Source organism: Pithys albifrons, chromosome Z (assembly GCF_047495875.1).
Source record: "Pithys albifrons albifrons isolate INPA30051 chromosome Z, PitAlb_v1, whole genome shotgun sequence".
Classification (NCBI taxonomy): domain Eukaryota; kingdom Metazoa; phylum Chordata; class Aves; order Passeriformes; family Thamnophilidae; genus Pithys; species Pithys albifrons.
The window spans coordinates 27,695,999-27,814,658 of NC_092497.1; the positions used below are offsets into that span (position 1 = coordinate 27,695,999).

General features: G+C 37.6%; 2 protein-coding genes across 4 annotated transcripts; both read right to left on the bottom strand.

Moving 5' to 3' along the window:
• Nucleotides 1-179: 179 nt before the first annotated feature.
• Nucleotides 180-15,022, bottom strand: TMEM171 (transmembrane protein 171). 2 transcript variants are annotated; one of them, XM_071581371.1, is made up of 5 exons: nt 14,766-15,022; nt 9,466-9,557; nt 8,313-9,006; nt 6,513-6,654; nt 180-724 (listed from the first exon to the last, which is right to left on the bottom strand). In XM_071581371.1, exons 3-5 carry the CDS (start codon nt 8,941-8,943, stop codon nt 502-504), a joined length of 996 nt encoding a protein of 331 aa, XP_071437472.1. In that variant the 5' UTR covers nt 8,944-9,006; nt 9,466-9,557; nt 14,766-15,022; the 3' UTR covers nt 180-501. The 2 variants fall into 2 exon arrangements, with proteins under 2 accessions (XP_071437472.1, XP_071437473.1); XM_071581372.1 differs by lacking the exon at nt 14,766-15,022 and adding an exon at nt 13,107-13,179.
• A 10,589-nt stretch (nt 15,023-25,611) lies between these two features.
• Nucleotides 25,612-110,045, bottom strand: FCHO2 (FCH and mu domain containing endocytic adaptor 2). 2 transcript variants are annotated; one of them, XM_071581525.1, is made up of 26 exons: nt 109,888-110,045; nt 101,166-101,257; nt 95,204-95,278; nt 93,742-93,883; nt 93,505-93,657; nt 89,865-89,969; nt 87,324-87,422; nt 86,195-86,291; nt 70,488-70,532; nt 68,732-68,804; nt 65,930-65,954; nt 57,483-57,540; nt 54,897-55,072; nt 54,360-54,374; nt 53,928-53,952; nt 53,198-53,240; nt 52,139-52,233; nt 47,630-47,733; nt 45,607-45,736; nt 40,298-40,409; nt 39,542-39,697; nt 38,501-38,633; nt 35,325-35,524; nt 33,148-33,212; nt 29,978-30,142; nt 25,612-29,726 (listed from the first exon to the last, which is right to left on the bottom strand). In XM_071581525.1, exons 1-26 carry the CDS (start codon nt 109,912-109,914, stop codon nt 29,704-29,706), a joined length of 2,433 nt encoding a protein of 810 aa, XP_071437626.1. In that variant the 5' UTR covers nt 109,915-110,045; the 3' UTR covers nt 25,612-29,703. The 2 variants fall into 2 exon arrangements, with proteins under 2 accessions (XP_071437626.1, XP_071437627.1); XM_071581526.1 differs by lacking the exon at nt 54,360-54,374.
• Nucleotides 110,046-118,660: the final 8,615 nt, after the last annotated feature.

Genomic DNA, 118,660 nt, shown 5'->3' on the forward strand with positions numbered 1-118,660 from the left:
CCAGGAAGACCAAAAGTAACCATTTCAGTTCTTCACAGCATCTTTGGTACTAAGCTTAAACATCCTTATTTGTGAACGACTTCAGAGTACTTACAAAGTCAATAACTTTGCAAACAAGTATTTTCCACAAAAGTCATGCAAAAAATAGAAATAAAAACACTTCCTAATAATTTCTTTTTCTGAAGCTCCAAAGAGATTTAATTAAAATAATCCAAAAAGTTGGTCTCTACTTAGCGCTTTCATTTTAAAAAGAACAACTAAAAATAGAAACTGAAACTGTAACAGAACAGGATGAGCATTTTACATTCTTCCTTCAGACTACTTTTGGAGAAGCCTTGCATTATCTATTATTCCTTGAAATCCAAATTCATTGTTTATTCTTCCTGATTAAAAATTAGACAGAGCCAACATTATTGCTTTTATTACAAAATGTAAATATATTCAAAATTTTTAAATCTCTGTGTACAATTTTATTTAAAAATCAAGTCAACTCACAGTCTTTTATGAGCTGATGTCAGACGTGGTGAAGGAAATAGATGAAAAAGATGAGGAAGAAGATGGTGAATACTCATTTGTTATTGATGCTTTTTCTTCATATTTTGGAGGTGATTCAGAGAAGTATAGCATTGGTAAAATACCTGAAGGTGAGCTGCTTCCAGAAATTGTACATATGGTTTCATAGTTTCTAACAGCAACAGTTCTTTCATCATCTGCAAGCTGTGCTCTATAAAACACAAAACTGCATATTAGCATAATTCATTTATCTACAGTGAGTGAAATTCCACTTGACTTACATAAACATACTTGCATGCACACACTTCCTAAAAATCCCTGAAGCAAAGAACTTGTACAAGCATTAGGATTTCATACTGTGGGCTACATTATGACTCATATGAAAATTCTATTATTTGAGAGGGGAAGGGCAAAACAAGTTCCCTTCTAACCTTTCAGATCACCAGTCACAGCCTGGCTTATGGGTATTAGCTGCTTCTGGTTATGCAACCTCACAATCTTAATAAATCTTCTGATCCTTAGCTCCTAATGTATCTTTCTTCTTGTAGTATATCACATACACACTCTTCCTTTCCACTATGAAAGACAGTTACTAGACTTAGAACTGCATCACAAAGATCAGAATCCTTAGCCATTTGAGATCTCACATGAAAGGCCATCAGAAACTTTTACAAGGCATTCCAGCAATCCATGACAGACATAAGGAGTCACCATTCCTGCTCAGAGCTGGAGAAGACATGACCAGACTGCAAAGTTCCCAGGAACATTCAAGGAGGGGAGCCAAGTATTCACTGTCCTCATCTAACCATCATAACTGGATCCAAATTGGTGGAACTCACATTGTTTCAGTACCTTGCTCATCTTGCCCTCAGCAGACTGCTTCAGCTGCTTTCCAAAGAAAGGGAAAGAATCCCTCTCTCCTCACTCATGCCCAGAGCTGACTCTTGCCTTTGTGCATACATTTATATCCCTGTCCACAGGAGAATGTATGACCATTGCTAGGAGTGCTGTGCTCTGAAGCATGACATTTATAGTTGTGTCTGGGCCTCTGTTGCAGCTAGTTCTACAATTCACAGCTTTTATGGTTTAAAAAAATATGAAGTAGGCTTTCTGATATTTACTCTTGCCTTTGTGCATACATCTGTACCGCCACCAATATTGACTGAGGGGCAGGAATACAGAGCTATAGTCATCTCATCTTCAATGCTGTGACTGGTCTTGTTAGGGTGTGAGTTTAACAGAGAAATACTACAAGGCAAATGCTGAGGCACTATGTAACATACTGCAGAAATAAACCAATTCTAGAATCAGACCATGACTCAGCTTACTACAAGCTTCTCATCTAGCACAGCACTTGCTGACAGAACACTAAGCAATGGACTGAAGAGGCAAATCACCTTTACTAAGTAGCCATCCTCATAAGAAATAGTTATTCCCTGCCATATTTGGGATCTTCAACCATGGCACTATGTTATGAGCAATAAGGCCACTGTTTCTCTTCCATGAAACTGCTTGGGAAGCAACCTGCACTGTTCAAGATGTCTTGGCTCCCAGCCAAGTGCTGAGCCATGAGAGAGCAGGACTGAGTGAAAAGCCCAGAGGTGATCTCATCTCAGAGGGTCTCTGTGAGGACACTGGGGAACATGGAAGAACAACAGCTAGAATACCTCCAGCCACGGAACACCAAAGTACAAGCTATGGGATTCTGGGTTTGTGTTTCCAAGGTTGAAGGTTTTTATCCACTCCACTGGACATTGTCCCAACAAAATGTCCCTTTTGTATATATGTTCACAAGACAGAGAGGTCCAGACAGGCAATTACCAATGCTGATGGGATCACACAAAGTTCAGAGCACCAAAACTGAACAATCCTGGGTTGAGATAGCAGATCCAGCTGCAGGGGACTTTGTAGGAGAAATGATGAAGCAAAGATGGGTTACCTGGTATGTCAACTCTACCTGTTGCTTTGTGCAACACTAGGGAGAGCTCACAAGAAGTCTAAAGAACTAGAGCTTTTGCTGTTCTCCCATCACCTTTTGTTTGACCTTTTTCAGTGCAGGATGTGAGGTTTGCATTCTTTCATATCCTTTGATAATCCCTTTCCAACCAACACTGCAGAAAAGGACCTGAGGTCCTGGTCAGTGGCAGGTTGAATGTGAGTCAGCAGTGCCCTGGCAGCCAGGAGGGCCAACCATGCCCTGGGGGGCATCAGGCACAGCATCACCAGCTGGTGCAGAGAGGGGTTGTCCCACTCTGCTCTGCACTGGAGTGGCCGCACCTTGAATATTGTGTGCAGTTTTGAGCACCACAATATAGGAGAGATATTAAGCTATTGGAGAGTAACCGAAGAAGGGCAATGAAGGTGGTGAAGGCACTAGAGGGGAGGCCATATGAGGAGTAGCTGAGGTCACTTGGTCTATTAAGTCCACAGAAGAGGAGGCTGAGGGAGACCTCATCACAGTCTACAGATTCCTCACAAGGGGGAGCAGAGAGGCAAGCACTGATCTCTACTCTCAGATGACCAGTGACAGAGCTGAGGGAATGGCATGAAGCTATGTCAGGGGAGGTTTAGGTTGGATATCAGAAAAAGGTTCTTCACCCAGAGGGTGGCTGGGCACTGGAACAGGCTCCCCAGGAAAGTTGCCAGAGCACCAAACCTACTAGATTTCAAGAAGCAACAACACTCTCAGACACATGATGTGATTCTTGAAGCTGTCCTGTGCAGATTTTATGATTCTTGCGCGTCCCCTCCAACTCAGGATATTCTATGATGCTATGGTTCTTGGGCATTTTACCAATCACATGGTTCAGGCCCTGAACTCAGGGCCTGAAATTGCACAGTAGAAAGGACTTGTGGCCCTCAGTATTCTGCACTACACTTTTTCAGACAAGTGGTACAAGAGTCACTCTCTCAGCTTCTTGCAATGCTACAGCAGAACAAATATGTTCCCATTTTTCTCCCACTTATACACTCCAGCCTAGTCTACTAAATGTATTTCAACTGAAATGCTTTTATGTGTACCCCTGGACTTGAGTTAACTCTCTCAGGACTACCAGAGGTCCAGGATCACACACATCCAGTTGCTTTCTACATGCATCAGCAATTTACATATGAGAAGGGAGTTACAGTACATGCTGGAGTTGTAGCACAGACAGGCTCAGTGTGGTGCTGAATTCCAGGAGGAGCAGCAGCTGGTATGAAGCCCCATCCAGCTGTGGAAACCTTCACTCTGCCCAGTAAGAACAGTTGTGTCATGTAAATTTTCTTTTTCAGCAGCTTACTTTCTCTCCTGTTTGCTCTGGATGTCTTTTGATTGCATTAGTATAACTCCACGAGCTGGTATATTTCATGTGCAATCTGACAAGAGGCAAAAACTGAACAAAAAATGTTTCTTTATGCAACAGTTCCCGCCTGGTCATAAGAGACTGCCCCTGGAAAGCACTTGTGCTCAATCAGTCCTGACATCTGCTCATCCCTATATCTACCCTTGTCATTGTGAATTGGCAGGCAGGCACTGAATCATCAATACAGTCTCATCAGCTTAGTACAAAAAGTACTCTCTTGAAGTGGAAAACCAGCAGACTCAGTGAATTGTGTGTATAGCTAGGCCTTAACAGGCATGGCAACCCTCACCACAAGTCACATCAACCTCAAGCTGGACAACATCAGTCTGCGGAAATCAAACACTGAGTATCTCCCTTCCTTAGGTGGTATGTATATGCTTATTTTTTTTTGTTTGGGGAGCAGTCCCTCTGTGTACTAGAGTGTTGTACCAATGACAAGGAAGAGTGAGTAAGGTTTTTGACAGGGTTTATTCTACGTTAAAAAAGAAAAGTGATTTTAACAAAAGGCAGAAATACAAATCTGGGTTGTGCTAACAGCAACAGAAGGAGGCATTTGCTGTATTCAGCACTGATCAGGAGAATGAGTTTGGAAGAGGGCACTACAAAACAGAAGATAGTATAAGGACCTTGTTGAGGTTCATGGAATGGAGTACTGAGTCCATCACACAGTGAAACCGAACCTTAATAATCACCAGGTATACTTCAAATGATTGCTAAAAAAACACAGACATGTCTGTACAGTGTGGTAACAAAAATAAGCACCACTGCAAACACAAGTATCCTTTTCCTATGGCAATTAGATCTTCAGGCAGGGAAAAGGTTTGTGCTTGCTTGCTTCAAAAGGAAGATTGCACTAGAGTTTGGAAGTACCACTAACATCAGGCACACAGCTGGTACAGCTAGTCATGAAACAAACTGCCTCATGAGAGAGGAAAATTCTGGTATATAGTGAAAAGCTCTTAAAGCAGCACTATCAGCTACTATGACTAGAATCACAGAATTGTTAAGGTTGGAAAAGATCTTTAAGGGCATCAAGTCCAACTGTCAACCTAGCACCACCCAGCATTAAGCTATGTCCTCAGTATTAAAATATATCCACAGGATTTTTCAACATTTCCAGGGACAGAGACTCTACCACTTTGCCAAGCAGCTTGTTCCACTGCTTTACAAACCTTTCTGTGAAAAACAAAAAATCCAAATAGCTAAGATAAACCTCCCCTGGCACAACCTGATGCCACTTCCTCTTGTCCAGTCACTTGTTACCTGGCAGAGGAGGCCAACCTCCACCTTGCCAAAACCTCCTTTCAGGTAGCTGAAGAGAACAATAAGGTCTCCCCTGAGCCTCCTTTTCTCTGAAAACTGAAAAACCCCAACTCCTTCAATCACTCCTCACTGTTATGCCTCAGACTCTTCACCATGCTGCCCTTCTCTTGTCATGCTTTAGCATCTCAGTATTTTTCTTGTCATGAGGGGCCCAAAACTGAACCATAGAATCATGGAATGGCCTGGTTTGGAAGGGACCTCAAAGGTCATCTAGTCCCAGTCCTCAGTGCCATGGACAGGGACATCTTTCACTAGACTGGGTTGCTAAGAGCATCATCCAGTCTGGTTTCAAACACTTCCAGGCATGGGACATCCATAACTTTTCTGGGTAACCTGTTCCATCACCTTGGCATCCTCATAGTAAAGCATTTCTTCCTAATATCTAATGTAAACCTACTCTCCATTTTGAAACTATGCCCCCTTGTTCTGTCACTACATACTCTTATAAAAAATCCCTCTCCATCTTTTTTGTAGGCTTGCTTCAGGTACTGGAAAGCTGCAATTTAGTTACCTCAAGCTTTCTCTTTTCCAGTTCTCTCAGCCTTTCCTCAAAAGAGAGGTACTCCAGAACTCTGCAATGAACTTGGTGGCTTTCTCTAGACTCACTCCAGCAGGTAAGGCAGTAGCTCCTGCTCTCTGAGCTTGGTGGTGGCAATATCTAGCAAATCAGCTATACAAAACATACGTAAAGAATTTCTGCACGGGTAAGGCACATCATCTTGAGATCAAGTAGGATTTGCAACCTCCTTTATCAGCTCTCTGGAGCAATATCAAGGTATCCTTTGATCTCAACACACTGCTACAGCAGGAACAAGGCAGACAGCACAGCAGGTCTCACTTCCTCAAGGCAGTAAGATAAAGGACACAGGAGAACTGAACACACTGGCAGATGAATTGACATTCCAGGGACTGTGGGTAGGTGTCATGAAAGGCTTGCTGCACTGGTTCTAAAGAGGCTTCTAAAATCTGGAAATGTGGATATCATGTCATTGCAGCACTGCTGTCCGGGGCACCTTCTCTTGGACAATCTGTGGAAGAAATCTGTTCTAAGGGCCACTGATCTAAGATTTTGTTGTCACTTCAGAAAGTCTTTCCAGTCATAATAAACTGTCAAGAATTTAATCCTCATAAAGGGCACTCTGCAGTTTGGAATTCCTGTTGTATACTACAATATTTTAATGCCAATTCAAGTAAAGTAGCTGAAGTTCAGTTATGCACTAGAAAACTTTGTCATGTCTAGTAGTTGATTCACAATGATTATATAAGAACATGGTCTTGGCTATCTTGCAAAACAGCTCAGATTTCCAAAGACAGAGAAGAACAGAGTCTTACCCATCAGTGAAGATAGAGTGGTATGGTGGAGGATTTTCACTTGTAGGCAAAACACTCGACATAAGACAATGTGTCACAGCTGGTGACATAGGGTCAGCAAAATAAGGAGGTGGTGGGGGTGGAAATACCATTACAGCATCACCTATGGAAAAAACCCATAAATTACTACCTCTGAAAAACTGAGCATCACTGGTTCTTCGAACAGTATCCTTGCCTATCTTTTAAGACAGAGTGCAGTGATCCTACATACAGAATTATGATATTTTAGACTGTTAGAGTAGGTCAGAGGTACATTCAAAACCAAAACCATCCCAAAATAAAGATGCAGCATATTCACAGATGAAGGATTTAATTTAGAAAACACAGCTGGCAAGGGGACCTGCTCCATCTAGCTAAGAGACACAAACACTGTTGACTGTCTTCAGAAACTGGAAGTGCAAAGTACAGTTACTGTTGGCTCATTTTATGGGTAGACAAGTATTTAGTTTTCCTCACAGATCTAAAATAGGCCAGTCTAAGTTTCTCCACATCTACTGTAGTGCTATAATGGAAATACTGAATGCATTAACGGTTCTGGTGAATGACTTTGTGCCTTGACAGTTTCTCTACTATATTTCTTGTAGCTGAAGGCACACTAACCATGACCGGGACTATTGATACATAGTTCACTATTAAGTACACTGTGCCACATAATCTGCTAATTGCAACTTTGTAATTGAGGAGTCTAAAACTTTTTTAAAAACAGAAAGTTTGTATCAGTCAGTGAGGTGGCAAAATTTACATAAATATTCAGAGCTGCCTAGCACCTTTTCTTCCTTTGCATTTTTTGTTCTGGACAGTCCAGAGGACCTCAAAATTCTTGACTTGTGAGATAGGGAGTGCTTTCTAGCTGAATCTCCACTGTTACAAGACTACGTCAACCAGAATTCAACCTTCAGCCTTTCAGTTTAGTTTCCCTGACTGAAGTATAAAGGGAAACCACTGATTTCACTTTCTTGCCTTGAAAGACAATCTGAATTCATTCTTAATGGTTTATCCTGGTGGCTGGAAAACTGACTTCAAAGCCTCCTGTTTCCTGATGGTCATCAGACTACAATTCTATACACTGACTTGAATTTCATTATGGATATCTGTCCCAAGTCCCATCAGTCTGATGACACTCAAACAGTATTATGATTAACTCATTAATCAATGCGTTTATGGGAATAATCAGAGCAATCAGAGTTATCAGAACAACCTATGCGTGAAAGGTATTCATTAGGCTTTAAAACCAGTGCTATATGCAGGGTATTATTCTCTGCTAATATACCACATGTGCTCAAATACTGTGAAATTAACAAAGGCGTTTTGCAATTATATCTGTGACTGATAGAAGATGTGCCCACAATTAAAAAAATTAAAATACAGTTTACAAATCAGATTCTTCTGTTTAAGAGGTCAGAGGCTCAAGGCTAAAAGAAATCTTAAATGTAGTCACAGAAGTGATTTGCAGCATCAACTACACACTTTGAGAAAGGAACTGGGATTAGACTAATTTGTCACATTATGTTGCTTCCTTTACACAGACAGTTAGTTCTTTCTTTTTATGCCAAAGGAGAGGTTTTGCCTTTGTAGGAACAATAATTGAACTGACCATACAGAAAACATATGAGACAAAGAAACATTTTTCTGTTTTGGCTGGCTGGACATGTCAGAACTGACATCCTAGAGCTCAAACAAGTAATATTCAGAGGTAAATCATTAGTGGGGAAAAAAACCCTACTAACTCTCAAATGTAAAGTTCCAGCATTATTCACCCACCTACTGTAACCTGAAAAGATTCAGAGCTCTGAGGATGTTCTTCACTTTCAGAAGATTCTTGGTTGAGATTTAAGTTTTGTTTCTTTTTAACATGAGCTATTACGAAGAAACACAAGCCAGTGAGTACAATCAAAGGTCCCATGATTTGAAGTGACAGGAATCCACAGCCCTGGAGGTCCACATCAGAACTGCCAGTGCGGTTGAGCTGTATGGTGTGCCAACCAGGGCTGCAGCCAGGAACCCAAATGCCCAGAATGCTAATTAGCATCCCACTAGTTAAAAACAGGAATCCAAATATGAGAAACTGGGCAAACTGACAGTTCCCATGACAAAAAACAAGGCTGTACACCTGCTCATTTTGCAATTGTCTTTGTCTTATATACATCCTGGCCCTTGATCGTGCCAGTAGAACACAAACCAGTCCAGTTACAGCCAACACTGGCCCAGCAGCCTTAAGGACCTCATTGCAGTCACTGAAGGTTCCGGATGGGCACGACTGGAGAATAAAGACTGAAAGCAGGAATCCAGCGCAGAGCAACACAGCTCCAAAAACAAAAAGAAAAAAAATAAGTTTCCCATGTTGTCCATTATTTCCTTCACCTCCTGGTGCAGGAACAGCCACTGGATACATGACAACTGAATCCAGTCAAGCAGGTAAGTTGTTAGCATTAAATGGCAGCAAACTACAGTAGATCTGTGAACATGAAATACACAAATCAAAAGAAAAAAAAACACAGTGAGACTAGCTCCAACATATTTTCTACTTCCAAATCTGCTACTTAGCCTTTATTGTACACTCTCTTGCATTTTCTCTTTTGTAGTACCTCCACTATAGATTACAGGGCCTAATCACTTTTGCTGACGTTAAATGCCACTGAAAAGACCAAACTCATTTTACAGTTATTCTTAAACTAACTATAATTGCTGTTGCACAGTTAAATTAATTGTTTCTTTAGAGAAGATTAAGGGGATATTATTTTCAAAGGCTGAACATTTGGAACAAGGACAGGTTAACTTTTCCCTCGAAAACAGAAAGCTACAGAAAATTTCTGTAGTGAAGAGTTGGGAAGGATAGCTTTTGAGAAACAGTAACCTAAGGCAAATGAGCAATGACTATTGGATGTTTTAACCAAGTAAACCTTCTAATACATACCTTTTCAAAACATGTAAGCCTTGCTTCTCCTTCAACAGGCAATAAAGTCGTTTCTGTTTCTCTCCTTAAATCAGCATCCTTGTCCTATACAGCTGCAAAAGCAAACAGAGATTTTTAGTTTTGTTCTGAACAACGAAAACACAAAACTGTCTAAATACTATGTAGTTCAAGTCTCACTGATTCCACAGCTAGAGTCAGTAAGCACAGTGCTCCTACACTTCTTTCCATCTTCTCCTACTTCTGAATCCTTTGTGCTCCAACAATATTTTAAAAGAAATTAACAAAGGTGGCTCCCAGAAGGCTTCTGAGCCCACAAGAGTCTAGATTCTGAAGCAAAACAGAAGAAAACAGGAAATACTGTTGAGCCCAAATAGTAGTAGTATGGATAACAAATCTGCTGGATGTGAATAAACTGGTTTAGGGAAAGTCTGACTGAAAGTTAGAAAAGAGTTCCATTCAGTGAACTCTAGGAAAAAAAGTAAAAATTCTGCCATTACTGACAAGGAAGTTTGTGCTGGCCTACAGAGCTCAGATGAACGCTCTGGCCTACAGGGCTCAGATGAACATACCTGTACTCTACTCCATTGTGACTACCAACCACAGAGATCTTGGCTACCATCCACCAAAAGTCAAACACAGGGGAAGTTCAGACTATGGAAAAGAACAAGTCTCATGGGTAGACCATGAAAAAAAGCATTTCATATCAAGTGTAGGAAGTACCTAAGGGTGCTCCTGCTGCACTGTTTTAACACTATCCTCTTCCCCTCACCATCAGTCTCCCATGACAATTTCACCTATGACTTGGATATATGAGGAAGGATAGCTAGGAACTGGTGAGTTTGTCACTGGTGGAAGTAGGGAATGAGATAGGTCAGTGCTGTTTTTCATTTAACCTTGAGCCTTTTCTCTACCAGCTTCCACTGCCTTGCTACTAATTCAGATGACTGGAAGGTAAAAAGTCATATTAGTTTGGATCCTACTTACATATGCTCAGCAACAGTTATTCCAAAAGAAAAACAAAGTATTATGTGATTTCTGGAAGTAAACTGTTGAACATGTGTCAGCCACAAGCTTTGTGACACTCCCCAGTAACTACAGTACCCCCGTGGGATACAAACAAAACACAACCATAAAACCCACTAGTCATTCAAATACATAATTATTTATCTGCAACATAAGGCAAGCTATTGAGTCACTATTTAACCACTTGGAAGAGCAGAACCCAAATGCAGAATTGGCTGAGCAGATACATGAATAAGGAAGTTATGACACGTTTTACTGCTGAACATCAAGCCAGGCCCATCAACAGCACGGGAGAAGGAAGAGCATGTCATGCAGGTAAAAGGCACAGTAAGCACAAGACTTGACAGGCAAAGAAACAGCAAAAAGGCCACTGCAGAAAGCAACAATCTCCTATCCAGCTATCTCAAATAGCAAAACTGAGGAACCTCTCCTTCATGCGTTCCATTACTGTTTAGTTTGTAAACTATGATTGCTAAGTGTTTCTTCAGTATTTTGAATTCAGTACAGTCCTCTTCTAAGATTGATTTGAAAAACTGCTAATTACAGTTCCCTTGGTGGAAGAGTCAGATTCACACTGGGGGAAAAAATGGTTACAAAGAGCACTTAAGATAGGACAACATGTCACAAAACAGAAATTACAGACATTCTGATTTATTTCAAACAGAAGAACTTTAGCTCAGCACACTTTCAATACTGCATGATCTAGGGTCAGTGGGAAGGCTCTCCTGAGCAGAGAAAGTGGATTGGGTTGGTCACTCCTTCCTTGATTACAGTGGTCTTTCCCAAGTTAATAAAATTTTGTCCGATAGCTGCATATGCTCCTTCCTCTCTAGAAATTTCCCCCATTATCATAAATTATCTGAGGTGGCTGGGAGAGGGAAAGAAAAAGGAAAGGGGAAAGCAGGAAGGGGGAAGAAAAAAGAAATTATTTAGAGAGAACTCTGAATCCTTTCTTTGCAGTTCCCTCTAGGGATGAAAACATGGACATAAGCACAAGTAAATTAGGACAAAAGAAAATAATGTGAAAGGGGGATAAAAAGTAAATTCAAGTGTATAGCCCTTAAAAAGAAAAATCTAGAGATTTGTTCTCACTACTCCAACACAGTGCCTCCTTCTCTGTCACCAATCTTGTTGTTATGAGATTAAGTTAAAACACACATTAGAAATTAATTATGTGCATACTTTCTCAATGCTTTCAGGCCACAAAAGAAGGAATATTCAGAACAGTCTGTTGTGGCTTTTGAGATGAAAGCCACAGATTTTTTGCTGCAAAATCCCAGAGCAACTAATTTTCATTTACATTACCATGAAATTTTAACAGAAAACTGCATGCAAAATTAAGCTTTAATTCTTGTATTTGAAGAAAAAGTATTTTAACAAAAAAAGCAAGACTTATATTGACTATGTGATTGAAATACTTCCACTAGATTGAGTATCTCCACAGGCATACTGACGTAGGTGAATTTGCCCTTCATATTAACCTCAAGTCTGAAAACAGACATGGAAATAACAGATCAGAAACTTCTAGAACAAAATCCAGTAATATGGAGGCAGTTAACAGGAAGGTAAAAGGGAATTGGAAACACAGCTTGTAAAAGAAGTCTGGTTATAAGCTTAACTTAAATTGTATAATGCTTTACCTTTTTGTAAGTCAGACCCATGCCAGGCATATGGAACAGGAAATGACATCACAATTTCTTGCCATTTTTGTGTGTAACACTTGTATTACAACTTTCACAGGATGGACAACTACAAGAATTTTAAAATACTTCTACTACAGTACTTGAGCCCTCAGAGTTCATATTGTCCAAGATTTACACTGCAAACACAGCTATGAACTTACTCACTCTCCTCTTACTCATATGAAATTTAATAGTCTTATGCAGACATTATGAATTCAGGAACAGAGAATGAAAAGGAAAAATAAAAATGCATTGCAAGAATTAAAACACTGATGACCCTCTGTTTTGTGCTTCTCAGAGTATGCCCTGTTTCCTCTCTTTTTGCTTGCAAAAGTGCAAATACTGTCATGCAGAAAGATCAAGTTTAGTCTATGTTGTTATTTCAAAAATTATAGTTTACAGCTGACTATAGTCAGTTGTAGTCCTCAATGGAAATCCCATTAGAATTCTCAAGCCAGTCCTTTTCAAATAAAATCATGATTCCTTTGAGGTCAAGCTACCTGTAGGGAAAAATCTTCTCAACTTTACTCAGTTTAACTCCCATGTTAAAACCTGAATGGCTACTACTTCTTCTCGCTCCCTATTTCTATTTCCTTCTTTGTTCACATCTGCCTCCATTCCCACACCATTTTCTGTTTTTCACACACACACACACACACCTTCTCCCTGGACTGGACTCTTAACTAGACATTCAGCAGAGCCACCCATCAAAGAGTACAACTGGTTAAACTACCCTCCATCCTCACACTCTTCCCCCCACATGGTGTTTTTAATCACTTAATTGAAGATCTACGGGTATATACAGGATGTACTTTCAGTTTTCTACTTTCAACCAATATTAAGACTACATGCACTAGCAAGTTCTGAGATGCCAAATACATCCAATTTGATTTCTTATGTGTGCAGTCTCTAATTAGTGCTTGACTATGCTCTTACCTCACAGAACATACAACCTGGATAACCTAGGAGGGAGATTCCAAGATATAGACACTGTGTACAGATTCCAAAGGAGGGAGTGGATGCCACAGAAACTCTGCCTACAAGGGTTGACAAAATCATTATTTCAGCTCACAGTATAGGAAGGGTAATGCTGTGCTGTTATTTATGATCACTGCAGGTGGAGCACAAGTCAGTGCCTAGAGGAGTGCTAGAAAGCAGTTGCAGTAGAAAATTCCAGGAAGTGGGATCCTGCCAGTCTCCAGACACATGTGCCCCAGGAATCCTTCCCACCACAAACCAGCACTGTCAGAGATTCTGACCTGTGCTTGCAAAACTGCATTCTGCAAAGCTGCCACCTCCTCTCCCTATGAGCTTCAAGAGAAAAGCAGCTACCATAAAAGCTGATCCACAAATGTTCCTCACTCAATTCATATACTGATGCCACAGTGGGATGTGAGGATCCTGAAAGTCTCTCTGAACACAGTGAGGAGCTTGCAAAACAAAGCTTGGTAACCCATGGGTTGGATACCATGCAGGCAAATAGGACTGCACCTAGATTCAAAAGTGAGCTCTGAAGGGTTCTATGCTTGTAGGTGGGATGATTTTTACTTTGCACACTAGCAGCATACAAGAGCTGTGGCAAAACATCTCCTCTTTTCTGGAGTACCTGCAGGGAGACTGGGGAGAAGGCAGACAGACACAGTTAAGGCCAGAGCTGACATTTTTCAATAGGTAATACAAACCAGATCAGTTTCAGGGAAGGTCTGTCCCATAGGACTGATGTAACTCAAAGCAGCAAAAGACGCAAGACAAAGAGACTTACAAATTTTTGACCCATGGGACAGACCATGGTAACTATCAGTGAGATGTAGGGCCCCAATAGCTACCAGAAGCTATCCTGTCCTAGTTTCTTGAGGCTGGCTTGGGGCACTAAGCCACAGACAATGGACAAGCAATTAAGCTCTACTCATCTAGAAAAGGCAGCATTCCATGGCACGCCCCTCCTCATGCATCAACCCATTAGGCATGCTCTATTGTAAGTCACTTGGTGTTCTAAGACACTCCAAGACCTTCAACAGGTCCCGAAAGATCCCGTGCATCATTCTGGAGCGAAGAGTGGGGCAGGGCAGCCTGTCCACCATGAGGGAGCAGCGCCTGAGCTGCTTCACCTGTGCCATCCCAGTCGTATGCCACCATCAGCTACGAAAGTATGTCAGAAGAGTAACTGTAGAGGCCCCTTCAGAGACAATCCATCCTCTCACAGAGATGACGTAAAGGTCACTGGGGAAGCACTGTTGGGAGCGCTGGGCTCTCCGGGGAGAAGACAGGACACGCCCCCGATAATTCACACACGGGGGGCAGCCCAGCTCGCATCTTGGAGGAGAGGGAAAATACGGGAATGGCGGCGACTGGCACACACGGCACTACCCCGCCCGTCCGCCCGCCGCGGCCCCTCGCCGGGGGCGGCCGGAGAACGAGCCGCCCCAGCAGCGCCCGCGTTCCCTCTCGCCGCGCTCCGAGGCAGCCCCAGCATCGCGGGCGCTGCCCCGACCCCCCCGCCCCGCCGTGGCGGAACATCCAAGAGGCCCGCCGGCCGCGCCGGGGGCTGTGAGGAAAGTCATCCAGCGAAATGCCCCGACGCCCGACCCCGCTCACCTGCCCGCGGCGAGAGAGACGCGGCGGTGCCGCCGACGCCGCTATTTAAGCACCTGCGGCCGCCGACGCAAGGCAGGGCCGAGCCGAGCCGAGCCGAGCCGAGCCGAGCCGAGCCGAGCCCAGCCGAGCCGAGCCCAGCCGAGCCCAGCCGAGCCGAGCCCAGCCGAGCCGAGCCGAGCCGAGCCCAGCCGAGCCCAACCCAGGTCAGCCCAACCCAGGCCAGCCCAACCCAGGCCAGCCCAGCCCAGGCCAGCGCAGCCCAGCCGCCCGGGGGGAGCAGGGGCGCGGCGGCACCGCCTCCCCAGTGCCCAGCGCCCCGCCCGGCGGCGGACCGGACCGGCCGGGCAGGATGTGGGGATGCTCCGGCGGCATACGGGGATGCTCCGGCGGGATGCGGGGATGCTCTCTTGGGCGGTGCGTGTGTGTGAGCTGCCCGGCTGCGACATTTCCAGGGTGATGGGCCGGAGCGCGGGTGCAGGTCGCTGGGCAGGGAGGTGGCAGATGACGCTGGAGTCTTGTGTACGTGGCCGAGGTCTGGTGTAGCCCTGAAATACCGGTGGCTTCGTGGTGAGGCAGGTGAGCAGCCCTCTCTGGGGAGGTAGTGCCACGTCTCACATGTAAGGAGCCCTTCATTTTGAAGTCACTTTAGTCTGACTTCCACACGCTTGGGAACTTGCTAGGCATTAAAGGCAGGCCCAGCCTAGGTGTAACAAACTTCTTTCAGTATAGCTACTGGAAATGGGAAAAGATGCTTTCTTGCTGGGTGTGGAGGAAGAAGTTGGCTTTGGAAGCTGAGATGAGAGCTGTGACATGTAAGAAACAGCTATGTGAGAGGACAAGATGCCAGGGAAGGAAGATGAGGATGTGCCACTTGTAAGTGGTGTAGCAGTTGTAAGACGCTGAGTAAATGACACGGGAACCAAATCTTGCCCAGTTGGTTGGTGGCAGTCTGATAACCAGTGAGGTGTGGAGAAAACAATGTGGGCTTATGGGAGTCAAAACAAGATAAGCTGGAACAGGGATAAAGTGATGCCCAGAAAGCAGATGGCAGGAGGAAAAGAGAATGAATCAAAGTCTTGCTTGACAGCAAGATAATTTGGCTAGACAATAATACGGGGGGGGGGGGGGAAGCACAGAAATAGCATGTGGAGGTTTTTGGAGGCAGTCTGGATTTGGGTACAGAGCTAAGGAAAACTTGAGTTGATAACCTGAGTGTAGGAAAATACACATTGGGTGTAGAAAGGAGCTTGTAATGAAGTAGAAGACTTCAAGCTTTCCAGAGTTGTATATTTACTGAGTGTTAGTGACCCTTTGCTGTCTCAACTACTTTATGTCCAACTCAGCTACCACTGACTGGAAGGTGCCTTTAGTTGTGAAACAATCGTGATACTGCTTTGAAGGGTCTTATGGTAAGGAGAGAGTGAGAAGTAACAATTCCTGTCTTCTGTGGTGTTACCAGATCAGCAATTGCTGGGTCAGAACTACCTTGGGGGTGTAGGGGTGTGTGGAGGGGCAGGGATGGGTTGAACCTCATTGAGGTGGGGTGGCATCGTGTCCCCTGACCCAGCTCGGTTTGGCAGGGACAGTGAGAACACAGCCCTCACCATGGTCTGGAACCCCAGAGTGGCCAGGGGGTCAAATACTCCACCTGGGGAGTTTGGCTGTAGGAATTCTTGTTAGTGCCAGTTATCTGTTGTAATGCTTTTGTAAATTTGCATGTTATCTTTGTAAAACATTTTTTGCAAAATGCCAATTTTCCCACGAAATTAAAAGAAATCTCTTAGAGGAAAAAGTGTAGTTATTCTCTGGATGTGAACTCAAGGTACCAAAGAACCAAAAGCTTTGTATGAGCAAAATCTCTTGAAGCCAGAAATTAAAATGTACACCCATTAAAGCTTGGGGCTTTGGGACCAGCATGTCATATGTAGTTAGGAAAATATTTCAGTGAAGAAAAAAAGCAAGGAGTTTTTAAAAGTCTGAAGAGAATGAAAGATCAGCACTGCTGTTACAAACATACAGTGAAGACTAATTGTTGCAAACAGTGAGAAAACATAAAAATGTAGAATCAGACTATTTTATAATGTCTGACAACAGTGAAGAGATTTATTTATGTTTTGGCATCAGTTTTCTAATACCTTATTCTGGTTCTGTTATTTTCCCAAAATATTTAGAGCCTAAATAATTAATAAATTCTGTATGAAGTACTTTGTTAAGCCAAGCTTTCTTCAGTTGTCTCATACTATTAAACTATCTCTGCTGCGATATATGTTCTGACTCTTTTCCTGTTATAGAAACAGTTTTTTCATTTTGTGTAAATACTTCTTGTATCAAAATGAACATATCAAGTATTTAAATTTAAAATCAACTAAACAAAAGTAAATAGATGGTCAGTCTTAAAAGTTAACAAGCTTGTTGGTTCAAATCTACCTGAAAATTATTTCTCTCTCCAAAGCTTGTCATCAGCTTTTCCTCTGAATCCATGCATTGGGGTTTTTGTAGCGTTGGGCTTATGGATTTGACCCCATGATGAAGGAAGAGATTTCAGAGACATCAATTTTCAGTTCTTGAGATTCTCACTAAGCCTAGTATGAGTTTTCAACGGATTAAGTGGCTGTTGACTCCTGCCACAAAACTGTAGTCACAGAACTGTAATCTTGAGCCATATCCTGTGATTTAAGATAAGAATTATTTTTAACTGTATTTTTTAAACTTTTAACACAGTAACTGTTTTTATACAAGTGATGCATATTTTAATTCCACAGTATAAGTAGTTATATTTGTAAAAAATGGAGCCACATTGTTTTTTGTGGTACAGGAACATACTGAGAGAGTCATTTATATTAAGTCTGGACATCACTGTATGACAGTAGTTTTTGGATATTAGTGCTAGTGGAGAAAATTAAGTATTTTTTGACTGTCATGAAAAGCAATCCTAGAGCTATGGAAAAGTGCAGTACATTCATGGCTGGAGTATGACAGGGAACCCAGAACAACCAGAAAGTCATTGCTTTTGAAATTTTCTCTGGGGTCACAGTCAGTAACACTTGTGAAGACACTGACAAGAAGAATACCAGTTGGGATGATGAGCAGAGAAATACAGTGGTTGATGATTTATTGGGAAATCTGTTGAGGCTATTCTGATGGAAGTCACTACTTATGGCAATAATCTGTTGAATTATAAATGAAAATTACTAACTTCTTATTCTTTTCTTTTTCTTTTCTTTCTTTTCTTTTCTTTTCTTTTCTTTTCTTTTCTTTTCTTTTCTTTTCTTTTCTTTTCTTTTCTTTTCTTTTCTTTTCTTTTCTTTTCTTTCGAGCAAACATGCTTATAAATATCAAAGACAGTTGGCTTGAATTGTTTGTCTAAAGATGGTGGTCTATAGAAAGGCGGGTACAAGTGCAGTAAGGAAGACTTAGTGATGGTCACTTCTAGATTAACATTTCTCTGTGCAGAAGAGATGTTAATCTACTGTGAGCAATATGAGAGGGGTGAATAAAACCACATGGGAAACACTGGATGTCCAGAGATTGTGCTTCAGTTCAAAACATTAAGCATGATCTGCAGAAACTTTTTCATATGTTTGAAAGCACAGTGAGAGAATCCAGACTGTCCTAAAGTGTACTGGTGAAAATGTAGCCACTAGAGAAATACTTACTGTTTATAATTCACAGCACACTTTGAAGCTTTGCACAAGATCCTTGAGTCAAGGTAGATGCTACTCACTTTGTTTCAGTGACAGGTAACCTCTTGTTAGTATATGTAGATGCCAGACCTGCTGAAGAGTGCAAGAAAGAAATGCATAGTAAATTTTAACTTATAAATTGCTTCTTGCTTGCTGTGATGGATGGACCAAATAAGATGATAATTATCTCCAGTTTCCATTAAGTTCTGTACAGCCAGTTCACAGGAAGCAGTTGTTGTGCACAGAAACTGCAAAGCTCAGTTGAATAGCTAAGAACTGTGTGTTTTGGCTTTTTTTGGTTGTGGTAGAGTCAAAAACGCCTCCCGAAGATTGTGCTCTTTGGTGAACTCGCCACTGGCTGCCGCAAGAGAGGAGCCCCGAAGAAGAGATACAAGGACTCCCTGAAACAACACCTCAGCCTTGGCCATATTGACTGCCACCAATGGTCCACTCTGGCCTCCAGTCGGGATTCATGGAGACACACCATTCACGACGCTGCTGCTTCCTTTGAGAATGCATGGAGAGTCAGTCTTGAGGAGAAAAGACAACGCAGAAAGAACCGTTCCTTGCCAATATCACCTAGGGAGACGTTCCGCTGTGCCTTTTGTGACTGGACCTGCCTATCCTGTATCGGCCTTTTTAGCCACCAGCACGCTTGCAGCAAGCGTGGGTAGTGCCCTTCTCAAAATTTCGTTCGCGAAGCCTAGCCATGATGATGATGATGATGATGATGAGAGTCAAAAGAGCTATACTTAGAAATACAAGGGTATAAAATGTTTACTTTATTAGAATTGTCATTTCATAGGTTCAGAAATGACAAAAGCATTGCTGTCAACATTCAGTAAGCTTTTGAACCAAACATAATTAACCCTGAAAAGGTTCTCTGCAGTTTGGCAAATAGCCACAAAAGAATCACAGAAAAGAGTATCATGCTGGCTATATTGGAATGGAGGGTGAATGAAGTACTGGGTCCCTTCCCACAAAACAGCAACCAGCTGGGTCTGTGGCATTTTGCTCATGCAGAGTACCCTAGTGATCTGTGAAGATCCCTCCTCCAGGAGGAACTGAGAAAGACACAGTAAGAAGACCAAGCTGACTGCTGTCTTCAGAGCCTGGACGTGCCAGGAGCGTTCATGACTTAGCTGATGGGCATTACCTCCCCTTCCTAAATCTTCTTTCCCACCCTCCCTGCTCCAGCCCTTTAAAAAGTGTATGAATACAACACTCTCATTCAATATTTCTGTTAATAAATCATGGAATCACAGATTCAAAATGGTTTGGGTTGGAAGGGACCTTTAAAAGTCATCTAGTCAAAACCCTCTGCAATGAGCAGGGACATCTCCAAGTAGATCAAGGTGCTCAGAGCCCTGTCCTACCTGACCATGAATGCTTCCAGGGCTGGAACACCTACCACCAGTTTGGGCAACCAGTTCTGGTGCTGCACCACCACCATCATAAAAAATCTCTTCCTTACACCAACTCTGAATCTACCCTCAATTCAGTTTAAAACCGTCATTTTATTGCAATATGCTGTGCCCATCTTATTACTCCCTTTAAGTACTGAAAGGAAGTGAGAATTGATTAAAAATTAACAAAATTCAAAGAGGTTATGTATTAACCCTCATAAAAATCAAATAGCTTTGTTTTGGCCAGGAGAGGTAGATCCATATCTCAAACCTGCATCTTAATTTATTGGATTTGCTTATCCTGCTTGCATTTGACTTTTAAGAGAAAGGCATGACAACTATTTCAGCTGGTGGCACTGGTAATGCACGACCTGTTCCACTCCAATGTGATGGCACTGGTATGAGGAAATGAAGATAAGCCCTTTGAGTGCTCTTATGTGCTACACCCATCACCATAGGCAGAAAACACTTTCCCTAGTTGAAGTTTGTGCCACTCCTCAAAATAAGGAATTTAATTCCGCAGAAGCACAGCTTAGTTTTGCTGAGTAAGGAAGCAAAGATGGATGCAAAACGCTTCTATTCCAGCTCTTCCTCATTTGAGGAAATCTTTCCCCACCTTAGCTGTGCATTTTTTAAATCTTGAAAGACATAATTTCCTGTTTATATTTCATCATCAGTGCCCCTCTTTAAAAGGAACACAAAGACAGTAGGCTGAATATACACTTAACCATGAAAAACATGCACATTGACTGTGTGTCATTGACTGAGTGCAATTAACTTTTAAATGTAAATGAGTGAGTTCAGGAGAAAGGACTTCTTTCTACAACCTGTCATGACACAGAAGACCTTGAGGTGCTGGAGTGTGTCTAAAGAAGGGCAGCAGAGCTGGTGAAGGGTCTGGATCACAAGTCCTGCCATTTTGGACAATAGTTAAATGGTTAAGAACTATTTTCACTTGGAATCTAGCTCATTTTTTCTCCTCTGACATTTTATCATCGACAAACCTTCAGGTTTTTTAACAGCAGTAACTGGAAAAATATTAAATATTGTGGAGTCTGCAGGAGTCCACCAGAAAGATGTTTAAAGTCGATTCCCTCTTCAGTTACATCTTAAGACTAATTTTTTAATCTCTTATGTTCTTGCACTGCTCTAGTTATAAACCAAATGTTGTGTACTTCTAAATCAGGCATCTTACATGAGTCTTTTTTTCCTTTGACCTTGTTATTCTTATGATCCAGATTTTCTGCCTAATCCTAAATTAGTCTAAGACCTCTATTCAGTACATTCATGATTGATACTATCTTAAATATTTGTTTTTTAATCCCCTCACCAACTTCTATACCACAGTTATTTGGATTGACACTTTTTTCCTTTTCTTTATTTTGTTGAGTATGTGTGTGTAACAGTGTTATCTCTCTTTTAATTTTCTAATACTTTCCAGCATCTGAGAATAACTGAAATAAAAATTAATGATGCATAGTATGGCTTATTAAACTTACTAAATTCTTGGATGTTGTTTATCTGATATGCTGATTTAAAAATATTTAGCTTTGATAGATGATATGTTAATATCTCTTTTTAGATACTGTTGGATTGAGAAGTATTTTCACCATGTGACTACACGATCTAGATGTCCTTTAAGAAAAGTGGCAAAATATTTATCGAACACTTTTCTTTCTCCTTCTTTCTTGTTTTTATTGAGTCTAGCATTTCCAGATAGTATAGACTATATAACACAGTGGAAGTTAAATATTTTTGTTGTTTTTTTGGAACAAACTCTTGTTTATCACCCTCAGTTAAACTATCTGCATGTACTTTCCCTACCCTCTGTGTTTGCTTTTCTTATCAATCTCTTATAGTTTTTAACTTAAGGATGTATAGCCACTATTAAGAGAAGTCTTCCATTATGTCATTGGAGCCAGTTGTTTTCAGCTCCATTCTCTGATTTAGTGAATAGGTGGCCTGGGCTGGTGATGTGTTGCTGCCTTAAGACTGAGATCTCATTCTCTATGCCTTCTCTGCCCTTAGTTTGGTAATTCCTGTGCCTGGTGTTTGCCAGACCATGCAGCAAGCTGGTTCAGTTGGCCTAATTTAGCACAGGTACTTACCTAATTTTTTTCTGGATTTGATGTATGTCTGGTGGGTAAGTTGAATCACAAGCAGATATGATGCATGGCAGAGGGGGTAAAAGGTATGGTCAGTGAAGATGGAGAGCATGGCTCATGCCCTTTCACCTTGTTGAACTACTGAGCAAACTCACTCATTGTGAAGCTGCAGCCTAAGCCAGTTTGGTTGTGTTTAATTAGTGTAGGCATTTCAGTGATGGGATTATTGCTTTAAAACAAAACCAATCTAAAAGCTGATATTTTGTAGTACCATCTGTCCATACTATTTGAACCTGATTATTAACAACAGATACAATCAAGTAATGATATCTTGGTTGTCATTAATGTTGGGTTGTGCAGTCCATCCTGACAGCTTAAAATGACATATAATTTATGATTCTTTCTTTGGTGACTGCATTAGAGTGTGTTTAATTTATATTTCTTTCTTTCCACAACCTGTATGCTCCAGTCCCCAATTCTGAGCTAATTTTTGGCACTATAAATGAATTGCCCATAATCTGCCCATAGCCAGCATGTGTGGGAGCTTCTGCAGAGTCTTAGACCTTCTTAGAGGAAAACATCTGCTGTACAAAAACACTGAATTTCTCAGCTTAGGAAAGTGTCATGCCAAAGGGAATGTCCAAGATTAGGATATTGCTGATAGCAGATCACTGGAATACTCTATATCTCAGTATATCTCTATATCTCTATACAGTATATCTCTAAATCAAGGTGTAAGCAGATTGTAAGTAGTTCTAATACAATCCTTACCAGCAGCCATGTGGTTTTCTGACTTAAAAGCAAACCTCAACAACAGCAAGAAAGTCTCATGCAGTGTGCTTTATTTTCTAAGGGTGTCGTCAGTTTACTCACCATAGAAATACCCCCACATTATTTTTAACATATTCCTCACCTAGGCCCTATTGCTACTATTGCCATAGTTGAGTTAGAGACATGATAGTGGAGTGTGCACTAAATGCTGACAGTTCCCTCTGCAGATCCAATTACATCTAGGGTGAACAATGAAATTTGTACTTGATGTGATCTAACATTCATTTGAATCATTACTTGAAAATGTCAGGTTAGATCTGGTTGTGTATCTGTTGCAAACATACAATTCATGTGTGTCTTTAAATATAGTTAATGACAACAGTAAAAATTAGAAAACATACCTTGTTGTGAGAAAGGTGAAGAATGCTTTGCTAAACTTTAGTGGTGGAGAAAGTATGGAATGCTTTTAAAGGTCAAAGAGAACAGAAGATCCTATAACCAAGGGGAAGTATCCAAAAGAGACTTAACAAGAATTTTAACACAATTGGTAACCAATCTTTGGACTGTTCACTACGAACACTAACCAAGGTCTTAAAAATATTCTGTTTTCTTAATTCTAGAAAAAAACAAACGAAACCCAAAAAACGTACAAACAAACTGCAAACCAAACCAACAAACACAACACCACCCCCCCCGGCTCCCCCCCCACCCTTCAACAAACAAACCAACCAAACAAACATAAAAGAGCACAGGCTTTTGAATGTAGTAGCAGTAGATTCCAAAAGTTAACACTTAACTTTTAAAGGGTTGATGCAGAAATCTGCCTTGTGTTCAGACTGTGTTGTGACTACTGTGACTGCACAATGAAGACTTTACACTTTCTGTGTAAGTTATTGGTGCTGCTCGACATAAGAGCGAGATCTTAAGATTTGCTCCAGACACTAAAATAATGGCTTGTAGACTATATTCAGTAGTTGAAATAATGAACACCTCTTGGATACTACTGTTCCTGCTGTGTGTTGAGACAGCCACCTTTACTGAAGACTTAAACAGGAAAATAGCTGAGCCTGTGGTCCCCTGGGCTGGGAAGGACGCCTTAAGGGTAAAACTCAGCACATTTTTTGCTTATAAACAGATGTTGGGGTAACTGTTACCACTTTAAGAAAAATGTAACATTTTTTGAAAGTTTCTTTTCAACTTGTTATGACAAAAGTTGACTTTTTCTAATCATCAGTAGCATAAAAACCAGGAGACTGGACCTTTGCTGCCTATGCAGGGATGAACTGCTTCCTGAAACACAGATTATGGTTTTACTCTTTTTGACCAAATCCAGGTTACTGTAGGACTATTTTAAGCTGGATGATCACTGAGAGAAAAGACTAGAAGATGCTTTTTGCCAAGCCCCTCTCAATTCTAATGTGTATTTTTGTGGCATCTCTTGGGGATCAGCTGGCAAAAGCACTACCACCTTAAGAAATCTAGAAAGGTTGCTCAGGAAAATGGGGGTAGAGATTCTGCACTTCTCTCTAGGGGAAACTTATCATTGCCTGTAAGCAAAGGCAGATACTTAGGTGAGCAGTGCTCCCCATGCTGAGCCAGCATTGAGTGCAGTAATGACAAATTCTAATCATACCTAGGTGGACAGACCAGCTCTTCTTACAAGGGAAGACATCTCCCATGCTCTCCCATAGTGTTGAACTTTAGTTTTGAAAAGGTTGAGGTCTTCTCAAACATCTTGCAAAACTCCCAGGGTAGCTCTAATGGTCCATCATCCTAATTTAATTTTTTATTTTCAACTTCTCTGTGGGAAAGTTGTGGCAAATACATATTCTCCCCATTATTCTGACAGGAACACTAGAGCCCACATTTGTTTTTCATTTGTGATTTCCTTCTTCTCTCCTGTGAGTGTAGTGTTTGCTCTATAATACCTAGAGAAACTATGCCAGAGGAAGTCTGTTCATCTGAGGCAAAGTTTCTTATGTACAGCTTAAACTGAGAAATCTGCATTTTAGTCCTTAAATAAACCCAAATTTATTCTGTAATCTTAATATAAGCAGACATCCAGATTCTTGTCTCTTATCAAGTGACTCAGAGCATGGAACAGTGATTTCAGCAGGGTGAAAGGTGTGTCAGCATCTGGCCCTTGGGAATAGACTGGTGAGACTGTAGAGGGATGTCAGCTGCAGAAATGGCAGACCATGGACTATGACACTACTCCCGTGGTAATGCAGATTCTCCAGCACTTACTGTGTGGTTGTCAATCTAGGAATGGCTCATAAGCAAGAAGGGATTCAAGCATGTGTGCCAAGGGATTCTGACTGTGGAGGAGGAACTGAAGAATGAGATCAGGTGCTTAGGGGCTGAAAGTTATGTCTGTTCTTTGTCAAAATCTATAGTCCTGTAAGGAGCCAGAGAAAGAGAGTTCAACACAGGTGGAAGGTAAATAACAGTTTTTGAGTCTGGGTTGTGTTTTGGATTTTTTTTTCCCAAGTTGCACTAGTGCATCTTGCCTGGATGCAATGTCATCACTACTAACACTGGGGCAACCTTCATATTCCTGTATTAGTGATGACTATTCATCTAACCTACCAGTGACAGTAGTGGGAAGCAGAAGAGAAGGTTGTGGGTATTATATAAGTAGCTTATCTAATAGCAAAGCAGAAGGGGACATCTGGAGGGGAGAATCAGCAACTGTAAAAATGAACTGCTTCCTTAACCAGCCTGGAGAAACAATTCAGTCATCACTGAACACATTACCACTGCTAACTTTCTGGAGCAGCCAACATGACTTAGGAAGTAAGAACTTCAAGAAGGCAGTTTGGGAGATTCTAAGAGGAAAAGTTGAATCATAATCAGAGTGGTGAAATTGTCAAGATTTATGGCATATGATTATTTAATTGTTATAAAAAACTGCTCAGCTTTATTACTTAGAACTAAGTTACAGCACAAGATGGTTGAAAATAAATACAGCTAGGACAATGTCAAACAAAAATAATATTTTAGGTTACAATAACTAAAATAGCCATCCCAGATTTAAAAACAGAAATAATGGATACTGGGGCATTGAAAGCAGCTACAGAAAATGCAGAATTAAAGTATTAAGTGTCCAATAAGTAATCCAAAAGAGGCCTCTTGTGTTTTAAGATTACTTTATTCTTTTAAGACTATATGCTTTCTATTGGTTATTGAATGAACTAAGGGAGAACTTAAAAATAAACATATTAGTAAGCATGGAGGTCAAACTGAGCTGAAGAGGAATATTTAGTGTTGCACTAACATGTAGAGTTGAAGATAAACATTAAGTTTTCAGCTGAGAGACCTGGTAATCAGTCCAATAAACGGCACCGTGCAGTAAATATGTTATCTGCTGCCTTAGTACCTTGAACTGTTTTTAGCTTACACTATCCTTGGAGGAATTCCTGACTTTATCTCAAGCTTTGCAAATGTACAGGACTTGAAATGTCACTGTTTTTGGCATGATGCAAGACATTTCTTTCTAGTTAAATAGCAAAACTCACCACAGCTGTAACTTCCACACTGTTCCAGTTCATAATTAAATACCTTACCTCCTCCAAATACCATACATAAATGTTATTTGGCAGTGGTAGACGTGGTCAGGTTTCCCTGAAAAACTACCTGATAGTGTACTTAGGTAATCACAGACCTGCTTGAGCAGTGTAGAACCAGTTTGCAGTAGTTGTGAGTAGTATGTGGGCACAAGTCAAAAGTTAACAGATGTGCCAGAGCAGTCTCTGTCAGATCTGCTGTGTTTAAGTGCAATGAATACTAGAAGAATTGAGCAGCACCCTTTTATATCCCGAAACAATAACTGAAGATCCTGGGGGAGCAGAAAGCAAATGACAAGTGAACTCTGTGAGGCTCTTGCCTGTTCTTTGGCCACTGCTGAAGACAGACTACTGTGTTAGATGGACCAGTCAGCCTGACCACAGAGTGCTTGTTTTCTTCATTCCTGCCTGACAGCAGAAGATAAGAATCAAGCCATTGGACTATTGCTTTCCAGTATAACAAGAATGGTACCTGTATTGCAGTGATGCCCAACCAGCTGAAAAATTGAATTTAATAAGTCATTATTTACTAAACTTCTACAGGCCTTGGGATTAGTAGGAAACAGATTCAAACACATTTGTTGTTTCAACTTTTGCTCCTATGCTCAGAACAGAAGGGCTGTACTATACAGGCTGCTGAAGTAGTACTTAAAATGTCTGCTCATTTTGACTGGTGGAAAATAAGAAATCAGGAAGAATTACTTAAATCTTGTCACTAATTCTTTTCCTGAGCATACAATAAAGTATAGGCTTATTAAGAAAGACAAGGAATGTACAGCATTTGGTAGTACTATTTACAGAGAGCAGCTTATGTCTACAAAGTTGAGATTCTTCTCATAAACATATCTGCAGTTTTGCCTCATCTAATTTATTAGTTAAGCACATCAATTTAGTAAAGGCATGGACCATTACAGACATCTCAGGCATTCTAGTTTAGTAAGGATGCAACTCTTTGCAGAAGTCATCTTTCCATCCACCTACTCTCTTGTTTTTTAAATACAAAAGAGTTCATAATTATCTCTACTCTTTACCACTTAAAAATCAATTAATGCTTTTAAAATATTCAATACAGACACAGTTTTGTTCTATTACCTTATTGCTTAAAAGTTCTGTGGAACTAACTGCAAAAGTACAGGCAATATAAATCAGTATTTAAATTATATATTACATGTTTATTATGGGTGCAAAGTTTTTAGAATTTACATTTTATGAAAATTCAGAAGTATTTACAATTTTTGTAAGATAAACTTGTATGCTCTAATTTACAGTGTGATGTAGTAACAATTCATAAAAATTCAGATCCTTTAGAGTTGTGTTTACAAATTCATTTCCTTAGGAGGCAGCTACAAGGGATATTGCTGTATACATAGGCAAGAACCAGCTTGCTACATACCTTTTTTTTTTCTTCTAGTATCAGATAGTTACAGGTACTTTTTATATTGTTTTTGAGTTTCTTTACAAAAAGTTGATATAAACTTGTATGGCTTCAAAATTGTAACCTGCACCCAATGCAAATGTATGTGAAAACACCTGAATGAAGACTAGTTAAAAGTGCTGAAACATTAACTACTTCATTTAACTTTAGAATTAAAGTAATACTTGATTTGAAATAGCAATAATAGGTCTGGGTTTTAATTTATGAAGTATTGTCACTTTAATCAGTTTGATTACAAAGCAGATTACAATTTGAATTCCAGTAAAAAGGCTGTACCTTTTTAGGAGTTATAAATTTACCATCAGTAAGATTAGCAAATTAGAAGCCCAATATACTCTTCCAATCAAATCTAAAGTACAGTATGTTCTTAGTACTAACAATGAAACTCTCATCTGCAAAAAGGTCTAGTATACATTAGAATTTGTGTAGCCTCTACAAAGACACAATTTCTTGTAAAGCTTGCGCAGTTCATTTCACTACTGGCTTTGCATGAATTAACTCGAGCACATTTTACTGTTTTAATAGAGAATTTGAAATAATACTAGTATTCTAAATGTTCTTTTGAAATTCTCATATGCAGGTTATTGAATTATCTTGCCCCAAGGCTTTTGATTTCAGCGTCAAAAAAACCCCCTTGATAATAGAAATACACAGAAGATTTTCTAAATTACTGACTTGCTTTAAAAAATGTTAATGATGTCACGTCCCTCTGCCTAGGCTGTGACAAGCAGATTAGATGACAATAGAATATTAAACTCGGCAGTTATAGAAAAAAATGAATAGACAAGGCAGTATTTATCATCCTGCTGCCCTAAAATACTCCTAAAGTACTTTGAGTACATTCACTTCATACATCCCCAAAATCACTCAAAGTCTGAAGGCTTGCAGTCAAAGTGAAAAGTAATGCTGTTTGCTTTTAGAAGTTTGCTTTTACTATCATCAGTGATTTTTCCTGATTCTCATCTTTGGTGACCATAAAGTTATTTCATGAAAGTTTCCAAGTCCTGCATGATGCATCTCCCTTTACTACAGCCACATTTTATTGCAATTACCCCACAAGGAAGTAATTCAATATTATAAACCCCTTTTAAAACAAACTCCAGTTTTTGCAAATCAGCCTTCTAAATAAATCCCCATGAAAGAAATTGTTACAAAGTTGAGTGTATAATACAAATATCATGCTTTCCTCATGAAGAGACAAACTTTGAAAAAGGAAGTGAGGCATGTGAATATCAAACTAGATAGGCACAGGCTCTTTTGAAAGGCACAAATGTTATGCAATTCATATAAAAATAAATTAAATCTACAGCATCGCAATCACAAGCCCAAAAAATTTACTAACTGCAGAAGTAAATCTCTGCTGTGTTTTGCAATTTTGTAAGACATTGCACTTAGGCAAAAAAAATCCTATATAAAACAACTTACATGTTAATAATATATGATACATGGGAATCAAGTTATTTTTCTTTTATAGGTCTCTAACTTAGCTGGTTTTGTGGCATCAGTGGATAGAAGAACTACATGAGACTTAGCCTCTGCTATCTTAATGGCAATTAAAAGCTGACAAAGAATCTGAACAATGAATATTACTTATGGAAAGCTCAGGTATTTTCTACTTGATGTTCTACATTTTAGGTTTAATGCTTACAGTACAGCATAAAATTTCATATGCTCATTACAACTGTGGATTACTATTTTGACTTTATCTACATAAATTTACTAAATTTTCAACAATTTTTCCCAAATATTGCAGTTGATCATTTACAGACAGTGTTGAAGTTAACTTCAGTGCTACTGTAAAGTAATAAAGTTTTCAAAATGACTTTCAAAAGTGCATTTACTTTCTGTAGTTTAGCCTCAAACTAGGTCAACATTTTTGAAAAATTAATGCATATTAAAATAGTGTTTGAAAAGTAGAAAGGCTGGAGTGGGTTTCTTGCACTCCTTTGATCCAATGACTTTCACAGGTACATCAACAGTCTGCCATATACCGTCCTGAAATAAAAAAAAAGGAAAAAAAGGTAGGTTTTTTGCAGTCAGTAGATAAACCCCATTTTGTCAGTATTTTCCCTGGAGCAGTCTGAGTAACTATTGAAAAACAAAAAAACCAATGAAACATTTGTCACAGATGCTTTAACGAAAAGTAACTATTTACACATCACTCATTTAACAGTCTCCTATTTTAGAATTTAAGACTAGAGAAGGTATAATATTAATCTGAATATATAAGCCTGTCAGTGTCTTACCACTGGCAAATCTTTTCTTAAGAAGGGAAAGCCGATAGCCAGTGCCAACAAGCTCCACATCTACTCCTGAAAGGGTGCTTCCTTCACTGATGAATTGCACTGCAAGTGTTGCTGGTTTACTGGGTCCTCCTGAAAGTTCAAATTTTGCCCTGAGGGATCCAGAACCTGTAAAACAAAAAAAACTGAAAAGCTAGTTGTTTTGCAAGAACAAAGAGACCTCCCAACATTTTTAGTAGTAAGAGGTGTAACTAACATGATGACCTTTGGGTTCTATTCCTACTGGCAGTCCTACACAAATTTTCAAGAGATGAGAGTACAAGTGTTTTTTTCCAATACTGTTTAAGACAATGACAAGTGAACAATTAAAAGACATTTAAATAATTTACATTAGTGAATTATTTTAAAAGGAACATATACACAGAAAGTGTGTATTAAACAGCCTAGTAGTAATCACTTATTACTTAAAATATCTGATTGGTCCCTATTAATCATCATCTATATTTGCTGCACTGTAAGTACCTAACACCACCTGTCTCATGGCAGAAAGTATCTGATAGGAACATAGTATCTGCTTTTTACTATCAGATTTGAAAGCACATCAGAATATGCCTGACCTCCATGCCTGGCAGGGTTATGGAGCAGATCATCCTGAGTGCAATCACACAGCACCTTCACGGTGGACAAGGGATTAGACCCAGCCAGCATGGGGTTAGGAGGGGCAGGTCCTGTCTGACCAACCTGATCTCTTTTTATGATCAAGTGACCCACCTGGTGGATGAGGGGAAGGCTGTGGATGTGGTCTATCTGGACTTCAGCAAGGCCTTTGACACTGTCTCCCCTAATATACTCCTGAAAAAGCTGGTAGCCCATGGCCTGGACAAGTGTACCCTTTCCTGGATTAAGAGCTGGCTGGAGGGTCAGGCCCAGAGAGTGCTGGTGAACGGAGCTGCATCCAGCTGGCGGCCAGTCACCAGTGGTGTTCCCCAGGGTCTGTGTTGGGTCCAGTCCTGTTTAACATCTTTATTGATGATTTAGATGAGGGGATTGAGTCCATCATCAGCAAATTTGCTGATGACACTAAGTTGGGAGGGAATGTCAACCTGCTGGAAGGCAGGAGGGCTCTGCAGAGGGATCTGGATAGACTTGAGAGATGGGCTGATTCCAATGGGATGAAGTTCAATAAGGCCAAGTGCCGGGTCCTGCACTTTGACCACAACAACCCCCTGCAGCGTTACAGGCTGGGCACAGAGTGGCTGGAGAGCAGCCAGGCAGAAAGGGACCTTGGAGTACTAATTGACAGGAAGCTCAACATGAGCCAACAGTGTGCCCAGGTGGCCAAGAAGGCCAATGGGATCCTGTCCTGTATCAAAAATAGCATGGCCAGCAGGACCAGGGAAGTGATCCTTCCCCTGTACTCTGCGTTGGTGAGGCCACACCTTGAGTACTGTGTTCAGTTCTGGGCCCCTCAGTTCAGAAAGCATATTTAGGTGCTGTAGTGAGTCCAGAGAAGAGCAACAAGGCTGGTGAAGGGACTGGAGCACAAGTCCTACGGGGAGAGGCTGAGGGAGCTGGGGTTGTTTAGCCTGGAGAAGAGGAGGCTCAGAGGTGACCTCATCACTGTCTATAACTACCTGAAGGGAAGTTCTAGCCAGGTGGGGGCTAGTCTCTTCTCCCAGGCACTCAGCAATAGGACAAGGGGGCACGGGCTTAAGCTCTGCCAGGGGAAATTTAAGTTGGATATCAGAAAAAAATTCTTTCCAGAGAGAGTAATCAAGCATTGGAATGGTCTGCCCAGAGAGGTGGTGAATTCACCATCCCTAGAGATTTTTAAACGCAGATTGGACGTGGCACTGAGTGCCATGATCTAGTAAATGGACTGGAGTTGGACCAAGGGTTGGACTCGATCTCGGAGGTCTTTTCCAACCCAATCAATTCTATGATTCCATGATATTTAAAAGTTGTCTGGATGAAAGTATATGAACAAAGCCATTGAAAGAAATGCAGCTATACAGTAATGTACCCAGAGGAAAAAATATTACTTTTCTAATAAAGAAAAGGTCTGATTAAATACTTTTCCTCACACATTTCAGTTGATTTTTTCACAGACACCGGTGAAGTGTGATTCCCTTTGATACCATTATAAAGCAGTAATAGTTCAAAATTATGCTAAGTATATTACTGCAGTCAATGAAACACATTTTAAAGCCTCCACATTGTTACTAGTTTACAGTTTTTACACAAGTCTTTTCTTGTTCTTGCAAAAGTATGCTGGGGAAAATGATATTTAAATAATTAATAGTGGAATAATGAATGTCAAGTATTTTTACTTCTGTAAAAGAACTTGCTATTCCTAGTCAATACAGACTGCTACATGACAAAGAAAGCTAGTAATTGAAATGTTACTGAGGCTTGTGGTTTCCATATAAAACCAGTTACATTTACCAGCAATTCTGTGTTTTCACAATGTTCTTCACTAAATTCTCAGTAGGACTAAAGGCGTTTCCTTTACACTAGAGTTCATTTCTCCACAGACGCTTTGAGGAGGAGATGCTTCCCTCTGGCTCCTATAGTACTTCACAAAAATATTGCAGCTGCAGAGACTGCAAGGGTCGTGACTGCAGGTCAGAGAAAGGCAGCTGGGCAGAGGACAACTATCAGTACCTTACACAATACTGTATAAATTACAACTCTGAGCAGATGTGCAAAGATGCTTTTTTTTTTCGTGGAGTCATTATGGCCAAACCAAGACTCAAAATGTTGGTCAAGAATCATCTATCTGAGGACAGGAGTTCTGGATTATTTTTTTCTCTTTCCTTCAGTTCTTCCACTTAGCTTCTTCTAATTTATCCATGTGTGAAAAGACAGATATTAAACCTATTTTCATTTGAAAACTGCTCACTTCCAAATAATATGCTAAACTCCATTTTAGAGCTACTAACTGCTTTCAGGGGACTTAAATGTTTTCCCTTGTATAGCTAATTAATACATTTATATTTTGACATCTCACTATTAATGGGGTCTCTCAGGAGGCAATTAAGTGAGAAGGTGATGAACTGCTAAACAGGATACTGCATGAGATGGGTAAAGAAGCATGAAGTTATAGAGGCTAAAATGATTACCTTTTTACTGTTATTTTTTCCTGTGTAAGAAAACAAAAGAGTTTAACTTGCCTTTATTCTCAGACTTCTCTGAAATGCTAGATATTTTCCAATATGCTTTCATCTGGTCTGCATTCCTGTAAGAGAATGGTAAGTTACTTATAAGCACCAGTTTTAGCACATTACTTCCCTCAATTCCACTAGTATGTTTACAGACGTTTTTAAGTGGAGGTCTATAAAAATGTTCACTCATTTTAAAGTAAGTCTGTGGAAAACTACAGGAGGAAAAGAAGGAGGGGGTGTGCATTGATCCAGAACAGCAAGTTAGAAGTATACACTTCTTTATACATTTTACACAACACAATTTATACATTTAACGCTATCCTATGTCCCCATCTGTGGCTCCAAATTCAAAACTGTCTTCAGTCTCTAAAGGTAAGTTACCCTGGAAGCAGTTTGCAAGCTATGCCTTGATGCTTCATGATGATGGTACAAGGGGGAGCAATGTTGATTGCTCTCCCCTATGTAAGAGTCCTGGAAGCATGAAATTTATTCTATTTCAATTCTAGTAAAACTAATTGGTGCAAGTGACACTGTTTAAGCTGACTTCAAACACTGTGAAGGGGCACAAAAGGGCACCAAGCACAAGAGTCTCTAAGCTGACAGGGCATTTTAACTCCTGGAGCACTTTACAGCACTTCCATCAAAGGAAAGTCAACAACTTAGAGCTGTAAGCAGCATGAAGTGCTGATAGATTTGAAATGGCTCTTGGCATTGATGTAGCAAGACTGAAATGCTCATACAAGTAGCACAGTTGGTAGCACTTACTCACAGGAGGTCAAGAAATGCTTTATAGAAAGCACTTATTTCTGAAAAAAGACCAAAACTCCACCACTCAATCCATTAGATCAAACAGGTAACACAACACAAATACTAGAGCTGTTTGGGACATAACTGGATTTTTTTATTTTGTCAGCTTGCCAGGCTCAAAATTCTGGCCTTTGGTAGTCACCAAGGTAAAAGAGAGAATCTGGACTCAAATCCCCTAATCTGATGAATCAGTAACACAACTGTCACCAAGTCTCCCTAGCTAACTCTAGGTATTCTGGGTGGGTGTTCATGCTTTCACACAGGCTTCATCATAGAGGGGTTTGTGGAAGAAGATTGAGCAGGGAGACTGGCTTCACTACACAGTGTAGTAGTCATGGTGTTCTGGTAGGATACTGAGTCAGTCCTTGCTCAGAATAAGCTGAAGATTTTGTTAAAAGTGTCACTCACTTGAAATACGAAATCAAGATACTTTCAGTCCTGCCAGGATTTTGTTCCATGTAAAATGATACTATATTACTACTTTGTCCAATTAACACCCTTAAATGTATTGCCTCCAGAAACATTGGAATTTACCTGATAAATGCATCTGGTTTATTTTTCTTCTAAGCCTTGCTTTGTAAGGTAAACTGATCTATAAGAAACAATGTTAACAAAGTCTAGCTTCCTTCAATTTGGTATTCTGTGCCCTCTTCATGTTAAAAAGACCCTCTTGAAATAAACTGTCCAGGATTTATGTTACAGCTCTCCCACCAAAACACAGGGACAGTGATTGAATTCTGCTTTTGTTTCAGGACTGTACTGCTCTACTTGTTTTCACAAACTTGTAGTAACATAATCACCTACGATCTATGTTTCACTTCCAAGTGCTACGCTAAGTGCACGCTTAGAAGGTGGTGGCAGGTAACTGCTATTTGGGTAATAATCTGCATTACACTCAAATTGAGAGACAATGCTACCTGGTTTATGGAGAATTCCTCAGTTACTTAGGTTTGTTTTAAAACCATTTCCATTAGAAGCTAAGTTTTAAGCCAGAAGACTCAGGGAATCTTTTTAAGAACTGCATTTCTGCTACTTTCTCTATATAATCCATATATATGAATATATTTGCACATACACAAATTGGTTTTTAACCATTTCAAATTACTGTATTAAAATTATCTATCCTATCTGTTGCCCAAAGGAAAGCAAACATTGCAAATTTCATAAAGAGACTGTGTTATTACACATTTGGGATGGGGGCATATGGTCCCATTTTAGTCTAAGTGAACTGGCTGCACATGATCTCTTTCAGACCAGAAAATGTCTAGATACCTGACACTACACATCTTGCTATTTTTTTCCCCATAAATTTTTTGGGCTAGAATACTGATGAATGCACTGAAATGAAACTGAAAAAAAATCCTGAGAAATATTATTACCATTTTGCAGGTGGAAGTGATTGCATGTTTATTACTCCTCCATCTACTGGTACCACAACCTGGACATTAGACAGCATACTAGGCACATTCATAGACTCTGGATTGTATTTATAATCCACTCTCACTTCAGTAGTGCTAGCATCACATTTCCAGTAAGTTGCAAGATTCAATGGAGTGGACTGTATGCCATTTGAAGATACCTGTAAAAGAATAAACCATTGAAAGCAGCTTAATTGAAATATTCCCATTTTAGGCTGAATAGGGGATGATCATAACAAATAACTCTAAATACTGAGAAAATTCCCAGAGGACAATTGACCTCCAAGTCCTTAATCACAGAATTCTGAAGACTGTTTTAGTCTAAAGGAATTCTTGTTATTTTAATTTTAAATTAAAATAATCAAAGAAAAGTTTGAACTCCCTCAAGCCTATGAAGTTCCTTCCTGTTCTTTTACTGACTTTTGTAAGCTTTGTTTTTTTCTCATGTTCTTTCTTATACAAGCATGCTTGCAGCGAAATTACTTAATCCTTAGCAGTTGTGTGCCATGCCAATTTAGCTGCCCAGCAGCCAGCAGCAGAAGACAACAGCTGTCATTATGGGAAAGGTAGTCAGCAAAATAGTTCTTAACAATTCAAAGCATTAGTTTCCTGCTGCAGAAGGTCAAATGTTGCTTCTGTAGGTAGCTTGTGCTACTGCCCTTAAGCATCCCTACCACATTCTCAGTCTACTTGAGGAACCTTCTATGTCCTGCTCCACACTCTCACCTTTCCTTGGTAGTCAAGAAGCTTTTCTAATCTGACTGAGCTTCCGCATGCCAACACCTCATTTTCCCAAGAAGAATCCAGAATACTCATTTCAGTAAATCAAAAAAATGTTTTGTTCCTTCCATCCTTCTCAGAAGTTCTATGTGCCTAACATGTGTTTTGTAGATTTAGTATACCAAGATTTTAAACCATATTGTGAGGATGTGGAAACTCATCATGGCTCAGCTTCACGAATGCAGATTTGGGAAGGGCTCTCCCCACGTGGGTGTGCCCTTTGAGCCTGCAGAACTGGCCCCACCATTTTACTCCTAAGGTTCATCTGCCATGGCTGAGTGAGCTTGGACAGTGACAGTGAAGTCCTCAGGAATAGAACCTACAGTCCCTGGTATTGCCATGAAGTCTCCCATCCAAGTACCAACCGGCCTGATCCTGCTCAGCTTCCAAGATCTGACGGGATCGGGCATCAGGGTGGCATTTAACTGCCTACGTGGGAACTACAGTGTTACGAATAGCTGGACTGACAGCTTATTTTCAGGGTTTTTTTGTGAGTAGACAGTTGTCTCATATATTTAGATATTTCAATGAAGCCCTAGCAAATCCCTGTTCTCCCTTTGAGGTGATTCTGTCTTGAATATTCACAAAGGCTTTTTCTTGACAGCAAGAACATCACCTCACTGATTCATAGAATGGCTGAGATTGACAGAGACCTCCTGGAGGTTGTCTGGTCTGACCCTCCTGCTCAAGCTAAGCCACCTTGAAACAGGTGCCCAGGATCATGTCCAGACAACTTCTGAAGATTTTCAAGGATAGAGACACCATGCCCCCTCTAGGCAACCTGTGCCAGCATTCAGTCACCATCACAGGAGAAAAGTATTTTTGGCTGTTCAGAGGAAATTTCCTGTGCTTCAGTGTGCCTCTGGTTCTGTCACTGGGCACCAGTGTAAGCAGCCCAGCTCCATCCTCTGTGTGTCCTCCCTCAAGTATTGTGGCTCTTCACTAAGCTCCCTTGCAATGTGCTCCCTTCCAGTCTCCCTTGCAACGGACAACTCAGAACTGGACACACCACTTCAGGTGTGGCCTCACCAGTGTTGAGTGGAGGGGAAGGCTCCCCTCTCTTGCACTACTAGCAATATTTTGCCTAATGCAGACCAGGAGACCATCTGCCACCTTTGCAGCAAGAGCAGGTTGTTTGGCTCATGTTCACAATAGCTCTCCTGAGTCCTTTCCTGCCAAGCTGATTTCCAGCTGGTGGTCCCCAGCATATATTGTTCCTCCTCAGGTGAACTTCATGTTGAACTTCCTGAGATACCTCTCAGCCCATTTCTGCAGCCTGTTGAGCTCCCTCTGGAGGGCAAAATGACCGTCTGGTATATCCAGAGAGTCATTCCCATTCAGAGTGTCAGCAAACTTGCCAAGGACACATTCTGCCTCATCCTCCAGGTCATTAATGAAACTATTAAACAGTAAAATCAGTATTGACCTCAGGGGTTTACTGTTACTTAATCGCCTGCAGGTAGACTTTGTGCCATTGATCACCACCCACATGGCTCAGCTGTTCACCCAGCTTTCATTTCACCTGCTCATCCAGCCTATACTTCAGCTTCTCCGTAAGGATTCTGTGGGTCACAGAGTTGAAAACTCTCCTGAAGTCTAAGTATACAATATCTGCTTCTTTACCCTCGTCCACTGGACAGTCATGTCATCATAGAAGTTTGTCAGCTTGGTCATGCATGACTGACCTTAGCAAATCCATTCTGACTACTCCTGTTTTAGTACACTGTAAGAGGTCAGAATGCCACAGGTTCTCAGACAGAATTGCAGAATGGTTTGGGTTGAAGGAAACCTTGAAGATCAAATGGTACCAACCCTCCCTTGCCATGGGCATAGGTAATTTTCACTAGATTGGGTGGGTCAAAGGCAACCTCTGCCAGTAACTCACCATGCTCTGAGTAACAAATTTCTCCCTAATACCTAATCTAAACCTACTCTCTTTCAGTTGGAATCCATCACCATATATTAAAATTCATCAGCTACAGCATCCAAAACTTAGGTAAACACAAAATCAAACACAATACAAGTACAAACTAAAGCAAGCCTTCAGCAAATGTCTTAAAGGAAAATTGGACTTTGCTAACAAATACTGAAAAAAGCAGCATTTGATGCTTGCATGCATGAATTGAAATGATGCGTAAGAAAGCTGAAACAGGTCCTGAATTCATGAAGCATAGCAGGAATGTGCTAAGCCTGGGCAGAGTCTATGTCATTGTAAGCAGTGACATACCCAGAATTGGTCTGGATGAGGGATGACAGTTCATCTGCATGCTGGCAGATAAAGAATGATTCTTTTAATTTTGGAGTAGATAACAGATCTGGAATGCCTTAAAAAATTCCAAAGGAAAAAAAGTGTTTACCTGATACTTTAAAACATCCACATTGTAATAGGATGCAGATGGATTCTGCTCTGATAATTTCTTGAGGTAGACAGTTATGGCTTGCATGTTCATCCAAAAATCCTTAGTACTGGAATCACTTTGCGACTGATCACTACAAAGAAAGAGTACTAATTAGGGGTGAAGTATTAGATCACTCAAACAAGCATAATGAACATTTTAACTTTTTTGCAAAACATGCTTTTTCAGTGTAATTCACTCTGTCAGATACAGCTCTGCTAACATTTCAGTTACAAACTGTTGTGTAACAGCAATAAAATTTAGTTTTGTATTAATCATTCATTACATTAAGCATGAAGGATCAAAATGAAATGAAATACAAAATAACAGATGCATATGGTTTGATTCATTACTTCAGTGCTTTTGAAAATATTGCATTCAAAAGCATTTAACTAGTTTTCATATAATTTCTACAATAAATGAAATAGAAACTGCTCGGCTGGAACACATCTCTGCTAAAAAATTCCAGCTTCAGTAATTTTTAAAAAAACAGTATCTTCAAACATGATTTCAACAATTACTCTACTCAATCAGCAATCTTTTTTCTTACCAATTCTCCCAAGCATGTTGCTACACATCTGAGAGACAGTTATGCAATGCTTCTGATTAGTGCAGAAACGATCCAGCTTAAAAATATATGCGCAGGTGACCAACGAGAGTTGGTGAAGCTCCTACTACTTGTCTTCCATTTAAGGCTACTGTTTCATCATTTATTTTTACCATTGTTACAAATGTATAAAGAAATAATTCATAAAACGCACGCAAAAACACAGCTACATTTACAAATTATTTTTTACAGTTCCTATTATACTCAGCACAAGTTTCAAGGCCAGCAATCACCAATATTTTTAATGGTGAGAGAACTAAGCTGAACAAGATTAATTCAAGAAAATAAATTATGTGTAAGTAAATCAACTGGACTGTAAAGAATCCTGATTTACATACACAACTCATATTCTACAAATCATGTAGTTTACAATAATGACAAAACCCCTCAAAAACCTGTATACAAGTTGTGCATTTGGAAGAATTTGCTCTAGTTTGCTTGTGTTTTTCACTCTGAAGCAGAGCACAGCAGGAGATGGGTTGCTTGTGAAGACTTTAATAATCCCACTTGGGAATGATATTGTCATATCACCGGTAATCTTCACAATACATCTAAAAGAGAATGAAAACATCAGTTTCATTGCAACTCATTAGCGGCCTACTTTAATATTAATTTTAAAGCAATCAATGTATTTTCACAAGCTGATGAACTGAATTAAAACCAGAAAAACAATCTCAAATGAGTGTGACAATGTACTGTCAATTTCAACTTGGAAGTACGATGAGGTAAGGAAAGAAAAAAAGTTTAATACTTAAGCATACAGTAGTTTTGGTGGATATTTTTCAGGCTTTGAATACATGGCATAGCTATGCTTAGGCAAGGCCTAAATAGCATAGCAAGGGATATGACAAAGGGAATGAGGTGCTTTTATCTGCCCAAATTTACATGTAGCACCTACCTGACTATGATAAATATCCTTGTCATTCTCATTGTGAACACATTTCTGTAAAGCAGTTATATATGGACTCCTAGCAGGATGCAGGCCAACACAGAGCAATAAGCCACTCTTGTAATTTATACCAGGGGGAAATCCCCACCTTTGAATCCCCCTTCTAATATATATACATTTTCCCCCAAAATATAACAAGTAGACCCAGTGTCTTTTCTTATTATAACTTATTACATTCAAAACAATTCACTATTTAACTAACTTTGTGGGATCTGCTCCTTTAAAGTAGGCGTTAACAGATTCAGTAAGGGCTACTGCAACAGGCAAGGTGTCCTGGTTTCCAAGGCTGACTGGGCTGGGACCACGTGAAACACCTAGAATACATACAGCGTATAGGTTTAATTTTCAAAAAGCTTAGTGATAGATTTCAGAATAGTTGACTACATCTACAATTTTCACAAGAGGTTACTGCCATCAAGGTCACAGCAGCATCTGAAGTATTACTTGAAAAGTGTGTAGAAATACATAAAAATAGTACAGTACAATTGTACAACCAAGAACACAGGACTACTGGCAGATTATGTAGACAGACACAAGGAAATATGTATGAGGCGGAGGAACACTGCACTAAAATGGCTACTGCGGGAAGTGAACTCAACAGACCCAAATGAAATTAAGACACTGACCAGAATGTTTTTCTAAAAAAATCCCTACTGTATGCTTTTTGTCTCAAAATATGTATGATAAAATGGTCACAGAATTCACTTACAGTAAGAATGAACTTAAATGCAAATACATCAATATTGCCCCACATAAGTGAACTGTTGAACATTCTTTTAGTTTTTTCAGACAATGAACATTACAATTCCCAAGCAGAAATTGTTGGAGAAGTCTTCACTTTTTTCTTGTGCCTACACAACACAATTCCAATACAGAGCTATAAAAATCAACTCAGATCTCATGCTAAGGTATTTTGAAATATGTGTATACAAATGATGAAATAGGTTGCCATGGGATTTTATTTTCCACAAATTTTATGTGTGTACAGAATATAAAAAACAATACCGGAAGTTTTATCTTTTTTATTAAGGCAGCAGTGTAATAGAGAGCATCTTACTAATTTTTTCTGTACCGCTGCTGAAGTGGCCTGTATCACATAGTATTATCTATCACAAAGAAGGCATAATCTTCATCTTTTCAAAAAACAAAGCAAAACCAAACTGCTTCTGTATAATATTGCTCATGGTAAATTAAAAGTATTTACTCTAAAACAGTGGCTGTCCTTTCTGAGCTCTTTCAGAAGCAAAAAGGAAGTTGGGACTTTGTTCTTCACAAAGATGGTCTAGTTTCTCAAATTCAGAAATAAGTGAATGAGGTAGTAACAAAAAGAGAGTAAAAGACTAATTCTACCTCATACCTCACTCTCCATCAAAATTTCTTTCCTAACATAGTAAAATGTTCAGAATACTTCTCAGCACCATGAAAACATTTATGCATCATTTAGGCCCACTTTGATCAAAAAGATCTAGCCACAAGTGTTGAATACCAAAAATTCTTAGAAGAACAAACTACTATGATGCTGGCTACAAAACACTGATTTTTTTTTTTATTTTTCAATGTGAAGAGTGAGTTTTCTTAATTCTTTCAGACAATACATGGATCATACTTCCGAAGTCTTCTCTCTCCATGAAAACAACCAATAAAACTGATTCTCAATAGTCTCAGGAATTCAGAAATCATTATTTTAAGGAGTAAATGTGCAATAAACTAATGAGTTATCAATGACTAGAAATTCTGTTTAGTGAAATACTGAACTCCAGAATTATCCTCTGCTAAAGCCATAGCATGCACTCAGTGAAGGTGGTACTACAGTTGATTAGCTGTTTTACTGTCTTTTCCCCCCACTTTACTAGGAAACAACAAACAACTGCAGAGAAGATAGGAATACCTGGTAACAGGTGTATTAATTATTCAAAAATCTTTTCCTTGTGTACATTTTTCTATTGATACTTGAAAATTATGCCGAGTAAGGCAAATATATTAGTTATATGCCTATTGGTAAAAGATAAATACTGTTCTGTTGACTGAAGAGTGAAATTTATTGGAGATAATAACACAGTTTTTACTTTTTTTAGGAAACATTAAAGAAAATTATCTGGTTTTTTTTTCCTCTGAGTTCTGTTTAGGGGATTAAAAATGAGGTATTGTCTCTTTTGTTCTATTTCCCAGTGTTGGTCACCCTCCCGGTGTTGACTCATGAAAATCCATGCATTCTATGAAAAACCAATTAATTGAAATGAATAAATTGCTTTAAATTCAGCAAGGCCAAGTGCAGGTTCTGCCCTTGGGTCACAACAACCCCAGGCGGTGCCACAGGCTTGGGGCAAAGTGTCTGGAAAGCTGCCAGGTGGAAAAGGACCTAGGGGTGCTGGTTGACAGTGGCTGAGTATGAGCCAGCAGTGTGCCAGGTGGCCAAAAAGGCCAGAGGCTTCTATCAGCAATAGTGTAGCCAGCAGGACCAAGGCAGTGATCATTCCCCCAGTGATGAGGCTGCACCTTGAGCACTGGGTGGAGTTCTGGGCCTCTCACTCCCAAAAGGACATTGAGATACTGGAGACTGTCCAGAGAAGTGCAGCAGAGCTGGTGGAGGGTCTAGAGAGTAAGTTGTACGAGGAGGAGCTGAGGCAGCTCAGAGTTTTTAGCCTGGAGAAAAGGAGGCTCAGAGAAGATCTTAATCACTCTACAGCAACCTCAAGGGAGGTCATAAGAAGCTAAGCGTCAGGCTCTTGTCACAGAAAACCAGTGACAAAACAAGAGGAAACGGCCTCAAGCTGTGCAAGGGGAGGTTCAGGATGGATATCAGGAAGAATTTCTCCACTTTGAACAGGCTTAGGTGGTGGAATCACCATCCCTTGGGACCTTCAAGAAATGACTGGAGCACTTAGTGCTATGGTTTAGTTGACATGGTAGTGATTGGCCAATGGTTGGACTTGATCTTGGAGGTAAGTCTTTTCCAACCTTCATGATTCTATCATTCCATTCAATGAAACAAACTTACTGCTGAATCTAACTCTGGAAGTAATCCTTTTGTTGCCTTGCTGCTGAAAATACAATTCAATGCAGCAAAATCCAGCTTCAGGGTCTTCCAAGTCTGCTGTGAGGTCTCTGAGGGACAGGACATCACAGAGCTCCACCAAGGTGTCCTTGCTCCATCACAGGCTGCAGCCCAGCTCAAAGTTCCAGTTCTTGCACTTTTGGCAGTGACAGCAAATCTGGCTTAAATGCCCTGCCACCTGCCTCAGCCTGACCATCAGTATCAACCCCCAAGCTGTTCAGACACAAAAGCTGCTGACTCAACCATGTAAAGAGTTGCCTTGACAAACTCAAGGTGCAGACCAAAACTGAATGGGCAAATTAATAAACCCGATCAAATGGTTCTAGTTTGGTTTTGGAACAAAGATTCAGACAATTTTAATATTGGCTAAACAGCTGTAATGAAAATAAAATGTATTAAAAAATGTATTACCTTTATTCTGACTATATTCAAAGATTTGTATTACATGTAAATACAGAAACATTTTTATCTACTTATGTTATGAGGATAAGGACTGTCAAGGTAAAAATATATTCACTTTACTTGAAAGAAAGTAGTTACGACAAACCGAAGAATTAAAGCCAAGTTTCAGGTTGTTTGTAGAGCAGGGAAGGGGATAGACATTATATAAAAGTGTTATACCAAGTTCTGGTAAATTCATCAATATATATCTTGTTATGAAGTTGAGATTTCAAGCCATTTGTATCTGCCAGATACCAGAAATACCTAGAGAAACTTGTTTCAAAAGAAATACAACTTTATTAGATGTAGTGTATTAGGATGATTAGTTAAGACATAAATCTGCTTTGAGTACTATACCTGGTGGTGTCCCATAAAGCTTTTCAATTGTAGGAAGATTTCGAATCAAAAGATCATCCTCTATTACATTTAAATGAAACAAAACATTGCAAGGAAAAAAAATATTTCAAGCAAAAATAGATGTTAAAAATTAATATATTATAAAACCTCCTTTGCTAATTTAATTAAGGCTAAAGCATAAAATAAACAATTATGCAAGTCTTAAAAGTTCCCTTGCAAAAAAATAAACTAGAGTCAACTTTCCATTACTCATGAAAAATGGGGTAACAGGAACACTGGATTGTGCAAAAGTCAAAAGAATACAGACAGTATTCCAGAGTATTGTCATGCCCAAAGTCTTTCAGCTCTCTGCACTGCCTATTCTGTTTCTCCAGGACTAATTCATACAGTCAGTGCAGGTGGAACTGGCCTTATTCATTTTTTCTAGGTCAGATTAATAACAACGTCAAACCCCCATGTCAGCACACACCTTCTTACCTCCTTTCCTCATCTCACAGTTTTACTCTGTCACTATCTCCAGTAATATGCACAAACTCAGAGCTGGGGATATTGATGCCCCTGCCACAAATTTTTGGTTCCTTGGCACCAGGGCGGAGGCCCAAGGACGTGAGCCTGGATGAACTTGGCAACCAAAGTATCAGTTGTCTTTCTGCGATGGTTCTCAGCATTTGTGAAACTGGTGTACACTGAATTGTAGGAGCTAAGACTGGGCAGAACTTAGTAGTTTTGCTCCTGGACAGGGGGGAAACAGATGCACTGCTTTCAGTGCAGAACTCCTACTGGAAGCTGCACAAATCCTCTCCTGAGCTGCTAAGCCTGAGAGAGGAATCCCTGGCATCAATAACAATCAGAGATAATTGAAAAATAACTTGAAAATCTCATTTAACTTGGGACTAATGGGGTAAGAGTGTTCATTGAAACAATTTGATTCTGCTAAATAAACAAGTTAAAATGTCTTAAACCCTGTTCCCCTCACCCTAACAAAACCTCCACTAACTAAAAAACCCCCAATGTGTCTCTTCATCTGTTGTAACCAAATATCAAAACTATCCTTAGAAAACAAGAGAAGACCTTCTGAAATAAGTGGCAACACATGAAGATTTATTAGGTTTTCACCTTCAACTTTTTTGCTTAGTTGTTCGTTTTGCTTTTACTAAACACATCTCTTTAGCTTATATACTTAACTAATGCGAAGAAAAAGATGCATAGGTTGATTTTTTTGAAACTGGAATTACAAGACAACAAACAAAATTAAAAGAGCATAAAAGAACACACTTTTGTAAATATTTATATTCATTCAAATGTTTCAGTATCTCAAAATATTTCTGCACCTATACAATAACATCTTATGAACAAATACATGATAACATGTACTTGATGGATGTACAAGCATACCAAAATAAGAATTCAAGGAGTATTAATTTGGAACAATATTTCCCTAAAGAACATGCCATAATTGGATCTATGGTCTCATCTAATTGAATCCACTTTCTTGTCTCTCAGTGTCATTTAAGAAGCAGTTTTAGCAAATGATGCCTGAAGTAGCTAGATTCGCATAAGAAAAAACTAACTCTGACAAATGGTTTTCCTAACAGGTGTAACCTAGTGGTAGAGTTATCTTATTTCTAAAATACAATAAAAAGGTTAATTAAACTTACCAACTGTGGGTGTGTTTGCTGCACTGAGGGAAGCAGAAGAGGATATAGAGGAAATGCTCTCTGCACGTGCCAAAGGAGCTTGTGGAGGTGGACTTGAGTTAGAGGTCAATGGAGGGCTGAATGGCCTAGGCTGAACAAAAGAGATTAATAATATGACACAAACTGGTTTTAAAGAGATGAAAAAAAGACAGTAAACAGAAAAGTTCTTAGTTTCATGCCGCAATGAATTTCATGTTTCTGAACATAGTTCCTTTAATGACTTATCTACCCTAGTTTTAAGTGTAAAAGAGAGAACGCACATTTTCTAATGGAATAAATTCCACTATTTCACAGATTTTGATGAACAGATTTTTGCTTTGTTTCATGGAGATAAGCACAACATAGTATCACACAAGTGTAAGAATGAGGCTGAGGAGTGGGCATGGACTGTAGGAGGGAATCAAGATGACTCAAGACTCACAAAGCTCTCCAACTCATTTCCTGAAAGATCTGAAAGGACAGACTGCCCATGATAGCTAATTTGCATAGAAAGTGAGAAATCTGTCTTCAGGGAGGGGAAACTTATCTATAAAATGTATCCCCAGCAAGCCTGGGCCATGCCCCCATGACCCTGGATATCCCATCGGCAGACTGACAGTGGAATCAGGACTGGTGATCTCTTTTTCTCTCTTTGTTTCTCTCTCTTCCTCTAATTCATGTCTTCCTGTAATTCATGTCTATTCCATTATACAAAGTCCACTGCCACGTGCTTAGACTAACACACCAATTTCCACACCAAGTATGTAACTTAATAATAAAGGTTTGTGAGTTTTTGTGGACCCTCTGACTTTCATTGTTTCTTTCAGCCATGACCATTTATGAATCTTGGGTGCTTCCTTCTCCTTAAGGGTGGGACGTCACAGCAATTCTTTTTTTTTCTTTTCCCCCAGTCCTACTGCACTTGTTGCTGGGTATGTGGCTTAGATAAAGACTGTGGGACTAAATAGAGTTGACACATAATGAAGACAACTGACAATCTTCCATCAGTATCCAGATAATAGTTGGTTTCTAAAACAGCAGTATAAAATGAACTTTGTGCAGAATCATACTTTATAGCAGAACAGTATTTCATTTGGTTCCTTAGTCTAAGAGCAGTTACTACAATTTTATATTGGAATGAGAAAAGAATCTCCAAATTAACCCTATTCTGACCTTACAGAAAAGCAAAACAGATTGAAAATGTTTCAGTTTTGTCATGAGATCATAATTGTACTTATAACTAGAATATGGTGACAATACCTTGTTACTTTGAAAGACGGTAAGAGAATCTTATCACAGGAACATTTTTCCAAGTCAGTAAGTCAAGTGAAACACACAGAATACTAATAATTACAGAGGAAATGAACCATGGCCTGGTCTGATAGGCTATTTGGGTATCTGCATTCTTCATCACATTCCTTATTAGCAGGTGAACCCCCACTGCAGGCAGCAAGTAGATGCAGGCAGTGTGCAACCTCTCACTATGCTGATGGCAATTGCTACAATCTGCCACCTCTCTCCTCCACCAACCAGCACCACGGGCAGGGAAAAGTCACAGCAGGACTACTTCTGTCAACACAAAACTGATCAAGATCTACTTAATACTCTACTTAATGCCACTCAGTCCCCAAAGTTTTGGTGGTATCCCTAAATTAACGGAGCTTCTTTCATAACTTTGCTAGTATTTCACATTTTGAAAACTTCAATCTTATGCATGTGCTGTTGTTTCATTATCAAATTATTGATTTGCTTGATTACAAACATTCAGCTGAGGCAAAAATTACATTTTGGACATTTGTGTTTCTGTTAAGAACTATTTGTTGTAGCAAATTGTTTATGATTGTTATAATAAACAATTTCCATGCCTGTCTAGCAATGTTGAAAATCTAGTTAAGCAATTCCTTGAATATTGGCTGGAAGGTAACTTCACTGTAACAGTATAAATGGTGTATTTGAAATCAAGGCACAAATGGAGAACTAAACAAAAATAACAATCAATACATACTATTTCAATAATCCCACCAAGTTTCCCGGTAGTCAGCTTTGGTCTTGAGGCAGGCCTTGGAGGTGGTACAATGGTGCCTACGGAAAGAGGAGTGGTGGGCCTTGCTGAAAGAAAGCAAATTTAAGAAAATAAGTATTAGAAAGATCACACCGAACATAGATGTTTGCTGACTTGATTAGACTAACTGGAAGCGATGTTTCTTTTACAAGTGCCTTGGTGTAAGATTTAGCAGTAAGTGCTTTTAAAATAGTGCCATATGATACCCTGAAAAGTGACTAAAAATACCATTATGGGTTTCCCATTGCTTTCAAGTGATTTTATACCAACCACTCTTGGGGGCTTTTTTGTAAAAATAATTGGGTTTGCAAATTCAATTACTTAATCTTTGAGATTTCACTGCTGTCTCATATCCCACAAAAATAAATCCCCATTTCTAGAAAAGCAATACTGCATAGTTAAGAGAAAGCAAAGCTTTTAAATGAATAATTTTAATTTTCTTCTTGTTCCAAGCTGAACATTTACTTTGTTGTCCCAGCTTTCAAGAAAGCTGATGCTAACAAGCAGTTTAGTACATTCTAAATAAGAAGACATGTTAATTTTAACATCAGGTGAGTGATAATAACAAAAACAACGAGTCCAAAGCTTGCTTTTGTAGTCAGTTATTAGAAAAGAGTGGTACAGAATGCATGCTTGTCATACCCTTATTTGTATGAGCACAAGAAGACACTAAACTATAGTCCAGAAGTGCTGAAGGTGATGCAGAAGATATATCAGCAGCAGTGCCAGTTTCTTCAATGAATAATTGTTCATGACATATAGTGTTACTGAAAAGGTCACTTTGATCCTCAGAAGCACAGCTGTTGGAAGAATTCCCAAGCCAAGCAGAAGAGGCAAGGCAGGCATTTTCAGTTTTAAAATGCAAACTTTGGGGCTCCTTCTTGTCTGTGCTTGTGTATCTAATTGTAAGAAGTTCATCAGCACAGGAAATCCACTGACTGTGAGACTGTGAAACACAGGATAGAGTAGTGGTACTCCCTGTTGGTGCTGCTGTAACACCAGATTTGCACAAAGTGCTAAGGGTAAAGTTGGGTGAGGATGGGCTTGTAGACCCAGAATCTGCCTGGTGTCCAAGCAAAGACTGAGATACAGTAAAATCAGCCAAATCAGTGGTAGATGAGGAGGAGCTTCTATTGTGCTCTTTAAGGATAGCTGAAGGAAAAAGAAAGAATTGAAACTAGGAAAGACACTGAAAAGATGGAAATTTCAACATTCAAAAAAGTATTCAACATCCACTGCACAAGGATTACTAGACAGAATGAAAAGTAACTGCTCTACCAGGCTAAAAATCTCCTCACTTACAAATGAAAGAAAAAAAAAAGCTAGTGACCTATCACATGTACTTTATTCAGATTGCCAACCATGTCACTTTTCACTTTTCAAGTACATAAAAGAATAATTTATTGTGTATTTCTCCATTTAAGGCTCTAATTCTCATGACTTCCTTTATTCCTCTTACTTCCTGTTGTGATTTGTGATCTTTGTCTTTTCCTTCTTGCATCTTACTCCACTTTTCATTCCTCTCCACAGCCACAGCCTTCCGCTTCGCTTTTAATTGCTTACAGAGGTATTAAATCAAACTTATCCTATCCTGTTCCTTCCAAATGTTTTGATCCTCTTAGCCCTAACACTTGCAAAAGGAAGGCCCAACAGAATTGGCTTTCAGAATTGACAACGCAGTCACAAGATTCAGTCTGATATTTATTCTATCTGTATCAACCTGTGTCTAAGGACTAACAATGTGGATGAGGCATCATCCACCCAAGGTTTTTTCCTCTCTCATACTATTGTCTTCAGACTGCTGAAAAAAGAAGTTTCCAACAAGTATTCCTTGCACTTGCTGTTGCCTGTTGCACGAGATGACAATAGAAGCAGAAAATGCAAGGTTAGTCAATTTTCATGTCCTGCAGGTTGGCAGAGCTAGGAGCAACAGCAATGACATACATAATCAAAAAAGGGAGAAACACATTTAAAAGCTCAGATCAAAAGTACAGTTGTCCTCTATATAGCAGCCCTTTGCTATGAACAAGTACATTCTCTAAGTCCACATAAACATTAGAGTTTCAACACAGCTTTCCCCCTCTAACAGATATCTTAAATATCATTCAAAGGCTTTAAAATGCTACAATAACTCCTATTTAAACACACATAGGGATGAAAATAAGGAAAAAAACAAAAAAATAAGCATTTTTACAGTATCAAGAGCCGACTTAAAAAACATGTCTGTTGTGTTTGTTCAAGATAACGAAGTTATCTTAAACTTCTAATGGAGCAGAATTATTCATGGATGACCAAAGGCCACTTCTGTGCTGCATAAACCACTGTCTGCTCAAATGCCATGGTAGTTTGAGGGCTCAATGATTAACACAGTTATGAAACAATTGCTAAACAAGTGTTTAAACAGTAAAAAGGAAAAAGTTGTTGGTGAGACATGCTTTATCATTATATACAGATACACTGTATTTCAAAAAACTAATTTATGTAATTTAAGTTTTGAATTGAGATTTACAAAAACTTTAAGGATCAGGTTACTTATACTAACCTTCAAGTTGAAGATGGAACACTGATTTCAAGGAAAATAGATCAAAGTTGTGCATTTTTTAAAAGTCTTCAAATCTAAGTTCCAGGTTAGTAAGCATCACAACTCAATTTAAACAACAGTACATTGACCTAGTTGTTTTTTTCCCCCCAAATGTGTTGGTAATCTGTTATACATGACAACACCTACTTTCTATTTAACTCTATAGATGATTTCACAAGGCTAAATATCTTAGTTAACTCCTTGACAACAATCCTTGAAATAATTATTTAGTAGATAAATTTGCCAAGGCATAGATGTATCTAAACTCAACTTACGCCCATAGGACACTGTATTGTACCAAGTCCAGTGAAGCCGAGGGTCTGGGCAAAAGCCTTATGGGTATGAGGACTAGGGTAGATGATTCCCTGCCAGATACAGCTAGAGAGGACGCTATGGATCTCTGTCATTTATCAGTCAGAGGCTACTTTCTTCACAGTTCTGGTGTCAGGAGGGACTGAATGAAAATTTCCCAACCTGCTTTGACTTCCCATCCAGGCAATAGCAATAAACACCTCAATACAGCAGCAAACACGAGCTCAACAAATTAAGTACCCTCTGCCTTTCTCTGGCAACTGCATTACCAGATCAAAGCTAGCAAAACAGATTATTTTGAGAAAACATAATTGCTTTTCTGAATATCCCAGTAATAGTGCTCTCTCTATAGTGTATTCTTGAATTTGTTACCACACACACGTGAATCCACTAGCTAATAACTATTGACTGGTCATCTAAGTGAGGATGAGTTCTGGAAGCCAGATTTGTTAAGACTGTAATTTTAAGGGACACAAATTTGAAGTGAAAGACTAAGTTCTACTTAACGTGGAGAGTTACATAACAGTGCTGATTGTTGCTAAAAGAACATTACTAAAGCCAAGAATTAACACCAGAATTCTTCTATTGTTTTTTCAGTATTCTTCTATTGATATATGTACTCTTGCTCACTGTTCTTCAATCTAACCTTCAAGCATGATCAATCACAGAGTAAAACAGCTAGAAAGCCATAACTGTGAACAAAGAAGTGAGGTCTATTATGCTTCTTGGAGTATGTATACCCAGTGAAAAAACCCAGTAAACACACTTTCTTTCTCAAGTATGTGGGAGGAAAAAAGTGTCTACATTAAAAGAGCAGAGGTTGGAAAATAGATGCAAGGTAGGTAGATTGGAAAGAACTATGGAACTATTTTTTATGAAAACCAGGTTTCAGGAAAGCCTACCATTGTCCTGCCCTCACTAATATCCCGCATCCCCAAATTTCCATGCAACATATGCCCTTACCGTCCACTTCCCATACTCCACAGACCGTTCTTTTCCTCCCACTAGCCCTGCTTTCAGGATTTTGTCTTAATTCATGTCTCAGTCCTGCCCTTTTTATCCATCTCCCCTTGGATTATGCCTGCACATCTAACAGAATTTGTTTCCAACAGGAAACAAGTTCCTCCACAAAGCTCGGCAATGCCTTCATATTACACAGCTCAATCAATTTTCCTGGAAGGAAGCCCAACCCTACTCATTGTACAAGCTCAGCTTGTCTCACAGTTGCTGCGACAACCTCCATTTAATCTCCCAGCCCTACCAGCAGGAAACAAAAGTATTACATTCTAAAAGGTGAGCAATTTTTTGGAAAGTAAGAGGATAGAAACAAGAAAGAATTTTCCTAAGGTGTCTAGCACTACCTCTTGCATCTTGCACTCTAGATTGAAAGCCTTCTATATTGCATCCTCACTTGTGTAACACTTTGAAGACAGTATATTGCTTTACAAAGTTTTTTAATTTAATAGCCAAAGTATGGCCCTTTGCAATAACTAAAAAAACAACACCAGAACATCCTGAAGTATATAGAGAAAACATTTTCTACTATCAGATATTTTTACCTGAGGAGGATGAGGATGCCAAGGAAACTGAAGTGGAAGATTCAAGAGAACTGCTGAAGAGTGGATCCCATGCCAGGAGGTCACTGTTCCCCTTTCTATGTTAAGAGTTACAATTGGAATATAATTGAAAGATGTGTGCATTCATAAAAATCAAACTAAACTTCAGTAGTAGCTTAGTTATGTAATAAAGATAATAATCACAGAATAGTTTAGGTTAGAAGGGATTTTTAAAAATCTTGTTCCAACCATCTTAATATGGGCAGCAACACCTTCCACTAGATCAGGCTGCACAAAGCCCCATCCAGCCTAGCCTTGAACGCTTTCAGGGATGGAGCATCCATAACTTCTCTGTGAAACCTTTTTCAGTGTCTTACCACCCTCACAGTAAAGAATTTCTTTCTAATATCTAAACTAAACCTGCTCTTAGTTTAAAGCCATTTCCCCTTGTTTTATCACTGCATGTAAAAAGTCCCTCAATAATATGATAAAAACATTTGACAAATTACTCTACAGTACTTATTCTTTGCATCTAAGAATAAAAAACTGACAAACTGCAGGTCAAAGAACTGATTTACATATAAGGTGACTATCTGAGCCTACACCTAGGTATAAGGTTGTGTGTGGCCATACTTTATAAAATGATTGTCATTTTCAAGATCTACATCTTCAAATACATTTATTTCACTATAAATACATATAAACAAAGTATGCAGACCTGTCTAAATTTGAGGGTTGCAATATTAAACTCTTTACCATGGACACTAAACTAAATTTGTCTTATTTAAAAACTTAGGTTTCATAAAAAACTAAATCTTGTGCAATCATACAATTATAAATATCAACTGAGACAGATCAGAATAAAACAAATGTATTAGAAGGGGTAAACAAATTAATTGAAATCTCCAGTGTTACATAATTTATTTTTAAGTCTTAAAGTGCAATAGATGACCAACTTAAAATGGGAGTCAGCTGTTACTCCTATTGAGTTTCTGAGTATTAGAAAAATAAGACCAAACTCCTGCAAAACTGCATTTGATAGAATTTTAAATTTGAACTTACTCATTAGATGGAGCAGAAAACTTTGATTTTGTTAACTCTTCACCTGAGAAAAAGATATAGTACTATCACCAAAAGCATGAAATAAAAATTTCAGTTTCATTATAAACAGATAGCAAATTATTAATGTTGGTAGCTCAAAATGAATTATGAATTATTAAAACAGAAAAAAGAAAATCTATTATTTCTGAAAGATTAAGTTTAGATACTCCTGAAATAGGAGAAGACTACACAGACCAATTCATTCTGTGAGGAACTGTTCACTTGAAATTTCTTCCTTCAATCATACTGTTTTACTGTTTACATCACTTCTACAGCAAATCTGTCCTGGTTTCCCATTATATGACAGAAACTAATGTTCTGTCCTCCATCTCTACGGCCCTATTTTGTACCATACCCACAGAGACAGTGTGCTTTGCTGGTACATGTGGATATACTAAACTTGAGCAGCTGGAAGGGTTTTAAGAACTTGACCAGGAGTTTTTTCCATGGAGTACCTCCTTTGGCTTTTGGATGTGTACCTCATCACTGTCAGAGACAGGCTCATCTGGTCCCACTACAGTGAACAGCCAAGTACATATTTAAAGGAAATGCATATAAAACTGATAAGAGAAATACTTTTTTCCATTTAAAATACAGGTACTTAAGAAGTTTGTTTCTTCAACAATTAAAAAACAAATCTATTTTCATCCTATGTTAAAAAGTTAGCATAGATGAAAAGATTCACACTTACTGCATGAATTTTGATTCATTTGTGCCTGAAACAGAAAAAAAAATTAGGAATAAATTCTTTTACTAACTGTAAAATAAAAGACTTAATAGTCCCAGGGTTCTTATTTCCACTCAACTTCCTATGAGATACTTTGCTTTCAATGTCAGGCAAAACATTATGAGCTTGCAGAAGACCATGGAACGTGAGCCAGGACAGAGCAACCAGTGCACACCTGCCACATCAGTAAGAAAAAGCAAGAATGAATACTGTAGAACTAACATAGGGAGCAGTATTATTAAATTTCTTTACTGACTGAGGCAGTAAAATTAAACAGCTTATACATCACACAATACATATGAAAAAAACCATTCCTAATGTTTCCCCAGTAACTCTTCTCACATACTACACTTGGTTTTAACTAAAAATGTGAATAAAAAGCCATTCTCTACTTACAGAACTGTGCCTCTGCTTTCAAAATGTGGTGGGGGAAAAAAGAGAAAAATTATTATTTTAATATGTTATGCACTCTATTTTCCTTAAAATCAGAGCCGGTCTTACTCTGATCTGAATATTGTATTGCATACCTTAATACTATTTATCATCTTGTTGTACAAATTATTCTTCTGTGAATTGGTAGAATATATCAATAAAGCTGCATGGTATGCACTATATACACATTATGTGATCTGTTTTAGATGACTTGCACATTATTGAATACAAATTAGTAAATTGTGTTAAAAGCCACACTCAGCTAACTCCACAATATATTCAAGTGTCTTGTGGTGGCCACAGCACAAAGACAACAACTGAGCACTCACAAGACTCAAAGGAAAGTTTAAATCTAAGACGACAGAAGTACTAAATGTTATATTGCAATTAAGTGTACCAAAGACGACCTGGTGCACAAGAAAAAAATAATTAAACCTAGAATAGATTTTGAACACACAGAATAAATTTCTACACATTAAAAATACAAGGAACAAAACTTACAGATATTGCTGGAGAAAGAGAGATGTTTCCTATAGATACTTTTAATTCATCCAAGGAAGGCATAGTATATTGAGAGCTGTTATTTGGCTGGACAGGTTTTATTTCTACATGGAACCTCCTGGGTTCATCATCTTCAGAGTCAGAATCACTGGATGAATAGAAATGGTTCTCTTTGGTATGTTTTTCTCAGTTAAGGTGGAAATACTTAATTTGCTTAATCTATTTCAAAATTATGGACCAAAATATGCTCATAATTAAGTGACATCTTTGTGCACTTATATAGATGTTTCACAAATATTCATAGTCCAAAATTCATAATTCAGAGTTAAATTCAAGGGTTTTATTCCAATCATCTTCATAATGATGATTCTGTTCAGAAGAGCACAACATCATATAACTGAAGAACAGCAGCATCTGTCATATAACTGAACAACTGCATGCTTGAAGGCACTAGGTTAAAGATTCTAGAGAAGCAACATGATCTGCAAGACTCAACCATGGATTCTAAGAGACATAAAAACACAGAAATTTGTTAAACCAATGAAGAAATGCCCTAAACTTTTTAATGAGCAGTGTAATGCCCATGATACCTGTACCTAATATTAACAGTGGAAGAAAGAGCAGCCACTATTACTCGCCCCTTTTGCAGTGTGGCACTGAAAACTTCGCAAGAAAGGTTGCCAGTTAAACAGAAGGCTGCACAGAAACTGATCGGTATCAGCTGCACAAAGCACTGTCATGCTTGGAAAAAAAGGAATCACAAGGACACTTCAACGCTCAAAATAAGGAAAATATAAACTTGGTTCTTTACAAGCACAGGAGCTGCACTGAACAAAAGTTCTGAAAGGCCTACGCTAAGTTCTTAAAAAATGCAATTGTTTTGGCAAGACAGAATTTGGAAAATTTTCCTCTACTGAAACATGAAAGTTTTGTACCACCTGGGAGAAGTATACATATTTTGTAAATCACTTCTGCTGGTTTTACTTGAAAATATGGCACACATCTGTATGAAATTCCTTCAGTCTATTCCCTAACAAATATTTAGGCTTGATCTAAAGACATTCCAAATCCATTTCAACTGAAAGGCTCTGAAAGTTTTGTTGAGGAAAAAGCCAAGTGTCTTCATCTTACAGCCTATCTGTTCCCTCAAAATGGAGCTTATCTAGAAAGGAAAGTTTCAAAGGCAAATAGTTTTAATTTCATCAAAAGATCTCTTGTCTTCAAGATTCAGTTCCTACACATCAGGAAGTTGTTGGAAAGTGCTTTTCCAATACATATTTAAGTCAGATTTATTAAGACTGACTGTTATTATAGTAAAATAATGTCCTTCGACAAATTATCTCAAGAGTTCCCATGAACAAAATAAATATCCACTCCTGGAGGCTAAGTAAGGAAAAGAGGAAGGAAACTGATGAGTTCCTGAGTCTGGTCAAGATTTTCAGAAGCTTAAGTACTACCTAGGTGATGGATTCCAAACCACTGTTTTTCACTGAACGTATAGCTTACTCTTGTTTCCCAACAAAAAGAGCTAATATAACAGATCCCCAGAGGAATCACACATCACAAGCATGAATGTCGTTCACTTATCTCTCCCTTTCATAAGTACATTTAAAGCATGAAATAATGCTTCTCTCAGAACTGGATCAAAGACTGTCACTTTCATATCCATTTGGTAAGTAGGAGAGAAAACCACCTGCTCTTATCTCTGTAGAAATCTTCAGTGTGGACATTCGTGGCATATTAGGCAAAGCTGATGAAAACAGAGAAACTATGATGAAAGACTGGTCCCTCTAATGTATAAGTTTACCGCTTAAAAGTTTTTGCAATTTAAGGTAATTGCATAGCCTAAGTTTACTTTTATCTGCAGTACTCTGAAAATTCAGTGAATAACATTTCCAAAAATTAGCTATCTTGCTAACATGTTAGACTTGCTTAGATCTACAGTAATTATTTCCAGCTCTTATGTACAGCTTTCCTCTGTTTGTGATGGTAGGGAAAAAAGTGGACAAGAATTTTTCCTCCATAAGATCAGCAGAGAAAAATCTTGAGCCTCCATAAATATGTCTCAGAACACTACTGTGTATTTGGAAGCAACTATGAAAAAGACAGTAAAAGCAAAAAGCACCAACTGGAAACAGCATGTGGTGTAATTACGCCAGATATAATAGAAATTATATTTCTACATTGTTTGAGCTATCAATTACTTTAATGTTGTTACAAAAAAAATTAGAGGGTGCAGGTATAGAGGACATGTTTAAAAAATTTTACAAACTTTACAAACTCTGAGACTTTTCAAGGAAAAATACATGCAGGGTCACCTTAAAGCTTTTGGTTTGGCTTTTAATTTTATTTTTTATTGTCCTCTTAAAGTTCAAGACATCTGATCTAATCTTTAACATTTGTACACATATAAAATTTAAGATACACAAAATTCAGTTAATTTTGCAAAAGCTACGAACATAAGAACAAAAAGTTGCAACATAAGCATAAATGTCACATTTTACTTAACACTTTATAGTCAGTACTTCCTCTCTCCAAAGAATTGTAGGAACATCAAATAACTTGGTACAGTAACAGTGAAAAGGATATCCTGTGTTGCTTCTGGTTTAATGCTGTATCCTTCATCATCTACATCTGGAAAGTTCTAAAAAGAACAACAAAAATTATGCTATTGACAATTACTAAAAAAAAAGTCCTTCTTATATCAGACTGAATTTTATGTCATTGACAAATTAAAATTTGATTACAATTCATGAAAGTAATTTTTATTCAATATTATTACAGTTACCTGAGGTTATGATCTGTAGTTCAGAAATTGTGTGACAAGAGACCTCAGCAACAGAATACAACCAAACACCACCTAAATTTTCTAGGAAAACTGACCAGTTTGAGTGCTTTTGCTCTTACTGATATGATACTCCATCAAAAAGGTCAGAAATTTCACAGCATTATTTTAGCTTTACTACTCAAATTTTAGTGTTACTACTTAAATAAGCTTAGAATTCTCTTTGCCCCCCAATATTTTCCTGATTTCTACTTCAGATTCTCTCAGCAGTTACAAGGGGATCTGATGGTGCAGGAGCAAAACCTTTCCTAGAGTACCAGTCAATATTTTACTATGCAACTTAAAACATTCCACAGATTGCAACGTCTACTTCTCCTAAAAAGAGACAGCATGGCTGCACTGTTGCTACAGCAAAGAATATCCACATCACAAGTGATCAAAACGGGGTTCCAAGATTTTTCTTTACACATCTCCAGCAACATCCTGGATCTTCAAACTTCAGACTAGTTCTATTTTTCAGTTCTTGCAAGCAATTAAATATAAATTGAAGAGAATTATGTTAAAATAATTTAGAATGCTTAGCTAAGCACTTATTTTCATTAAAAAAAACTTGGGGGCAGAGACAAACAAGTTTCTAAGATAATCTGAATTTTGAAAATGCACAGAAACCCAAATTCATGTATGACATATATACAGGATAAAGTGTATGTGAACTGCTTAATGTCTCAGTAAGTTTGTTACAAAAGCCCCAAAACAGAAATGTCTTCAAAATGCAGTGATTTCAGCACTTAAAAGTATCTTATACAAATGAGAATATTAATATAAAAAAGGCAATTTCTTCTAGTGCAGCAATCAATTTGTTCTACCAGAAAGCAGATACTGGGAGGCAGTTTGACCATGAGATATAAATATATACACACAATATGGCCAAAGCAAAACTTGCCAGAAGTCATGAGATATAACAAAATTACTGACATTGGAGATTTCAAGTGAACAGGAAAAGAACCATATGACTTCAACAAAGTTTGAAGCCAAATTTAAAGTGAATATCTCTAGATAGCTTTTGAATGACAGAAGAAAACAAGCATGAAAATGGAGTTATCCCTCTATTTCTCTTACAGATATCAGAAATTGGATGTCTGATATTTTACTAACAAAGATTCTCCTCTGTACAGCTCCCAAATTCAGCACTTCGGAATTAAATGGAATTCAACAACATAGATCAAACTTTCTGCTAAAAAGAGTAATAAGTACAGTTCTGTGCAGATTTAATACTGTACCAAATAAACACTGCATCAAACTAAGGCCGAAAAATAATACTTGAGCTCCAGCTTTAAAATATGGAACATAGAGATGCAATTTCTTGAAAGACTTGTAAGATCTGGGCCTCACTGCTATGTGATTAAAAAATAAATCAAAGGAAAAAGAACAACAACAAAAAAAAGTAGTAAGAGTAGAATCACACGGTCCAGTACTTTAGCTCTACTTGCTCAAATCAGAGTTCTTAGCTACGCTTGACCTCAGGCTGACCTTGTTTATATACCAAAAAACACTAATGAAACTTGACATCAAAGTAAACAGAACAAAAACATATAGCTAGAGGGTAGGTATAATTTCCTACATTAGTACAAATTCTGAATTCTGGAATTATTTTAGTTGTCACAATAGGCAATTTTCAATAGATCAGGATCATTCATGGTTAAGATGAACTGAAAAAAAAATCTTCAAATATACAACATTTAATTTTCTTACAACTGGGCCATATATGTAAGGGATCCTATTTCTGAGGCCCCAGCATGCACAACTTAGCTGGCAAGTCCGACTATTTTCATATAAAATTGTGAAAGAACTTAGTTAGTAGAAGTTATTTTCATTGCATTGTTTTTGAGTTTCTGAACAATTTCAAGGATGAAGTCCTTAAAAGCACTACTTTCTTTCTTAGCATATTGAGCTAATTATTTCTAGTCTTCCAAAGATTTGTGATTCATCTGTTCCACAGAAATGGCCCTTTATCATGCAGTCTCTTTTCATAGCTTCATAAAAAAGTCCAATTTAGTATGTACATAACAGAGACACATACTTTACAGCTTATATAGAAAATTCCTTGCTTCTTTGCAGTGAGACCTACATTACAATGTTTTTCTAAACCCGTGCAGAAAACTTAGTTTGTATTTTGTTTCTGTATCTAAAATTCAAATACATGTAAGTTAAAACACCTGACTCTACCCAGTGTATGCAGAGTCATAAATCATCTGCTTTCTATTTCCAGCTTTGACTATGACTCAGATCAATCCTGTACCAATTTATGATTATTCTTAACACCTACTTTAATTAATGAGATACTGAATTTATATTTTTGTGTAAACAAACAGAAGAAAGATGTGGAAGAGACACTTGATGTGCCTTTGCATAGATAAAGACAAACTGTGTCACACAAGCAAATTGGTATTCAAAATCTTACAAGTTCAATAGAAATTTCAAAATACTGTTTTCAGTATTTTGAATGGCTGAACAGGTGAATGATTCTGATTTCTGAAACACCAGAATTTTGTGTACAAATCTACATTTTGTAACAGTGGTAGATGACACAGCATCCTGACAAAGAAACCTGCTTACAAATCTGATGTTAATGAAGGCATTTACATGTACTTGACTAATTTTTACTCCCTTTTCTACACTCATACAGTTACAAAACTATATATTATGACCTGGATAGCAGTGTGTCTTAATTATCAGGCACACAATACACACATGACCCGATCTGCCTACCACACTGATCAGAGGAAAAGTCCATAACCTTCATGCTCATGCCATTTCTGAACTTCAACACACAACATGACGACCTTTGCAAACTCTGGCCTTCAGTAAGAGTAATTATTAATATGATGGGGCTTAAGGTGTGGTTTAACCCCCCACAGAAATACATGTAGTAGACTTTGCAGTTGAAAACAAACAAATAAACAAACAAACGCTCAATATGCATGTGATTTTAACTCTCGAGTAGTAACTGGAAAGGTGAACTTCCATGAAGGTTTTGTATTTTCCAAGGTTCTAGTAAGTAATTAAACACGTAGCTATAAAACCCGCAGAGTTTTCTCTGTGTTTGCAGATGTAATGCAACACATTAAGTAAGGTCCTATATAGCTTTAAATATACACTAAAACTTTAGGTTACATAGCTGTGTCTTTGCCTTAGTATGTTCTACAAGTTTTCTGAGGTGAATAAAGGTTCAAAGAAATAAAACATAACCCCTTAATAAGTAAAAAAAAAATTGCCTATATAAAAAGCTTCAGAACTAAGCATTCTACTGACAAACCACATGTTTTTAGTTTTGGTGAAAATTTCATTTCAATTCTTGTGCTTTGTCCCTCTGTCATTCAAAAGCAATGGAAGAAGCCACACCATTACCATGTCATTAGTGTCTCTGGGCTGCATACAAAGGACAAGAGAGGAACATGTGGAGCATACTGCAGTCTAGCTACTTTATTTGGCCCTTCCTCTGCAATGCTAGTGCTGCTGACAGGTGGGTCATTAGTCAAGAAGTGAACCTTCACTATACTTCAACTTAATTTCTATTTTCTCTTCTCCTCAGGTAACTATAGTGGTTATGGGGGCTCCTTATCAAGTTTTCCTCAGGGTATGCTTCAAGATACAACATAGCTGAACAGCTCACTCTTTTTTCTGCCAGAACTTGACTGACTTCCAGTAATCCAGACAAGGACTGAAGCAGACTCAGTGTAAGCAGCTGACTCTGGCATATCCTTAGGTTAAGACAGAGGCATATTGGCCTCCTCTTCATAGGGTGCCTATTAACCCAAAAGACATAGAAGAAGAGAGTAGACAGCCAGAAAGAACAAAAGAATGAAAGAGAGAAAGAGAGGGAGAAAGAGAGGGAGAAAGAGAGGGAGAAAGAGAGGGAGAAAGAGAGGGAGAAAGAGAGGGAGAAAGAGAGGGAGAAAGAGAGGGAGAAAGAGAGGGAGAAAGAGAGGGAGAAAGAGAGGGAGAAAGAGAGGGAGAAAGAGAGGGAGAAAGAGAGGGAGAAAGAGAGGGAGAAAGAGAGGGAGAAAGAGAGGGAGAAAGAGAGGGAGAAAGAGAGGGAGAAAGAGAGGGAGAAAGAGAGGGAGAAAGAGAGGGAGAAAGAGAGGGAGAAAGAGAGGGAGAAAGAGAGGGAGAAAGAGAGGGAGAAAGAGAGGGAGAAAGAGAGGGAGAAAGAGAGGGAGAAAGAGAGGGAGAAAGAGAGGGAGAAAGAGAGGGAGAAAGAGAGGGAGAAAGAGAGGGAGAAAGAGAGGGAGAAAGAGAGGGAGAAAGAGAGGGAGAAAGAGAGGGAGAAAGAGAGGGAGAAAGAGAGGGAGAAAGAGAGGGAGAAAGAGAGGGAGAAAGAGAGGGAGAAAGAGAGGGAGAAAGAGAGGGAGAAAGAGAGGGAGAAAGAGAGGGAGAAAGAGAGGGAGAAAGAGAGGGAGAAAGAGAGGGAGAAAGAGAGGGAGAAAGAGAGGGAGAAAGAGAGGGAGAAAGAGAGGGAGAAAGAGAGGGAGAAAGAGAGGGAGAAAGAGAGGGAGAAAGAGAGGGAGAAAGAGAGGAGAAAGAGAGAAGGAGAGAGAGAGAAAGAGGAGTAGAGAAGAGAGATAGAGAGAGAGAAAGAGAGAGAGAAAGAGAGAGAGAAAGAGAGAGAGAAAGAGAGAGAGAAAGAGAGAGAGAAAGAGAGAGAGAAAGAGAGAGAGAGAGAGAGAGAGAGAGAGAGAGAGAGCGAGAGAGAGAGCGAGAGAGAGAGCGAGAGAGAGAGCGAGAGAGAGAGCGAGAGAGAGAGCGAGAGAGAGAGCGAGAGAGAGAGCGAGAGAGAGAGCGAGAGAGAGAGCGAGAGAGAGAGCGAGAGAGAGAGCGAGAGAGAGAGCGAGAGAGAGAGCGAGAGAGAGAGCGAGAGAGAGAGCGAGAGAGAGAGCGAGAGAGAGAGCGAGAGAGAGAGCGAGAGAGAGAGCGAGAGAGAAAGAAAGACAGGTATACAGAGTACCCCGTCTTGTGCTGTGCCTAGAAAGCCTTGTACTCTGCATCAATATTAGCTATTTAAAATATGCCAGAATGAAACATTGCAAAATGCAAATAAAAATATTAGGTTACACTTGTGTTCTACTTGTTAAAATTAGATGGTTCCAAATTCAACCAGTTCACAGCAGTACAAAAAGTCAGTAATTCTATATAACTGTAGTTAAGGTACACTCATAAGTAAAGAGGTTAATGAAAAGTTTTGGATGTTTGTGTTTCAGTTTCCCATGAAAAAAAGCTTTCAGCATTATGTTCTGTACATGTACATCTGTGACTCCCTTCTTAATTACTTTTGAACTTACTGGACAATTTCAAATGGATTTGACAGACAAAACAGAGAACTCAAAGATAATTACATTACTACAGTCTTCGTGAAAATAGGCAGTCAAGTAGAAGAAGGAGATTGTCAAGTATCCCAACTAAGAGAAGGGTTGCAATCTGAGTTCAGATCTTACTGGACACAAGTGGAACATTGTAAATGCTTCCCCAAATTAAAAGTTTCTTTTAGAGACCCTATCTTCCTAGAGACCATCCCTAGAGACATGGCAAACCCATGGGAAACAAGACAATTAGTTCAGCCTTTAGAAAAACTTTCTAGGCAAAAACCACATACAGAGAGAGACATCAGTTGCTATCTCTTTCCAGTGCACACACTGTTAACTTTTCAGTTTTCTTAATTATCAAGGCTTAGCAAAATGGAAGTTCCATGTGTAGACTGACATATAAAAACCCAGAAAATTTAAATCTCATGAGACACTGTCACCTAGACTTAAACTGAGACTGCTTATTGAAGTGATCAATCTTTTGAACAAGTAACAGTTCCCAGTCCACATTTGCCTTCCTACTTGTGAGGACATAAAAACTTCTTACAGCAATTACAAAAAAAATATTTACAGTGATTAACATTCTGTTAATTTACTTTTCAAAATATATAACCTGGAAGCTACAAAAATTATGAGCTTAAGCAGATGGCTTGCCAGAGATATTTGAGAACTTCTGTTTTGGGAAAAAAAAGATATTTAGGACTATCTCACTGTTTTGTTTTTTGGAAACAGAGAATAGATGTTTGAACATGCTGCATTATACATTTTGGACTGGTGAGAAGGTCATAATGGTATTGAATATACATTTTACGTTCAGAGATCCACAGTACACGTAGAACTGGTAGATAATGTATGCAAGTCAGTTCTTACTGAATCCTTAATTTTTAAAATTTTCAATATATTTACCTTAGCACCTATAATTGTAAATAACTATAGAGTGGTTTTCTCTTACATTCTTTTCATACAATCCAAATTCTTGACAAACAGACAAAAGTCACCATTTAAAATCATATATAGGCCAGAGCAGTTTTCTGTGAGAGACCCAAACTGACCAAAGCTGTAACGGGGATATCTTAACTTCAGTTTTCTGAGGTCTGGTCCTCAGTGTGTCCTATCAATCAAACACAAATTATAACTGCCTTTTTTTTTTCAATAGTAATTTTCCAAGTTCTATTTCTTGAAATATGTAACTTATTGCAAAGATCCATACAAAAGAAATTCTTGTAGAGATATTGATAGAGATGGTTATAACTATTTAGATCAAGTTTGAAAAATTAAACAGAAAGAAAATGTAAAATTCAAGAAAAATGAAAAACATTTGAGACCTTCCAGAAGAGGACTCCAACCTTAAAACATAAAGGCACTCCGGGGTGCTTGTTCATAAGGAGTGAAATGAAATCTCATGTAGTATGACTTAATATTAAGGCATTCTATCACCATATTCAAAATAATACTGTTGCTTATAAAAAGCAAGAAGGAATCATAGACCAAATTTTAAATTCTCAAAACAGTCAAAAAATATTGGGCAGGGGCAAAACCAAAGGAAAATACATCAAAAGCATCAATTTTTATTGATAGAAACTAGGAAAAATAGTTCTTATATTTTAAAACAAAATATAAATTACATCTAGACAGAATAATTAACTTAGATGACCATACAGAGCGCCCCATGCAGACAGAAAGTCAAACCAATTTATAGTTGAATTTTTTTTAACTAATTATTTTCAATAAATGTGGAGACCAAAATAAGAAAAGAAAATAAACAAGTCGAATCCAGCTGCAGTTCAATCCAGTGACTCAACCTGAACTGCCAAATGATATTACTTCCATGAAAAGCCTGATAACTGTAAGGATAATTCTAAAGTTACTTTATTTTAAATGAACCCAAGAAAAGAAATTAGCTCTAAGTCAAGATGACTGCACAGTATAAAATAACTGTCTTGATGAGGATCACAAAGCTGTTCTTATATATATCGTTTTGTTACGTGTCAAAACTTACTTTTCCCCATTTGGAAGAATGGTCCTACTCGATGTTTCAAATCAAGTTTCTCAAAAGAAGTTTTAATATGAGGTATTAAAACTTCTCAATAAATGAACTGAAAAAAAAGTTAATCTACAGAAAATCACTCAAATGTTTCTGCAAATGTTTCCCTACTGTTGCTATAGGGAGCTACAATATCTGTTGCACATTAATCCAAGAGAACATAAAGGTTTAAATAAAAAGATTCAATTAACAAAATAAAAAACACATTAACATACTGATTTAACTTGCAACTGTCACTTACTAGAATTTACTAAATAAAATCGTAAGACATATCACAGATCAAATTAACAAGCAATAAAAATCAGACCATTAATAAAGTGCTTCTAGAGGCACTGCATTCAAAGGCATATTTTAAAAAGTATATTCCTATGCTCTGTTGTTGCCTGTGGTAAAGCAGAACTCCATCTGTACTAGAAGGATTTCTCAAAGGAAGCAGTGGTAAGCATAAGAATTTGAGGATACGAAGTTGGGTTCACAATAAACTGAACCTTTTTCTTACTCAGAATCTATTAACCAAGGAATTTGAACTATTAGGATGAAAATTAATGTAACATACACTTGTAAAAACACCTTGCTTAAAACCTAAAATTATTAGGAAACAAAAACATAACTCAAAATGTTACAGTTCTCAGAATATACTTGAATGTTACTGACACTTGTTTGTATATACTGCAGAAGATTATGTATTGAGCAAAATTAACACCAGGTATGCTAAGAAAATACTAAATTCTCTATCAGATAAATAATGTATTTCAGGGACTGTATATAAGTTCAGCTTCATCAGACTTTAGTGCTTGATAATATTATATGCATATACATCTATTCTGAAAATAATTCTACTTACAACTGAGTCTGCATCTGGACACTCCCTATTAAAAAAAACAAAACAATTATAAAATGCACAAGTTATTTTGTTCATACAGTTACAGGTACTTGTTTTAATAATTTCAATTATTTCAAAATAGTGCATTTGACACTTTTGGCTGTCAGACTCTTGAAATTTTACTTTAATAATCCACATTCAACTGAATGAGATTTAAATAGCAGCTGACAGCTGATGCTCAAAACAGTGCAAAGGAAAAACTCAAAAGAAATGATGAAAAAGTAAACACATATTTGGGGGTGGGGGTGGGGAAACCCAATCGTGGAAAGTGAGGACTACCATGCTGTATTCTGGCTGAATATGCTTTATGATTCAGGTCTCCAGAGCTGACGTGTGCAATAAATAGACGTTACCAACCCTAATGAAATATTTCACATGTAATTGTAAAACATTTGGACAACAACCTGTTCCCAAAGAAATTAAGACTATTCTCACAGGAATTCAAAGCTTCCTCTTTTAGAATTTCATTCTTAGTTCAGATTTGTGAAGTACAGTTGAGGACAAGTACTAGAAGATGCTGAAAAAAATATCCTCCTAGTTAGCACTTTGAAAAAATATTAAAAAGGTGTCTGCAGAAAGGCAGTGATTGCACGCACATTTCTCACAAGTGTTATATTTTTCCAGTGTAATTTTTATTTCAGGAGTAGTATTTTAATACTGAATGACACTGATTCTCTCTGATGTCTTCAAAAAGCAGAACAAATTACACTTACAGAAGGTGAGAATACTTTAGTAGCAGACAAGTCCTCTCTAATTTTCATCCTGACAAATAAAGCTTTAAGTGACAGTGTAACTGAACAATAGTGTTCTTATATCATCAATCTGAACATCCTAAACATGCACTTAGAGAAAAAAGGTGGGGAAAAAAAATCAAATTCATTGCAATCCCTGAAATGTTAAATGAGTTAAACGTAAAAATACAGTTTTTATTACATTGCCTTAAAAACAGGTGCAAAAACGTGCCAACATGCAAGCATAAACATGAAATTCAGTACATCCTGTTAAGGAACTGACAGCAGGATGAAGGATCCCATCTTCTCTTTTGGCTTCAACCAAAAGAGGACATATGTGATCAAGTTTCTATTTGATTTACGCTTTATCTCCCTCTGCTGGCTAAATTTAATCCGCAGCAATAGACATATTTTGAAAGCTCTTTTGGGGCTTGAAGGGACAAAGTCTTGGACTTCTCTGGAGAGATGTGGTTTCAAAAAGTGTCTGTACTCAAACAAGACAGACTGAAGTCCAACACAAGTTGAGAAACATAAAATATGAAGCAAATGAATGAAAGTAACTATAGATAAAAACTGAAACAACCAAATCATGCAAAGCAGTGGTTAGAAAAAGAAGTGAAATTCTTGGCTACACTGTTGAGCAATATGTAACAGCATACACCATGTATGGTATTTCCCTGTGTAAAATCATTACTGGACACACCACCAGTTCAGGCTTAACTGTTTAAAAACTGTCTCGATAAACTGAAAAGCGTACCAATTATCAGAGTTTTTCTAGATGTGGAAAGCCTGCCCTACACAAACTAAACAAGATTACACACTGAAAAAAAAGACAAGAGACTAAGAGAGGACTTGACTTCTATGTGCAGAGAAGTTTCTGTTGGCAGAGTTTTATCATGTGCAGTCTCTAACAGGATCATCAGCTGAAGACGAAATCAGACAAAATACAAACCAGCAATGAGCTTTTTCAGAGAGATCATAAAAAAGTATTATTTTACATAAGCACAAAATGAATGGTATGTTATTATTTGTGATTTTTTTGTTTATTTAAAAGTTATGGATTAATGCAAGAACCTCTGTAAAAGCCTACAGCATGTGTTACATAGGAAGATGGTATCACACCATCATACTCTTTTCCTTCTGCCCTAAGAATCTTTGCATTTTTGTTGTGTGTGTAAATATAGGAATCAAATACTATTAGCACCTGCTGTTCTTAGGTCATGAATTTTTCAGCATTATATTAAAAAAATTAAGGCTAGTAAAATACTTCCAAAAAGTATGTTTAAAAAGTATGTATGCAGATGTTGCTTCTCAGAATATTTCTATATTGCTACAGTTGTCAAATTGTAAGCTGTTTTCTGTTAAATTAAATACTTTCATTGAGAAAACACACATTGAAAATGTGAAAACATACATTGAAATAAAGTGACCATAATTACTAATACAGACATTGTGATCAATCCATCTTAGAACTGTTATTCAAACTCACTTTCTGGAGAGTCTTAAGTCCTGGGAGAGAGAGCACATGCAAAGAATACGGCAAGGGGTATATTTGGGTTAGACTGATGGTCTTTGGGCAGGGACTGTGCTCATGATATACTACAAAAACATTCAAGAATGTTTCTGTCCTTCAATAGTATATACAAAAAATTTTCTCATGGAAGAATAGCTGAAAGCTTCAATTCTGCAAAAACAGGCACCCAGTGCTTTTATCATGCACAGAGCTACTGTTTCATTAGGAGTACTCATGCAAATTACACTGTATACAATGCTCAAATATAGAAGAAGAAAAACTATCTACCTATGGACAGGAAAGAGTGAAACATGAGTGGACTACTAGGAATACACTTATTTCCTTAAAATCCTTGGTTACAAAATTCATAAATAACTCTGATGTTTTCATATTCACTGCATTGCATTAAAATGCTGGTTTTTTGGTTAAACACCAGGTAATTTTTATCCCCCTGATTTTACTAGTTTTCATATAAGGCACAGCTTATATGATGTATATTTATACAGGAAATATACTTACACAGATTCAGTATCTTTTTCTTTTTTCATTATTCCTGATAAACCAAAAGGCTTCCTCTTCCGTGGTTTTATTCCTACGGAAAAAATATTTCTCATTTAAAGATCAAGAGATAAATACATATTTAGCAATGTCAAACACAGGTACATATGAATGCCAATGTTTTAAATGCTGCCTCAGATGTTATAAAAATTTAATAGTGGAGATAGGAATGGAGCCAAACTAAGGGAACATTATTCTCATTTGTTTTAAGTAACATACGCATCAACATAACAAAATAAAAATCTGGTTCACATTAATAACTTAAGTCCTTATAAAACTGATTTGCATCTCCAAGCTAGGTGTGCAGACTGTGGTTTTTGAACAGACAGTGGATGCTCTGGCAGTTCTGAGGAATGGGACTCTACTCACAGAAACTCAGCAGGAGCTATTGGTCCAGGCAACCCTGAAGAGCCAATGCACTTGGTTGAGAAACTGAATGTTGCCTTCCCCAGACACTGCAGTTCAACACCTTGCCATTATTTCTCTGCAAGTCCCTGTCTTTCCTCAAAAACAGGATCTTGCCTTTCCAGCTGATGCTGAGTTCATGATTTCCCAGTCCTGTAGCCAGCTCTAAGATTGGCTCTCAGTGGAATCATTCCTCCCCTCTGTTGTTTCTTCCCCGTTTTTAGGACTGGATACATATAGCTACAGTACTGAAAAAAGTTTACTTTCATTCCCATTTAATGTACTGAAATTAAAATATAATTAAATATTCTATCAGACTTACAGTCACATCTGCTTCTTCACAATGTTTGCTTAAGGAAATTAGACTGCCAAACAAAACAACCAAGTGCAAACATCTGATCCAGCTAGTCTATAATTTTGTTTTGATACATGATACTACACAGATCATGTTTCTGAGCAGAATGGTTGAAATAATTTGGTTTCCAACATTTAACAACTGACCATTTAAGCACTTTATTATATTCCCCTTTACAGAAATACATTACACAGCACATAAGGAATCTCTTAACTCTTAAATTTTCAGGGTTCAATAACTCAAAATTTCTCAAATCAGGTAGCTGTAGAGTCAGTCATCTATACAGAGGCACATCATTTACTCCAAGATTATTTTTAAATGTCTAATCTTTATTTTCTTTCTGTGCCTTATACAGCCCAAAAAAGTGGCAAATAGAGTGTGAGAGTAATTTCTGCGTATGGGTCCTCTCTGCTTCAGTCAAAAAAGAATTTAAGACTCAGCTGCAACCTTGGCAACTTAAAGGTTTTTATATTCTATAGTTATACCATCAACTTCTCTGTCCCACAACTAAATACATAGCTGACAGACATAAGGCAGTTCTTAACCACTTAAAACAATCCCCTAAGCAAAATAAGCTAGGCCAACAAAGAAAGACTTTGCAACCATAACACTACATTAGACTTGATTTAACTCACAGGGTAACAATGAGAAGAGCCTGGGCCATGTTTTGACATTTCTAAATTAAGTTACAAGACAGTCGTAAGTGAATTAAATCCAAACCTTGGCAAAGATAGGATCTTAGCCAAAGTACACTTGTGAGAAACACTCAAATTCTCTGACCTTTTCGCATTAGTATTATAAAGGTTTTTATAGGTCTTATAGTTACTGAAGTTTGTTTCTCAAAATGAAAACTGTTTTTCAGCCTACTGGAGCACTTCAAAGTTATACTCTTTCACACACTAAGCACCCTTTGCTTCTCAACATTCTCATGTAAATAACTATGCTATGGCAACTCACCTTCAACTACACTGGAGGTGTTACATTCTTCGAATTCAATAGGACCTTAAAGAAATTACAATGAAGATAAACATTAGGTTGAATTTCATCTGTTTTAATGATTACTAATATTTCCTGGAAATATTGAGATAATCTAATTATAAATTTAAGTGATAACTGAAAAGCACAAATATTATGCCAGTGGCCAAAGAGACTGCAAAATCATACATGTAAGGCCATAGTTTCACTCTCTCCTGCTGAAAAATTAAAATACTAGTACTCATCATGTAACTACAATTCAATTAGCTATGCTATTAGAATCACATGAAACACCTAACTGGTGTCCTTGGCTCATTCAGAATTCCACCTATAATACACTATCACAGAAAGGTTTTTAATTAATCTTTATTTTAATGAACAAGAGTTGTATAAAGAAAAATAAAAAAGGAGAAAAGTACAGCAATAGCTCTGAGACTCACACTTTTGTTAACTCTGCATTGCTAGTTCTATTATTTCCTCTACATAGCAAATTACCTACACAGTTAAAAGTGGCATGTAGAACCTTAAACACAGCAACAAAGAAAATATGTGTATATATATATATATATATATATATATATATGTAAAAATTCACTAAGACACAACAGAACAAAAAAGAGCAACGAAAACTAATTAGTTTCTGTATCTAAATAAATTCATTACATTACAGTTGACGAGTCAACTGTCACCGCAAAGTGATGTCCTGATCCTCATTCATTCCGTCTAGTCAGGTTAGGAATTTAACACAACTATGAATCATTGGAAGGAGAAAAAGTGCTGAAAAAAGTCTGATTTGCAGGGGTTATTGCTCACCTTTCTGTAATCATTTTGAGGGCGTGCACATAAGTCGCTATATAGACACTTCACAGATAAGACAGAGGGGAAAAAACACTTCTGCTGACTTTTTTCTTTAATTAAGTAATGCCCAAAGTATTGACTTGTAGTTATTGTAATTAATACTGAGTCTGCAAAATTTTCCCAGTCAGTAACAAGAGGAAAAAGAATGCTTTTAAAACTAGTAGCAAGATGAGAATGTGGACTAGAATCCATCAACAGCCCATTTATCATAATATAATTATTTGGCCTCCAAATGATGCTCTTGAAAGAAGAATATCAAAAGACAAGTCTCAAGTGGCAGTCTCAACAGCTCTTTAGATTTCAAATATTAAATAAATTCAAACACAAGACTAATTATTCAATGTAACAAGACAAGATGCAAAATCCTAACAGCTGTCTCAGTCTCTTACATATTGTAAATACATGGGCATTTTAAACTGGTAATCCAATCCCTTCTCCTCTGCTCTACACTAAATTGATAGCAAAACAAAGTCAGCATGCTACAAAAATCAGCAAAACTGTGTATCTTGCAAAACAAAAAACAGAAAAAACAAATCCAGAAAAACAGTTTTAGACAACTGAATATGTCTACTTCTCCACACTGATTTCATCAACATTTTAAGAATTTAAACTCTATTGTTCAAAGGATATTAAGCAAGAAATTCAGTAAAATGTCCTAAAATATAGAAGCTGAAGAACAAATCCATTGCTTCTTCAGCACTGCATTTCAGACAGCGTATTTTTCACCACTTTGCGAATGATTCAGTTGCTTCTTTTTCTTGCTTCTATACATACCCTCATTTGGCTAAACCAAACACAAATACCCATCACCTGGACAAAAGAAAACCTGTAAACAACTGAGACTTAAACATATTTTTAAAGGAATAAAGTACTCAAGCTTTTTCAGAATTCCATCTAAATTCCACCTTTACCCTTTCCAGCTACTACAACTGATCTCCAGACTATTATAAAACTTTTATATTAATGGTTAAAAACAACATTCAAGGTTCAAGGATAGCTGATCCTTACTTCAGATCAGTAACTTTAACTTTTACTTCTAAAACAAGGAAAAAGGAAATATTTTTGTTAACAACACATCCAAGTTCCTCTGTTTTGACCATTACACTTGTGTAAAACATTTGCTTTTGAAGATAGGCTTTTTACAGATTGATAAACTTTTTATTTGAATACACATCCTTAGTTCAGAAGTGCACAGATATCACGTGAATCGGTTAGAATTCAAAAACATCTTTTGATCCAAACTTACTTTTCCTACTTAACTCAAATTTACATAGGGCCCTTCTTGCTATGGAATCTCAGAGGTTCATGCCAGTCTGTTCACTACGCTGTCCCTAATTAATTGACAAAAAAAATTAATTTCAGCATTTTCCCCCAGTGTCTAAAGATATTTGTTGGCTTTGCAAAGTTTCTATTTAATCAGCCCCCACCAAACATGACACATGTTGCATTACTTGTTTACAGCAAGGACAAATTCATACATTTGTGTTTTTGAGTGGAGCAGAGAGTGAAATCTGTAGTAGTTTTTAAAATTTTTTTAGAGTTTTGTTCTGTAACTTCAGACCTCCCAACAGTTCTGCTTCCAATATGCCTGCCATAAAGAGTACCATTTTTTGCCTTGGCTGCAGTATTTTAAAATCAAAATAACATTACAGAAACAGACATTTTCTGTGACATTCTATAGTGAGCTACTTTAGAAAACAGGACAGCTGTGAGGAGTCTTCATAACAGCTGGAGTGTCCTGGAGACAGATGTCTTTGTGTCCAGGCAGGTAATAATACTGCAGCCCAGACAGAATTGTGTGTTGTGACCATCTTGTCCTCTCCTAAACCAGCTGCAGTCTCCTAGCCAGCCAAAAGGCCCTAGGCACACATATTACTATGGAAGCATAGCATCAGTAAGAAATTCAGATAGTTTCTTAAGAAGTTCCCCCTGCATTGCCCACTGTCCTTGTGTATATGGAAACAAAAGCATCTGCACTAGCACTGAAAAAACACAAAAACTAACAATCCAAATCCTAAAGCTTTCTTCTCTGAAGCACCATAATATCTATCTTTCTGATTCCTTAATCATTTCCTGCTACAGTTAAAAACTACCAGTGGGCTGGCATTAGTGGTGATTGCCAGACAGGTGTAGTACGAAGATGGAAGTCAAAGCATGTAAACTCAGGTAGTGGTATCACAATAATGTTTGTAACAGCTACACAGTTTTTAAGGTGCATACACTGCTTCCATGAGGCAAATTTTTTCTGAACAGCATTGTATGCAATGATTGAAGCACAGACAAAAGCTGAACACCGAGGATTTCAGCTCAAAATCTGGAAGATTAGAGTGGATAAAGCTCCTGATGTAAGTAAACAGATTACCTGTCCATTGAATGAAAAATTAAATAAAGAAAATAAAAAGAAAAGAAGGAAAGAAAGAAAAGCAGTTGCTTCACACTTGAGAAGCAGAGCTGACACTGAGGACCCACCAAAGCTGTGCCACACGATAGCCCAAGGCACTGAAAGCCCAACTAGATGCTGCCATACTGCAGTGCAGGTGACAATGCTCACACTATTGCTATTTAGCAGTACTGCAGTCAAAGCACTGAAATTTCCTTTGCTCTTTTTCTCATAACAAGACAACAATGTGAATTGAGAAGGAAGATTATTCTCAAGCATTCATATGAACACAAAAGCAAATACTAAAACTAAAGCAGTACTGTAAAAATCTAAGGCCATTTTAAGACACTTAACAGAGTAAGTAAAAAGTTATAGCTGAGATTAGTCCAATCCTTGCAAAAATCTCTAGTTTGATGTTCTGTTGCATGGACAGTTCCAGGCCCAAGATAATTTTTAAAGTCTGATCTGCCTGTTTTTACATTGATCCATATATTGGGAACTACAGCTTAAATATCTCAAATACCTCTAATATAAACTTGCATATATTTGACGCTGTGACAGGAAAAAAGAATACAGTGCATAAATGAAGGTCAGCCTTTATAACTGAAAGAGATACACATATGCAGTGCGATTTCAGTTACTTAAGAATACACACCCAGCTATCAGGATGCTAACGAGAATGTAGTATTCTACAAAGGAAGCAGGAATCAAAAATCAGCAAGTTTATCTAACTGTATGCAAACATTCTAACCAAGTATTCCCCTAAAGTATCTTCCAAGGCAAGCTGCACTGAGTTTTTGAATGCTCACAGCCTTCAACTAGTTGGGACAGAAAAAGACATGAAGGAAAGGCAAATGGATGATGGTTTCACAAATATAAGGCAGATGGCCACTATTTGACAAGACACTGAAGCAAATACATCAAGACTGGGTCAGTTCTTATGCTCTTGAAAACAAGGAAGCTTTGGTTTGCTAGAACAGAAAAGGCACAAGATAATTTGAATGAATGGATTTTTAAAATTTTAGTTAATCCCACCACTTACAGTAAGTGACACCATTATAAATTAAGCACCAGTGAGTCTGCTGCATGTCCTAGACTGGTAACTACACGTACTGTTTCTCTTGTTACAAGTGGCATGTGAGTATGTGGGCTCTCAAGCCACTAAAGGCAAATTATATGGCTAGAAATAAGGATACTGATCTTACTGAAAGACAAATGGAGAAGATATAATTGCACTGTAAATTATATTACAGTATCTCCTACACAGTTAGCCCACATCTATGGGAACAACACTTTCAGAGTATACACAGCAACTACAGACACTAGTATCTAACATCTGCTTCCTAATTTATCTACAGTGACACTAATTGTCTTGAGGAGAGTCAAAAAACAGTTACACAATCCCTCTCCATAAAATCCTAAGTATATGTTTTTCAGTCTATCTGTAAGTCTCACACAAAACCTCTGTGAGGGAGACATTCCAAGAATGGTTTGCTAAGGCCAAAACAATAAAATAATTCCTAAATAGAGAGGAAAAAAAGGTTTTACTGTCTGGATTCTTAAATAAACAAGTCAAATACAAAAGTCAACTACTATTAATAGGAAGGAAAACATAATATTATGTCATAGCCTGAAAAAGTGTCCCCAGTAAGTATATCAATGAACTGGAAAATACTGCAGAGCTAAAAAGGTAAACAAATCAAGAAGTCAACAAATCAAATAAAAACGGCTTTACATTTGCACCTGCTTTTGAAAACCATCTAATTTCTGGGGTTTGGGACAGGAAGAAATGTTATCTTACCAAAGCATATATTGGTATTAACTGCATTTAATATTCAATAACTGGAACCACTCAGACACTCAACCCCCCCAACCTCCAAACTGCCCTTCCCTGCAACCTGAGCAATCAGTTTACACAAATGCACGCACACATAAAAACATTAACACATCGTTTCAAGCAAAAGCTTTTCAAAACATCCACAAATCTGTACCTGTAGTTACAAATACAGTAACAAACCATGTTCTTGCTTTTGATAAAAACAGAAGTTTGTCTCTGAGTGTAAATCATGCATGAAAGGAGGACAATTTTTTTTTAAACTGCATATGCTTCACATGCTGCTTCAAATGGCAAAGCTTTGCGTGCCTGGCTCTGTGCCAGTTGACAGCTCAGCTGGATATCAATGCACATTCTGACCCCCCCTTGCAGTGTGTCACTTCTGAATTGTTTCCGCAGTAGAAAGTTTATTCAACCTCTCTCTCAAATTTAGTGGACTGACCATCATTCTGCTATTTAATCATAGCAAAACAGGTTATTTTTCTGACAGCACTAAAGCCAGACAGCAATTCCTAATGAACAGCTTGATACAAGTGGAATTTCGACTGTTTTAGCCTCAATTAATTCTGCTGTCAAAACAAATGACTGCTTTTAGTGTTTAGATGTCAAGCTGCATCACAAAGGTCAATTTGTATGTACACAAACATATAAGCAATCTTTTTCTTGCTATCATCTGATCGTGTGACATGTTTAGCAAAAAATTTCAAGCTTTCAAATTTAGAAGCCAGGAAATCAAAATAAATTTTCTCATAATAACTCTGTGTAACACTAACTTTCCATTTTTATTGTCTGTCCAAACTGAGAAGTGATTTTATAAAATGATAAGGAGAATTTTATTTTTCCCTGGAAAAGGACTTCTTATTTTACATTTTAAAAAGGAAGAAACAAATCCAAATTCAAGCATATCTTATTTGTAGAAATGCAGAATAAAATGAATGACTACTATCTTTGAGGTAAATAACAACTATGTCATCTATCTATCATGCTAGTACCAGACTGCCACAAGCAAATATTAGTGTATGAATTTGGTCAGCCCTTCTTTAAAAAAAACCCCACAAAAACAAACAAAAAAGCCCCCAAACCAGAAAACAAAACTGACCCATTAACAGGTCAGTCTGAGGGAAAACACAGAAATAATATTGGTAAAACCATATAGTTTAATCTAATTCTATAAATACAGTTTCACCGTAAGTCTTTGTTACATCCTCAGGATTATATATCAACCTAGCTGCCATATAGCCTCTAGAGACGCTGAAGTCTTGAACAAATCTTCCTTTAAAAAAAAATCATGTTAAGAAAAGAAAATTATAGCATGATAATAATATTCATATTTTAAAAAAAGTACAGGTTATAATAACATCAGAAATAACAACGATTATCACTAGAAACATAGGTAGCACTTCCACAGAAAGCACTTTTTTAGATGAAGAATGTAACAGAAGAGAGATCATCTACTAAACAAGCAATCAATTCTAACCCTGATTCTGTTACCAGGCTTCCAGCACTGCACCCAGTTCACTGGGTCAAAGAAAACATTATTCATCTCAGGCTTTTCTGGTACTCTGTGAATACAGCAAGTACACCATACCCAAGGGACAGTATTTCAATGTGGCTTACAGAGCAAAAACAAAGCAGGAAAGGATCATAATCTCAGTAGCCCCTAAAATAATTATTATCAATTAAGACATTCATCAACAGCAAGAAGAGACCAGATTTTTTTTTCTCTAAAATAAAAAGGTGGCAAAGATCAGTTATAAAACAGTTTTTATGGCTCTGAAAACACAGGAATTTTCAAAAGAGACAGGAAACATCTACCAAAGGCAACAGTTCCAGTTAGAGATCCAACTAGTCTGCAACAACTGAGTGTGACAACAAACACTGGAAATTTCACCTACGAACTGTGAAAGCATGAAGTTTGTGAGCAGCAAAATAATGTCTAATACATGAATCTGCAGAATGTTACACTCCCAATCCCTTTTCTCATCCTCATCTCCTTCTGCTTTTTCAACTTCACTCTGTATTTCCTTCCTGACTGCATAAACAACAGGATGTCAGTCAGACGAGGCTGGTTTTAACTACTCACAAGCTAAGTGGCTGGCCAACACATACAATACATACAACACTCGGTTGTCTGCTGGCTCTCCAAATGAGTAGCTTACATACATCAACACCACTTCAACTGGCTTTGCCTTATTTGACTTAACTAGTTTCAGTCCTTCTTCTCTCTCTACCAAAGTCCTCATTTTCACAATTGCTTTGAAACCTCTACTTCTGCATCAAACTAGATTGAAACTAGCAAAGTCTTGTGAACATTCTGGGGCTGGGGGTGGGTGGAAAAAACACTAAGAAGCAGCAGAACTGCCTAATTCTAGTCTATAAATACATGTCTCTGCCTGACTGCATGTGCATGACTGACCTGCTGAAGGGAGACCACGCAAGTATGAAGTGATGAAAGAAATGCAGAGACATACTGAAGGACTTTTCAGCTAAGATTTTAAGCACGTAAAGTTATAGCCCACATTTTTAAAGACTGCTTCAAAGAATCATATTTCTTGTAAGTCACACATTCTCTCTGCAAACTAAAAAGGGTATGATTTCTTATTGGCGTTCTGAATCTAAACCCATGGAATTGTCAGAGTTTAAGATGTTTAATGTGACCTGAAAGAGCAAAAATAGGCTAACATATTTTATAGTATCCAGAATTTTTCAGACAGAAAAGTTTTTTTTCAGCTAGGAAAAAAACCCACTTCCTATCGTACAAGAAAAATAAACCTCTAATAAATAAGCACAAAATCTCAAATCTCACCCTAAATATTAATTACACAAAAAGTTATGTTACTTTATTTAACCAAAGTACCGGCCTTATTTTATTAGCATAAAATACATTTCAGTATGTTACTTCTATTTTCAGGTGGTTTAGAACTCTTCAATATTTTTTATCATATCAGAATCTCTCCTGCATACGACTTCATTTTCTGATGACTATCACCTACTTAATATATTTTTCCCACTTAAGTGACTGAAATGGACATTGCTTTGTTTTCACAGTCACAAAAAACTGTTGCAGTGTCAGGCTGCAACTAATTTGTTTGTTTGTAGCAAGAAAATTCAAGTGGACCCAAAAGCACTTATCTTTCCGAGTATTCCAGATTATTCAAACACCAGCTTTTGCCCTGTTGCACCTGTAGACATTGTCTAAAATATTTTTATCAATGCTACTAATCTTCCACTTGCATTAAGAGACTTTCAAATAAAACCTGTGCCTCTCCAGACCACTAAAAAAAATCAATAAAACACAACCTAAAACAAGTTTGCAACTTAGATATATGTAATTGTTAAAAATTTGTGCTGACAGATGAGACTTCCTGAAGTTCACAGAAGCTTTGGCAGATCTGTTGAAGGGACACAACTTTTGCAAGTAAAAAAAAAAAGTACCCATTGAGGACAGGAATTAAGACACATTTGTTGGTACAGTTTTTAAGCTTGCAGGTCCTTATCGAAAACAGCTGCACATCACAGGACCCTTAAAGATTTTTTTAGCTGCCTCAAGCCCAGTTTCTCATAAAAATCCTCAAAGACATCCACACTTAATTTCTTCCATTAACTTCTGAAATACAGCAATGGCCTGCATTCCTTTACCAAGACTACTTTCCTGAATCCCTGGGATACTGTCAGTGCTGATAAGCTAAAGTCATTCCTCAGTCAGCCTTCTGTGTAGAATTAGTTGTGGACAGAGGCTTTAAGAAATTATGCTAGCACTTAAGGCTATTTGTGCATCTAATCACAAGTGTCAGAAGCACTAAAATATTCACAATATTTACAGAAAATATAACAAAAATAATTTATAACAAAATAAAACAAATGCTTGCTTTGTTACACTTCCTTGTGGAAAAGAAGCTCAAAGACATCCTGCAGAGCTGCTCAAAAGTCAGTATTAACTATTTTTCAGTGTTTATTTCCATCTATTTGTTGCTGTTTAGTGTCTTAGAAAAGTATTTTTGTAAGTGCTATAAACTATCATGTTATCAAACAAACCCATGGAAAAAAAATAAATGCCACACCTAGCACTGCATCAAGTCTTTCTTTCAAAGCAGAGTAATTATTCAAACACATAAAAAGTAGTAGCTTAAATCAAAGCAAGCTTCCATACTCTGCGGCCTCTGTTTTGCCTCTCAAGGTCTGGGAAAGGACTAACTTGTTTCAAAAATTTTTTAGGAGTAATAAAGCTATAGTTAACCTTCTTTTCCCACCCCAAACCCCGGTTTATCTTACTCACCTGGTACACTTCTTCACTAGATAGAAAACATGCAGTTTAACATAACACACTAACTAAATGGGAATATTAACATGGAGAGAGCACTACTGGGCATTAACAGTATGAGCACTGCTTTCCAGTTGTGGTGCAGCTCACTTTGAAAAAAACACATAAGCAGTACCTTTCATGGACATTTAGGACTAACATGCCCACATAAGCAGTTACAAAAGACCTAAAAGCATGTCATAAATTCACACCAATCTTTGTACTAACCTCTTACCACTGCCAACAGCCAACCACATGACATGTTATTCTAATCAAATAATCAATAATTCAGTTGAGTTCACTGAATGAGAAATCAGTTGAATTTAAGCCTAGGTAAAATTTGATTTTTAAATGTTTACTAAATTGAACCTTAATGCTTCATGGTTCTGATAACAGGCAGAGCTCCCAAATGTGTTCCCTCAGAACAGACATGAACCACCAGCACATTGAAAAGGATGCCAGAATACTTTTTTATGTGCTACCTTGTGAAAACTGAGTGACCTTCACACTATACAGTCCTAAGCCACTGATAAATTTGCCAACTCCAATCTATTTAATAACATTCCCAGAAAGAATTTCAAAATTATTTAAAAAATCCTGAATTCATGTCTCCACTTGACATGCATGACCTTAAACTTTTCCATGACTGGAGTTCTCAGGAGTCTTGAGACAATTTTTTCTGCATGGGCACATAAAGTAAAATAGGTTTCAACAGCTTCAAAAAGCAACAGAGCAAACATTCTTTTAATCAGTATTCTTTTAATCAGCATTACTGCTACTACCAAATTGTCAATTTTGGCATTTGGTGGAGGGAGGAAAGAGTAGGAATATCACATCTGTCCTTTTCTGAATCTTGTTTTCTGTGGAAGCACCATTTGATTAAAAATATTTATACTATTACTCCTAATATCTAAAGGACAAGGGGGACAAAAGTCAAATACTTTACTATACATGTAAGAGCCAGTGATGGCTGACCAATGGCATTTGTTGATGATAAACACGGTAAAGTATTGTTGTTACCATTTAATCCAAAGAGCTAACAGATTGCAGATACCAATTTTACAATATTTTTAAAAATGCAAACTTCTTTTAGGGCCTGTAAAAAGTTCAAATTTATTGAGTGGATAATGAAAAGAGATAAGTATTTTTATGGTCTTGTGTTCCCATATCCCAAGTTCTAGATGATTTTACTGGTCCATTTAAGAGACAACCTGCATGTGACTTTTCTTTTGACAGACTCTCTTTGATAGGTCTTCTCTGCCTACTGGTGCACTGCAGTTGCAAATCTTGTTCTAGTCTATTCAGACTGTGAAATATGGATCAATCTAGCATAAAACCAATCTTTTAAAAAAATTATAGTTAAAAACAACTCAGTGCCTCTCTCACACTAAATAATGGCACAGCATATGAAATAATTGCCATCTACAGATCATTGTTTTATTGGAGAGCTAGGGAGTGAGCAAAGATTATGGCTTTCCATTTTTTCACTCTGTATTACAATAACAATCTTCATCTCTATTAAATGGGTAAGAAAAAAAAACAAAAATAGAGGAACAGCTTACTAAATTACCAACAACCACTAGCAATGATATTATAACAAATCAGCAAAGACAAAGGCCACCTACAATGGGGTTAACAGTAGTGGTGAAGGAAGAGCAAGTGATGTCATTTACCTGCACTTGCACAAAGCATTTGACACTGCCCTGCTTGACATCCTGGTCTGTAAACTGGAGACACAAAGGTTTGACAGATGGACAATTTGATGGATAAAGAATTCGATGAACAGTTGCACTCAAAGAGTTGTCATCAACAGCTTGATGTTCACGTGGAAAGCTGTGACGAGTGGCATTCCTCAGAGGACAGTATTGGGACCAGCACTGTTTAACATGTGTCAGTGACACAGTCAGTGGGAGTACCCTCAGTTTGCTGCTGACACCAAGCTGTGTGGTGTAGTTACCACACTGGAAGGCAGGAATGCCATCCAGAGGGACATTGACAGGCCTGTGTGAACCTCATGAAGTTCAACAAGGCCAAGGGCAAGGACACAGGTCAGGGTAATCCCCAGCACAAATACAGGGTGGGCAGAGAATGAATTGAGAGCAGCCTTGGGGAAGAAAGATTTGAGTGTGTTTGTGGACAATAAGCTCAGCATGGCCCAAAAATGTGCCCTCAATGCCCAGAAGGCCAGCTGTATCTGGGCTGCATCACAAGAAGCATGGCCAACAGGTCAAGAGAGACAATTCCCACCCTCTAGTCTGCTCTCATGAGACCTTATCTCAAGCTCTGCATTCAGATCTGAGATCCTCAGCACAAGAAAGATGCTACCTTGGTGAATTGAGCCCAGAGGAGGGCCACTAAGTTCATGAGGTCTGGAGAACCTGTCCTATGAGGAGAGGCTGAGAGAGCTGGGATTGTTCAGTTTGGAGAAGATAAGACTCCAGAGAGACGTTAGAGCAGCCTTCCAGTACCTAAAGAGGGTCTCTGAATATTTTTGTGGTCCTCCTCTGTACTTGCTCCAACAGGTCCCTGTCTTTCCTGTGCTGGGGACCCCACAGCTGAATGTATTACCAAACAAGTTACACTTCTTTAAAAAGGATTCTATGTAGCAGTGGGGGGAAGATGACGGAAAATTCTTTTAACTTCAGCACACTAGTGTTTGCCATGGTTATCACATAGTGTTTAGTACAAATACCAGAGATAAATGTGACTTTGTGTTAACTCTCTAGATGTGTGACTAACTCTTGTGCCAGCTAGTGCTTCTTGATTTACCCATATCAGTAATTAATATGTACTAGTAGATGTATTTTTTGAGAAGATAGAATGTTGGAGGAAAGAAAGATAGGGGAAATACATCATGACCGACCACATATATGAAATACTCTCCAGGAGAGAAGATACTTTAGAAAATTCATAACTATAGAAGGAAAATTTGGGGAACAGGATGTTCCCAAACAACCACCAAAGACCCCATCTCACAACCAAGTAAGTCCACAAAGAGAATTAACATATATGCATGCATTCAGGAAATGTAATGAATATGTAATTGCAATGTGATGAATATGTATTAATGTCATGAATATAGCCTGGTGTGTCAAGTTGCTAGGTGTGCATTTTGGTGGGGCCATTTCCCACACACTCAGCATGCTGAATAAGGCAACATTGGCTTCCTAATGTAACAAACTGGTTGGAGAGCTTATTTCATGGTTTTCAGTAAGGGATGCAGTACTCCAGCTGGGCTCTTATGAGGGTAGAGTAGAGGTGCAGAATCCTCTCCCTAGACCTGCTTGCCACGCTGCTTTTGATGCAGCCCAGGATACAATTGGTTTTCTGAGCTGAGTGCATAGCACTGGGTCATGTACAGCCTCTCATCTACCAGCATCCCCAAGTCCTTCTCAGCAGGGCTGCTTTCCATCTGTTCCTCTCCCAGCCTGGATTCATACCAGGGGTTGCTCCAACCCAAGTGCAGCACTTTGCACTTGGTCTTGTTAAACCTCATGAGGATCACATGAGCCCACTTGTCCTGATTCCTCGGCATATTGGAGACAGTTCACGGAACACAGCAAATTTTGATCTGAAGCCTTTCATGTCCTGCCAGGTCTCTTTCTGCAGTTCAGTATTTTATACTGACCTTTTTTCAGTTAAAATTAAAGATTTGCAGCTGGATGTGTATAGTTTGGATTTTGTTGCTTTGTTCTTCCTGTTTACATTGAATGGAAGCCAGAAAAGAGGCAAACAATATACCTTTGTCAAATATTCTGTTACCAAACCCCATAAATTCTAAACTGATTTAAAAAAAACAAAACAACAAAACCAACAAATTTAGTAAGAAGTACATTATAAAGCTGACTAGATAAGTTATTTAGATAGCATTTCAAGAAAAGCTATTGAAAGAAGTTCCTGAGCGAATTAAAAAAGCATTCCTGCTTGAAAGAAATGTTATTTGTACTAGAAAAACCTAAACTCTAGATGCCCCTGCATACTCTGATTCCAGGTGACAAAAATTAGCCACCAGAGGGAGCCCACATAATCTGGTACAAAGGACATCACTGTACAGACACAATTCAGATAAGCAAAAAACTTAACTGTAAATGGTTTGTAGTCTACATAATAAAAGTCCTCCTCAGTACTTCATTTCAGATTGTCTTATTTTTAGAGATGTAAATAAAAGCAAGTGAACTTTGCTATGAAGAACTATAACTGGAACTAGAATATACTGAAATAAACTAAAATACATTGTTATGCATTACCTTTTCCGTTTGTTTGAAAGTACCCACCATCTAACTTACCGTAATAGCCTACAAATAATACAAATGAGAGAAGGTCTACATAGTCCTGGGCAATTTTAAAGTATAGCTTTCAAGCATTTAGGATTGAAATTAAAAGCAACAGTGACATCCATAAAACATGTTTTCTGCATTTGTTTTGCACACTAAGTCAGTATCATCTGCTAGACTGAAGATTTAGATTTATCTGAGGAGTCATCTCCTTCTCCCGCCTAATTAAAAAATAAATCTCACAGACTTCAAATATTTGCTGCATGACTTAAAATATCTTTCTACCATTGAAAGTTCTGAAATGCAAAAAGTGGGGTTTTAATCAAGAAAAAGCAGTTCTTAACACAGTGGATGCTTCCTTTTATTCTTAGAAGGCTGATACCTCCCTTTGTCTTCCAAGTCTTTGTAACTATCAAAGTTTTGTGATTCAAAGTTAAAATGCAGATAATAGAAGCAGTAACCAAAATCACTACCAGTCTGTGTTTCTAGTCTATGACACTTCTTGTGAATTTGTATTCTTTTGTTGCTCAATTTAACTGTGCTTTCCCTCTGCACTGACTGCTATACAAAACTGATATCAACAAAATAACACTGTAAAAGAAAATGCAAGGTGCATATTTTTACACACCGAATGTGCTATCCTTCCTTAGAATGCTTTGCTTAACCCTCTTAGAATACATTTGAAGAAGTTTTCACTTAAGCCCAGAGAAAACAGATAGGATTTGAAGAACATTGTAAAGCAACAAAAAAGTACAAAATGTGTATAACTTCACCATAATATTAAAAAGAGAAGTGTTACTTTTCTTACTGTTACTATGTTGTCCAGCAAAAGCCACACAAATAACATGGATGACTTAAAGTGTGCCATGCTCTAGGATACATTAGCAAGGGGTTTTGCAGCGCCGTAGTCAAAATCTTAAAGGCAAGATGGAGATCCCTAGCCATGACATCTCAATAACAGCTAATCAAAGAGGTCCAAACACTGAATTCTCACGTGTCTTTGTCCTGATTTCAGAACAACTGAATTTGAAACCCTGAATTTCATATATTTTCTTTCTTAATCATTACTGAAAATTGCAAAATGCACAGGAAACTTTCAAAAATTGTTCCATATACAATCTTGCCTCAGCCCACTCAGGTATGAGCATTAGTGGACCACAAAAAACACGACAATGTTATGTTAAAAACACCTCACAGACATATTGCAAGATACCTAGTAATCATACATAATTTTTCATGATCTACTCTGGTATCTACATTTTTTTCTTGGAAAAACAAATCCCGTGTGTGTCTATACTAGCTGACAGAGATGCTAGTCAGGACTCAGTGCTGAAGAATACAGTATTACTAATTCCTGTATTCACACACTAGTGGCTGTGTATTCATGCCCAAATATCAAAGTGACAGAAGATATGCAGTACTGTGAGCCTCCCTTATTATGTCAGTCCAGGAAAGTCTTACATACCACACCCTAGAAGTCCCTTCAGAAAGTACCATTCAATTTGCCACTTAGTAAAGAAACAATATGCATTATTGTATATTAAAATATACACAATGTATTTTTTATAAAATACACATCTATTAAAATGTTAATTTTGTAAGCTAACCAAACTGATACAACTGTTCCAACAGTTCAATAAGCAGATTTATAGACATCCGCTCTGAATATATTAGGAAATTCCCACTAAATCAAGAAATGAAATATAATTTATGTAGAAAAACATAGCAGACAACACACAGTTTTTACAAGAAACTACAGATTCTTGACAAATTTCACTGATGTACCAAGACAGAGTATAGTTTAGTTGTATAAATGTACAAATTACCAAGCTTTATGACACAAATACTACATGCACACAACAAGTTCTATTATCAAGTTCTATGAATCATTTAATATCAAAGGTAGTGAGTACTAAGAACTTGAAATTGCAAGTACATTAAAAATATAGCACATTAACAAACAGGGGTTTGATCTTTCATGGGGAATGGAAATTTCCAGCTTTAAAGATAACTTTTCCTATTCTGTTAATTTTAATCTCTTACCAGGTCTTTCCTTGCCAGTTCCTTTTGACTCAGAGAATTTCTGTATTAAACTCTCAACTGTAGTATTTGCCATGTTATTAATAAACTCTTCGTGCACCTTCAAAAAAAAATGCAATTACCTTTAAAAAGCAGGTTTTTTCTATAGTTAAGGCTCAAAATACTTCTCTCTAAAATAGATTACAGGACTTAGAGAAATAAACAGATATTTTAACAAGGAAACCCCTACTTTGCTTCAGTATTAATTAGTAAGTGTGGGTACAGTACAGATAAGAAATGGAATGATAGGTCTAGTTTTTATTTCTATTTCTTCCATCTAAACAACTTGTGTATATAGAATGTGTCAGCAACATGTCCCACTTCAAGGTCATGAGGACAAGCGGTTCCTTAAGCCAGCACCAGTTAAGGCTGTGAACTGTTACTCCTGTATTATCACAACTCCCACCTGCTTGAGGAAAAGCATTACTCTTGCAATGTTTTTGCTGAGACAAAGGAACAACATGTTGATAGGTTTTTCCAAAAAGGCAGTATCTGTATATGCTTTAGAAATACATAGCATGACATTTGTGATGACTGTTCACTAGCAGAGAACCTCAATACTGAAGACTATAGTGACTCTCGAGTGAATGCAAATAAAAACACACTTCAAAAATCTAAAGAGTGTTTATAAATATTAATAATTAAGCCAACTTCTATCTAAACAAAAGATACTATAAAAGCTTCTGTAACTGATGATCTTTTGCTCATAAAATCCAAGTGTAGAAAAAATTTGGAAATTTTGCAGAGTGATATAATTTCTAGTTTTAAACAAAGAAATAGTATTCTGATTATGTGTGAAATGAGTGCTAATTCACTGTCTAGGGAGCAGAAATTAAAAAACACTAAAAATTCTTCCAATTATCATAATATTTTGTTTTCTGTTAAGACAAAACTTAATCAGACTTATTCTGTAAATTTTCTGACATTGAACTTTTCAATGTAACTGGAAGTCATGGGAATTTGAACTTATGTTGAATTTCCATTATTTGAAAAATGGAATTACCACAAACACAGTAAGAAATACTCCATTTAATAGTTAAGAGAAATACATAGCATAATCCAAACATAAAAAAAGACATAGTATAAAAATTACCTCTCCTATTTGTATATGAATTTCCTTTATGGTATTTGACAATGATTCTATAATCTCTTTCATACGAAGAAGGTGCATTTCTTCAATGTCTTGAAATTTCTGTAAACCAATATGAGGAATTTATCATAATAAAATATTTTTAAAGACTAAACTTTATATTTTAATAATTAAATGCACAAATGGAAATAACCCCAAATAACCATTTTTTCCCCTCCAGATCTTTACTATGGGAATTACAACATGTAAAAATGTTGGAATTAATTAAGAATAATTACTTAAGAGTACTTAAGCAAAGTATGCAATTCAGAATTATGAAATAATGCACTTTAAAAAGCAATATATCCTTTTAGAACCATTATTGAGTTTTTTACCTACTCTTTGAACTTTCATCTAATCTTTATTTTCCAAAACCCTCACCTATTTCTACCAAAAGCAAATAGGTTTAGAGGGTGTTGAAATAACCCCACTTTTCTCCACTGCTGAAGAGCCTTAGTTTTTCATCTAAATTCAGGAATCTTATTTCTGGGTATGTTTTGCCCTTGCTTTTTAATACCCTCTCCTCCTCAGAAATATACACCTACTCTCTCATTTTCTAGTTAAACATACATCCTTTGCTTCTTTAAATATGATTCATTTGTTTGAATTTTAAACTCATCAAATATAATTTTCACAGTTTATTCCATTTTACTCAAGGCTTCCAGCTGACAGCCATTTTAAAATCACTTCCAAAGTTTTCAATGGCTCTTTCCTGGCCAAAAATCAGAACTAAAAATGTCCTCATCCTTCCCAAAAGTCAACCATAATTGTCTTGAAATCTTTGTTTACTTCTGCTCTTTCCTAGTTCTCTGCCTATTTCTGTAACTGCCCTTTCAACTGTGTCCAATCTTTGGAGCACCACTTAATCCTCTCTCCAATTTGCACAGGGTTCTCTGAAGATCATCTCTCCCCATTTCACACCTGCTGCTACTCTGTACACAAACAACTCTGTACAGACAAGACAAAATATCTGTAACTTCTAAAACCTCAATCTTCTGCCATACTTGCATACCTCTCTAGCCATCAGTCAAGCAGACTAAAATTACTTTCTTTTCTGCAGCAGCGTTTCTCTTAAGTACAGACAATATGGTCATCCTCTGTAGACTACCCTATGATGTTACTTATTTTACTGATTGCCTTATTATGTAAACTTCTGCTTTCAAAATTGTATGTGGCCCATCGCTATAACATCTGTTCTCAGTCAGTATTGGGGTGTCAAGACATGTACACAATGTGTTCTTTGAACTCTTGTCCTTAAAGCATATGAAAACAGTTGTGTATACAGAGTTTTTTCTTTTTGTCTGTCAGTGGAAAGCATTGCCCCTTCTGCGCCGCAACTATTTTCTTATTTTGTTTATTGTTTTATACTTCAGATTTAAAGTCTTTGAAGTTTAGCCATCTTGAACAACGCTAGGTATTACAACACAACCACATCATTCTTATCACAGGTATAATCATTAGTCAAATTGTTCACTTTCACTTTTAAAAAATCAGTTCATTTTAAAAAGATGAACTGAAATGGGTCTGTAATGTTAATGACCCAACAAATAGAAGATACTGCTTAGTGCTTTAAGCTACAATATAAATGAAAAATCATCATTGACAGAACTTTTAGCTGTCCAACTTAGTATATACAATTTACACAAGCACTACACTTTTTTTTATAAACATGTCCGTTTTCCTGTAAATTTTACATTGTTTTTTAAAAATGCATTCTCACTCATTCCAGATAGAGGACTTCTAAAGAATGTAGCATTTTCAACTATTTGATCCTTACCAATAACTGAATGAGCTAGACTAATTTTTTTTAAAAGACCCTCCCAGTAAGGTGGAAAATCTTGTCAAATATGACATCATGTTTTCTTAGCAACTGTACAGCAATTGCATAATAGAGCTAGAGATGTACAAAAAAAATGCACTCAACATGAGGAATTTCTGTCAATCCAATTTTTAAACAATGAAATATGTTTTCCTTCTTCTTTAATCACAATAAACTCTTCCATATTTTATCACAACCCTATATTTGAACTTCAAAATTCAACCATTCAAAATCATGTATCATTTTGCAGGTAAGATAACAAATGCCAAAAGAGGAAAAATATGTTAAATTCATACGTCATCGGAGTTTACCTAAAAAATGCAGGCAGCTAAGTCAGAACATTACTACACGATTACTTAGAAAAACCTCACAGCAGAAAAAATATTTTTCCTCAGAAAAATAGTATGTGAACATTATAAAACAGATTTAAGCTAAGAAAACTAATTTTGCACCAAAAGGAATGAAAATACTCACACCTCTTATTGATTTTATTTTCAGAACTATTCGGTATATTTTCAAGTGAAATGTACAATGCTATCATCATACACATGGTCAGTGCTTGCCTTTCAAACAAATTAATCTCCAAAGTAATCAATTTTTCTAAAACTTTGATTTCAGATGGTTTCAGAGATGAAAGAGAACACATTGATCTATTTCAAAGGCAATTCAATTCATGTAACAATTACCTGTGCTGTTTCTGTCATTTTCAGTTCAAAATCAGATTTAAATGCAGCATACTTCTCCACATACAGTTTATAGGTATCTGTAGCTTTTTTTGATTTAACTGCTGCCTGTAGATCAGTACAAAAAAGTGTCAAATGTCACACATACAATCTGAGTAAAGGTTTTTAATGTCATTATTAAAACAAAGTCTAGGATGAAGTCTAAAAATTATCCAGGAACATAACAAAACCCGGAAGTGTTATAACAAAATTTCATCACCAACTAACTCAGATTCAAGCTACTAGAGATTTCTATTTAAAACTATACATAAACCACACAAAAATGTAACAAAGCTGTTATATGTGTAATTCTGAAAGAGTAAATAGTAAAAAACCACAAGATGGTGCAGTTCTCTTTGAAAGAAAGGTAGAAATTCAAAGGTAAAGGAAGTATATCAATGGATTAAGAGATACTTGGAAGTTAATTTAATGCAAACACAACGATGATCAGATTTACAGGTTAGTGTTATTTATAATAGTCCTTTGGGGGGTTATAATTGTTTTTTCATTATTTGTTGCTAATAAACCAAAACCATCTTTCTGGGTGTTAAATAAAAGACAAAACAAATCACAGGAGAATCTCGGTATTATATGCAGAACAAAACTGAATGAAGTGATTGATTGTGGTAGAGAAAAAATTATTTTCAAAGCTTACAGCATGATGCACAAGATGAACTCTTTCAAACCTTTGATACTCTATTTCGAAGTTAAATACCAATGAAAATAAAAATTGTCTTGAATACCATTTTTTTCCTAGCTTCTTTGTTCAACATGCTTACTTTATCTCATTGAAACTTCCCATCAGTTGTCACTCAAAAGCATTACTGATGTCATTAACAATTCAGGAAAGACAGCTTTATATTTACTATTTGTTCTAGTCCTGAATGGCCCTCCTCCCCTTTCAAATAAATTTCATCTGTCTCACAGTAAAAATAGAAACTATTTTTTTCTTGCAATAACTTGTAAAGCTCATCATTATCTATGATGTTCAAATGGATTAATAGAAAGATGCCCTCAGCAACAGAGAGATTCTGCAATTTCTAAGAGAAAAGCAAAACAGAAAACCATGAGTAAAAATATAGCACTAGCACTTGTTCACCTGTGGAAATGTCCACCAGGACTTCAAAAGAATAGGAACCAAAGGTACAGTTCCATTTTTCCAGTTACAAAGAAACCTTAAGCAGATCTTAGTCACATAGTCATCTACACTCAGCATAACAGAGGTTGCATCAAACCATGAGTTAATCACCCTGAATGATTCTAACTGATACACATTCACACAGGGCAATTATCAAGAAGCACACAGCCCTCTTGTTTCCCCAATGCCATTTACTATGCTAAAAGTACAAGGTGGTCCATGAAACGTGGCCTTTAAAATTAAGACTGCTTTGCAATAAGGTCACTCCAAATTTAACCACTGAAAAGGAAGGAAATGCCAAGTTAAAAGACTAAAAAAAAAAAAAAGGGGTGGGGTTTTTTTTTGGTAAAGCATTATGTAATTGAACTCTGTGTGAAAGGCATTTTGACAAAACAAAAATATTCTCCACCTTCTATCATGTTTAATGATGAGAAGAATCCGAGTATTAATCCTGAAGAGCATCTGAAAACTAACTACACTCAGCAGGACAGAGAAAATGATAAAACACATGAACACTGTATGATTAACTAGTACTCTTTCCTGAAAACAGGATGTGACTATTCTCAGATGCAGCAATTGCTAGAACTGTGTTTAGCAGATTTACAGTAAGTGAAAGAACAAAGATCAGTCAAGAATTTTTTGTTAAGTCATTATAAATAAAGAAGTTCACATGTCAGAGAAAAACAGGAAATTATTACACAAGTTAGTATTATCTTTCAGCTGCCATGAAAATTGCGAAGTCTCAGGTGCCTTCTCAAATTCTTCAATTAAGTATTGCTCCAAACATTTGGCTTTGTATACTGATACAGACTCCTTGTTTTGCTATAAAGCAGTTATTCCATGGTTTTGATAGAAAATAGTTTCCATGTTGTGCTAAAAGTAATAAACCTGTTTTCTAGAAAAGGAAAAATAAATTAATACAATCTTTGATCACCCTGTTCATGAAATTACAAGTGTAAATTTGGATAGCGGCATGACCAAAGAGTTGTGACAGTACTGGTTACCTGCTCCCACTGGAAACATTTTTTAAGTATTTGCAGAGCATCTACTAATAAACCAGTAAAATCAGTAAAAAGTGACCTTCCTTCTATAGTGCCTCCTCCTTCTCCCTTCTCATGCAGACATCACTCAGGCTGAATGTTTTTTTTTGTTTCCAAATGAGCAACCATAATGCTACACCTTAAAAACAAGTTTTCCATCAAGTTAGTTTTTCTACTGGAAAGTTTCAATCTGTTTACAAGAATTCAGAAAAACTGTACTTTGGATATACTGGCAGAAAACACCTGCCAACACATATTTCTGATTTGTGTCTAGAATGCAACATCAACTGTCACTCGGGACAAAAGCTAGGGTGAAAAATAAGCTAGATTTATACCAATATGAAACAATTGGAACGTGGTGAACTTTTGTCATCAGTGGAAAGGCAACAACCAGTTAGAGACAAGGAAACATGACCTCTTTCCTCTGCTATTTAGATTCCTGAAAACAGGAAGAAGTTACAGTTATGCCAGTAGGTCAAGAAAGGTGATCCTTCCTCTCTACTCAGCACTGGTAAGGCCACATCTGGAGTAGTGTCTAGTTCTGAGCTGTCCAGCACAAGAGAGACATGGACATCTTGGAGACAGTCCATTAAAGGGCCACAAAAATGATTAAGGGACTGAAGCTTCTCTCCCATGAGAAAAGACTGAGTGCACTGGAACTGTTCAGCCTGGAGAGGAAAAGTGTTAGGGAGAACCTTATCAATAGATATTAAAACTTGAAGGGAGGCAACACAGAAGACAAAGTCAGACTTCTTCCAGTGGTGCCCAGTGACAGAACCAGAGGCAGTGGGCACTAACAGAAAACATAAAAGGTTCCCTCTGAGTATCAGGAAACACCTTTTTCCTGTGAAGGTCACCAAGCCCTGGCATGGACTACCTAGAGAGACTGTGGAATTGCTGTCCTTAGGGATGCTAAAAACCCCTCTGGTCCCAGGTAACTGGCTTGAGGTGAGCCTGTCTGAGCATGGAGGATAGACAGGAAGACTTCCAGAGGTCCCTGACAACCTGAGCCATTTTGGGATTCTCTGAATGGATCAAGCCCTGCCATAACCCAAGCACAGTACTAAATACAACATAAAGATACTCATCCCTTGAGTTTCTAGTCCATGAAATTCCATCAGGGTTAGGCTTCATGGATGTAGATTTGGGAAAGGCTCTACCCACGTAGGTGTGCCCTTCCAGCCTGTACAGTGGATTTTTTAGGTGAGGCACAGCGTGCGCAGAACTGGTCCCACCGTTTAAGTTCTGAGGTTCATCTGCCACGGGTGAGTGAGCTTGGACAGTGACAGTATTCAAAATGTCATGCACATTATAAAGTCACAGCTATTACTTTTAATTACATTTAATCCCTCCAAAGCATTCCAGTTATTAATAAAATGTGAACACATTACTGATTAATAATGCAATTACAGTAAGACAGTGTTACCTTATCAATTTCTCTTTGTGTTGCTCCTTCCTTTTTCAAGCGCTCTTGTTCCACACACTTTGTATTGTAGTTTTCCTTTGATTTCTGCAAGGACTGAGTGATACTTTGAATATTTTGCACTGCTTCCAGAGTTCCTGAAACGTCTTCTTTAGTCTGCCAAATATCACATGGTTGTCAAAACCAAATAATTTTAATGTTAACAAGTCATTGGATATACATAAGAAAAAAATTAATAACCTTTTTATAAGCTTTGATTTGTTCATCTCCATACTTGTGAACTTCTTTTATTATTTCTTGTAATCTCCGCACCAGGTCCAAATGACAGTTTGCCAGCTTTTCCGTGGAGATTTTGAAGACCTCCCAAACTGGTGCAAATGTCCTAGATTGCAGAAATAATACTTAACATTCATCTGGATTTTTTTCTTTCAGTTGCCTATTCTTTTTCATAGTGCTAAATGATAATGGGTAAGTTTCCAGTTCATCTTTGTTCCTAATATTGAAACAAACAAAACCACCACCAACTGTTATAAATTCTTATTATGTTCCAAATGTACTTGGCATCCTATCTACTAATTTTTCAATGTGCTATGTTTTACCTGTATTGACCCTAATGAGTAAAACACAGCAAAGTTCATTTAATCCTCTCTATTATCAGCACACAATAATGCCAATGGCAAGATGGTGGAAGAGCAGCTCCAAACAATCTAATATGGGGTAAGCATTTTTGTGTATAGACTTGAACAGTGTGAATAAATCAGAAATGTATTGATTAGTTCAGTTTCTAGTTGTCTTACATCACTGCAGCCACAAGATGGAGACAAAAAATGCTGCAAAGAAGGTCTGCCACTAAAAGGAATTTACTCATCAAGAGAGATGAACTGTAAGGTACAGGAAGGTGGGATCCTTTCTCCGATTCAGATTTCTACGCTGAATGGACTTTTCCAGCTATTCTAAAGATACACTTCTACCTCACTTTCCTGGTCAGTGCTGCTAAAAACCAATACTAACTATAGCCTTTAAAGCCCTGATTAGAGATTCTGTATCTTTTAGTTTAAAGACCAGCAACAACGGTTATCAAATTATCCACCAATGAAAGATCCCCACATTTCTTGATGAGATTATTATAAATAAAAAAAAACAATCTAGCTTAATTTACGAAGTTTGAGTTTTCACTGGCCTAATCTTCCTGATGAAAAACCATCCATTACTCATTCCAGTTTTTAAAAACATATACTGTGTATAAAACTTTACTTCAACTATGGAATGAGTCTATGGAAAAGTCTCATTCTGAACATCTCTGAGGACAGATAAACACTCCAAAACACAGAAAAAATGGAAATAAATAAATTAACTATCACATTTACAGACTGTAAATCCTCTCTTCAAAATAATTTCCATAGGCTTGAGAGTACATAATAGAAGTCACTATGTCTGAAAAGAACTCAGCCTTAAGCACAGAGGAACAGACAGTTCTTTGTGTTTGGGCTTTGCTCTTTTTATCCAGTTTTAAAGAACTGTATTGTCTTTGTTTTTATCATAGCTGCATGATATTATGACTGCTTATTGAAGAACTAACTATCATTTTGAAAGGTGGCAAAGTTATGCTAACCTTCAACACCAGCAATAAAATATTCAGAATCAAACTAGATTCTTAAAATGTATGCAGTCATTTATTTCTCTCTAATGTACACTTACTTACCCAAGTTGTGTGTAATTGCTTGCTGATTTAGCTAGTTTTGTCATAGACCTTGAATATGTCTCCTCTATTGTAGCCCTGCCCAAGGAAGACATCAAAAGCATAATTGAAATTTTGAAGACATTTTAAGAATTGAATACGTATGCTAAGGTGCAAAACAGAGGACTTATACTTTAGCTGAAAATTATTCCATTTTAATTGCCCCTCAAAACCTGTATGAAAAATCACATTAGTATATTTAAAAAAGTAATCTAAGAACCCTGTGATAGAACATTGCAGGGAACAGAGCAAGTAAAACAGGAACTCAAGGCTTGAAAAAGACCATTCCTTCCTTTCTGTTTGCTGTTTTTGATTGCCTTTGATATTCTTCAGTAACAGAACAAATTGTCATAACAATTACCTGTCCAGCATTGTCTAAGCAGAAGAGACTTATATAGCAACAAAATAAAATGTATTTCTAATGAAAACATCACAATAACCAAAGTGAATGCTTCCTGAGCAATGATATTCAACAAAATGAGGTCTTGTCTAGTTTTGTTGTAAGGGGGACTGTTTTTTCCTTTATTTAAATTCTTTGCATAGGGATATTTGAATTTGGAAACCAAGTAACACAAAATGGTAAATATTGTGTTCTACCGTTTATACCAATTTTTAAGAAGGTTGTCTCAATACATTCAAGTTTATTTGGGAAAACTTCTTCCCTACACAAAGTTTTATTGTATTTTTCTTCACTCAAACACATAATATCACTAGTCTTTCAGAGATGCAAAATCCGATCAGCACAGATTTCCTCCTCAGAGACTCTGCTGGGGCAATTGACATGGAATAACCTATTGCAGCAGGGACTCCCTACAAGTCCTTCCCCATCAATCTTCCTCATCCTCCTATTATTAAAGACACACAGGATTTTAATTTTCCAGCCTAAACCAATACTCAATATGTAGTGTCAACTTAGATTTAGAAGCATTCTGGAATTGAGTAAATACTGTAATTGCCTTTTCTTGAAAAACTTGATACAGTAATATCATTCCTGCTGCATAATACCTTTACACAGGGAGAAAAGAGAATAAAAAATGGAGAGAAGAATTCACCCCTCTCAAGTTACAGCATGACTATAACCTGAGGCAGAGTTTTTAATTTCTCCTGTACTGCAACACTTTCCAAGCAAAAGAATAGTCTTGTGAAAATACGCAACAGTGTCACAGTAGTCACATGGAGTAAAGGGCCATGTATTAAAACCTATTGAACTGCCAAAACAACCATCCAATTAGTTCTAAATCAGTTTGGAAAAGGGGATTAAACTGTAACATGCAACAAAAAAATGACATTTTAAATATCATCTACTGTGAAGATATTCACCATATAAAAAAGGTCAATTAACTTTATCCTACTTCCACATGTGAACGTGTCTTTGATGGTAAGAGAAATCCAAGGTTTGAAATTCTTGCTCACTGCACAGCAGCAAGCACATATGCACAAAGCAGAGACAATGATTTGTTTTAAATTACCATGATGAACAATGTATTTTGGTTAATCACAAATATCTTCTATCCAAGTTTTATATATTTTGTACCTCCGTGCCTTTTTTCCTCCTTTATTTTTCAAATACAAGAATTCTGACCAAAATCCACATTTCTCTTCTTTGGACCAATTTACAGTATACTTACTTTAGCAATCTTCACAAAACTGGAGTTGAGCAACTTTCCACACAATATCAACATACATCAACTAAAAACATTAGCAACTGAAAGATGCTGTTACCGACCACTTAGGAATGTGTATCTACATTTGTCCCATGAACTGACTTTTCAGAGCACTCTCATGTACAGGTAACAAACTTTTTGACTCCTTAGCAAATTAATTTTGCCCCATCTGAACATGTCTGTTTGCTTGTGACCTGCTTAACATTTAAAAGTTAAATGGGAATATATGCATTGCCAGCTTAATTTCATCTAGAAGACTCTCTTTTATGATGCTTACAAGGCAAATGGTGCAGAAAAACATTAGAAAGACTCCTGGTTAAAAGGCAACGCATTCCTCATTCCTCTTTGGCTCCTAGATGACTTGTTTCTTACATATAAACAGTTTAGGTGTTCAATGCACACAACAAACACACAAACATGAGATAGCTCAACTACAAAATAGTCACAGTATTTAAAAGAGAAACACTTATGCAGGTGGCCCAACATTCTTACCTTGATCTCTTTAAAAAAAAAATCTTCTACGGGCTTTAGCAAGAAAGCAGGGCCTTTATTAAAAGCCAGGTTGGATGGGGCATAGAAAAATCTGATCTAGTGAAAGGTGTCCCTGCACATGGCAGAGGGGTTTGGAACCAGCTGACCTTTAAGGTCCCTTCCAACCCAAACTATCCTATGATTCCATGATTCTAATAACAGGTATCTGTCTTTCAGCAGATTGATAACATGTCCCACCCTAGATTAACCAATGCTGAGCAGACTGCCTGCCAGATAACTCACTTTTTCAGATCACACACTTCTGAACCACAGATCCCACTGGCTTTCAGTTATTTTAGTACTTGACCAATAACAAATACTCAAGAGCAAAACTGAAAAAGTGAAAATTGAATTTGTATTGACTCACTGAACACAGGCAAAGAGGAATATTCCCACTCCTTCTAGGGATATCCAGTAGGAACAGCAGATACAGCTTGGGAATATTATTACCATTTAATACATTTCAAACACTTTTGTTTTGCTCAGAGAAAACAACTTCACAATCTCAGAATGTTCTTACAGAAATTTTGGAAGAAGATGCTTAAAAAAAATCCTTAAGCTAACTATAATTAAAAAAAGTTATTCCATATCTTATATAATTTTACCTTTTTTAATTCCAATTCTGCAGAAAAGGAAACAGTACTCTTCCCTAATTAGGCTACACACAACTAAAACACTATTCTGAACAGTCCAAGTAATAGAGATGAGCTTCATACAGATGTGTCCTTTGTGTCCTGAGCAGTCTGTAAATCCAAATACAGTACCTAAAACAGATAAGTACTCTAATTCATTAGACATATTACCAACAACTCGGATTTGTCTCTACCTATCCAATAGTTTTCAGTTTTCACTCTCTTATGTCTCCAATTCTACAAAAAAAGGCATCAATGTGTTAAAACAAATGGAAGGACAGATGTGAAGTTCAAATGTAGGTAAGGCTAGTTTTCATAGAAAAGACTTCAGAAAATCCGGTACGCAAACATCAGGGCATAAAAACAAGGGGGCAAAAAATCTTGGTGCCTCCTAATAAATGTTGCCCATCCACTTAATATATTACTCGCAGAAAACAGTACTGTAAAACAATATTTAGAGTACAATGTTCAGACGAAAGAGGAGAGCAAATAATTGTGTGCAACGCCTCTTAATTTATTTGCAATAAAATACAAAAAGTACATCACAGACAAGTGGATGATTGTCAAATACTGTTGAAACACCATGCTATCAAATTTCTTGTTGAGATCAAGAAGTAGATCCATGTGAAAAAAATGGGTTCCACTGCATCATTTTGATCTTGGAAGATGTTGACTGACAGGCCACAGTAACTTCACAATGGCAGCAAGGGCTTCACTGCCTAGATACGGACACTTCTAAATGTTTTCAGTAAAGTGAGCACAGCAAGTACTTGAGGTCTCTCCATTGCTTTGAAACTAAACTGTATGCCACAAACTGCTGGTAGCTTAGGCTGTGATTGATCAGTGATTCATCTCCTCACATGAAAAGAAGCATCTATTACTCAATTGTTTTTTGTTAACTGCAGCCTGGCACACTGAGACGAAGCAGTAAAAGAGGGCTGAAGAATACACCATGGAGGTTTAATATCCTGATGGGAGAAGGTCATTGGAAAGGACTGAACTTGCTGCTTCTGGTTTGCATCATTCACAGATGTTTTCCAATCCCAGAGCAAGTTGCTCTTAAGGAACTATACTGCAGCTTTTCAAATAGAGTACAAGGTAGCACTAAAATTCTAGTGAATATCAGTGCATTATTGAGAACTTAATTTTTTTCACAAATCTTACCAAAAATGCTCTAAGATGCCTGCATACCTCAGACCTATGCTGATCCACACACAGAAAAAAACATTTCGTAACTGCTCATCGAGGATAAAGTATCCATGTGGTTCTGAATGTATTCCTACATGGTCACTAATCTTTAAATGTTACTTAAACATACTTAGATGGGGAAAAAAAATTGTCCCCTTCTTGACAAATCACAAGGACTAATTAGCAAAAACTTGAGCTGAAAAATTTTAATACATGGAGACAGGTCCAAAGATTTTATTTATTGACTGCAAAGGCACATAATTCAAACACTGTTGTAAAATAATTTAAAATTTAACTTTGGGAGCTTATAGAGTGAAAAAATAGAAAGGCACATTCTTTCTACTAGGAATTTAGTGTAGAATGAACAGTCAAGTTTTACTTATGTCACTATAATAAAGCAAAGTAACCAAGCCAGATACAACATGAAGTTATTTTTTACCGATTTGCTTAATACCTTTCACCTTAGGACCAATATGAATAAAACAAAGCATGCCCAAAGAATACAAAATAAAGGAGACCAAAAGCAGAGCGAGTGAAACTGTTTCTGATCTAAATATGGAGGTAAATCTAAATGCAGTAGATCTAAAAGCAATAAACCTAAATGTATCCAGGTAAGGTACAATTTAGGTCCATGACGTGCTACTAACAAAACTGAATGACTCCAAATATTAAAGCAGATTCCAAAGAAAAGATTCAGGAACTCACACAGGTAACACAAGACAAATACTAAAAGTGAGAGATTGTGAAGCCTTAATGATTTCATACTACTTGTGAACCATGTGATACCTCTCTGCTCAATCCAATGGAAGACTTCACTGGAACCCTGTGTGGCTTTACAATGCATTCTCTGAAATCAGGAATTCTGAAAACACAAGATTCCTTGGGTTGTGCTGACCTTCCAACAGGTGATTACCCATCACACGCAGACCCTGTAACTCATCCATTTCCACTTAGGGAAAAGCTTTTTCGTCATTTTTTTCAATTCACTTTGAAACGACAAATGTCAGTGCAATGGAGTATTTGTCAGATATGCAGTGGTTATATTTTGTGGAATTTAAAAGAACTTTTTTAACTGAGAACTATTTGAGGTAAAAATTTAAATTTTGATGCAGAATTACTGAAAACAAAAGCTGGTTTTGGGACAGCTGCAACAGAAAGACTCTGTCAATTAAACAGATCCTCAGTCAGTCACTTGCGAGTATTTTCTGTGTGTTATCTAGTGTCAGTAACGGAGCAAAGACAAAACTTCCAACACATACAAACAGTTCTGTTCAGCAGGGAAATTCTGATGTTCAGCGTAGTAGCACCATTCTTCTTTCACAAAGAACTAAAAACAGGACAGTTTTGGAACATGCCACATTTTCAGATTTCAGTACTGTTCCTTTCCTCTCGGAGAACCACTTGTGTTATTTTCTCCATATTATTTTCTTGTCACTCTGTATCACTCACTTTTCTTTAGCAAACCTACTGTCTCAACATCTGAAAGCATAATTTTCTAAAGATTATACTAGCAGTTGCTAATAGCCTAATTCTACATCTATAGTCAAAAACTTGGTAAGACTAATAATTTTTATAACTTTACATTATCTTTTTTTCTTCCAAAAAGAGATGAAAAATTGGGATTAATTTAAATAAATTGCTGGACACCAAATGTGACACTTCTAGATTTTTACTCTAGTTTTTTAAATGAAACCTAAAAAATTAGAAGCTTGTTATGAATTGATGCATAAGAGTCTTTATTCAGTTCTAAGTGAATGGAATAAATGTAGATATTCCTATGGGATATAAGACATATTAAAATGATCATTGATTTTTACATATTTTGCATGTTACTGTTGAAACACAATGATAAACAACAGCAACCACAAACACTATATTAAAGTGCTGAAATTAGCAAGGATGAATACTTACCTTTCTCTTATAAAGTCTGCTAAGTCTTTTGTTGACAAATGTCCATGTTTCATGTTGTGATAGAGGACATCAAAGCCATTGTTCCTTTCTCCCTAAAGATAAACAGAAAGTATAACTATGAAACACAACATGCTTGAACCTATGTGTTTTAATAGCTGCTCAAGTTCCATGAGGTGAATTATTTCTAATGCTTCACCTTTTCAACAACTGCTGTTATTTCCCACTAATCCCATAAATGTAAACCAAACTAAAATCATCTGAGCAGCTATTACTACATATTTTAGGCTACAGTCAAAGCCATTTCATTAGTAGATTTCTAGGGATCTTGTATTCTTTCACTTCCTATCTTATTAAGCACATACTAAGTACTGTACATCTCTTCATTCTTTTATACCTTTCATTATTTTCCACAAACTAAAATTCACACCTTGGGATCACTGAATATCCTGATTCCCCAGTCCTTCACACTTCATTTATCTTCCTCTGTTTTTTGTAAAGTTGGTTAAAAAGTAAAATCACTACTCTATGCCTTCTCACAAGCAGCTTTCCCTTGTCTATTCTTAAGTTTAGTTTTAAAACATTTTCCAGTAAATAATGCATACTTCAATATTGAGACTGAAACATTGCCCCAAACCCTGATTAATGAACTCAGCCAGATTATGACCTCTGGCACTATGGTGAATTTGCTCCTGACAGAAGAACACAACAATGGAAATAAAAGGAAGGTGAAGCAAGGCACAGAATAATAGCAGTGCTACTATAAAAGCCTTCCTGTCAAACTATCCATTACCCTACTGCCTTTCAAAAGCTTCAGATTCATAATGCTGCTCCTACAAAAGATGCAGAAACATGCCCTCAGGAAAACTGCATGCGTGTTCAGAGTGGAAGAGGAAGAAGAATGGGATGGAATAGGATAGGATCATCATCTTGCCCAAGTGACTGAGCACTTGGGAGTTGACCAAAGTTAAATCATGTTGTTCAGAGCATTGTCCAAATGCCCCTTAAATACTGACAGGTGCAGGGCATTGTCTATCCTCTCTAGGAAGCCTGTTTCGGTGTTTGATCACTCTCTTAAAGAAATGCTTCCTAGTGTCCAGCTGGAACCTTCCGTTGCACAGTTTTCAACTATTGCTACACTTCCTGTCGCTGGACCCCAGGAAGAAGGGATGGCCATGTCTCTCCACAATTCCTCTCCTCAGGAAGTTGTAGTGAGCAATAAAGTCACAGCTCAGACTCCTCTACTCCACACTAGACAAGTCCAAAGTCCCCACTAGCTTCTAACAGGACATGCCCTCCAGCCCTCTCACCAGCCCTGCTGCCTCTTCCCTAGAAGCATTCACATTCTTAAAATCACAGACTTTCAAAAAAACCAGTTCTATATTGTCAGAGAGAAAGGCCTGAGAATTTGGTTATATACCCTTCCAAACATTTTTGTCTGTTCAATTCTGCAAAAATTGGTTTGTTCAAACTTGATCAGGGGAATTACGCAGCTGAAAAATAAAGCTGGCAAATAAAAGCAAGGATCACTACAAGGACACAAACAAGCTGCATTGCTCAGCAGAAGAGGCGGGAGAAAGGAGGAGAAGAGATGCCGTCTCAAATAAGTAGAAGTCCTGGGTGAATAGCAGAACTTCACAGCAGTCATTCACATTAAGACCACTTCTGTGAAGCTGCAAATTACCTTAAAGGACATCACACACGAACATATAACTTACTAACAGGTAACTGAAGGCAATTTGATTCAGATTACTAGTCAGGATTATTTGCTTTACTTCTTCCAAATATTGGGGAAAACAAAACCACACAAAGAGAAGAAAAACACCTATAAAATCACAGTTCTTAAGATCGCAATAAGTTGTAACCTGAAAATATACATCAAAATTTAGATCAATTTGGCATAGGTGTAATTACAGACTCTAAAAAGTATGAGCATAATAAATTGAACACATGAAAATACAGCAAGCTCTATAAAGACTGTCAGCAGAGAAAGGCTTTTGTGAGCTTGAAAAATAGAAGTATGTAATTACTAGAAATTGTAATTTCTTTTTAGATGCTGTTTTACTCTTGGAAGTACCAGTCTAAATAGTTTCATTCTCTTTTCACTTCTAGCTAAACACTTTTTCTTGTAGTTTGAAGCCCACAATAACTTTGAATACCAGTGCATTAACTTATTAACTTTATGCAGTTAATCAATACAAGCCCTGAATACCACTGCATTATAAACAAGACTTCACCAATGTTTTCAATCAGAATACAGGATATAATTATTTTTAAACTACTCCAAAGTTGTTACTGTACCCAAATTTAGAGATAAGCATTTTCAAGTAAGTGTTACACATTTCTTCCAGAAAAACTAATAAGATTCTCCTTCATGCAATGTTCTTTGCTGTAAGGTGTTTCTTCCAGCTAAACTAACATGATCAAATACACTGTGAACACAGGTCACTTCTGAACTTTCCATAATGGGAGCTTTAATGGGGCCTTTACTACACTGGAGTTCCATAAATGTCCTGCCACTTTAGAAATGCAGTAAGGGTAACATAGCCATGACCCAGTCTCTGACTGCAGCCACTCTGATAAACTGTCAGAAATGTAACTGTGCAAATCTTCAGAGAACATAATGAACTAGAACAACCACTTATCATCATCTTGTTCCCAAACTGTAACTGAAGGTTACTGCAAAGGAAATAGTTTCTCCACTTCAAGCAAGTTTTTTAATCAGCCCTACTCTTGGTCCTCACTTCACAATGAGTAGTAGAAAGCACAACAGAGAATCAGAACAGATACTTTCTTCAATTAAAGTAAGTGCCCTGAAAGCCACACCCCTTACACATTATCAATAGTTATCAGAGGTTAAAAGCCTATGTGCAGGCTCCCAGATTTGAGGGCCTAAGACTGGCACAGATAAAAGACATCTGCACTTCTTAAATATAACCTATCTTAACAGTATCAGGCACAAACACTCAGACTTCAAAACTCTTTACATGCTCAACAGTTCTGATGACTAACCCAATGACAATTCCACTCAGGTGTGGAGACATATCTGTACCTAAGTCAAATTAACTACAGTATCTCGATGCAGAGAACATATGTTTTTCTGCTTTAGGAAAAGTTATATAACCTATCTACAATTTTTCCATTCATTACTTATGTTTGTGAAGACCAGCAATAAGAATTATTTTGCATTTAACAATTATATTGTATTTAGCATAAAGACAGAAATTTATGTCATGGCTAAGAGGAAAAGTTGTTCAATTTAAAAAGCCAAGTTTGTATCCTCTTACATACACATATGCCATCAATACTGTGGTTTTGATGCTTTTCCTCAACATTTCCCCTCCCCACATACATTGCACAGAATTCTGTATGTGGAAATTGTGTCTAGACACTTTTTCTTCACTGGATGTTTTTACCTGCTCCCTCCTAGAGGCAACAATATACTGTGATCACTAAAAGACCAGCACCAGCCTACTTAAAATAGATTAATGCAGCACATAGTAGAGGGAACCAATGAAACCTTCTACTCCATTCCAAAGCAATTGCCATCCACTGCTATGACAGACAGACAATGAAGTCAGATGTAGATTCTTCTTATACAAGTTGTACACTGGAGAAAGAGGATCTTCTGTTGTCAGGTATGACATCAGGTTCTATGTAACAGGCTTTCAGATCAGTTTGAAAGACCATTCTGAAAGTCATTTTGCAGGTAAACCAGCATCTCTTGAGGATGATCTCATCATTAGTCAACAGAAAACGACTGCAAAACTGCATATGAGAATGCAAAACATAAGTAGTCCCTTCACCACATAGGCACCATTTAATTACTTTCAAGTTCATCAGCAGGTTCCTCCCTCCTCAAAGCAAACAAAACTCTCTTACAAAGCGGGTGCTCTTGTTGCTGTTTCCTATTATATACTGCCATAAGAAAGCTGTTTTTGTATCTACACATTGATGTCCCCTGACAGGACAGCAAGCCATTAGAGGAAACAAGACTTCAAAAACAAGTAAACATTTCATTTAAATAAGCCTACAATGAAGCATTACTGACCAACTTTGCACACAAAACAAATTAAGTCACAGAAAGCAAGGAGAAACAGTCCTTCCATTTCCCTTCATCAAGAACCAGTTGCAATGATTTCCTCATGGAAATGAAAGCAGCTCTGTCAGCAAATGTGAACTCAGAAATCAGCATTTCCATGGCTTGTAAATAACAGGAAACAGACTACAGGAACTCTGTTCTACTCAACTGCTTAAATAAATTGAAAAAATTAAGAATAAGTTTGTTTGTTGAAATAAACGTGATTCTGAATTTCAAATCTACATTTAGTAGTCAGAAATTTCTGGGCAATCTGAAGTAGCATTTACTTCCTGTATTTCCAATCAAATTGTTTGAGTGCAAGCTGTCTCTTCTTTGGATTAAAACTGTTCAACATTAATAGTGTAAAAGCTTCTACTCTGTTATGGCACTGTGTATTCATCCAGTACAAACACCTTTCTGCGAAGGTGACTCTAAAGTTCCCTGTATTGGTCAGATACTAGGGATATGTAAACTCATTTTAGATGCTCTGAAAAACACTGTGTTGTTTTCTTCAAACTGTTGCTCCTTGTTGCAGGTTTTTTTAAAGTAACGTGTTTCATGCTATCCACGGATAAAATTATTTAATTCATGGGTCCTGCCTACAAGAAAACACTGCTGTGATCAATACCACGACATTACATTTCTGAAAGCTTCTGAAATGCAGTTTCTGTTCTCTATAAGCTGTAAAAAATTGAGAGTATTGAAACATGAAAGAAAAGCAGTCACCTGATGTTTACAGAGACAACGTATCTTCTTCAGTTCTCAGAGTTCTGAGAAATCTGAAGGCAAAAGCAAACTGGTAATTTCAATTTCCTTCTTCCAGCTTCAACATATTAGAAAGGTCAGCTCCAGAGAAGCTGTACACTTATGAGCAAAGACAGGTATTTTCCTCCATATATAAATAACAAAAAATATTTTCTACCAAATAGATTGAAAGATGCCAATTCATGCTAGATGCACACATGCAGAAGGAGGAGACTAAGCAAATATTGCACAACAGCCCTCCTGAAGCAGAGCATGCAGCTGAATGCCAAACAGAAGAGCAGTGCTGTGTAAACATATGAATGGAACTCCAAATGTCAGCATGACAAGTCTCAGTGTCACTCACACTCTCACAAGTTCATAAGACAATACATTTTACACTTAATAGAGCAAGCTTCTTTACAAAGCTAAGATTATTAACCCTAGATATTGCCAGCCCTCATGTTACAAAAGCTTTGAAAGAAAATAATGAATCCTCCGCTCAGCCATTCTCAAAGGCTACAAGTAACACAACCAATTAAAAAATAAAAGGAATTTGTCAAAGCCAATTTAAACATACATTTTTATGTCCAAGAACTTTCAGAATTACCAAGCACAGAATGACACGGAAACCGGTTTCAGCTATACACAGAACTTCCAATAGTTTAATCAAATTAATTGTAAACAATTCATAAACAAACACTGACTGGTTTGGAAGGGGTTTATTTTTGTTGACTTGTTAATAGTAGTACTACTAAACTACATCAAAAGCATCACATGCACCAGTCAGTTTAAATACAATGTCAAAGTTTAAGCAACATTTTCTGTAAAGAAAACAGTTAAATGAATGAGAAAGAACATTTTCTATTCTACACTTAAACTAATGAGTGTAGTCAAAGTGATAAAATGCAGTTATGTTTAATGGAAACAGCTTATCATAGTGTTACCTTTAAATTACAACATTGTTTTGATGTAGCACACACATAGCAGCAAACTATGTTTTATGACAACATCCTAATTAGGCATTGGGAATATTTGGCCATGTGACTTGAATGCCTAAAACTCAGTCTTAAGAATCAAAGCCATTTATAGGCTTACCACTAGTTCATAACTTTTGATACTCAAAAATATCCTCCTGACTTTGAAAACTGCTGCTCTAGAGTGCTGTGCTCCTGTAGCAGACGCCTGTATTTTTCAAGTGATAGTAAAATTTTTCAAGTGACAGTAGAGGTCTCTTTACCTCAGCTTTACACATACTGGAAAGGGTCTTATATCTCAATGACCTCTTCCAAGCAGTCAAGAGATGGCAGGCCCATAAATCCCCCAATTTTCTTACATCCTCTAACAACAACAACAGCAAAATATTCAACTATTCAGACACTTTTAAAAGCAGTGCAAGAGGAAAGTCTCATGACAAGCTTCAAGACTGTTGCTACAAAGAAGGTAAGATGTTTTGTATGCATGAGCACTTTCAGGAAGACAGCAGCTTAAACAATATATCAGAAATCGATACATTCATATACATGTCACTCTCCGTTTCTGAAGAAATCAGTTAACACAGTCAAATCTCTGATGTCTTTTCCTGTCAGTTACTGTAAATTACCAAATGAAGGGAGAGCACCATACAGCTCAAGATCCAGACTTCTATTCCAATGAACAATTTCAGCGGAAAACTGATGACAGCATGCATGTCAGATAATTAAATATTAATTATGTTTTGGGTTAATTTTCACACTAGTACTTTAAAAAGCATAATTATCCTATTTCATAGGTGATGAAAATACTTTTCCTGGTGTTACCCAGAAGGGCAAGGCAAAAGCAAGAAACAGAAGACAATTCTTCTGAAGTTCTACACACTACCATGTTCCTTACCAATTTCTCTTCATTATTTTTAGTCATTATGCATTCAGAGCATTTTAACATTCTAATTTCCATCTTAACTTTCTCACTACAGATCAAAGCTTATATAGACTGTGACTCAAGTATTTCAAATCACAGCAGTGGCAATTCTTAACAATAACCTGTTCTGAAAAGTTAGTAGAAAGAGAGAAGCCCAATCATTCAAAGTGTACAAACCTATCATTTACATCTAGTTCTGAGGATATATAGACTTTACTGATCCATCACTACAGGTAATCTTGAAAGATACTTACTCACAAGAGTAAAGGAGTGTTCCCTGTTCCATGTAATTTTACTTCTACACAAAATAAAACCCTGTCCATGCTATTGCAAAGGTTTCTTGGTCAAGTTTTGCAAGTTAAGATTCTATCTAATGTCTGTGTTGTCACTGCAATACAAACAAGAAGAATACACTTCTTGTCCTACATGGTAGGAGAAAAATCTGTACCAGCAGAAGAAATTTTCCTCCTGGCACTTATTGATGACCCACACTAGGAGTTTTACTAAGAGCTGAAAGGCAGAGATTTTGTAGAGCAGAAAGAGAGAATGGGAATTTTGGTTAGTTGTCTACTACCTTATACTTGCCAATAGAATTTGTGAACAGACAGACATGAAAACAGAACGTATGGGAATGACCCAGTGCCCTCACCAATTTGAAAAACTACTGACTGACTAACAAAATAAAATACAACCGACCAGAGAAACAGTTAAATGAAGATATCATAGTACATAATGTAGTTTAATAGAAAAGTGTTCTATTTCAGTTGTAATAGCTGAATAACCAACTCCTATTTTACTTTGATCTTAGGAGCGGACAGTAACTTTTCCAATGAAAATGCATCTTTTTGTATTAGTTTTAATCCTATTTTTAGGAAAGATAAAGATTTTCCACATTAGTTTGATATTGATCTCCCACACTGGGGCTTCAAATTAAGCAGATTTGTATGCCAAGAGAGCAAATCTAATATCTTGGTTTGTTACATTTTAATAGCATGTTGAAAGCAAAACTTAAGAAGTCAAAACTAAACACAATGCTGCAAAGAAAACATGAATTTGAATTATGCCTCATATTCAAGAATAGTGTACAATAATTGTGAAATTAGTTTTCCCTAAACTTTAAGCACAAGCGTTACTTACACTGAAAAAGCAGACATGCAAAAGATATTTTGTCTGTCTCTGCAGTCTCAAATAACAATGCTTATGTTTCCCCTATTAGTTGGTAGAGTGGCACATAAAAACTTAAACATGTAGTAGCAACTTTGTAAACAGTCCGGTGATTACAAGAACACTTTCTTTAATGTTTCAAACAAACAGTTGCCACAATGAAAAACTAGTGGCGTTTCGCACGAAACTCGATACTAATCCAAATCCATAGTTCAGCTTTTCATCCATATACATCTACCCACTTAAAAACACACATCTCCGCAGAGATGACTTACAAAATTGCGAGTCCAAAGCCAGCTGGAAAGCCTGTTGTTTCCCTATCCGGCTGCAGCTCGGGCTCTGGCTCCTCAGGGGCGAAAGGCGAGGAGCGATGGGTACAAAAGCGTTGCCTCGCGGGGCACACCCGGGCACGGCGAAGGCAGACCCCGAGCAGCCTCGTCCGCGCAGCGCCGCACGGCGACCACCCATCCCACGCCACCCCACCCCATCTCATCCCATGCCATCCCACCCCATGCCTCTCGCGCCGTCCTGTCTCTCCGCAGCGCAGACCGAGCCTCGCGGCGCGGGCAGGGCCGGGGCCGGGGCGGGGGGCGGCGGTGCCCTCGCCGTGCCGCGGGCTGCAGGTTGCCCTCTGCCCCAAAGCCCTGCCCTGCGGCGAGGGGTGCGTGTCGGGAGGCGGCCGCAGGGGCCGGCGGACACGAACCCCGCAAGGCCCCGGCCCAGTCCCGGGGTGGCGTAAGAGTCGAGGCTGCTCCCGCAGAGCGGAGAGCGGCGGCACCGCACAGCGCCCTGCCCGTTCCGGCCGCGGCGCCGTGTCCGCGGCCCGCAGCGCTGACCTACCCAGAAGTTCTCCACGAAGTACGCCATGTCTGCTGCTGCTGCTCCTCCGCCGCCCCGGCCACCGGGAGGGAGCCCGGCCGCGGCCGCCGAGACGCGACGGAGGAAACGAACACGGCCCCTTCGCCCTTCCCGTGACGGCGCTGCCGCCGCCGCGCCCGCCCCGGTCCCGCGCATGCGCACCCCTTCCCGCCGCGCAGGCGCAGGCGCGCCATCGCTTCCCGCCGCTAATGGCGGGACCTTGTTGTGGGGGAGCAAGGAGGGTCTGAGCAGCAGCACTGCAAACACAGCCGCAGGCTCGGGAGCATCGAGCCAAACCCCTCACATGTACGGAGTAACCACTAGGGAACGGCTACACTGTGTGCCACAGTGCACAGGGGAGACGAGATTTCATCCTGTTTCATGGTGTTGGAAGGCTCTTCCCCCACAGGGTGGTGGGCACTGAACGGGCTCCCACTGGAGGGGCCACAGCACCAAGCTTGACAGAGTTCAAAGAGCTCTTGAACAATGCTCTCAGGCACATTGTGAGATTCTTGGGGCTGCCCCTTTCAGTCTAAGAGTTAGACAGGGTGATTGTTGGGGGTCCCTTCCAACTCAGACTACTCTGTGATTCAGTGAAGTGGCTTCACTATCAGGCATTATTCCAGCCAAGAAGGATAAGGTCCTTCCAAGCAGGTGATGATGACTAGTCCTGCAGGGAATTCTGCGATGCAGCACAGTCTACCCTCCTAACAGCGTTCTCCTGCAGGATTTTACTGTTCAGTGGTATGCTTCTAACAGAGATGCACCTTCTCTAAACCCTGCAAGTCTGGAGAAACTGTTTGGTTCAGACTTTCACCTTCTAATGACAGTTCTGTTTCCAGACCCTTCATTGATGCCACACAGATTATTAACCAGCAGGGATGATGGAGATTGTTGGTCCAGAACATGGAGCCACACAAGTGCCACCTGTGCCCAGACTGTACCTGGAGTGCTGCTTTTCAGTGAATATACATATGTACATACATATATATATATATATGTATGTACGTATGCATGTATGTATGTATATATATGTGTGTGTGTGTATATACATATATATACACATATGTATATACATATATACTTTTTCTGTCAGAGTCAGCACCACAGGGCTCTTTCTGGGACCCCAAAGAGTTCTGTTCTACCTTAATGAGGTGATTCATTGTCCGAGACAGCAGTTAGGTTTTCATTATTGACTAAAAATAGAGCACCAGATCTAAGCAGCAATATGAGGGGCTGCAGCTCAGTGTCCAGTGCAAACCTAGTTTATACCAACTTGATCTATGGTCATGTCAGCACAAAGTTTTATCAAAGATACAAGAAGTAAGAACCTGATATTCTTTGCTGGGTGTTCAAGGGGCTCCCTTTCCCCTCATAGAAACCCTATTTGAAAACCCCTGATTTGAAAAATCTCACCTGCCCTCACCTTAATACTGATGGTTTTATATTTTGTTCTGTAAGTTTTTAGGTAAGGGATAGAGCAGAACATTCAAGTCATCCCTAGGACCAATTGAATTCACCAACTTGTGTCAAATTTATGCTAAGTAAAGACTTCCATTAGTTGGGAAAAATGTAGCTCAGAAATTTACAGAGCTACAGAATTTCATCTACATTTACTAAAGATACCTTCATGGCAGATGAACAGTATCATTCTCAACTGGTACTACAATTACCAGTAAAAGACTGTAGCTCTAGTCCATCACTTCCTGTAGCTCCATGATGAGTTGAGAACATCCTTTCTAGCAATCTTCTTCCAAAGTTCCAGTATATGCAAAGCTTGCTAAGTTGCTGATGCCATGAGAGACAAAACTTCTGTATCCTTTTGGTAGTACGTATTTCTTTAAAAGTCCCAAGACTGTTAGATCTTGATCTCTGTCTTTTGATACGAGTAGTAAGCATGTCTACTGTAATTTTAAACAGTAAAAACATGCTGTAGGACTACATTTAAGGAAAATCATGCATCTGTTTACTTGATACAAGCAAGCAGTCTGCACTAACATCTGAAAAATGGCTATGATGATACTATATTTTACAGTGTGCACTGTGATCTGTAAGGATGTACACAAGGGCAAGCAGTGAAATAAAAGCTGCATGATCAGAGCTGAAGCTTTCTATTCCACAGAATACAGAATTATACCTTTCACAGGAACAGGTACTGTGATATGAGAGAAGGAGAGAAAGGTTCACTTCTACCTTTCATAGAAAAGTTTCCACCTTCCACATTTTCAAAGCTGCATTGTAATCCCTTATATACTGCTATGTCTAGATGTGAAGCAATTGCTGCAGTTCTTCAGCAGTCTACTCCAACAGAAATATCAAACCCATCCTCAGGTTTTCAACAACGATTTAAAAAACACCAGGATTATGTTGTAACCAAGCAATTGTACCTGAGTAACTGGAGACATTACCCAGAAGTTTAATAATTCGCTTGCTTATACACATTACCTTTATTACTAGACATTTATTGCAGCCTTTCTGTACAGAAAAGTATAATGAAATCTCCTAGGCAGGTTTGAGCTGGTAAGGCTTAGGAAAAAGTCTGCCTAGGATAAAGAGATTATAAAGTTAGCAGCAAATACAACTACCTTGAAATCATTTATTTAAAGTGAATTCTCCCAGTTCTAAGACAGACTAGGCTGTTTTCTGAAATACATACACAAACTGAAATTGTGGCCTGGTGAGAGAACTCTGCTGAGATTGCATCCCACATTACACTTTTGGATAGGGTGCTTGTTTCTAATGTAATTTCTAAGTTTAAGATAAAAAAAATGTGGACAGAGTTATAGCTGTATTATTACAGTAAGAGATCGCATTTCTTTCAACTTGGTGCAATATGTCATTAAAGTTATTTCAATGTCTAAGTCTTCTGTTGAAGATTTGCAGCAAGTTTTAATGACAGTTTTCAACATCCCTGGAATGATGTATTCCATTAGGCTGCATCATCAGACTCACTGCATACTTAATGCACACTTCTATTGTTCTGGACACCAAGATTGATGGCCACCCACAATTAATTCAGTTACTTAAATTATGAACTCAACAGCATTGTTCCACAGTGAGTCACTTTGTGTAATACTCCACCTTTTATTAATACTCTTCTGCTCTGTTGCTGCCAAAAGCATGTTTTGTCAAATCAACCTTCAATCAAATGGAAGGATCATAAAGCACTAGTATACATTAGTAACCACAAACTGGAATAGTTTAATGTTTGTAGGGTCCATTTTGACTTCTTGTCACATTTCAGCCCTGCATGAAAACTTCTGGGAGATTGTAATATATTCAGAAGGCACATTATTATGGAAACATCATACTGAGGTTTTTAATCTATATTCTGCATAGAAGGGGGAATTAGCATGACCCTGAGATTAGCTCAGTTGGTTAGAAAGATATTGAGGTGCTGAAGCGGGTCCAGAGAAGAGCAATGAGGCTGGTGAAGGGACTGGAGCACAAGTCCTATGGGGAGAGGCTAAGGGAGATGGGGTTGTTTAGCCTGGAGAAGAGGAGGCTCAGAGGTGACCCCATCACTGTCTAGAATTACCTGAAGGGAAGTTCTAGCCAGGTGGGGATTGGTCTCTTCTCCCAGACAGCAATAGGACAAGGGGGCACGGGCACAAGCTCTGCCAGGGGAAATTTAAGTTGGATATCAGAAAAAAATTCTTTACAAATTTTGAAAAAGAAAAAAAAAGCCATCACTTACCTATCTATGCATTAATACATGTGCAGCATAATTGCATCTCTTTTCCTTAAATTGAATTGATTATAGGAAGCAAGCTAATTTTCAGTCTGTCATTATTCAGATTAACATTTGGGTGTCATATGGGAGGTTTCCATGTGCTGCTCATTTTATGGAAAATGAGGGTAAATGCCTGTGAAAGATCAGTCCTTTATATAAGCAGTATGTTTCATTGTGAGTCATTCTGGGATAACAAAAGCTACCAACAACTACTCTGTGAGCACTTTATGTACAGAAATTATTTTATACATACAATATTTCTATTGAAATGCTTTTGTATTCAAGTACAACTTTAAATTAGATGCAATCCTTCACACTGTTCCAATCTGACCACAAACTTTGCAGTAACTTCACTTACTCAAGAATGGTAATTACTCATCTCTCTTTTGTAAATACAGGCAGCAATTAACCCGAGTAAAAATTAAGAGGCCACATCCTAGACTGAGCTGTGAGCTGACAGTAGGTGGCTTGAACAAAACTGCTGACAGCAGGATGTTCTATCACAGGTATCTGGAACATAAGGGGAGTAGGGATGGCTATTTGAAAGAAAGAAATAACTTCCCCCCCAATCTGGTCCCACACAGTCAGTGGTGTGCTCAGCCACCAGGAACTGGTGTCTGCTAATCAGCTCGGTCCCTTATACTGCTGTTTTGTGGCCTTCTGTTTCCAGAAGCAGAAATCAAAGTCCTTTGTAAAGCAGTTTCAGCCAAGGATGCAGCAATTGGTTTCATTTCAAATTTTATTATAGTAAGTAGTTTTATCAACACATTTTATTGAACTCAATCATTACACTACAGAAGCAATCCGTGCTAGACATATGTAATTGTCTAAGTTGTCTAAATGCCACTGACTAACAGTTAAATATCGAAAGTGAACATAAAATGTTCAAATCAACATAGGTGGACTGAATGAAACAATTGCTTTCATATTTTCAATTTGGAGACTGTGTATCAGGAAGTTCTGGAAGAGCAGGTCTTTATACATTTGTATCATCATGGTCCCGTGAAAGCTAGACAAAATTAGACTAAGACCACCGCAAAATTTGTTCAAGCTCTTGAATAGTTTGAGTTTATTTCTAGTTCAATCATTATTTTGTTATTCACATTATTGATAGAACAAGGAATGAGAACAATTTTTCTTTCTGTTTTCCATTTGGAAACTTAGCAAGTATCAACTGTTTCAAAAGAAGGAGTCAATGTAATATTTCTCAGTAGTAAAGCAGTTACCAGTTATCACCCAACAGGCTCGAATTTCAAATCCCCAATTTTCATTTGCCCTCAAGCAGCACAAAGCATCTAAACTATTCTTAATTTATCCAAAGATAATTTTTTCTTCCAATAAAATGAAAATCCTTATTCCAAAAACTCCAATACTTACATATGTAAATCAGAAGAGGACACTATAGGGTCAGGCAAAATGTAATTGTACAATAAATTTTAATCATTCATTAAAAACTGGAATGCAACATCTATATTTAAACAACTTTATTAACATAGTCAAGCAGTGATTAACATTCACATCTATTATGTCACATCATACAAATGTAAATACAAAATTACTACAGTACAATATATATTCTCTGCATGATCCAAAATATTTGGTGGCCCCAAAAACTCTTTAAAATTCAGCAGCTTATCAAAAATTAAAACCATATTCTATTTAAAATGAAGTTCTGTTAGCACATAGGCAGACTTCAAGAAATATCACTCAATTTAGTACAGTTTGAGAGGTTGCAGGAGGATATGTTTGAAGGAAACATTCCAACATTGTGGCAGATACAGAAACATCAGATTTAAAGCTTTCAAGCAGAACTTACACAACCTAAGTTGTCAGCAGAAAGATCCAGTCATCTTTCATTTAAAACTATTTTGTGTACTTCATCCAATTAAAAAATTTAGAAGTGTCTAGTATTATTAAGTCAGAAAATGTACAATGTAACTACCTATCTCTTTTCATGAAAAAAGGTAACATTACACTGCTGATTTTAACAGTCAAATAAACCTCCTTATACCAAACTTTTTTTCTCATTGCTGTCCTCACAAAAAACATCCAAGCCTTCTTATTTTGTTTCTCACCCAAAGTAAGGAAATAGATACCTAAAGCAAATGTAGTACAATAGAACATGTTTGAAGAAAAAATTCTACTATATTCTAAGTGCTGAATTCTTTGAGATGTGGATTTGGCTTACTTAAAGCATACTGTAACACCACAAAGGGATTTATCTTATAGAGAAATTTCAAACTTCCCTCATGTAAGTACATTCAAGTGAGTATCACTATTTTATCAGAATATACAAGGCAAGCAAGAAGAGTACTTGCCTCAGTTCCCCATTTAAAATAATAAACTAAAACTGGCTTGCTCCAACCATTAAGTGCAAAGAGCAAGCATCAGTGGCAGACAAAACCCAGTTTCTGCTGGAGAGTACCTAGAAGACTGATGGATGCAAGTCATCCTGGAGAATGCATAGGTGAGTGAAATACACAGCTACTGATCAAACTTTATTTACTCAAGGTGAGGTTATGCAGTATGTAACAAATGTGTGCAAACTACATCAGCATCTATCTGAGATAAGTGCAGGATGTCTTGCCATTTCACTGTAGAGCTAATTAACCTTTATCTAAGACAAAAAGTCACTCTTTAGACCCTATATAAAAGCTTTACACATCTATCATTCTCATCAAAGAGATAGTATGGAAGTAGTTAGTGTTAAGTTAAAACTTCTTGCCTTGACAAAATCTGAAACAAAAGATCTTCAATTTAATGTTGCATTTAAAACATTCTTTAAAGAAATATTTCAGTTGTTTGAAAATGGATGCATTCTCCTCAAGGGAAGAATGTTTTTGCACCTTGTCTGTTAATACATTCAATATGAATAATATAGGTGAAGCAAAAGTCATTATTGTCCCACAGTAGAAGGTTAATTTAGAGTTAGTTTAAGACAGGAGGAGCTGCCTAAATGAAATACGTAAACTGGTAGAATTGCGACACATTTTTATTAGCATGTGTTCTGAACAAAAAGGGTACAAGAGTATTCACCTGAGATAAAGCTAGTATTTGAATATTTCTAAATAGCAATGAGTTTCACTTGAGGAAAGCCACTTGAAGTTTTAAAATATACATTTCACTATAATACAATATATGCAGTCTAAGTAATTAAGATTGATGCTAACAGAAATGTCCTAACAAAAAAAAATCACAGTGTGTATCAATATTGTTAATTACAAAATTTATGCTACTTCATAACTTTTTAAAAAATTATAATGATTACAAATTTTAACTCATTCTTCTAAAAGTGACTTTTTGAGTACAAGCTTCAAGGAGCAATAAACCAAAGCATAAGAATTAGTTTCTTACAATTTAAATATATACATACTCACTGATTTAGAAAATAATCAAGCTTTGGAAAAAAAATTATAAAATTGATTATTTTTGCTTGCACTGGTTAAAATAATGAACTAGTCTAATCTTTATCCCTAAATGAAACAAGCAGTTTCCTGACTGTGATTTAAAAAAAATTTTAATATTGAACTTTGTTCAAGACTAATTTACTAGAAATTTAGAACTGCCAAAAAGATGCATTCATAAGGATTTTAAATACACTTTCTGTTACCAACTTAGGTTGATCAGCAGCTTTTGTTCACTCTCAGAATCCTTCAAAAAGGGAAACTCAAACCAGGAAAAAGGCAGATATATAAAAACAGTAAACACTGACCTCCTGAGGTTCCTACAACAAAAATATTCAAGTAGAAATTCTACACCATGACTTAGCAGCGGCTATTTCTGTAGTTTAGCACTCTAACAGGACTTTTTTCAGTGTGTAAAGAGCAAATGAAGTAAGCCGTGCTTTTAGCATGCCAAGAGGCAGAAACACTGGAATGTAACAAAGACAAACTCACAATTCTACCATATAAACATTCAGTCAACATTCAAGAACTGTCAAGACTACACCACAAGAATTAAGATGCTTTTTATATATCCCATGATGCAATAATTCAATTTTAAATATTAATGCTATTTCAGAACTTTTCTTACCTCACATTACACCTAGATGGCTTCTGCAAATCTTTGCACTATATTATGCATTAGGAATATGGTTTATTTCCTTTAAAATACACCATGAGAACTTACTGATACAAAATGCTATTTTGTCAGGACTGTTTATTTCTGCTCTATTTAATTATTTTCCTTGCTGTCATACCACATCAATTCACGTCTCTACAAATACATATTAAAACACATATGTACAAAAGTGGCATTCTAAGTTAATCCAAGGTGAGGTGGAGTGGTTTTATTTGGTTAAAGGGGCTTTCTGAAATCTAAGAAATTTAGTTAAACCCATATTCTAGCTGTTATGCTACCATATTGTTTAAGTTTTCTATTCTACAAGCTTTTTCATGTCATTTCTCCGAAATGCTTCCTTAAAGTTCAAACATACTCAAAATTAAAGCAAGTAGGGTCTGAAGTAATATCCCACCTTGCTAAATGTTAGTGGTTTTTTTCTCTCTCAAAATTTGGTTTTAAAGTGTTTTTTAGTGGCTATTACTAATTTACTTTAGAGTTATTAGATGAGAAGAAATTTTGTGTTTGGTAGCAAAGTAATGGAATTTGAAAGCCAGTTATCACATGCAATTTTGACCAAATAGAATAAATATTATGTACTGGCATGATTGAATATATTTCATATAGTACATGTCCTAACTATTCTTCAGGCATATAGCCCATTAAAATTTGCAAAGCCGAAAAAAAGAGGGGGGACATAAAACATGCATGTGATCATGCATTAAAAAAATATAAACAATTTAAACAGCATTTTTAATTTCACACTCACACAGCTCAAACTTCAGTGCAATGGCTAAATCATTCAACAGTCAAAGAACAGAACCATGCAAAGAAGAGCAAGTTCTTAAAAAAAGCCCATCCAACCAACAAAACCAAACAAAATTAAACAAAAAACCCAAAGAAACCAAAATAACCAACAAAAGGAAAAAAAAAAAGAAAAAACATAAAACCCCAAGCCCCCAC

Excerpts from the sequence above, each read along its gene's own strand:
- TMEM171 (XM_071581371.1), bottom strand. The coding sequence starts at position 8,943 with ATGTATCCAGTGGCTGTTCCTGCACCAGGAGGTGAAGGAAATAATGGA. Across the intron at positions 6,655-8,312 it reads ATCTTTTCAGGTTACAGTAG|GTGATGCTGTAATGGTATTT; the intron begins GTGGGTGAATAA and ends TTTTTTCCATAG. Across the intron at positions 725-6,512 it reads CACTCTATCTTCACTGATGG|AGCACAGCTTGCAGATGATG; the intron begins GTAAGACTCTGT and ends TGTGTTTTATAG.
- FCHO2 (XM_071581525.1), bottom strand. The coding sequence starts at position 109,914 with ATGGCGTACTTCGTGGAGAACTTCTGG. Across the intron at positions 70,533-86,194 it reads AACTGGCAAGGAAAGACCTG|GTCCTATTGAATTCGAAGAA; the intron begins GTAAGAGATTAA and ends AATTTCTTTAAG. Across the intron at positions 30,143-33,147 it reads AGAGAAGTCTGAGAATAAAG|GTTCTGGATCCCTCAGGGCA; the intron begins GCAAGTTAAACT and ends TTTGTTTTACAG.